This window comes from Furipterus horrens, unplaced genomic scaffold, assembly GCF_987537825.1.
Source record: "Furipterus horrens unplaced genomic scaffold, mFurHor1.1.pri manual_scaffold_6, whole genome shotgun sequence".
NCBI classification, from domain to species: domain Eukaryota; kingdom Metazoa; phylum Chordata; class Mammalia; order Chiroptera; family Furipteridae; genus Furipterus; species Furipterus horrens.
In genome coordinates, this window is record NW_028327176.1 from 185,596,627 (window position 1) to 185,740,805 (window position 144,179).

The 144,179-nt window shown below is 40.5% G+C and overlaps 1 protein-coding gene across 1 annotated transcript; it reads right to left on the bottom strand.

Moving 5' to 3' along the window:
* Positions 1-659: 659 nt before the first annotated feature.
* Positions 660-60,296, bottom strand: NOX3 (NADPH oxidase 3). The gene is made up of 13 exons (XM_090280702.1): positions 60,213-60,296; positions 59,484-59,579; positions 59,261-59,371; positions 58,236-58,320; positions 46,692-46,837; positions 43,989-44,170; positions 40,582-40,711; positions 35,024-35,116; positions 32,747-33,000; positions 24,054-24,216; positions 14,657-14,803; positions 10,338-10,462; positions 660-786 (listed from the first exon to the last, which is right to left on the bottom strand). Exons 1-13 carry the CDS (start codon positions 60,258-60,260, stop codon positions 660-662), a joined length of 1,707 nt encoding a protein of 568 aa, XP_090136828.1. The 5' UTR covers positions 60,261-60,296.
* Between the last annotated feature and the right edge of the window lie 83,883 nt (positions 60,297-144,179).

Below are 144,179 nucleotides of genomic sequence, written 5' to 3' on the forward strand. Positions count from 1 at the left end.
TGTTTGGACTTGGAAAGGGATAGGGATGGGATGATTTTATTGTCATCTTCAAGTACATAAAGGATTTTTATGAAAGATAACTCCAGTTGGTGATTTCTCAGGTCTAGAGAGGATGAAGAAAGCACAAAGGAGCTTAGGTTTAAGCAGAAAGGGTCTGGGCTGGACGCAAGGCTGGTGTCTCTGCCATCAAGGATGGTGGGAATGTGAAATGATTCTATGATCCAAGCTGTCATGCTAGTGTCCATGTTGAATGTATTGTCAAGCATGAAAACAAATTTGGGAAAGATTCTCTGTATCAGCGGTCAGCAAACTACCCACTGGCCCACTAACTGCTTTAGGATAGCCCACAGCTAAGAATGTCTTTTACATTTTTGATTCATTGAAAAGAAGAGTATCTTATGATACAAGAAAATCATATAAAATTTGATTTCGGTGTCCATAAATGAAGTGTTATTGGCACACATGACACTCATTCAATAGTATATTGTTTGTTTGTGGCTACTTGGGTACATTACAATGGCAGAGTTGACTAGTTGTGCTTGGACCATGACCGACAGTCTAAAATCACTACTATTCGGTCCTTAACAGGAAACGTCTCCCAACCCATGGCCTATATAATTGTAGCCACTTACATAATACATGCATTTTGTGTCCAAAGTCTAGAAGCTTTCTCTGTGGTAATAAAAGTGGACGCCCCTGGGGTCAGCAGATGAATATAAGTGGCACATCCTTTGAAGTGTCTTTGAGAGAGCTCTGGGCCCACAGAAGAACACGCCGATGCTGCTGCTGCAGGAGAGGCAAGGGAGGAAAGAGAGTGTTAAGCAGGACAAGGCTAGCCAGAAACCAAGACGGAACTGTAAAATCCGCAGCGTGACTGTGGTTGTGACTTGACTTATTGATACTTCTCCATGCACTTCCTTTCTTCTCAGTTTCTCTTTTCCTGTTTTTAGCACCATGGTCTCCCAAAGGTTCCAGGGTCTGGTTATACTCAAAATCACACAGGCAGGAGGGGCCAAGAAGATTGAGGCTGGTAGGGTCATAATGACTGGGGAGAGAGCTTCAATATAGAGGTGACATGGCCTGGATTTTCGGTTTGGTGACTTTGATTAACGTCGTCTTGGACGGGAGGAGAAGCGCAGTCTGTTTTACTCATCTTTTACTATAATCCCGCCCCCGGAATAGTGCCTGGCATACAGGAGACGATCAGTAAGTGCTTATTGAATGAAATGAATAAATGCTTTTGCAGGTTATTAACTGTGTGGTCTCAGGCAAGACATTGGGCCTCAATCTCTACATGCGCAAAACCAATATAATAATAGTGACCGCATTGTATGCTTTATTGAAAGTAAAATGCAAGAGTGCATTCAACAAACACTTAAAAAGTATTAGTTATTCCTAATATTCTGTTCCACCCTGCATTTTTAGCGATAATACAATTTATACTAAAGTCATAACAACCTAGTTTATTTCTCCTGTTGGAATGACTTTAGTGTTCAAAGAAAGCCAAAAAGAAGAGTTGGAAAGGAAAAAGACACTGCTGAAAATGTAGTCACTCGAAAGTTGTTATCAGTCATCATGGCGTTTCAGAAAACTGTTGAGTTATTTTTGCATAGAGTGATGGTCCCTGTATGCTCAGACCCCCTGTGACTGCTACTGCCAACTCTGCTGCTACATCAGCAATACCATCAGTGAAAGGATTCGGGTTCTCTTGGAAAGGTGGGTGGGGCTAGTCTCTATATGGACTTATAGAGACTATGTTTTCCCTCATCTTGCACTGTGCTATTCCTTATACCATTTTTTTTTTTCTGGCATAGTATAATTAGTTACTCTAGTCTAGATAAAAAGTTCTACTTTGCTGTGCATAAAATTATCTAGGCAGATTGTTAAAACTTAGGGTCTTAGGCTTGAGTCCAAGCGATGAATTTTTAGCAAGGCCCCCAGATGATACTGAGGGCATGTGCTATAGGAGCCACACTTTGAGAAACATTGTCCTAGAGGAATTTTTCAGATGGCAGGGCCCGCCCACCACACCACCTCCAGCTCTTCATACCTAGTGTTTGTTGGCAAGTGCCTCTTTCTGCTTAGTTTATACATTAACATGCTTCTCTGCTATGGACCACATCCATATTAAATTGTGTCTTCCAGGACCATAATATCCATGGTAGAAGTTGATGGTTCAGTTACATTTCAAACTCTAGCTTCAGAGAAACATATCAAGTGGATTTCTTTGTAAATGACAATACGTTAAAAATATACGAGTCCTAATTTTAAAGATATCATTCCCATGGCTAAATTCGAGAAAGTACTTTCGTCAGAAAACATTTCTTACGGAAAAATATGTGCTTATGACTTAATAAAGCAAGTGTAACGTGTTTATGGAACTACAAGGCGGCAGTTAAGAGTGCTGTTGGCCCCCCCACTTTAGTGCGGTCAAATTTGGGTGCATTACCTACTTCCTCAGAGCCCTCATTTTCTAATCCCCTGTGAGGATTAGCCACATTGCCGTGACACGAGCTTTCTGCCACATGCTTGGTACATAGTGAGCTCTCAGAACAGGTAGCTTCTGTCATGACCCCCATGATGTCTGCCTGCTCTACGAAGCTGAACAGAAGATACGAGGTCGGCTGTTAACCCAGAGATGATTACAGACTTCCCAGATCAACACTCTGTCGGTAGGCTTTTTGAGTTCTGGATTGAAAACATCCTGAATGACAGCTGGGCCAGGCGAAACCTTTCCCCAGTGAGGGGTCACAGCTTGGCTCTGTGTCTGATGCCCAGAGCTACCCTTGAACCTAGGTTCAAAGATGATCTTCTGGGTGGTGATATTTTTCCATTAGCGTGGGTGTCACCAAAGAGATTGCCACTGGCCCACTCCCAACAGGCTAAGACTGTTCTTCGTTTGCAGCCTCAGTCTCTGCTTGTAGAAGCTGAGGCGGCCCTTTGATGCCCTGTCTCTTAAACTCCATTTCAAAGGGTTCTGAGTGCTGGCTGCCAGGTGGACCCCTGGTGTCCTCAGCAGTTCACAGCCACCCGGCCTCTTTTGAAGCTGTGGCAATTCCACCGCACAGCCAAGTCTCACAAAGGCCGTTCATTGTCTACCTTCCACTGAGGCAGAAAGGCCAGTCCCTCGCTAGCTCTCTGTCCCTGTCCTTACACATTGTTTTTGCTTGCCTTGTTGATCCTCCTCGGCATTTGTGACTTCAGATATGAAGATTTCTTGTCACAAATGCAAACTGTGACTCAAAGAGCCTGAGAATCTGCACAAAGTGGTTAAAACAGACGTGGCTGTATATTTTTTCCCCTTCACGAGGCAGCGGACGAGTGCAGCAAGAACCCTAATGGGACTGGCAAAGAAAAAAATTCTTCTATAAAGTTTAACTACCCACGATTGCTGAGAATTAAAAACAAGACAGAGTCTCTGTAGAAGAAGTATAAAAACACAAGGCATTGTTCTTCAGTGTACAGCCTGCTGAGCTTGCACACGTAGGAGGAGCTGGATCGGCGGTGTTAGCGGCATTGATCAGTCTGAGCTGCTGACTTTGATGAGGAAAGGACAATTTTTACACAAGCAGAGGACAGTTAACAGTACAGCATTATATTTACCTCTGATAAACAATAAAGAAAATCCTTTTTCTCCTCTCCTATTTGCTAAATAACTATCATCTTTTCTCTGTGGGGTTGATGCATTTTTTTCAAAATAGTTCAGCAATGCCATGCGTTAAAAGCATTTAAAATGTCACCCACCAGGAGATTTCCATCCAGCAGATATACGGGAGAGAGTGGGTGCGCCCGGGGAATCATTCCACCATCTTGCTGGATTCTCAGCTGCTGCTGCCCTGAGTGCTTCTCTCCTTAAATTGTGTGTTTGTTTTTATGTGTGGGCTTTTATGCTCGGTAAGTTATAACCCTGTAGGGGCAGACCCTAAACCCCATTTAAAAAAAATCAAATTACTTTATACCCTAAGTGCTTTCTGCAAATAAAATCAATAAACAGAAGCTTCTCATGGATTTATGAAGGCTTAGAAGTAAGACAATGAGAGCGACAAACTCGGTATCAGACAGTGGCCACAACTCTGGGCAATCTTTCCTCGAGGACATTTTTCATTACAAATGCCTCCAAATGATTTGCCACATGATTATATTTTTTACAACCCCTTCTTTTCCAGAACCACAGATGATCATTGTGTATGTGGCCAGTTTCTTTTTTTAACCCATCTCTGAGCGGCTCGGTAGCAGCCTGCCCTGTTACTCTTCCCTGCGTCCTAATTACTCAGCCGTTCGTTAGGACCGACAGGGGACTCCGACCACTTGCTCTTCTGCCTGCTTCCTGCCAACTCCATCTTCTCTGGCAAGAGTGAGGACTCCTGTCCCAGCTTCCTCATCCCTCTTACTGCGCCTTCACTCTCTGAGGCTGGCCCCTTGCTCTGCTCTGAGGAGCATAGATAAAGTTGCTGTCCTTGAGGGTGTCATGGTCAAACAGGCAAGAGAAATGAAAGTAGTTGACTTGTAGCATTGGATCCCTGGAAATGGGAGACCCATTTTTCTGCCAACCCTGTCCCCTCCCCTCTTTGATAAAACACTAAAATATGTACAAGTTCATACAGAAATATCCTAATATTTTGCCATAGCTAATGATCTGATAGAAACTTTGCAGAGCAATGGTCAATCTTCCTGGTGTGCTTCTACCTTCCTAATCCCGCATAACACAAATGGAGCAATGCCAGTAATTTTCATTGACTCTTCACTTGATTATAAATGAAGAGCTGGTATCCTCTGGTGAAAAGATACTATTTAAAAAGGCTAACAATATCCCAGTCATTAATTTATGATGGCATTAGTTTTCTCATGAAACTATAATTTGTCATATGTGGGATTTCCTGTTAAGTCTATTTCTTTGAGTAGTCTGAACATTTTAGCCCTATAATAAACGTTTAGTGTTCCTGCTAGACAGAGGGCCTTGTGTACTATAATCAGAATGCAAATTTCTTAAAAATATCATTTAAAAACATTTTGCACATATGCATGTACGAACGAGAAATGGAGGGTTGCGCAAAGCCAATGTGGTTCCAGATGGACACATTTACTTAATTTAGTATAAAGGTATTTTTACATTTCTGGGAACAATGGGTGGTCTAAAATACATTCGTGTGATATGGATTAGCAGCTCCCAGTCACCTTTCTTCCTCACTGGGTTGGGTTGAACTGTTCTAACAAGTGGATGAATTCTTTTATTCTTTATTTTTTAGTTCTAGGTGAAAGAAACACTTCTATTGAACTTATGAAAAAATGGCCAACTTTTCAAAGTTTTTATGATAATTAATTACATAAAGCTTCACATTTATTTTCATTCTCTCTATCTTCTTGGAAATGATCGCCTGGTCTTCAGAATATATGTCTAAAGCTTGGGAACATATTGAAAATGCCTATAAAAATGAAATGCAACTTCTATATTTGTATGAGGTACACATTTTTATAGATTAGTAAGATATGGACATCAATGCATTAACCTACCATATTTTAACTGGGAGCATAATTTTCAATGTTATCAGGTTTGGCGTCCTCTTCTGTGCTTGTCTAACAAGCAGTAGAAGACAGTTCTCACATGCGTGTGATTTGGGGTATGTCAATCAAAGCCTCAGCTCTTATATATCCACTTACTATTGGTTGACCTCCTTTTAAAACTACATTTGTGTTTTTGTAATACAGCTGACATAATTATAAAGATTACTTACCAATAAAAATAAATAGAATATATTTTCCCATTTTCAACTTTCAGACTTTGATCTCCTTTTAACTTTTTTCTTCTCCTTTCCTTATTTGTATTCATATTGATGCCCATCAATTTGTTTCTCTATTACTGTTATTTTTGCAATTTTCTGGTTCCTTTATAGCTTGCGCTATTCTCTTTGATCTGCTTCCCTTCAAGCTTTATTTTTGGTGCTGTTTTTCATGTTCTATAAAAAATAATTTTGCCCCTCTTCCCTTTATTCTTTTGACTTAACTCCTTCTTTTTAGAACAAGAACAAACTCCAGCTTTGAGCAAACAGGTAAATGTTTTTAAAAGAGCAAGCCCAAAGAATCCTCGGCTTAGTGCTGATGAATAGAAATGGTTGAGAGCCCACTTCAAAGGCCCTCAAGAACAAAGAACCTTTTTCGAGGCCACTAACAAACCTACCAATTCTTTCTGACCCATCTTTTCCAAAAGATATGAGCTAATGACAGGACAGACCTGTCTTGTAAGACTAGCCAAGTAGTCTTGGGAACAAACGTGTCCTTGACATAATCAGGGGAAGACATGCTGTTTATCTATTTAATAACCATCCTGAGGAAAATTAATGTTACTTTGTCCTTTGTGTAGAACTGTAATTGGATTGTGTATTTCATTTATATCTGGACAAAGGCCAGAATATTGAAATAATTCTCCATATTAAATTTTCTTGTTTAAAAATTAGATTTTATTGGCATTCTCTTTCTGAGATTTCTTCATTAAAAGCTTCATTAAACATAAATCTTCTTTCTCACAGCAGAAAACAAAATTATTTTAAGGAGGTCATTTTGAAAGTCTTTTGGAAGGGTGGTGCTAAGCTCTTAACTGGTGACTCGTCTTCCCAGGGAGCTGGCATTCCAGAGATAAAATGATAATTATTCTTTGCCTAGTGTGTGTCTAATATTAATGGCATTGATAGTTGAAGCTATATAACAAGTTGTGGTAATCTAGAGATTAAGGCTATTACAAATATGCTCTGTTTAAAATTTGGGCTAGCAAGTCAGCTACAGAGGACTGACCCAGTGACATCCAAAGGTTGGGGCATCTCTTCTGCTCTGGAGGAGATGAAGTCACCTGTCAGAAAGGGCGTTTACATTGCTCCTGGGCTGAAAAATTCAACTGGGCTTTACATACATTTATGTACCACAGTTTGATTATGGCTTCTGGGAAGGAATGAATACACTCTCCACAAGCACAACAAGAAATGTGACAGCTGCCTTGTTTTCTACCTTCAAATTGTTCTCGATTCCTCACTCTGTGCGAAGTCAGGCATACTCCCTTCTCAGCACTGTGCAGTGTAATTTTGGGGGCAGAGGTTGTGCAAACTCAGTTTCACGCTCACTCTTCTGATGCTGTTGTTTCTGGCGCACACCTTTCCGTGGGAAGGGAGAAAACTAAATAGTTTGGCTTGAAAGGTCTTCCCCCCGGGCTGCAAACTTCGTGTATAACAAAAATAAACAAATACACTGTGAGACATCAGTAAGGGGCCATCATAATAAAGAGGGGTCCTATCTATAAAAACTTAAAACCAAGATGTGTCTGCGTCAAAAGCTTGCAAAGCGGGGACATTTATTTCATGATAACTGAAAGCAGAATATAAAAGTTATTAGATGAACAGATATTGTTTTTTTCCAAAAGGAGAAAAAAGCAACAAAAAATACCTGGTGGTGGCTGTAACATATGCACTTGTGACATTTCATTAGTTTTCCAGTATAATTTTTTTTTTCCCTTTTCTACCTATATAGTCTTTTTAAGGGAACAGCAGATGAAATGACCCAGGGCATCTAAGGCAGGACCGGGTGTTGAGCAGGGAGCACAGATGAACCAGATTAGCAGGCTCCAGAAGCCGGAGTGGGTTCGAAGCACCACGTTTGGAGAGAAGATAGGGCCCCAGAAATGGATTCTAGGGCAAGGGTCAGCAAGCGTGAAGTCAAGAGGAAATGGAGCAAGTGGGTTTCAGGAGGGGTGACTGGGGAGTGTCAGAACCACTTGCTGTGAGCCTTGGCCGTTTCTTAAAGGTCATCTGAGGCTGACCTTGAGGGAGATGAAGCGATTATATAGGTCATCCACTCTCCCTCGCTTAACCCTGAAAACAAAGGTTAAGCTTTTCTTGGCCTTTGTTGTTGGGGATCTTTTACTCTCAGGACTAGTCAAGGTCAGGAGCAAGTCCCCAGAAGCACTGCTTCCAACTCTCTCTTGCCTGGGCTGATGCAGAGCCCCTGAAGTGGACACTGTAGGTTTGCGTCCGGGGTTTCCTGGGCAGGCTGCCTGGGCACAGGGCATAGAAAGGGTTGCCGGGGTGGCAGAGCGCATGGGGCCGTTCAAGTTGAAGTGAATTCACAACAAGGAGGCCACTGGAGTTGCACGGGTTCTGAACTTCAGACAGTTACCTAGTCACTTCTTCCCCACCTCCCTCCTCACCAAACCTCCTTCCAAGAGCTGCCCCAGGGAAGCCTAACGAATTCAGAGACAATATACGAGAAAATGGACTAGTTCTGACATAATGAAAATATAAGAAAAAAATTCAAGAAAGAGCAGCCAAACTGACCAAAAGATGAATAATATTCACCAGAAAAGTATGCCCTAGAGAAAAAAGCGCTAGGGGATTACAAAGGATTTCATGAAGCAGTGACCTCTGCGAAGGAAGACCACAAAGCAGTAATGCCAGAACTGAGGGGAGCAATGGCAAGACAAGAGGGTAATCACAGGAAATGGGGAACTAGCCAGAAATGCCCTAGTAGGTCTTAATTTACTCTTCATAGTTCAATACTGATCGCGTGGACAGAACAAAAGTCAGGGTATAGAATACCTAAATGACATGATTAGTAACATAGCTGTGAGTTAGACTATATCACCCTATCCTCCAAATATTGAGCTGCTTGGAACTCTTGTCAATCTATCATTACTTCTTTGGTGATGTCACCCAGTTATATGGCTCCACACACATTTCATAAGTTGATGTCTCCCAAGTGTGTATCTTCAGCCTGAACGTCTCCCCTAAACTCCATCTGCCTACTCGACATCTTCACTGGGATGCATGATGGACATCTTCTGCTACACACATCAGAAAACTGAACCTCTGATACAGCGCGCCTGCCAACCTTCTCCTCTTCCAGTCCTCCATGTGCCCGTCAGTGACATGTCCATTCTAGCCTGGCCATGCCCACCTCCCGTCCAATCCATCGGCAAGTCAAGCCAGCTCTGCCCTCAAAAAATATGCAGAACTCAGCTGCTTCTCAGCACCTCCACTACTCCTAATCCAAGCCCCCTCCACGGGCCTCTCCACTTCTGCTGCAGGCCCCTTACAGCCTGTCCTCTCACAGCAGCCAGAAGGGATCCCATTAAACATAAGATCAATCATGCGACTCTTCTGCTGAAACTCGAAGTGACCTCCCCTCACAGAATAAAATCTAAAGTCTTATAATGACCTGTAAGTGTCCCCTGGTTACCTTTCCCTCTCACTCACTCTGTTCCAGCCTCACTGGCCAGGAGCTGTGACTCCTGTCTCAGGCCCTTTGCATGTGCTGCATTCCCTCGCTTCCATCACGTTTTCCCTCAAATATGGAAGGGATTCTTTAAACAAAGACAATATTAAGACATACCAACTTTCAAGAGCTGTAGATGATGATGGGGGTTCAAAAGAAATACTGGTTTAGGGGACACATGACAACCATTGTTTGTATTAGTGCTCTGCACTCTACCAAGCTCTTCAATACACAATTTTTAAAATTATACACACAACCATGTGACTGCATGGTGTCATCCACATTTTACATGGAGTCTAAAAGCTTGAACAAGCTAAGGTCACATAGTTACTTCTAGGATCAGAAAGTGCAGCCTTCAACCCTGTCTTGTGGTCCCAGAGCAAATGCTCTTCTGCTTCTACACAGAAGTTTATTATATATGATAATAATTATAGTAATAATTGAGATAATAATAATGAGAGCAGCTAGCGATTACTGAATTCAAAGTCCAGGTAGGCACTTTATACATATTAATCCATTTCCTTCTCACAGGAGCCTAGGAGGTAAGCTCTATTATAAACTGTAGTCTACAGTGAAGGAGACCAAGTCAGTGGCAGAATAAAAACGTGCTGAAGTAAAATGCTGGCAGTGGCAGAGCCAGGATTTATACCCAGGCACTGGGGCTCCATAGCCTAAGTCTAACCGCTACACGAAATCCCTGCTTGGTTTCATAACATTTTTTTTCTGCGTTTGCTAGACATGCTAGATACAGTTTACAGTTAGACATAAGTGGGATGGGTAATTAGAGATCAACCAGGCACACCGAAGATTTCTTGAAGACGTAAGTAGTTTAAGAAATACCATCTTTGAGTTTAAGTGTGAAAGGGTTCTAGGCAACCACTAACTGTCAGGTGTTGTAAGCCAGTGAAGCAGATGCCGTGGGTCCAGAAATATCCCATGGGCACCTTTCCCAGGGAGGATGTTTTATCGCTAAACAGGACGCTCGCCACTGCAGACGAACCAGCATGCCCAAGGGCCGTCCATTTCAGCAGTAACTCGGATCTCTCCAGGGAGGCTCCCAGCAGGCGGACGGGAGAGCGCCTTACCTGGGGTGGTTGTAGGCTAGCTGCCTGAACTCGTTGTTCCAGTTCGGCCTTCCATAGGAGGTTTTCTGCTTTAATCCCGTAATCACGTCAGTATTTTCATTCCAGTGCAAAGCTATGTGAATGGCCTGAAATAAAAATTGTACCAGATGACATTTAGAAAAAAAACAGGAATCTGCTACTGAATAAAAGATAAAGTAATTATGCTCATCTGTAGATTTAATACTCAAAAAATTCTTTATGGCTTTGGAAATACTTATCATTCTGATAAAACAGCAACAATTTTGCATTTTAGGACAGGCATGATACGTCATTTATCTTTGTATTCCAGCGTGGTCGCAACTCATACAAAGCACCTTCCCCATAGTAGATGTGCAGTAGTAACCTGAGCCTGGAAAGAAAATTTTTTCTTTAAAAAATGAAAGTCATATAGTAAATTTGGTTAAGGGAAAGCAAATATTAAGCTACTTCCTTTTTTCTTCCAAACTTTTCAAAAATTATTCAGTACCTCCGTCCCCATTCACTGATACTAAACCTCGGGGATCTGAGAAGGGCGTTGACAGATGAAAGTGACAGGGAATATCCAGGAAGCAGATCTTACAGTCAGATCTGCCTACTGGGTTGAAAGAGTTTGAAGTGCACTGTCTGGGTTCAAGTGCAGAGAGGATGCTGAATCTGGCAACCAGGACATGGTGGCCAAACATAGCAAAGGGCCTGATTGGAGGTCTGTACCCACCATTTGCCTTCAAATGACGTGAATGTCCCCAGGCGTCAGGTAACCAGGGGTCGGTGAATAAGAGCCCGGGCACAGCAATGCCTCATGGTAGCTTTGTGTTATTGCTGTTGAATTCTGGTAGCTACCTTGCTTTTCACCTTCTGGGATTTGTGCCCCCTGTCCTCTTCCCTTAGACCCCTCCACAGCTCTTGAACTCACATGTTTTACCCTTTGGGGCTCTAATTGCTCATATCTTAACTTTTGCTGCTCTTGAACGGTTTGGCTAACAACCCTGCTGGGCCCGAGTCTGACCCCGGGTTCCTGCCGCGCACCTGACTTCCCCGCCTGGGCCTCTTATCGATCTAGAAAGCAGCCGTGTGGGGAGGCGGAGCAGAAAATACCGGGAGTGCCTTAACAGGCCCAGTCAGTGATGCCAGACCCCAGAAATCCAGGCTGCCGGAAGCTGCCATCAGGCCAGTCCTGCCCCAGGAAGCTACTGGAGTTGAGTTTGGGAACAGGACATCAGGGGGGAGAAAAATGGTGAGAAGACAGGTGTATCCAGACAGAGAGTGGAGCACGAAGTTTAAGACAAGAGTCCAGGAGTGAGAGGTGGTGGGTGAGGACTCAGCTTTGGAAACGGGCAGGAGCCCTGTTATCAGAACTGGGGTCCAAGTCAGAGTCGCGTTAGTCTCCAGGTTAGAGTGGCAGTTTTGCATCCCCACCACCCTCTTGCTTAACAGCAGCATTGATTGGTGCCATTTCATAAGCTGGTTTCTGCTGTGGGCAAAGAAGACAGTGTCACTTTGTTTTTGACTAAGTGCCAGATCTAATGACCAACTCAGGCTTTATTCTCTTTGGCTTCTTCCCCCTGTGGCTGAACACTGCTTCTTCTTGATTCTATTTGCCTTATAATATCCTATTTCTTCTACTTCTTTCTGGCTTTTTTTTTTTTTTTTTTTTTTTTTGACTCAAAGGATAAACACTAGGCTTTGTTTTCCTATTACATTGTCCTGTCTCAAAATGTAGCTGCCTCTAGCCTCAGCCCTCTGCACCTCTCTTGGAGCGTTATATCCCAAAGAGTTCCCATTTTCATACCACTGCCTAGCCTGGCCTACTAAGATGAATCCAGACTGTCTTCCCTTATTTTCCTGCCTGGATAGAACCCTGCATCTCAAACTCCCAAAGATGTTTTTATGAAGAATTCTTTCTTTTCCTTTAAATTGATCATTCTAGCTAAAAATGAATTGTCCCCAAGAACTTGTGACTTCAGTTGTTGCATAGTTCCTATGAACATGCTGAGTGAGAGGCATGAAGAAGAAAGAGGGAAGGTCGCCACTTTGTGAGGAACTAGTCATCGACGGGGGAGGGCAGCCCACGTGCTTAACTGGGAGTCAGACCATGATCCTCTGTGCCGGACGCAGAACCAAGAGCTCTGCAGGAGCAAACAAATCACTGTGGTGAAGCTCTGAGTAGTTCTGACTGAGAGAATTGGGGAACTCTTTACAGGGGACTGGGCTTTGAAGAACGTTTCATGCAGTACGTAGAGGGGAGGGACATGTCAAGGACAGGGGACAATGTAAGGGAAGACATGAAATTGCCCGACAAGATAGAACACGCATTGTTTAGTGGCTCCAGTGCCAGGGGACAATGATGAGAGTAGACTAGGACAAGAGGGTTGTCATCAGGTCAGAAAAGGACTTAAAGTGCTTACTACTGCTAAAAGTCTGGGCATTACTTAATAGGAGAAAAAGGACTTTCTTACTTCTAGTAGTGGTACCACTGAGCTGCCAGTCACCGATGTTCGGGCTTTTGGAACTATATTTATTCCATATTTCTCAGCCTAAGGCTCAATTAATCTCCACACCCTGTCGATGTGCCCTTTGCAATACCTTTTCCATCTGTGCCTTCTGTGCTTGTCATTCTGCCACTTTGAGGTTGTTGAATTCAGTTTAATAATTGGCTATTTCTCAAACATCCTCTTGATTTCTTACCAACAGATCGCATCAATTATTTTATTCCTGGAATTTGAGCATCTAAAGTATTTCCAACATGCCATGGCGAACATTTAAGAACATTAATTTAATATACTTCTATTCAGAAAAAAATAAGTATATGCTATAGCACACTTTTGGAAGGGACAGAGAGAGAAACTCACTAGCTGACAGGAAGGTATTCACTTGTGAATTTACTGATTAATGCAAATCTGCTTGGTTCACACACACTTTACTTAAGGTAAATATCAACAGGAGTCACTAAAGAAGTGCCAATTCGAACATACACTTCATAAACTAGTAATTATGTCAGTGTTAGCTTTCACGTTTGAGGAATTAAAAATGGCTTAAAATTTAACCATTATCATTCAATATTCTCAGCACTGAAATACTACCGTAGTGCAATATTTTGATATACATTATTTTCGCTAGCCCCTGGCTGGTTTGGCTCAGTGGATTGAGCGTCGGCCTGCGAGCTAAGTGTCGCTGGTTCGATCTTCCAGTCAGGGCACATCAGAGAAGGAAAACTCTGACTCCAAAAAACCTCCGCTGCCTTGCGGCATACCTCTTCAGGGGAAAGGCTAAGGGAGTAAACCCCGACAGAAAATCCGGAGCCGGAGTCCCTAAGGCGGTTTGACGTTGTAGTCAACACCGGCAACTCCTGCGGCGCACCTGAAGCCAAGCTGTATTGACTCCGTCTTTCCCTTGGATCCTTCAGCTGCGAAGAGAGGGGGGGGGGTCTGCTGCATGGGCAACAGCAGACCCTCCATATCACCCTGCCCAGGCTCTGTAGCTTCAGCTCCACTGGAGAGGACACTCCAGCGTCATCGTAAGATGTCGATTCGACACGGGGGGAGACAGATACCGTGTCACTCCCGAGTCGGACTGCACAGCCATTCTCGGCGGTGCAGATGGACTCTTAAGAAGCTACACCATCGTCTCTCGAGACGGACGGCTGCCGACGATTTTCGCTAAATTCAACTTTAATATTTCTAATACAATATGATGCAGAACACCTGCCACAAGAGAAGAGTCTCTTGATCTTTGATGAATAAACACACATGCAGACAATTTTTAAGAATGCCTTAAGAAAATAAAACATCTCCAGATAAATCATGTATTCATAATGATGACTTTCTATAGAAGCTCGCATACTTTGAAATATGAAATGTTGAATATTAACACCAGGAAATTTTTCTGTTTAACTCTGAACAGCTCAAAGGATAGAATTAGAACCAATTAAAAGCTCAACATAACAAGAGAGCCAATCAATAATGTTCTCTTGAAGTCATTAAAATGACAAATGCCACTTATAGTGACATAATTTTTTATACTTTTTTTTGGCTTTCCAAACTTAAGATTGTCTTCCACTGACCACCCTTTTTTCCCAATCTTTTTTTCTATTCCACAGCATGTTAACTCTAGGTTCTTTCATTGCTACGATTTGAATCCTTTTAAATCTGGTTTTATTTTATTCTTTCCTTTTTAAGAACATAAAAATAACTCTTTCATGCTATCAGAAAACTATATAGCTCATTATTGAAATTGCTTCTCTTCCTTTTACTCTATTATTAGATGACTTAGATAATATTGCTCACTCTCAGTCTTATCAATACCTGGTTTTCATCCCAGCCAGTAAGAAAGATATGATAACTGAGAAGGTGAGTTTTCCCTCGCTCACTCATGTGTGTTTCCAGCGAGAGTAAGAGATCAGCAAACCACTCAAAAGCTCTGGAATCCCGGCAGATCCAATAGAAATACACCTGTCGAGAGAAGAGGAGAGAACGGATTTGTCCCGCTTTTAACAATGTGCTGCTAACCGCAGACTACTTTATCTCCATTAAATTATTTGAGCCCAAATGGGCACTTCTATAAAATAACATGCTTTCTTCTGCCAGTGAACAGTCATACTGTGATTTCTTTTGAAAAAAATTCACATTGCATTTGAAAAATCCCAGAGCGAATTCAGAGTCAGAAGCCTGTTGGCTTTGCCAGTTTCTCTGGATGAGGCTCAATTCCCCCCATTCCTGGCAGTGCTCCTTCTGAACGAGGTTAATAATCATCACCAGCCGTGCCTTTCACGGCTCCCAGAGGGCAACAAACTGTTGAACAGCCCCTTCATCTTTACTTATGACCTAAGCTGGGGATTGGAACTCTCTTCTCCAGAGACCCCAGAGGCTGTGCGCTAATCCACTTCACCAGCTCCGCCCTCCCTCAGAGGGTGGAGATTATGGAAATCACAGCATCAAGCCATGGGGGCCGGAAGTTCCTCCCTAGTCAGGCATGTCATTATCCAAGAAAGCTGGTGGGTGGTGGCTATGGTTGTGTGTCAACTGCTGTCATGAAATTATATCTAGGAACACTTGAAAAAAAACACCTCTCTGTGTTTAGCGAATGGCATGTGACAAGAAGTAGTTTGGGTCTGCTAAAAATAAAGGCTTAGTTTTTGTGCTTTGAGCTTTAGGTAATTGTCTCTCAAAGAAACCACAGGAGATAGATCTATTAATTCTCCTCGTTTTTCTCACACTCCTACCTCCTGCTTCTCACTACTGATTCCTGCAACCCCTCCCCAAAAAGACACCTCTCTGCTGTGGAGCAACATCTACCTGGGGGTTGGTCTTTATTTCCACCAAGAAATATCTTGTCCAATAATTGGTGTTCTCCCGTCCCCCTCCACCAGCCGGCCTGCAAGCTCACCGGCATATAATTAAAGTTATAGACGAGCATTAATTAACAGATAAAATTCACGAGGAAAAAAAAAATCACAGAATGTATTTCAAGACTAAGCATCTTGCTTTTTCTTCTCCAGGTTTGGACAGGAATTTAAAATATTAACCATCAGTAAGAGCAGAAGCTAGCGATGATAAAAACCTTTTCTCTTAAGAATTAGAGCGTACGTATATTATTGGACGACTGCTACGTGGAAGGTATTTTGAATATTAATTATAGGGAAAAGAATAATCTCTAAGTGTGTTAACCACCCCCTCACCGCCCCCACCAAAGGAGTGCCTCTTTCTTCTCCGCTGTGAAACGGAGCCAATGGTTCATTTAGGCGAATGCCCCATGAACCCCCACAAGAAAGGACAGTGATTGCATTCATCCGTTCACTTGTTAGCCTGGCAAACATGTACTAAATGCTTACTCTCCGGCAATACTGTCTTGGCTCTGGAACTATAAGAGCAAACAGGAGAGACAGACATTCGCCGCCCTCACGGAGTTTGTCTTTCAGAGTGGGGAGAAGAAGATAAATTAAGACACAACATATAGAACATGTCAGCCAACGAGCAGTGCTTTGGAGAAATGTGAGGCAGGCCGGGAAGGGTTGTAGCAGTAAGTCAAATGGCCAAGCAAAGGGGACATTTAAGCAAAGACGTGGAGGAGGCAAGGCAATAGTTCGCAGAGAAACTCTAGAGATGGAGGGAGGGCCCAAGGAGGGAAGGAACCCTGAGTGGGTGGGACCTCTCCGGGAAGAGCCAAGAGGCTGGATGGCTGGAGTGGGACAGAAGACCTCTACAGGGTGCCAGTGCCCAGCGTGGCAGTGACGTGGTCTGAGGAGGGGCCCTGAGGAAGGGATCACTCCTTTTCTGTAGCCCGCAGACTGGGCCGTGGGTGTCGGGCGGCGTGGGGGCAAGGATGAGAGGATGGGGGCCCGGAGGCTGACTTCATACTCCGTGTGGGTGATGAGTACTAGTGTCTTCTGTTGGTTCCCTTTGTGCAGTGGCTAGTCTAAATGATCCTCTGTAGACTGTAGCCCTCCCTTTGCCTTGTCTCGCTCCCTGGGAAAGTAGAACAATGCAATGCCGTTGTCACCTGTGCATCTGCCCCTCTTCCTGCTCCCACAGGTTGTTTTATCTAAGAACATTAATGATGACAGTCACTATAGAACGAATGTAACCAACTTATATTCTACTATTTCCGCTCTTTAAGGAACATGCTTAAAATATATCTATATAGAAATAACAAACCAAAACATTTATTTTTTTAAGAAACCTCTCCATTTTGAATCTGGTCTCAGTCATTCTCACTTGAAAAATGCCCCCATCTTAGCTTCCCTTTTAGGCTGAAATCATCCCTGTCCGTACTTTCTTGCGGCTTAGCCATGGGTCAGCGTTTTTAGCGTTTTCTAAACCTTTTATACCCTTTGCTTCCTGGTGATGGTTACATGTGTTCTTCCCTCTGTAACTGACTTACAGGTGACGCCGGGCACCTTTGGTGCATGCCGCCACGTAGCAAAGCGAATAGGCTCAGAGAAGTTCTCTGGGCAGGGAAAGAAGAAAAGAGGCTTTGAAGAGATGAAAAGGCTATTTCCTTTGACTCTCTTTCATCTTTCTAACGGTGATGGACACTTGCTGTGAAGGGGCAGAAGAGTTCCCCTCCTGCATTTCGGCCAAGAGGAAGGACCCGGTACAATGGTGCAACAAACATCCCAAACAATAGGCTACACCTTCATTACCTGTGCCTCCCAACACTCGCCCCTCCTCAGTCTCCAAAAATAAAATGACCCTAAAAGACATAATCCTGAAAGAAGAATGCAACCCAGGATCCATGTGTGCGGAATCCACAGGGAGGAGTTTAATAAGATTCCAAGGTTGACCTTGACCTTGGTTAGCGCCTCTACCAACAATGGAGTTGCAATGTGACCTTGCCTCCTCCTGGGCTGCACACTGACCTTGCCTCCTCCTGGGCTGCACACTTTGCTCCGCATCATTATGGACCGAATGTTTTTGTCCTTCTCAAATTCATATACTGAAATGCAATGTGATAACATCTGGAAGTGAGCCTTTGAGAACCAGTTCAATTTAGATGAGGTCGTAAGAGCGGAGCCTCCAGTAACAGAACTAGTGTCCTTCTAAGGAGAGGAACATATCAGAGCGCTTTCTCTGCCATGTGAGGGCACACAGGAAGGCGCCACCTGCAAGCAAAGAAGAGCTTCCTCTCTAGAACCCAGCCAGGCTGCTACCCTGATCTTGGGCTTTTAACCTCCAACACTGTGAGAAATAAATGTTTGTTGTTTTAACCAGTCTGTGGCATTTTAAGTCAGCCGGTCTATGTTATTTTTGGTATAGCAGCCGGAATTAACTAAAACAATCACACTGCATGCAATAACGGAACTGACTGAAGCATCTAACTAACAGGGCAATGGAGACTTTTTATTGAGGGAATCATGAGCATTTTCCAAAAAGAAAACTCTTCTCTGAAAAGATAAAGAATGTGACTGGCATTAGAAAACATAATAGCTCCGTAACAAGTGGTAACTGTGATTATCCTGGTTTTTATTTTGTTGTTGTGGTTGCCAAGGTCATCCCAGATGAACACAACAACACATTTTGAAGTAACTATTTCTTCTTATTGAGAAACTTCCTTAATGTGGCTTCTACATCTAGTTTTAAAGAAACATAATTATAAAATTGTATTTCTGGTGAACCATTATAAGACTGACACCAGACTTTGTCAATCATTTTTAGGCCTTAAGACCTTTTCTTAAAACCATAATCCTTAATGTTAACTATTTTATGGCTGTCCTCCTGGTTTGACTTGTGACCAAGCACTGACCCTATTTGTGCCTTGGTTTATTCTAATTATGGTTAATAATAATTGTTGAACAACCAAAGTGCCATTAATAATGTAATCGTCACATAGATTGTGAGACACTCATATGACAGAATACTCTGAAGGCATAAAATAAAGTTAATCAGTAGGTATTGACACAAGGTGCTCTAAGCCATGTTAGAACAAAAACCAAAACAAAGGCCACATCTCTCTCTCTCTCTCTCTCTCTCTCTCTCTCTCTCTCACACACACACACACACTCCCCGCTCTATCATTATTTATGAAAAATAAAATAACGCCCTGCATACATGCATAGGTGAATATGTTCATGCAAATAAATAGAAAAGAAATGGAGTAAGATGCACTCAACTGTTTCATGGTGAGCCTCTGGAGAGTAAAGTGGTGGTTGGGGGGGGTTACTTTGGGGAGAAAGAGTAACGAAGGGAGATTCTGGACTGAGTATTTGATTTGATTTGTTTGCCTTGCCTGGTGTGTGTGTTAAAAAACCAATATACTAAAAATACTAACACTGGTCACCTCCGCACAAGGCAGTGGGAAGGCCTGATGCAGGATGAAGTCTTTGGAGATGATCTGGTGAAAGATGAGAAGAATGTGTGTCTCTAGAGGCAGAGGTGGCCCCCTGCTCCCCGTTCAGTTATTATAACACCCCAAGTGGTTAGGAGACGTGATCAATTCCAGGAGCAGCCACAGGGCCAGTGTGAGGGAAAGTGAAAGTGAACAATTTCTCAAACTAAACAGATTCAATTAAATGTATTTTTCATTCATTAGAAAAGAGGGCAGGCCTTCCTTTGTTTCATTAGTATATTTAAGTGGAGTATGGATTTTTGCCTTCCTTGGCCTCTTTGTCTTGTTCCCACTGGCCCAGACTGTCTTTTTATTTGAATTACCTGTTTATTATATTGGGTTAAGAACCCCAAGGCCATTTTGCATGGGACAGACTATAAATACCCATTAGCACAGTTGTATATTCTCGAGCTGATGAAGGAAGACAATTTATGAAGAAATTAGATTACCTTGGTTTTTCTCTAATATATCTTACAATAGTCTCAAGATTGCGTATGCAGTTAAGAAAATGAACCCACTCTTCTGGTTGGCAGTTCCTCTCAGTTCTGTCTACACGGCTGTGACATCAGGGCAAACTGCAATATGGAAGCCAATGTAGTCATGTCAACAATCTTCCCATGCCCTCCTCGCACGTACACACCTATTTAATTCATCGTTTTGGCAGTTTGCACAAGTGTCCTTATTTTTTTTTCAAGCTCTTTTCACAAATTGAGTGTGATATATAATTAATCACACCCATTAGGCAGGAGTTGGAGGGTGTCCATCATGACAGAGTACTCAGTTTCCTCCACTTTGAATCACTGAGACTCTCAACCAAGCGCACCCCCTTCCCTCAGCCCACAGGAGCCTGTGTTCTAATCTGCCTTCTGCTAAGTGAAGTCTGGCTCTTACTCCTACGTTCAAAATATCCCTTCCATATATTACAACTTCCCTGCATCTTCTTAACAGCAAGCCATCATTATTACACTTACTGTTCTTTTGCCTTTTTTGGGAAGTCTCCTCCTAACCACTTCTCTCCCTTCCTCTCCACCTCCTCCTGACTATCTTTAAAAATAAAAGATTGTTAGCATGACATTTTTAAACACCAGCTTCAAATAGCAAGTGCAATGCATGATCCCAGAGAAGTGGCAGGTGTCCTGATTGCTGGTCGGCATTTTACTTAGAAGTGTCTTAGAACAATGTGGCAGGGAAAAAAGAGTAAAAGAAAAAAAAAAGGTTGTGAAAATAACAGACAAAACTTTGGTGCAATTATTTTTTTAATTGTAGACTTGCAACATGAGGCTTTTTATGGAAAAAAAAAAAAGTATGCCTTTGTGCCAGCTGGTGTTTTACTCAGGAGGAGAAAATCCTCTGTGGTTCACCATTTAAGCTTAAAATCCAGCTCTGCATCCCTATGCTGATTTTTGCCCTCTTTCCTGTTACAGAAGAAAACAGTGTGAAACCTAGTCCCGTCCTATACTTATGAAGAAGCTGTTAGATAAATATACATTGCCCTGCTCTGCTGTACTTTTATATAGATGCTGACAGTCTAATGGAAGAAGTCATATTTATATCTCAAAAGCATGTGGGTGGCCCTGGCAAATATTAGTTACATAAGCCTAGTGATAGCTGTACTCAAGCAAACACAAAGTTGCTTTAAAACAGAGAAACTTCTTAAACTTTTTCCCATGCAAGCAGACTCTAAGGAAGTGGAACTTTAGTGTAATTTTCAGCCTATAGTTTTAATAGCATGAAATCTCACTTTCATAAAAGAGCTTTGATGCGGGACCAGAAACACACGGTCCCACCCTGACTCAGTGGCTGGCCCGCGGGGTGACTTGGGACAGACCGCTTCCCACTCCAAGTACAGAGGCTGACTTCTGTGGCCACGCGCAAAGGCAGGAGGTTAAGGCCCTCAGTTGTGTTGTGATTCTGTGCTTTTAGCTGCCACATGCCAGTGTTCCTACCTTTAATTTCAGCTGGATGTTGACCCAATATTACCTCAACTTTTTATGTTATAAAAACAATGTATTTTTATTTTCAATTTCTGTGTAAGGAATAAAGATCAACGTGCCTGTTTTATAGCCGTGTGGTGATTGCCTCACCGTCCCATTGCGACAGCCTGGACAAACTCTAACAGCACCGAGGAACAGCAATGGGACTGGGAGAGAGGGGGGAACATTAAGATTTAGGGGGTTCTTATATAGACTGCAAGATTTTGTGGTGTTTTATAGAAATTTTTCTTCTCGTTTTTTAGTCAAGTACTTGGATACGTTATTTTAATTATAAAATTGCCAAACAAACAATATTTCTGTTTAAGTTAAAAAGTGAATTAACCTTAGTAACCTAGACTCTTACAGATAATTGCATAGAATCCATTTTTTGGGGGGGGAGGGGGACATATAGACATTCATTTACTTATTGATTTATTCAAAATTTGTTTTTTAAATATATATATATATATATATATATATATATATATATGAGACAGAGACAGAGAGAGACAGAGAGGCAGAGACAGAGGCAGAGACAGAGATAGAGAGATGTAAAGAAGAGAGATCTAAAGATCTAAGGAAGCCAGGCTCCAAGGAGCTTGGAGTCTGTTGGGAAAAACAAGATATTATCTGAACACGCATGAGGGAAGGGAGAAGGAGGTGGATGTTGAGAGAAGCGTGAGGTATTGTGAGTCTGGTGTGAGAAGAGTGATGGGCTTTTCCCATCAGTACGAGAGGGCCTGGCACATTGTAGGTGCTGAGAAAATATTGAGTGAATAAGTGAATAGAAACGAGATGCACAAGCCACCACCATCAGGTCACATAAAATGTGAGGTTTTGTGCATGATGAAAACCATGAAGCAAGGAGACACGTCCCTAAGTGGGTTTCACCTGGTAGATGGAAAGAGGAAAGAAAGTTTAGGAGGACTGGGAATCACCACCAGCCATAACGAAGGATTGCCATGGGGCCCCAAACAGAAAACAGGATCGGTTTTGCTTGCTTTGTACCATAGACTGAATAAAAGTTTTCTCTTCATAATTCATATGTTGGAACCAATCCCCAATGTGACGGCGTTTGGGGGGGGGGGTGTTGTCTTTGTGAGATGACTAATTAGGTCATACAGGTGGCGCCCTCGTGAATGGGATTAGTGCCCTCATTAAAAAATCCTTCTAGACCTCTATTTCTATATTTTCTCTCATTAAGTTGCAAACAGCAAACCCATAAACTTGACCCTGCTGACTGAAAGAAAAGACTCCAGATAGCTACCTTGTCCCCTTCTGCCATGGATGATGGCAAGTCTAGCTAGAAGACGGTGGTCTGCAGACTAGGAAGCAAGCTCTTGTCAGATAGCGGATGAGCCAGCCCATTGACGCTGGACTTTCCAGCATCCAGAACTGGAGAAATCAGTGCCTGCTGTTTATAAGTCACCCGGAGAGGCTATTTTGTGATAGCAATGAAGCAGATGAAGACACTTTATTAAATTTATTGTGATACAGAGAAAAAAGAAGGTGGTCTTTTGTACAAGAAGTATGTGGATTCAAAACCACCTTCTAATATTTACTAGCTCTCTGCGCTTCAGGTTTTCCTTGGGTAAGGACTCTTTGTTTCTCCATTATGTGGATCAGGAAATCCAGCCGAATGGTATGAACTGACTCACTCATGGTGATGCTTCTAGTGGGAGTAGAATCAAGCTGAGCTAGTCTCTGACCAGGACTCCCACAGCCTTCCCTCAGTACCATGGTGGGAGTCACGTCTATCATGTGTTAGTATATCATGGAAAGAGCCAGATGGACCTGAGTTTGAATCCTGAGTCTGCCTTTTATTATCCATGTATTTTCAGGAAAGTCACTCTTGTCTTGCTAAGCTTCAGGTTCCTTATCTGAAAACAGGTGTTTTATTATCTACTCTGTAAGATTGTTGAGAAGATTATAATGATCAAATAAGAAAATCTATGTCAAGAGCCTGTCCCTTGGAAGCTCATGAAATGAGAGCTAATTTTCCTCTTACTTCTTAATTGGAAAGCCCCAACTTTAAAGATCTTCTGGTCTGGCATGCCCCCAGTGCCTTATTAATTAATACTATTCCTCAGTAAATGTTAGATGAAGAAAGCTTCCATGGCTAGATAAGCTTGGGGAGGGTGGGGGGGCCAGAGAACCAAATGAGGTTCTTTTCTACAGAACTTATTTAGTAGACTACTGGATGATGTGAATCTTCTAGAGTGGGATTTGTATTAGCATTTCCTAAGCTCGTTTGACTACAGGATTCTCTGTGGTGTACCACATCATACAGCTGATGTTCCACAGAACGCAGACTGAGGCATGCTGATCTAACCAAGCAACTCATTCTGGTAGATGGGGGAACTGTCTCAGCCAGGCTCTCTTTCCTCTCTGCTCGAGGGTCTGCTGCTGGTCCTCAGAGGGCTAAAGCAGGGGACAGAGTGTCTGGATAGTGCCAGGAAAGGGTGGCAACCATGGAGGGGCTAGTCAGAAAACACACATTTAGACCCCAAATTCACGAGAGGCAGATACTGAATTGTACACTTGCAACCCAAGTATCAAGCTGAAGAGATACAGGAAAGGCAGCCTGTTAATATTACCAACTGCAGCCCAGTCACATATCCGTTTGCAGCCTGTCCATATTTTACTGACATGAGCAATTACATGTCCTGTAATGGCAATGAAGCAATAAAATTTATGTCTTGTCATCTTTAACAAGATTAGACATAACCCTTCTCATAAATGTAATACTGAATGGAGATTTTTAAGAACATAAGTATAGTTAAGGATCCTTGCGTTTATCCCTCCTAGTTAATTAAAATCCTCCCCAAGAATTGGCAGATGATAGATATCAGGACGCTGAGCCTTTTAATCCATGGAAGGGCGCACTGATGATTTTTCCCCATACCTTGCTCAGCTTCAGCTGGGGCTGCGACTCGCAACATCTGTACCGGAGCGATTTCAGAAGCGCAGCGAAGGGAGTGACGCCGATGCCCGCCGCGATGCACACGCTCACCGGGTAGTGAAACACGTCGGTCAGCGCGGCTCCGAAAGGCCCGTCCACGGCCAGCCTGCAATCACAAAGTCCGCCTCGTGGGCATTCAGGGCGCTCTGCTCCCGACACCCACGCCATCCGAAACCGGTGCTCTTTCTGGGGTGTGTGTGCAGCTGTGCGCAGGGAGGTTGGCTCTGCGCTGGAGGATGCCCTGTTTGGAGAGCTGAGACTCAGCGTGAAGAGGTGGCACCAGGTGGCGGGGCCCAGGTGTCCTTCGTGTTCATGGAAGGACACTGCCTGACCTCTCCAGCTCGAGCTCAGGCCTCTCCCATGTGGCACGCTCCTCTTACAGGTCTTAGGAGCGCTTGTTTTAGCTCCAAGCATCATGAAGCCTGATGAAAGAAGCCTTTGCTTTCTTTTTATTTTCCTAGCTGCCACCAGAGAAACAAAGCAGAAGCATTAGGGGGTTTAGCAGGTTTACCCGTCCTTTTGTTGGTAAATTTCTCCCCTATTTTTACTTATTCAGTCTCACACCTTAGTACCATATATTTATATCATTTTAGCCTAATGGAAGCCATTTGTTTGAAATAAACAAAAATTTTTGAGATAATTTGTCAGTTATGTGCAATTTCTGAAGTTTATTCTTTTAGATTATGCAAACTCAAAATCTGTAATAATTAGGCCAGCGTGGCACTGATGTATCTTGGTTTAACAAATTTTTCCTTTTAAGGAAAAAGCATATGCATTCAATAAATATGACTGCCTTTAACATGGTCCTAAATGTACTGGCCTCTGGATTCTACTCCAATTCTTGCCATCAGTTCCCCACACTGGCTTTTCTTTCAGTTCCTTAAATATATAGTACCCCATTCTGCCACAGGGCCTTTGCACATCATAATCCAAGTAATTGCTTGGAACACTTGGCCCCAGTTTCTCCCCTTGCTTGGTTAATAGTTGCTCTTTCATTAGGTCATATCCCACTACCCTGGGGAAGGTTCACGGATCCCTTAGACTAGTTAAATTTTCTTGTATAATTTATAGCACCATGTACCCCTCCTCTGTAGTTCTTATCATAGTTGCAATCTCACACTTGTTTTGGGGTGTGTGTGCAAGTGTTTCGTGTCTGTCTTTGCCCACTGCTGCATCCCAGCACCTTGCACTCTCCAGCACATAGTTGTTCAATAGCTGTTTGTTGAATACGTTGTAGAGGGAATGTTTAAAAGATTCCAGTCAGCAGAATGTATTAAAAAATGCCAACTATTCCAAAAGCACACATTTACATATGAACAAAGATATGCAAATTAAAAGGGTTCTAAGTTATTCATAACCATTCCCTAAGGGGTGTCTGTTGAAGGCACCCCAGGTTGGCCCATTTGGGCTTACGATGTGCTGTGAAAGTTCAATTGGGTTTATTTAAAAATATTCCATATGCCAGGCCTCTAATAATTCAAATGAACTCTCCTCAAGTTAATTTTAATTAATAAGGCTTTATTACATATTGATATATGGAAATGGAAGAATAAAAATAAAAGGTCATTAACCAGAAAGGGTTAGTATCTCAGCCTACTGTAGATTATTTCATAAATAATTACAGAAGGGGAATTGAGAGAGAAAAGGTGAAACTCTATGGATTAACATGTCTTATTGGAAATTGATTTTATAATGAGTCATATTTGGAATTCATTTGACATTGATTGAAAAGATAACAATTAAACCCAAAGAAGAATTGTGTTATATAATCCACAGAAATACATAATACACACATTTCTACATAATTAGAATTGAGAACCTAAGCCAGAAGAGGCAGGAGAAGATATTCAGTCCAACATCCCTACTAATATAGTAATCCTCCCTTCCACATCCCTGATAGCTGACATTTTCTGGTTTTATATTGCAAGGCACCTGTTCCATTTAGGGCAGCTCTAAGAATTAGAGTTTTTTCTTCTCATGTCTCACTGAAATCTGTCTTCTGACAGCTCACCCCTTCTGTCTTCCTGAGAAACGCATATCAGATCTTTTCTCTTCCCTGCTTTTCAGGCCTTTAAATAATTGATTGTAGCTATCATGGTGCCCTAATTACTCTTTCTGGGCCAAAATGTCTTCATTTCTCAAGACCTCTCACAATCTTGAACTGGCTTTCTTTGCCTGAATTCTATTTTTGTCCCATGATGGTGCTAATCACTTGGTAATGAATTTATTTTTTGTTGAATTTATTGCAGTGACATTGGTTAATAAAATTATATAGGTGTCAGGTATACTGTACAATTCTACAGTGCACATTTGTAGAGTTCACTCAGCTACTTCCTCTTTGATTTGGACACAGAGCATTTCTAACGGTGCGGCAGAAGCTATTTGCCTTCCCAACATCTGCATCACGCTGTTCCCAGTGACTTACGGTTAACAGCGGCCCCCGCCCACCTCGTCAACCTCTACTGTTGCCTCTTTGAACCCATGAGTTTCATACATCTCTGTGGTTTTCCTCATCTAATCATCACTTTCACTATCATCTCTGGTAAGTGACCTTTCGTATTTTGCTAATAATAAGAGCTAACTTTTTAAAATGAGGCCTCATGCTAAGGGCTTTATATGGACTGTCACATTTAACCCTAAACAAAGCCTTAGGTACTATTATTATCATCTTCACCTTACAGGTGGGAAAACTGAGGTACGATGGGACATTCTCCAGGATCACACACACAGTTGGGCCTTGAACCCACGCTATGTGACGTTGGAGCCTCTGGTTCTGGGCAGCAGGTTTAATTGCTGAAAACCCCAGAGTCAGCCCTGAGAAGTTCTTCCATTTGACTACAGAAGGTCAAGTTTCCTAAAAGAACGCCTGCTCCCTTCCTTTCTCGTAGGCTCAGAGCAAGGCTCTTTGTCCTGCTCTTTGCCTAAGTTTGCTTCTTGTCTGGGCTCCTTAGTCACTGATTCCTGGGCCAGGATTAAATCCTTTCCAGTGAAAACTTACGGTGCTCTCTCCAAAGTGTTGATTTAATTCAAAAGTAAAACACCTTTGAGAGATCAAGTCATGCAAGGCAGTCCATTAAAATTCTGGTTCTTCCCGGGTAAGAGATATGAACACATTCTAGGGTTTTTGTTTCACTGCAAGTACACATGCTGACCCACCCATATTCGTTCCAATGCAATGGACAAATGAAGGGAAGCTGCACTGTTTACAACAACTCATTTGTATTCTTTCCATACATATTCATTGGTGCCAATTAAGAGTTAGGGCCTGTTCTCGCTACGGAGGACGCATAGGTGAGCCAAAGCGATAACATCCCTTTTCCCATGGCACTTCCATGCTAGTGTGGAGACAGACATGGTAAACAGATAAGCAGATATTTGGTGTGTCAGGTGGTATAAGTACCGTGGAGAAGAACAGAGCAGGACACTGTCAGTGGGGCTGAGGAAGGAAGGAAAGAGTTCACTAGGAAACATTTGAGCAGAGACTTGGGGGAAGAGGGGAGCAAAGATCTGAGGAAACGTGTCCCAGGTAGAAGGAATGGCAGTGGCCAAAGGCACTAAAGAGAGTGTGCTTGGTGTGTGAGAAAAACAAGAATGGCCAGATACCCGTGGAGAAGGAGGTGGAGTCCAGGAGCCTCAGGAGGCCTGGGTGTGTGTGGGGAGACCATGTCAGGCTCTGAGCTGGTGACACATTCTGTAGATAGCAAGCACATCGACCTCTGAGAAACACACTCCAAGGTCTTGCTGGGGGGTTGGCTGAAATGCTAGCTGGTCTATGGGGGGAAAGGTTGCTTAATAGACCAGATAACTTGTGTAAGAGACCAGGCTAGCAAATAAGATGAAGGTATTGATCTTGGCAGAGGGACCAGTGGAGTGTGTGTGTGTGTGTGTGTGTGCGCGCGCGCTTACTTTTATCCCTGATTTTAAGCATTTATACTGCATTCTGAATCTTAGCATTTTGTTACATTGCTTCTTTTTCATCATTAAAAAAAGATCTTAATGGAATAGTCAGGTGTTGTCAACTGACTCGGGGTGCTAGTTTGGTTTGATAACATACCACTCTTTAGTACTAATGTTTGGAATGCAAGCATGTGGCTCTTCCTACCCATGAAACACAACCAAATCCAGTGCTACATAGTTACAGGTCAGTGTCCCACTAAAAGGAAGGGAAAGGGGATAATGTGCTGGTTAGATTCTGTGCCTCTAATTTATTCCAGTGCTTAGTTTGCCACCTGTAAATACTTCTTAAGTGAGCTAAAGCATCAACATTGGGTCCAGGTGTTCATTTATTCTTTTGTCAGATATTTACTCTGTGCTCACTCTGTGTCAGATACTGTTCTAGGTACTGACCTACAAAAGAGAACAGATACTTCCAGCCAGGATGGAGGCTTGGATAGATACACTGCGTCTCCCTCCACAGCTAAGAAGGAACACAACTACCTCAAAACTAGAGACAACCAGAAGTTCCAGAAAACTGAACTGCATGGAAGTCCAACAAACAAAGATCTAAAGAAGAAATACTCATCCACACAGGTAGGAGGGGTGGATCCGGGGTGGAGAGGATGTGGTGTGGTGGGGGCAGCAGCAGCAGTGACAGGCAAGATGGTGGAAAGTGTAGTCGCACGTTTTAAAAAGTAGGGAAGGACACCTGGGGAGTGTTCCCAGCCTCAGACCATACCATGCAGCTCATGGTCCCAGCGCTGGGGAAAATAAAGCCTCATTGCTTCTGACTGTGCAGGCCAGTGCGGGGTGGGGAGAAGGAAGAGACTGCCGGTCTCTCAGCAGAGTCCACTTGTGTGTGGGGCCCCCGCAGTCCTAGAGCACTCACAGACCCACCCATTCTGGGGCGACGGCCAGGGCAACAGCTAGAGAGGTGCCAGTCCCATACAAAAGTCAGAGGATTGCCTAGAAGAGGGGTGAGTGCTGAGCAGGAGGCATTGTTCCCTCTCAAACCCCTCCCCCAAATACAGCACCACAACGTGGTGAAACAGGTCACCCTATACTGATGAATACCTAAGGCTCCGCCCCGACAATGTAACAGGATGCGACAGCTCTACCTAAGACACAGAAGCAAACAAACACAGAAGCCTGTCAAGGTGAGGAGACAGAGAAGTGTGGCCCAAAAGGGGGAATGGATCAAGGTTCCAGTGGGAGAACTAAGTGACGAGGGGATAGCCAACCTAACAGATATAGAGTTCAAAACACTGGTGATAAAGATGCTCACAGGCTTGACAGATATGCTTCAGTATGGCAGATGCATAATGGAAGAAGTGAAGGCTAAGCTAAATGAAACAAAGGAAAATCCACACAGAACCAATGGTGAAGGGAAGGAAACCAGAATTCAAATCAATGACTTGGAACATAAGGAAGAAAAAAACAGTCAACCAGTACAGAATGAGGAAACAAGAATTGAAAAAAAATGAGAGGCTTAGGGACCTCTGAGACAACTTTAAACATACCAACATCTGAATCATAGGGGTGCCAGAAGGAGAAGAGGAAGAGCAAGAAATTGAAAGCTTAATTGAAAAAATAATGAAGAAAAACTTCTCAAATTTGGCAAAGAAAATAGACATACAAGTCCAGGAAGCACAGAGAGTTTCAAACAAGCTAGACCCAAGGAGGATCACACCCAGACACATCATAATTAAAATGCCAAAGGTTCAAGATAAAGGGAGAATATTAAAAGCAGCAAGAGAAAAAACAGAGAGCTGCCTACAAAGGGGTACATGAAAAAGTATCAGTTGATTTCTCAAAAGAAACTCTGCAGGCAAGAGGGGACTGGCAAGAAGTATTCAATGTGATGAAAAGCAAGGACCTACAACCAAGATTACTCTATCCAGCAAAGCTATCCTTTGGAATGGAAGGGCAGATGAAGTACTTCCCAGACAAGGTAAAGCTAGAGGAGTTCATCATTACCAAGCCATTATTATATGAAATGTCAAAGGGACTTACTTAAGAAAAAAAAGATCAAAAGTATGAACACTAAAATGACAATGAACTCACAACTATCAACAACTGAATCTAAAAAATAAAAACAAAATCCAACAAAGCAAACCAGAATAGGAACAGAATCATAGGTATGGGGATCATTTGGAGGGTTATCAGATGGTGGGGGGAAGACATGGGGAAATGGTGCAGGGACTAAGAAGCATAATCGGTTTGTACAAAACAGACAGGGGGATGTTAAGGATAATATAGGAAAAGGTGAAGCCGAATAACTTCTATGCATGACCCATGGACATGAACTAAGCGGGGTGGGATTGCTAGAGAGAAGGGGGGTACAGGGCAGAGGGGAACAAAGGGAAAAAATTGGGACTACTATAACAACATAATCAATAAAATATACTTAAAGAGAGAGAGAGAGAGAGAGAGAGAGAGAGAGAGAAACAGATAGCATCCTGCCCCCAGGAAGTTCCATGCTTGGTGTGTCTCTACCATGTCCCCCACCCACTTCATTATGGCCGTGGCCACTGTGTGGTTGTTCCTATACACTCTAAGGATGGCAGAAGAGAGATCCTCTTCATGCTTCTTTTGAAATATCAGTTCTTTCAAAAATGTTTTTCTTAACATTGTGTGTGTGTGTGTGTGTGCATGTCCCTGTTTATCTGGGGCCCTAAACACAAGCTTTGTGTGCTTATCAGGTAATCCTGCAGTGAGAGTGGAAATTAACATTAAGCCATTGTTTACTGGAAGCAACCAGGGATTGGTTGTGGGGAACCACTCCTTGTGGTCTCGGGAATTGTAACTCCGGCCGTAGGTCTGACTTGCCCCTCTCCCCCAGCTTGTCTTTAAGTCTCAACAGCACACTGGAAGGCTGCGTGGGAGACATAGCTGAAAACCACTCAGAGAGTTTCCGTGGGAATTGGATTTAAAGAATGCTTATTGTGCTTTGGAGCTTGCTCTGCTGTTCTTACCTCTTAGTTAACTATAAACAATCTCTAGCAAGGAACGTATGAAACCTTGCACCTCATGCCAGTGCAGCGTCAGATGTTTAATAGATCCTGACACAGACTGGCCACCGTGCCCTCTGTACTGGTACTTGTAATTTTTAACTGTCAACTATAATCCAGGCGCCGAAAGGCTATTGATGATTTATGAATTTTGACCTTGCATCTCCCATGCGTGCCCTTTTCAATGAAAAGCATGAGGGATGGAGGTCTTGCGCTTTCTCCACTAGAGGGAACAGCCACCTCCCTACCCCCCAGACAAAATACAGTGTCCTGGATAGATTTGTTCTGCGGTGGTCCTGGAACCTCTGCTGGACAGAGTAGTTTCCAACTGAGCCGGGGCATGGGAGGCAGGTCAGCCTCAATTGGTACCTTACACTCTCACGTGCCCAGGCCTTTTTTGAGTAGGATGCTGTTCTGGATTGAAGCAGGCCCCCCAGGTGATATGTTGAAATCCTCACTGCTTAGCACCTCAGGATATGACCTCACTTGGAAATAGCGTTGTTGTAGATGTAATTAATCAAGTGAAGAGGAGGTCAGACAGTAGGTGGGGCCGTATTCCAATACGACTTCATCAGAAGAGATCACAGAAACACAGAGACGCAGTCACGACAGGAAAGAACACCACGTGACAACAGAGGCGGAGACGGGAGTGCTGCAGCTGGAGGACCAGGAAACAGGGTTTGCTGGTCAAGCCCCCGTGGCCAGGAAGAGGCTGGGAAGGATTCTCCCCTCCAGGTTTCAGAGGCAGCAGGGCCTTGCTGACACCTGGGTTATAGTCTCCAGAACTGTGAGAGAATAAATTTCTATTGTTTTAAGCCTCCTGGTCTGCGGTCCTTCATTCCAATGACCCGAGGAGACTAATCCAGATGGCATTAGTGCTTTTCCGACCTTCTCAGAGCCTACCTTTTGCACATCTTCCTTGTAGCAAAATCAAATCATTTGCTTGCATGAGACCTCGTGATGTTCTAGAGGAGGGGGCAATGTTTTGCCATCTCCATATTTCTGGCACGCAGTGGAGGTTAATCAGTACTTGTTGCACCTACACGTGCAAGGCTGACTGATGACATCACTAACTTTCTTGACTCTCAGATCATTTTGCCATTTTCTGAGCTTCCATCTGCAATTGTTAGGTCTTCCTTCAGTGTAAGGAGCCTGCCAGATTAATGCTGATCATGAAATACGCATCTTATGAAGACCAAACTTTACAAATATAATTTAAGGACCTCAGACTTTACAAATATAATTTAAAGACCTCAGCCTAACAACAAAAAGTTCACAGGGCTGCCTCAGTCATTACAGGCAGTCTATAATCAACCAAGTGATGTTTGGAGCTGGGAAAGCAAGAGTCTCCTTTTCTCTGCATCATCACCTGCCTCTGCTGAACACTTATTTATTAACTTATTTGAAGAAATGTACTTGCTTCTATTGGAAACTTTTAAAATTTCAGTTGACCTTTGACCAACATGGTGCTATAGGCACTGGCCCCATACAGTTGAAAATCCACACTTTGGACTCCCCCAGAACTTAACAACTGTATTTTTTATATAGATTCTCAAATTTAAAAAAAATGGACTCAATCTTACCATCTAGAATAAAGATAGTGCTAAATTTGGTAGCATGTTGATGTACTAAAATACCTTACTTTTAAAAATATTTCAAGTTCTCTATAAGAAAGGAATGGGATCCAACCTTGGCAGGCTACGAGGCTCCTTAAGGGCCTGTCTGTCACCTTGAAAGGCCTGACACAGAGCTCTGGTCCAGTCTCCTGCTGCCCGGATGTGCACACTGAAGAAGTCCTCCTGGGGTGCGGATGTGAGGGTGAACGGGTGCCACTCCAGCCGGGATATGGATGGGCACTGGAGCAAGATGTATTGCCCCGGAGCCATTTGAAAGTGACGCTTTTTCATGTGAATTTCTAGCACCTCCGATGGATGGCTTACCACCTGCATTAGAACAAATGGAGTTGTTGGTCTTTAGACTCAGGTGAACTAATAAGAAAATAGCCTTTACTACATTGAAGGTTTTTAAATTCTTCAATCAGCTCTTTTGAGGTATAATTTGCATGTACGATCCGTTACGAGCCTCCAAAGAGCTTTGCCATCGCTTTCCCATCTGGGTTGAGAAAACCAGCAAGAATGAAGTTTCTTTCCTTCACAGTGAGGTCCGAAATTCAGGTAGCTACATTGGACACGTAATTTTACGTCTCGAATGGCCAAGCTTTCCTTAGCACAGGTAACTAGACTCGAGAAAATAGAAGCTAGGAGTCCTGGCTGCTGTGGCTCAGTGGATTGAGCGTCGGCCGGTGAGCCAAGTGCTGCTGGTTCGATTCCCAGTCAGAGCACATGACTAGGTTGCATGTCAGGTCCCCAGTTGGGGGTGCAAGTGAGAGGCAACCACACAGTGATGTTTCTCTCCCTTTCTTCCTTCTTTCCCCTCTCTCTAAAAATAAATAAGTAAATAAACAAATAAATTATTTAAAAAAAAAAGAAAATTGAAGCTAGGCTAACTATCACGCATTACACTTAACTGCGCTCAAGTTATTAAAATAATCATAGGGTTTTCTCTGTGTTTTACAAATATAGGTTCCGCTTAAACATAGTGAATTCTCAATCTTTCGTGAATTAGCTCTGATATTTCTTCCTTTTAAGTGGAAAACAATCTTCAAACTCACTCTGAAATGTTTGGCTTCAGTCAAGTCTTGTGCAGGCTCCTACCTACGCTCTGTGTTTTAGACGTAGAAGGCATCATGCAAAACTCTTACCCCTTTTAAAAGAACTTTATAACTTGCTGCTTATCAGAGGGGAGAAATTAATTTCCCCCTTTTTATAGATGCTCATCTTGTTTTTGGAAACATTGCTCTACGTCCCCAGCTCTTTTATTGTGGCAGGAGGTATAAGGGAACAAAATCTCATGTCTAGATTCTGTGACAGTATTTTTCCCACACAGAAGAGAATCTCACCACATTTTAATCATTACATCTGTTTCTCTTCTCCCTACTGATATTCGTTCTGACTCTGCTGTTAAGCTGTCTCCCTAGTAACAGCTTTAGTAGACTTCTAGAAGTTTTACTGTCTAGCTTTTGATACAGCCTCATCGCCTTTGGTGCTTAACTTGAAAACAGCAACACAGAAACAGCTTAAAACAGAAATATGAAGCAATTTCTAGGCCTCTGCTCTTATGAAGACTGTTAAAGAGATATAGTATTCCAGTAATGTTGGACTAGCAAGGCGGTCTAGATTTGGTTAGCAGAGAATTTCTTCTTTGACGTTTAAAAAACTGGGGGCAGAGTATTTGGTCCTTTTTCAGTCTCCTAGACTCTGTATTCTTGGTCTACCTGCTCATATCTTCCCCCAGCACAAGGTAAATATTGGTGCACTGTGAATAGGCTTGTCAAGACTGGAAAAGGCTACCCCTGAGCAAATGCTACTCCTTCCCCAGGATAGAACTCCTCCTATGTCCTTCCCTTCTAGTTTGAACCCCTCAGCAACCCCCTCTCTCTGAACCTGAGGGTGGCTGTTCCCCCCATCTTCTGTTCAATAATTCCAGGTATGAGCGTATGGGCGTGAAACTGCATGCATTTCATTTGTGTGTGTGCAGAACCTGTGTCTTTCTGTGGCGAAGGAAGTGATTATACTTCAAGCTGCTATGACCAGTGTAAAGCATACTCAGTCCCCTGCCTGTGTCTCCCCTGGAGAGAAACTGAAATAAAGAAAAGAACAGCTGATTTGTGTGCTGTCCCATAGGCTTTATCAGAATTCTGCGGGCCAGGCTGGAGCCTCAGTCCCTGCCTTCAGGATAATTAGTCACACGAAAAGACACGCAGGATGCAAGCCATTATTAGAACAGAAGATGAGCCTCTAAATTACAGACGGTTCTGCAATAAAGATGGCAAATTAAAAACTTGGGCTAATAAAAAATTTCCATCTGCATTCAGGCTTTTATTCCAACATAAAGCTACGTGCGTACCTTCGTAATGACAACTTCCTGTTGAAACCGCCAGAACCGAATTATTCTCTCACATGCATACAAGACCATGGGGCCCAAGACCCATTTCCAAGCCTGCAGAGAGAGAGAGAGAGAGAGAGAGAGAGAGAGAGAGAGAGAGAGAGAGAGAGAGAGGAAATGAAGATAGAATCCAAAAGTTTTCCATTTGAACCCAATCAATATATAACATGATGGGGTTTAGACATCGTCCTTTAACTGTGGGCCAGCTGTCAACAACAAAGATGTCTCCTTGTATTAAATATTAGAACATTCAATTATTCCTTGACATCTACAAGCTTATTTAAGAGATTAAACTTTCTGTATTGGCTTTTATGCTTACTTGATCAATGATGCCTTTATGTAATTAGAAATAATTGAATTTGCAGAGAAATAAGGGAGCAGATTGATGCTTATGTTACATATGATAGGGTCATAAATGCTCCCAAACTCAGCCAAAGTCAAAGGCTTAGGATGATACATCACCGAGCCAACATAGGACATGGGATGTTAAATAAAAACATTTTGAAGGGTAATTTTGGGGGCCAACAATGCATCACAACTTGGGGGTCTGCCTGAAGAAACATCTCTCCCCCCACCACATGAATGTACACTCCCACATGCCTGCACAGCCAGTGTTATCTGGAATGAAACATAAAGTTAATTTCTCAGCATTTTCAATCCATGTTTACAGAATCAGAACAAAAGCCTCAACGATTGTCTGGAGAACTGTTGACAGGGAACATTTCCATTTTTACTAAAGCCCATCCTATGTTAACCTCTCCTATGTTTAAACGGCACGGTCATGTGACCAGCAGACCATTCCTGCACCAGGTGTTGGTTACAACATACGGTGTCTTCTTTCCCTAAACAGAAAGAAATGAAACTTAAAAAATGTTTAAAGGCTTCTCCTAGGCCTGATACTAATCAAGCCCACAGGGCATATCGTCGGCAGCCGTCCGTCTCGAGAGACGATGGTGTAGCTTCCCAAGAGTCCATCTGCACCGCCGAGAATGGCTGTGCAGTCCGACTCGGGAGTGACATCGTATCTGTCTCCTCCCGTGTTGAATCGACATCTTGCGATGACGCTGAAGCTACAGAGCCTGGGCAGGGTGATATGGAGGGTCTGCTGTTGCCCATGCAGCAGACCCCCCCCTCTCTTCGCAGCTGAAGGGTCCAAGGGAAAGACGGAGTCGATACAGCTTGGCTTCAGGTGCGCCGCAGGAGTTGCCGGTGTTGACTACAACGTCAAACCGCCTTAGGGACTCCGGCTCCGGATTTTCTGTCGGGGTTTACTCCCTTAGCCTTTCCCCTGAAGAGGTATGCCGCAAGGCAGCGGAGGTTTTTTGGAGTCAGAGTTTTCCTTCTCTGATGTGCCCTGACTGGAAGATCGAACCAGCGACACTTAGCTCGCAGGCCGACGCTCAATCCACTGAGCTAAACCAGCCAGGGCTTACAGGGCATATAGTACTGTCTTTATTTTACGAAAGAGGAAACTAAGGCTGGGTAAAACCAGATTGTCTGGGGCCACAAGGGCCCTGAGATACATTGTAAAGATGTGAACCTTAATGCATCTGACTACCAGACTGTGCTCCTCCCAAGGCTCCGGTGCCTCCCTCGAGCATTTACCATGTAATCACGCTCTTCCTGTCCCATGTTGACATTGGTACTGACACTTGTTTTACAAAACATTAGAGACAGTAATTCATTAAATTTCAGGATATTAAGGGTTCTTGGAAATGTAGTCTAATTTTGCATTTATAGAATTAAAAACCAGACGTTCTGGGAATGGATATGAGTTGCCTAGGGAGGCAGATCCAGATTGCAGTGAGCCAGGACTATAACTCAACCCACTTCACAATTTCCCTAAATTCCCTCCCTGGTGTTCTAAATCCAGCACAACCTTATCCTGGTATACTTACTATATAAGGAGCAGGAAGGATGTTCACAAGACCATCACTGATTGACTCGGTATTTCATTACTTCTTAGTCCCTTACCTGCTATCTTGGTCCCTCTTTTCTGTTGACAGATCACAAGTCCTTCAGCCTTACCTCTTACTTCTGTTATCCTTCTTGTTGTTTTTGTTCATTTTGTTTATTCCTGGGTGTGTTCCTATGGCACCTCGTCTCACCTACATCAGCCTTCTCTGCTTTTCCCCTGAGAGTCTCTCGTTTGCCTGAACAAGGCTTGATTTAGGTAGGCAACACCAAGCGATTTGACCCGCTTATTCTTTCCCGCCTCAGTGGGGTTCAGTGACATGTTTGGAAGAGCAGAGAGAACAAAACCTTTGTCCACCATGCAGCCATGATGATGAGCAGAGGAAGGGCCGAGACAGGAAGGGGCAGGTGTGAAGGACGGAGTTGCACCAAGGGAATGACTCTGCTGTAGGTCACGTATGCTCAAATGAACTAAAAATGCTATTGAGAATCGAATATTTACAGAAATTATAGCAAGAATGTAATTCTTTCTGTACAAATTCAGAGAGCTATTTGCAAAAACACATAGTCTTTATGTATTTTTTACAAGTAATCTTCCCACACACATTTTAGAAAGTCTTAGACAGCACAGACTGGATTTGGGGAGTGTCAAGTCAGCCATGGTCTCTGATTTTTCCATGTTGATAAAATGGAATGGATTCGTTTCCTTTGTACAGCTCGTCAGGAAGGAGAATGTAAGCTATTAATCCTCGGTTCAGTCTCTACTCTAGTGTATAAATTGCTTCAGGAGGAGAAGCCCAATTTAGTTCCACTGTGATAACCCCGGAGCCCCTGGAAGTTAGGGAGTGAGGGAGGAGTATGGCCAGAGGTGAGTCTCAGAAGATCATCTTAGCAGCGATGGCCAACACAGACAGACAGAGGGAAGACAAGGAGGCCGTGGATCAAAGTAAGAAGGGCAGGTATGAGGTAGAGTCTGAACTGGGTCTCAGGAGACCTGCTTTTGGTCTTGGGGTTATCATCTATAACCCTGTGCCGTCAGGCAAATCTTACGCCTTCTATGTTCAAAGTTTCTGTTCTGTAAAATGTGTTGGAAGAAATAATTTTGGGGGGTTCTCTCCAAGCTCTTAAATGTTTTAGCTTTATTCACAGAGATAAATATAATGTCAGGGATGTGTACTCACAAAAGTAAGGGGTAGAAGAGGGCCAGAGATTCAAAATGAATGCTGGAGTAGAGAGATGAAAGTTTATGCCCACAGAGTTAGAAGCTCTGGCTTCGTGATGTGGCTTCGTTCACAATGGCCTCTGTGACCATAGGTAAGAAATTAAAACCTTTGGGGCATCCATTTCTCCATCTATTAAATAAAAGGAGCTGACTATTTAACATCCAAGTTTCTTTAATGCTAAAATACTGTGTGGATTTTCTTTTATTTTCCAAAAATACTCAGAAAATCACTGTATAGAGAGTATTTTATGATAGAAATAAAATCATGTTGATTTAAAAGCTGCAGTAATGAAACTTGTTTCCTCCACTTTCACTCCTGGTTTTTCATTCTTACCAGAAAATAAGAACATGCTGGCTTTGGTTTTATTTTATGTGTGTGCTTATGAATGGCCTCTTTTTCTAGACAATAAGATTTCCAGGAACAATGTTTCTGAATCCTGTAGCTAGTGCAAATTTAAACATATAATAGCCACTTGGAGAAAGTTTGCTGAGTTGACTCTACCTCAGTTTAAGCTTTCCCTGTATGATTGATGTCATTCCCTAATAATTTAAAAAGCATCAGCCTCAGCCTCATCATTGTCATTACACACTATTACATTTTGATGCCATAGGTCAGTGCGGTAAGGTGCTTCTTTGCCTAAGGAAGACCAGGCATCTTTTGAGAATGGACTGCGTGAACAATTCTAGATTCTGGAGTCTTGTATGTGTCTGTGAATTTCATGATGAAAGGGCAGTGAGACAAATGGGGGAGAGGGGGCTGCAATGTATAATTGGTTCCTTTGATCAGTTCAGTTTCTAAGAGATGAAGTACAAAGCATGCTCTGTCCTAACATGGGGCGCAGGGCCACACTGATGGGGAACTGAAATAGTCCATTCACAGAGGCGCCATGAAAATGCACTGCGTTAAGGGAGGCAAAGTGGAAGGGAGGAAGTCCCGCAAAGACTGGGGACATGTGGTGCAGTGAAGCACGGGAGCCCTTTCCTGTCCTTGGGATGCCTTCTGGATTCAGTGCCTATAAGACATCAGAGAGAATATTGTACGTCCAGCCAAGCGGTAATTGCACGGCCCACACACACTTTGAATTAGGATCCATTAAAAATAATGGGAAAGAGTGACAACATGGGTTTGGGTGTGCAAGGAGGTGTAGCAGCGGAGCGTTAGAGGGATGGGTAAGTTCTCCCTTTTAATGATAATTAATGTCTGCATCTGCGGCTGCTGGGAGCAGGCTCCGGTCTGTATTCATGAGGTGTAGGAGGGTATTGATTTTTTTATGGAGACGCTGTAGCTGAAAATTTTAGAGAGGCATTCATGGTCCCCATTAATATGCAGGCTGGGTAGTGGTTACTGATAGTTGAGTTTAAGACAGAGACGATCTATACTGGCCATTAAAGGAACCTCAGGCTTATGGGCACATCTATTCAGTTTGCTCTGTTTTAAACATTCTTCCCGCAGTTTTCACCTTCAGATCCAATGTTTAATTTAAAATTTTTGAGGATTTTAGAAAGAGGCAATTATTTTATTCTGCAAATGTTGATGGCTTAACTTCCTAAATCCCACGATTTATATTCTGTTATATACTATGAACCCATTTTCTATGACTTTTTTTTTTTCTTTTTGGCACTTGTTTTCTCTTCTAGTTTTAATCTCTTGGTTTTTTTATTTTTTTCCACACCATCCAGCTCTCCCAACTTTTGTATTCTTCTAAGATACCCAAGAAAACAAAAAAATGATTATTTCTATTGATTTCAATTTACCTATGCCATCAGGGGACATGATTAGAGCACACCCAGGAAATCTTACTTTTGAGGTTTTGTGGGCACTATCCTCTAATTAAGTCTCTTTTTGGCTTCCATTGTCATTATTTCAGTTCTGGGAGCTTAATTAGAACAGGAAGTAAATGCATTTAACACCCCAGTTTTTTTTTCCTGTCCCAAAAGCTATAGAAAGAAGAGAGGCAGGCTTAGAAAGAGGGCATGTTCTCATTTGGTTGTTGCTTAATGTTTGCTTGAGAAGCGACGCTATTAATTCTCGGAATGGAGAAGGCGGACAGGGAGCTGAGTTTCCTGAGAACAGAGGGTGGAGAGCCACACGGCTTTCTAATTCCTCCAGGGCCATTATTGTGCGTGCCGTGCCATGAATTCCCACAATATCAGACATCCACATTTAGCTGTACGCAGAACACATTTCAAAACAGACAGAGTGCTTTTGGCAGTAAACCTCTTTAGAAATTATCCATAACTCGATTTCTCCATTAGCACACGTAATAAAGACTTGGCTTTGTCTAGCGGTGACATGGGCTATTCTTTTCTTAAGCATATACAACTCCAGTTATTTTAACGATTGTGACAGCTATTTTTAAAAAGTTCCTGGGTTCATTCTTACCGAAGGCTCCTTGCCAGAAAACTGAGGCACAGGGCACTGGGCAGCTACCTGCCATTCAGCGTAGTGGTCTCTACAGAAGGTGATGTTGTGCAGCAACAGGCTCTCAGGAGTCTGGCCTCGAACGATCCGACTTGCCATTAAAAACAAAACAAAACCCCCAAATTTAAAATCGGTTTTGGGCAGTCTCATGACACTACAGACATCTGTTCTACAATGGGCTCTAGAATAGCACTTCCGCTGTCTTGCAATGGGCCATCATTCATTCATCTCCCTTAGCATCTTTAAAAAGGGAAGTTCCGTGTAACTTTGAAGATCCCAGAAAAGAAGTGCCTCTCTGTGGTATCCTGTGTTAAATTGAAAGTGTTTGCATTAGAGAATTTATAATGAAGGGAAATTGTTTGAACACATCCTTTTGTAGACTGTTGAATTTAATTAGGTCACGTCTTGTCCTGATTGCTGCTTCGGGCTAATTGGCTAACTTTGTACTATTTGGGTCTTTTGCAGATTTATTTAACTTCTACTCTTCTTGGTGTATTTCTGAGCACCTAGAAGTTTTCAAGTGAAGAAGTCAAAAGAAATGCCTTGAATAAGGATAGTTTTTCCCCCAGTGACCACTGGAAGGCTTAGTGCTTGACAGGGTCAAAAGAGGTCAGTGTAAAGTGTCTCTTCAGGACTTCACTGATGAATGTGAGCATGAGAAAGGAAACTGGCCCTTGTGAATGGAGCACTGGATCAAGAGTCCTATGATCCTTCTGTATTACCTTTGCCATCAATTCAGTAGTGTCTGACCTTTGATCCATAGCTTTGGTACAAGTTCCTCAGTTTACCCACTGGGGCCCCAGCTGCAAAGCCTAACACAGTGAGGTCATGGAATATGGGAATTGCTCAGCTCCTAAGTGTTTATGAATAAAATAACTTGATTCATCTGTGGGAAATACGGTGCTCACAGGCTGAGAAACTTAAGCATCACACAGGCTCCTGTCCTGGGTAGCCTGTGGGGTACCACGTGCCCCTCTGCATCATAGGACATGGTGGGAGGGAGCATCCGTGCCCTTGGAAAAAGCCCAGAGAACTGCCGTTTTGGCCTTTGTCCCAGTCTATTTATGGAAGCCATCCAAACCTGATAACATCCGTTTGAGCTAGATGAGAAAACCTATCTCTGAATCTCCTCGGAGCAAGTGATGCCCAGATACAGGAAGGGCGATTAATAAATGGGAGCTGGAGGAGAAGAACCTGTACATTTTAACATCTTCATGCTTAGGCTCTAGGCAATATTCTCTATATTATCTAAAGAAATCCCAGGACAGTCCGCAAATGCAGTATCTTTTTAAACATTAAAAATTTCCAATGTCTTCATCTATGCCCCCCCCCCCCCAAATAGGAAGATTAGTGGGCCTGAACACATTCCAATAATCCTACTTTACTTGAAATTTGAAAATTACTTTTTGTGGTAAACAGTAGCTGTAAAATACTTCAAGCTGAGAGGATTAAATGAGGCCCTTATCCCAAAATAAGCCTTTCCACTACGTAAAAGTGACTAAAAATTTCATCTTACGAAATTTGGTATTTGGATACTAAAAAAACACCTCCAAGGAAGCACTGCCCATGGAAACCCTTTTGTTCTCAGACAACGTGATGGGGTGTGAATGCAGGGGCAGTGAGGTGAGGGGGGCAGTACACGCATAAGTCTCGTGAAGAGACTTCTAGACTCACGTGGATTATGAAGAGCCGCTTAGAGGTGCTACAGGGGTTAACCCCTAGCATCAGGAGCAGCATCCAAGGAGAAAGGGGGGACTGCTAATTTCTGGGGTGAAGCCCTCTGGGACCACCTCCCCTTCAAGATATGAATGGTCAGGGTAAGGGATTAATCCCACCTTCAGAGGAGCTAACTGCAAATATTTTAAAGCTAAAAGAGACTCGAAAGCCTTAGCCAGGCAGCAGCAGCAATGCGAACATCGACTGGATTCCTAAGGCCCAGCAGAGGGCCGGGCAGTTGGTTAGGGTACAATATGCCCCCAGGGGCAAGTCATCCTTCCGAAAGGTCTGTGTCAGACAAGCTGTGGATAGTGGGGGAGGTCTTCCTCAGAGGAGCAACAACAGCAGAAGGAGGACCCCCTCCTAGAAGTGGGGACTGAGATGGAAGGGACATCTAGTGTGAAGTGAGTGGCAGAAGGCAGTGACTTGCTGAAGGGCAGACCCAGAGGAGCTGGCAGGAGGCCCCACACGGGGCCCACGGTCACCATGCCGTGCCGCCCCTGTGGCTGCGTGCTTGTCTTTCCAGATCGGGGCAGAACAGAGGCCCCCTGGGCACCAGGCCCCTCAGCACACAGCCGCCGCAATGATGGGAGAGCAAGGTGCAGGGGAGGTTTGTGCTGGCGTGGGACGCGGGACTCTTTCAAACCGTGCCTGGTGTTTGCAGGGTCCCAGCCCCATTCCGGCAGGTGCGGAGGAGGAGTGTTCCATTCTCGAAAATGAAGACCCATCCTTCAGGGCTTGTTACCAGTAAAGGTTTAGTTGTCTGAAGACCGGCATCCTAGGTCTGACTCTGCCATTTATTTGTCCTGGGCCCTGAAGCAAATCAATGAACCCACTGAACCTCTGTTTCCTCCTGAGGAAAGGAGGAAAAGGGCAAGCACCGTCTCTGCTGGGCAGGATTGTTGTCGGGGTCAAACCGATCATGCCTATGAATGTGCTGTGCAAACTGTGCAATGGGAGAAAGGCACCAATGTAGGAAATAATTAATATGGGACAAATTACGTTGTAGACATCAATTCGTTAATTGGTCCAAAACTATTTTGTTAATATTTAAAAAATTGAAAATAGTATATTGGGAAGGGTTATACTTCAGTTACTAGTCTAGCTTCTTGATGAAGAGGGTTAACAGCATACGGGAGGCATTGAATGCCAGAACAGCATTTATGGGATGTTTGAGCAACAAGGATATTTGTGGTCAGAGGGGTAACTGAGGTCCAGATGAGACAGCTCGCATACTACGCTCTCCCCCACAGTGGGTTTCCTGATGGGTGGTTTTGGTCGAGCAGGTTGTCAAAAATATATATCCCAACTAATGCCACATAAATTAGATTGTGGAAATAGATTCTGCATGAAACACACATATATTGTCATCAACCTTCCTTATAATTTCTGCATTTAATAGATACTTCAAAACTTCCCAACAAAGTTAGCTAGGAAAAATAAATATAATACTTCAACAGCCATGTCTTTTACTTTCCATGTTACTAAAAAAGGTACATTCTGCGACTCGCCACACTGAATGTGCCTTTTCATGTGGTCTGTGTGTCCTTTGGTTCCCTGCTTGTCATGTTCCTGCATCCAAAGGACTTTCTAAGATTATTTTGAGGTTCACAGAGATAAAATCTTCCACACTGAGCACAGTGTGGACTTACCCTGCCCCGTGGACAGCCAGGCTGATGAAGAAGATGATGAAAACGTGGTGCGTGTACCAGAACAACTCGTAGGAGATCTGTCTGATGAACTCAGTGGAAGAGGTCAGGATCAAGATGAAAGCCAGAGAGATCATCAGGCCAGTAATGCCCGCGGTTGTCGTTAGCAGCTCAGTGGCTGTGTTCTGAAAGAAATGAGTGCCAGGACATTACTGTCGTAGCTCTAATTTTCCATTTGAGGACCAATACTTGAGAATCGCAATTCAAAATGTTCTAATCAGACACATAAACAGAGTGTGGCAAAAGTAGGTTTACAGTTGTTCATATGGGAAAGAATGAACCGTTTTATGCTCTCACACTGTAAACCTATTTTTTCTCCACCTCGTATTAGTTTCAGAATGGTCCCCATGCAACTCAAGAAGATAGCATATTTGCTTGTTCCTCTCTCCCATCGGATAGCAGACATTCGCGTTGTGAAAATTTCATCAAATGCATTTCATTAATTTCATTTTTTCATTTCTATAAATCCATTTCTATGACAAAGTTACTATGTTAACTGAAATTAGGACAATATGTAAAAATCTATTTTAAGATAAAATACTGTAAAATAAATCTGAGTTTCAAGTTTTTAATTTTTAAAATAAAAATGGGGATCACTTTGCTTAATTGTATTTTAACATTAAGAAGCCCTTCCTTTGCGAGGTCCCTTCGAAGGATCCCGAATAAAGCTGCTTGCAGGCTCCCCTCTGGTAGTCAGTTACTCCTTGCTTTTCCTTTTTAATTGGAAGGACCATGACTTGCATTTCTTTCATGCCGCCTCAGGAGGCTTGGCATAAGACTTTGTAAATCCTAGGTGATCAATAAAGCTACAGCTATTCTTATCTGGTATACAATGCCAAAGGCCAGAATTCTGACCTGCAAGTTTGGGGGATGGCTAAATAGCCTTTTAGAATATAAATCACAAAGCATTTTGTTTTTGTTGTGAGTTTCCCATATTCTTGCCCAGTCATTAGTATTCACACGTTGTGTTCCTAACGTTGAGAAGACCATGAGCTTAATAAACTCACGCCGTATCTTTTGTCAGTAAAACCTCATTGATTTGCGTTGCTTGGAGATCTCGAGGTGGGTTGGACAGGGACTTCTCTGATGTTTATTTTCTCTTCCTAGAACCAACAGTGGAAGTGAAATGGAAAGACTATGTCTAAAACATTTGAAAGGTTTTTTTCAAGTGTACTCACGCAGTTTAGAAATCCATCTACATCATATAAGGCACTAATTTTAAACCATTCCTCTTTGCTTATTAATGCAAATCCCTGCTTCCCCTTTCCTGCACCAGACTTACAGACCGGTTTGAGTTGCAATATATCCTCTAAAATAACCCCACTGCACCCATTTAGAAATACTCTATAAAGTACACTTTGTGTTACTCATACTAATCATTCTCCAAAAATCCCAAATTAGAGGGTTCCCTGGACTTAATTAATGCTTACATAGGTGATTACTTCTAAAATTTTAAAATAACTATATTGGAAGTAATTTAATCACGATGTTGAATTGCTTTAAAAGTATTTATAATAAATGTTATTTACTATATAGTCTGTTGATGTGCAGCAATGAACTTTCCAGAGCCTTAGCGGGGAAAACAGTTAACCCCAGTAGGTGCCCAGATAAATGCTGGGGCTCAAATGAGGACACCAAGGCCTTCCCACAGGCTTAGGGCATCTGTAGTTTTGATTTATAACTTTGAAACTTGTGCTTTTAACGGCTGACAGCTATGAAAATATGACTCTATTTGATCAATGGCCTGATATTGGAAATCATCTTAGGATAATGAAGGGACATGACACGGAAGAATTTCCCCCCAAAGAGACTTTGAAGTTTGCTTCTTCAAATAAAGCTGCAGGGGTAAAATGGTCCAGGTGGCAATGGAGAGATTTCCACTTTTGGAGTGTATTGTCTTAGGGCTTTTCTTGGGCAATAGAGATTCTTTGAACAACCTGATTGATGTTCTGGGTGCCTAATATGGCAGTACATGGCCGAAGGTTTAGATCACAAAGGAAGAGAGGTAGGGGGTAGATTAAGCTGGAGAAATGTCTTAATCTGGACAGACAGACGGATTTCTGTAGCTCCATGTTTAGTTTTCTTTGTTTCCCACATGTGCTGCCACACTCTGTGCGCACAGATAATTAGCATTCATGGTGTCACTAGCCATACAGGTCTCACTATGAAATGAGCTACTTTGCCCAGCGTCTGATTTGGAGAACCAGCTAGTCACACGTGTGCCAGAAAGGGACACAGGAGAATAGATTCAGAAAACAATTAGCAAATTGAAAATGAAGACACCTGATTTATAATCCCTGGATTTAGACAGCACTTGGCATTTTTTATGATTCCAACATCAGCAAATATTTATATATATAGGCTGCTTTTAAAATTTAGAATATTAGAAATTTAACAGGGTTAGGCATATTTATTTTTTGCTATAAACAAATTAAGTGGCATCAGTTTTTCTCTTTGCTCAAAATGTTGCTAGCAACATTTGTGGCAGAAAAAAATAACTTTTATTTCCAAAAAGTGAAGTGAACGTTAACATTTGACAGAAACATCTTCTCTGGAGCTCTTTCTAGTAACAGCTTTGTAGGTGTTCCTGCTTGTAAAAGGGGTCGGAGAAGGAAGGATTTTTCAGGCGCAAAAGGAAGAACTCACTGTGTGCAAGGCCCGGATGGGGTTGAGGTAGCTCTCGTTGGCGGTGTCGCCGAGGTTGGAAAGGGCAGCCACAAGCCCGTCCGCGTCCGCTGCGTGGCCCCGGTGGTAGCGCTCCAGGTTGTACAAATGCGCCACAGTGTGGATGGCTATGGGCGAGCAGACAGCACACGGGTCATGCACCATGAGGATTTCCTCCGCTGGTAGTTCCTCAGGATCACAGTGACTACACGGTCACGTTTTTCTGTTATGGTCTTATAATCTCCGAGGCAGAGTATACATACACACTAAAGTGCCCCTAATACATGCATAGGTACCCCTAAAAATACACAGACACACAGATAATTACACGCCACTATTTACGCAACTAACCATCTCTGTGCGTTCTTTTTGTTTCTTGTTTGTGGTTTGACCTTGGACTTTTAGACTCCAAAATTTATTGCGAGACACAAATTTCTATTGTTTAAGCCACTCCGTTTGTGGTTTTGTTAGGGAGGCCCAGGAAGTTAATATACACATAGCTACCTCCCCAAACTAGACAAAACAAAAAAACAAACAAACAAAAAAAACCACCACCACTATAATTTGGAAAAGTGGTCAGAAACAAGTAGATTCATTCCCAGAGCATGTTAACATTATGTAGGTAACACAGGTGGAACAAAAAGATATGCTGTAGAAGATATTGACAAAAAGGCTGAAGCTGATGCAAAGGGAAAAAAATACATATTTTTAAAAATTGATGTCATAATTGTATTATAAAACCACTTTAAATGACCTATGTTTGCTATGTTTCTTTAAAGGAAGAGAGTTTTTAATACATGGTAGTTATTGCCATTTTATTATTTATATATTTTATTTATTGTTTCTTCTTCTTGAAGAAGACACTTTCACGTTTCTTGTAATACTGGATTGGTGGTGATAAACTCCTTTAGCTTCTTGTTTGGGTAGGTCTTTATCTGCCCTTTATCTGCTGGGTAAAGTAATCTTGGTTGTACGTCTTTGCTTTTCATCACTTTGAATATTTCGTGCCAATCCTTTCTGGCCTGCAAAGTTTCTGTGACAAAATCATCTGACAGTCTATGGGAGCTCCCCAGTAGGTAACTAACTGCATGTCTTGTGTGGCTTTTAAGATTCTTTCTTTATCTTTAATCTTTAATCTTTGGCATTTTAATTATGATGTGCCTTGGCCTGGGCCTCTTTGGGTTCATCTTGTTGGGGACTCTCTGTGCTTCCTGGACTTGCGTGTCTATTTTCTTCACCAGGTTAGAGAAGTTTTCCATCATTATTTTCCAAATAGGTTTGCAGTTTCTTGCTCTTTCTCTTCTCCTTGGGCACCCCATGATGTGGATGTTTGTACACTTGAAGTTGTCCCAGAGGCTCCTTACACTATCCTCAAATTTTGGGATTCTTTTTTCTTTTTGCTGTTCCAATTGGGTGTTTTCAGTTTCCTTATCTTCCATATTGCTCATTGTATCCACTGCATCATCTGCTCTACTCTTCATTCCCTGATATAGTCTTCATTTCAGTTAGTGTATTCACCATTGCTGACTATGTTTTTTATTTTTCTTTTGTGGTTTCCATGCCCATTTTTTATGCTATTTAAGTTCTAAGTCCCTTGAGAATCTTGAACTCTGTGTCTGGTACATTACTTGCCTCCATTTCATTTAGCTCTTTATCTGGAGTTTTTTCTTGCTCTTTCCTTTAGGACCTATTTCTTTGTGTCCTAATTTTGGCTGCTTACCTGTGTTTGTTTCTATGTATCAGTTGGAGCTGCTACATCTCTAAGTCTTGGCAGAGCGGCCTTATGTAGTGGGGGTCCTGTAGGGCCCAGTGGCACAGCCTACCCAGTCAACCGAGCTGGTGCTCCAGGTGTGCCCCATGTGGGGGCTGTGTACACCCTCCCTTTGTAGGTGAGCCTTGGTTGCCATTGGCACATCACTGGGAGGGATTGACCCCCAAGCTGATCAGGCTGGGGAGACCAGCTACAACTACAGCAGAAGAGCTGCTGTGCAGGGGCTGACCTCATGGAGCAGGACTCACTTAATTGGGGCTTTGGCATTCGCCCCTTGAGTGTGTTGCTAATAGAGGTGGCTGGGTTGTAATATAGCATGGTCTGAAGCTGTTCACCTGGTGCACTGGCTCTATTGCCTCCCAAGAAGTGCAGGTCAAAGTGAATCACTACCTGTACCCTGCCTGGGGCCACCTGGCATGAGCTACAGAGTGATCTGAAGATGGCTGCTACTTGTGCTGGGCCTGGAGATGCCTAAGAGAGGCCAAGCTTCAAACCAAGGCTGGCTGCCACTAGTGCCAGGCCTGGGGCCACTTAGCAAGAGGTATGGGGCATACTGAGGCCAGCTGCTACTTGTTTGAGAGATTTTAAGGAAGTCCTAAGCATGAACCAAGACAGGCTGTTAGTATGGAAAAGCCTCTTGAAATGAATTGGGTGGCCCCTGGAGTTGGGTGGGCTAGGGTATCAGGAATCACCAGGGCGGAGCTAAACAGTGTTAGCCAGGTTAATGGTATCCATCTGCCCACTCTGGGGGGGAGGGCACAGAAAAGAGACAACGGCTTCTGCCAGCACTTCTGTCTCGGAGAAAGCTGCCCCTCCAACCCTTTGCCTCCAAACCAGACAATTCAGTGTCTCCCCATATGTCCCTACTGCCTTTTTGAGTTTCTGCCCCAGTGTTGGAGCTGAGAGTTAGCGAGTCTGCCCAAGTGAGTCCATGCACAGGTCCTTTAAGAGGAATGCCTGAAACTCAAGCAGTCTTTACCTTCCTCAGCCAAAATCTTTGCTGTGGGGAGGAGTTGGGGGACGGGATGAAAAAGGGGAAGGGATTGAGAAGTACAAATGTGTAGTTACAGAATAGTCATGGGGATGTAAAGCACAGCACAGGGAATGTAGTCAATAATATTGGAATAATTACTTATGGTGCCAGGTGGGTACTAGAAATACTGTGGGGTGGGGGGGGGGGGCACTTAGTAAGCATATGATTCTCTAACCACTATGCTGTACACCTGAAACCAATACAAAATAATATGGAAAGTAAACTGTAATGAAAAATAAAATTAAAAAGTAATAGCAGTTGACTTCCTGCCAAGATGGAGGTGGAGACACATGCAGTGTCTCCCTCCACAACTAAGAAGGAATACAACTCCATCAAAACTAGAAACAACCAGAAGTTCCAGAAAATCAGACTGCATGGAGGTCCAGCAAACAAAGGTATAAAGAAGAAATACTCCTCCAGACAGGTAGGAGGGGCGGAGCTGGGACAGAAAGGACGCAGTGTGGTGGCGGCAGCAGTGGTGGCAGTGGCAGGTTGGCAGAAAGCACAGTCACATTTTTAAGAAGTCAGGAGGGGCACCTGGGGAGCATTCCCAGCTCCTCAACAGACCTCACAGCTCACAGTCCCAGCGCCGGGGAAAATCAAGCCTCATTGCTTCTGACTGTGCAGACCAGTGGGGCTGGGGTGGAGGCAGAAACTGCTCGTCTCTCAGCAGAGTCCTCTTGTTTAAAGGGCCCCCATGGTCCTAGAGTGTCCGCAGACCCACCCACTCTGGGAACAATGGCCAGGGCAGCAGCTAGAGGGGTGCCAGTCCAGTGCAAAAGTGGGAGAGGTGCCTGGAAAAGGGGCAAGTGCTGGGCAGGTGGCATTGTTCCCTCTGGACCCCTCCCCCACATACAGCGCCACAACATGGTGAAACGGGTCTCCCTGTAATGACGAATCCATAGGCTCTGCCCCTTACAACGTAACAGGAGTGACAGTTCTACCAGAGACACAGAGGCAAACAAACACAGGAGCCTGTCAGAATGAAGAGACAGAGAAGTATGGCCCAAAAGGGGGAACAGATCAAGGTTCCAGTTCGAGAACTAAGCTATGAAGAGATAGCCAACCTAACGGATGAGGAGATAGACAACCTAACAGATGAAGAATTCAAAACACTGGTGATAAAGATGCTCACAGGCTTGACAGATATGCTAGATTATGGCAAACACATAAGAGAAGAAGTGAAGGTGATGCTAAATGAAATGAAGGAAAAGCCACACAAAACTAATGGTGAAGGGAAGGAAATTGGGGTTCAAATCAATGATTTGGAACATAAGGAAGAAAAAAACAGTCAACCAGTGCAGAATGAGGAAGCAAGAATTGAAAAAAATGAGAAAAACTTCCCAAATTTTGTGAAGGAGATGGACATACAGGTCCAGGAAGCACAGAGGGTCCCAGGTGAGCTGGACCCAGAGGGGACCACAACAGGACACATCATGACTGATATGCCAAAGGTGAAAGATAAAGAGAAAGTCCTGAGGGCAGCAAGAGAGGAGTGGGGTGTGGCCTACAGGGGGGTGTCTATAGGACTATCAGCTGATTTCTCAGAGGACACTTTGCAGGCAGGAAGGGACTGGCAAGCAGTATTCAATGTGATGAAAGGCAACCCACAACCAGGACTACTCTATCCAGCAAGGATATCATTTAGAATGGAAGGGCAGATGAAGTGCTTCCCAGACAAGGTGAAGCTAAAGGAGTTCATCATCACCAAGCCATTATTATATGAAATGTCAAAGGGACTTACTTAAGAAAAAGAAGATCAAAACTATGAACACTAAAATGACAACAAACTCACAACTATCAACAACTAAATCTAAAAAATAAAAGCAAAATGCAACTAAGCAAACCAGAATAAAAACAGAATCATAGGTATGGGGATCATTTGGAGGGTTATCAGCTGGGAGGCGGGAGGGGGAGAAATGGGGAAATGGTGCAGGGACTAAGAAGCATAATCGGTTGGTACGAAATAGACAGGGGGAAGTTAAGAATAATATAGGAAAGGGTGAAGCCAAAGAACTTACATGCACGACCCATGGACATGAACTAAGGGGGGTGGGATTGCTAGAGGGGAGGGGGGTACTGAGAAGAAGGGAGCAAAGGGGAAAAATTGGAACTACTGTAACAACATAATCAATAAAATATACTCTTAAAAAAAATAAAAATAAATAGCAGTTAACCCCTAAAAAGAAAAGACTTGTTCATCTTGAAACCTCCACACCTGGCACATTGCTTAGCAACAGTATGTACTGAATGACAGGCAATGAGATTACAGAGAGAAAGAAAGGGTTGGGAATTTGACCTGTAGATTCAACATTGGTGGAATTGTGTTTTCAATATCGATGTATTTTTTAAAATGTTTTTGCAGCTTTTATGTAGAAATCGAGTCTAATATTTTGGTTGAGGCCCACCGATGAAGGCAAAGTGCATGATAACATTTCATTTCTGAGTCTATGATATTGACTGTCTCCGTGTGGGTTCCGTGAGGTTAGCAGCCAAGAGAGTGTCTTTTCACGTATATTTCATTTGTCAGCATATACAGTCATGCCTGTGAAGGAGCTGCCTTGTTTAGGCTCAGCATCCATAGAGCTAGAATAACTTATTAACGAACAGTCTTTTCCTATAAGCTATCTATCAAATAGGAACTATTTGCTAAATTAAACACAGATATTTTCAGTATTCCTAATTGCTGTTTTCTGATAATTACTTTAATTTTTTTAAAAAACAAGTAATGTGTCTCAGAGCTAACCTATACCGAAGGCTTCTTATACTCTGAACACTGTTATAAATGCTTTAAACATATTATCTCGCTTAATTCTCAGGTATTAACCTCATTCCCATTTTACAGACCAGTATTCAAAACATTAAGGAAGTGGTAATTCATTAATGGCAAAGGTGGGTTTAAGCCCTGTTTTCCTGACTACAGGGCTCTATTATTTGATCTTTAAGTTATATTGATTCTTTTTATGAATCAATAGTTGTTATACTTTATTTTTTTAAGGAAAGCAGATATCTCCCATGGACTTAGCTAAAACTCTTCTACTGTTTACTTGGTATCCTTAATCTAGAGTCAAATAGCCCCTCAGACTAGTTGGAGCCATTATTGTGGTTGAGCGTCACACTGTTTTCACACTCTCCTTTTGCCCTTACATCTGTTCTCAGCTTTCTTTTAGTCTCCCTCCCTGGACTAAATAAAACACACCAGAGAGTGGAGCTGTTCCCACTTTACAGAAATACATACTGATCTTCAAATTAGTGATGTGTTTTCCATTACATGATCCACATGTGACTGTCAGAAGGGAACGCAGAATAAATTCCGTCTCACATTCTACATTCTGTAACACTCTTCTGTGTAATGAGTTGTTGATCACAATCTGTTTTCTATTAAATTGATTTCCACATGAGAATTTGATACTGTTAAACAAAATTTAAGTGTATTTATTGAATGAACAAAAATATTGAACTATTTATTTATTGTTATCGCCAGGTCTTCCATGACAGAGTTGAAGAAACCAATGAGGTAATGGAAGAAAACCCAACACGCTTTTCAAGAGGCAGCTCCTTACGAGATCTGTTGAAACTATTCTTTCCAGTTTTTTTCACGTACTTTAAAATTCATGTCTTAAATGCCCCGTTGCTCTAGCTGCCTCCCTTTTGGCATTTCTTCTTTTTTTCACAGGTAGAAGATAAAAAGTGGAATATCTTATTTTATTCATTTCAGGAATTCACAAAGAGAAAACTGTTTGTGTCTACTTTGTGTGTCGAAACATTTTCCTTGTAAATCTGATCCTAATTTTATTGCGATCTTGGCTTGGAATTAAAGGTATCCCAGCTACCAAAGCCAGGGCTATTGAGGCTTGATGGATCCCAATGGAGATATTGATTTTGGTTGTTTTCAGACATTATATTTTTGAGTCTTCCCTCTATACATTTAAGTTATTTTAACATGAAGAGTCATTACCTATGTTTATAGTGACAGTCATTTCAAGGATGAGGTCAAGTCATGATGTGGCTTTGCTTTTCTCTCTCTTAAGTCATCAGAATCATAGCATGGCATTGATTTGATATTATGTTGGAAAAAGCATAGCGAAGAGGATACCTCTCAGTTACTTGACATTTTTGAGCCTCTGCTGAATGGGTGAATTGAAGTACATGATGTCTAAGCTCCCTTCCAGTTGTCTGTCTCCTGTGTCTTGATCTGAAGTTAACCAGGAATATTTATTATCAAAAGGGATCTATAGTCCAATATGAAAGAAATGCAAATGTGAAACTCATGCTGTAATATGTGTTCAAAATCAACACTGACTTAAAGGGGCGTTTTAAGTCTGTGTCAAATCCAGTGTGATGATTACTGCGCAGGTGCACTGGTCCTGGTGCCTCTGAAGACTCCCTGCTGAGCCCTTGGAGGAGCCCAAGGTAAACATTTCCAGAACTCACCCAAATGCTTGGGCTAAAAGATGCTATAATTGGGTCTTTCCACAATTTTCTTTTCTCACCAAAGTACTTACACAGTTAAAAGAGAGCAGCCATCTTGGACATCCTACGAATACACATTTAATTGGTCTGTGAACTTCTGAGTTCAAATAAGGAGCTTTTATTGGAGAGTGAACAACAAAAATCATAAAGGCTACAATTAGAGCCAGTTGTCTGGAGAAAGTTCCTTTTCCTTCTTTCTTTCCTTCTTTTTATTTTTCAGGAGATCAAAGGAAACATAATTGAGGGAGACTCTTGGAAGGGTGGTGAGTTGCTGTTATTTTTTTGTCCCTGCCTGTCAGTGATAACAGTCATTTTGGAGTTAGTCACCTCCTAATTAAGCCGCCGTTAGAAAGAACGACTCAGGAACAAAGCCTGGCTGCACTCCGACAGCCAGAATCTGCCCCTCAAGTTTCAAACTTGTGGTCTGACTTCTGCAGGAACGTGTACCGACTACAGCACCCAGTGCATGCCACTCATCTGTAAATCCCATTTAAATGATGGTTGGCAGGTCTGGGGAGAGTCTCCTTGGAGCTCCCAGTGCCTGAAGCAGAACTGAAGGTTAGGAGCAGTTCTTTAGGAATCCAATCCTGGGTGTTTGGGCCTCTGGGCTGTTCTCTGCCTACCTTGAGGCCTCCCAATCTTTTTTTTTTTTTTTCCTCAGCCCCCTCATTCTGAGCTCACTCCTCTTAACCTGTCTTTGATATGTTTATTGTGGCTTGTAAGCTAATTTTAGCAACTCATCAGGAGCTGCACATGGGTAATTGTACACTCCTGTTAGCTAGCAGGTGTGAGCTGCGGCATTTGCTTGGAGAGAGCTGCCTGGGTCACTGTTCGCAGCCGCCTTTGAAGGAAGTCCAGGCTCCGAGCACTGCTATTCAATCGGAAGGATCTCCAAGGTCTACCGTGGACCAGAGAGTGCGGAAAGATCTGCATTAATCAGAAGGAAGAGGCTGTGAAACTACGGTTTTCATACCAGGGGGGTTATAGGTCCCTGGAAATGATTTATTGGTGGCTGAAGAATGCTCGGCCGCTCTTATCAGAGGCAGGCAAGCAGGAAGGCAGGAAGCCAAAAGGAGAAGAGTTCCTGTCGCTGCGTTTTCGATGATGCCCTTGATTAGAGATACCATTGTTTGCCTCTCCCCGCTCCTCCCAGCCCGCTTCCACCAGGCTCTAATTACATCCTTTAATGATTTGGCCAATTAAAGCCTGCAGTTCAACTCGGAGAGGAGCGAACGATGAGAAATTAGAGGCTGGCACGCGAACTTCGGTGTGGATGCATCTGTCCCAAGGTTACACACCTCTGTTAAGCCCGTTGGCTCTTTAAAAAGCAGTGTAACGGGCGAGGCTAATAAAATAAGCCCGGGGATGTTTTCCGGGGCTCTCAGGCGAATGCAGCAGAAGGACAAAATGTGAAAAGCTAAGGTACATGTATGAACACAGGGCTTGCTTCTCCCCACCCCCAAAAGTGCAGTTGCCAGCCCATTTTTGAGTTAATGTGAAATGTAATAATTGCTTTGTCAGGGTTGGGGAGAAGCAGAGCGATTTCTCCCCATCCTCCTTCCTGCCTTTGCCAGGGACGGAAACCCCTGCAGCCTGCTGGTTGCCATGGCGGTGGGAGAAGAGGAGCCGCAGAGCAGAGCAGTGGGGGTTCAAGTGGAGGGGGGACTCTCGAGGGGTTCGCGAGGGAAAGAGGGAGAAATAGCACCCTGCTTTCTCCTGCTGCACCAGAACGAGAATTTATCATCTTGGACAACGGGCGTTGTTTTGAATCTCTTCCCTGCCCACACCCTGCTTTCTGCAGCTTAAACTGCTCCGGGTTCCCCGAAGGGTTCCTGAGTCACGGTGTGCCTTTCCCAGGAAGTCCTTCAGCGGCCTTCGCCTGCCGATCTGTGCCTTCTCATTGGCAGCTTTGATCACATTTGCGGAAGATTATTATGCCCCAAGGCACAAAGGCACAGTCTCAGCCTTTGGGGTCATCAGACTCTGAGGCATTTCTCTCTGTGGTAGGAGGTATGACTGTGGTCCCCAGGAGCGGGACACGGATAGCCCCGGCCTGGTCGGGTCAGGGGGAGACAGACCAGGCAAGGAGTCCTGGATGAGGTGACATCTGACCCAGTGAAGAAGGAGAGGAAGAGCATGTCAGACACAGAGCAGCAAGAGCAAAGGCGCGGGGACTGCCGGTAGCTGGGTCCAGCGGGGGGAAAAAGTGAAAGCATGTGGGCAGAGGAGACCTGAGCAGAGGGCAGGGCTTGATGAGTGGAGCTCTCCGGCCACGCTAAACTTGGATTTGATTCTCCTCGCAACAAGCAGTAAGCGAGTGACCTGGTAGTTTGTAGGTTTCCAAGGGGTCCGCTCCTGACAACTAGCCTGCACATCTCACAGAGATGGCTAGATTGCGTCAGTGTTCTTTTAATTCCCCGGAGGGAAGGGCCTGAGGAACTTCTCTGAGATCACACAAGCAGTCTCATCCCGGGGGATACAATAGCCTGACCTTAGTCAACGGCTGCCCCTCCTAAATTAGACTCCATTCTCAAAACAGGACGGACTACCCAAGTTTGGGAAGATTATGGGCCCTACCAGAATATCTTGTACTTGGAAGTCACTTGATACACATCACTTATGCATTTATACGATTGATCCATCATTACAGATAGAGAAATTTACATGCCCAGAGGTTTAAGGAGAAAACTGTTTCATAACTCGTTTTCCCTTGTTCTTTGCTTTCTTTTCTGATGTGTTTTGATGCTGTGGGGTTTTGTTGTTGCTCTTGTTGTTTGTTCTGCTTATAGTATCTTTGTAACTTCTTCTCAGAGTCCAATTCTGTCTTTAAGAGACTGCATGGTGATTTTATCCTTCCTGCCACTTTCCTGTGTTCTATCTCCTCTTTTAATACAGGAATTAAAGACTCTTACGCTTTTTAAGGGAGCCTAGAGATCTCTTGAATTCTTTCTCTGAAGAGCCTTCTAAGGAGCCATCTTGACTCCACTTGGACACCACTCAGGACGGGGAACTCAGTACTCTCAGGGGACCCTCGTTCTAATTTTAAATAATGTTCAAGGTCTGGAAAAGACTTCTGTTTCTGAGCTGAAAGCTTCACTGAGTCTTTTCTTTCCCACATTTGCTCATTCACTCTTTCATCAAAGGCTATTGGCTCCTATGTACATCACTTAGCCTTGGAACCCAAAAATGAATTAGCCTTGTCCTTTGCCCTCCACCCCTTAGCTGGTTTTCTCTGGAATGTGAAGCCTTTTTACCCTGTTTCTTAACAAACTACAAAGGCCTTTTGCAAACGTTTCCTGGGTTGGTTTACTCTGCTGTTAAAGACAGTCAATGGGGAAATCTGCCTGCATCTCACCCCACAGCCCACGCACGTTGTGTTAATTGGCACTCGGACACCGTCTGTCCTGTCTTGTTGCTTAATTAAATCCACATTTGTTTGGAGTGTTCTTTTTTTACTCTATTTTTTTTTATGCGTGAGAAGATAAAAACAAATTAGGAAAACATTTTATAGTTAAATTAGTTCGAGGGGAACAGTCCTGAATCATAAGTCTTTATCATTCCCAATAGCCTTTTAATGTATTTTTTTTTTTTTTTTTTGTTCAACAAAACCACAAACTTGTTGGTTATTGCCCCTCTACTTGTCTTTCTCACTAGAGTTTAACCTTGGCCTTGGATGTTAATTTCTAGTGCCTTTCTCTTGAATTCCCTTGTTTTCTAATTCAAGAAATAACAATAACATTTTATATACCCATAAAGCTTCATGTCTTTTCAAGATCTTTTTATATGTACTAGCTCAGCACTATTCAGAGCCTGTTCACATGAGCTTGCTGTTCTGTTTTTCTTTTTACTGCCCATGATACCATTTGATAGTCACTTTCTTATGGCTGTGAGTAAAATAGTGATCTAGGTCAACTTTATTTCTGATGTGAATTACATTGAATAACAAAGTGTTCAGTGTTCAAGTAGGCATTTAGCACTGTATTATCAACAAGCTCAATTAGTGACATATGAAAATGAAGTTTCATAAGCTTTTTCTTGAGATACAAAAGGCTTGGTAGGGAAAACTGCATGAGTATGAATTAGAAACTTAAAAATCCATTTGTATAAGATTTAGGTGGTCAAATGGAAGGAAAAGATTTTTCTTTGGTTTTAACCTAAGGGCGAGCCTTTGGTGAGAGGAAGTACACAGTTATAAAGTTAAGCATGGGGCATGGTAAAATCCATTAGTCAATTAATAATAAACACTTACTTGTGTTAACGGCTATTCCATAGGCAACCAGTTTGTGGAATTTGAGGTTTTTGTCTAATTGTCTTCTCCATGGTCCTCTGCAGCACTAGAGTGACAAAAATAAAAGTCTTGCTTTGGGAAACATCAGAGTGACGACAGTGTCATCAGAGCAGGGCAACATGACCCACAATTAGTGGCCATTAATTAATCAAACAGGCAAAACCAAATGCTTATTTATTGGCTTTCCTAAAATTTCAACTCAGTTAAAATGACCGAATTAGTAATACCCTGGCTATAAATCAAAACTCCAGAATAAACCTGCTAACATTCGCGCTCAGCTTATTTGGGGGATAACCATCACTGTCATCGATGTGGCTTAGTAGCCTATGAATTATTCCTTATTACAGAAAGAAAGGCACTATGGTCATCTACATCTAAATACTCATACAATTATGATGATGAGTAGACAATAAATTATTTTGTCTACGAAAGGTTATTAAAATTCTCATTTTCTGTGCAGTGTGTGACTGTTTCACATGAGTCACAGTTAAGTACCCAACACTTGAAATCAACATAATTAGGAAAGGTCCCCTTATGTGTGGTAGGGCCCTGTTAATGGATTCACAGTAAAATCTGTATACTGCGGTTGTGCTCTCTGGTGTTGAGAACTCACACATTTCCATTATGGTCTCTGGCTCAACGGCGTATTTGTCTCCTTTCAATCAGAAATGGTAAGAGTTCAAGCTGTTATAATAATTCCATGTTTGTGAGTGAGGTCAATTTTATTAGCCCTGCTTTACAGAGGGAGCGAATACATCAGGGAAAGGCTGAAGGATAGTCCAATGTCATGGAGGGAGTCAGTGGCAAAAAGAAGTCAAGTCAGATGTACCGGTTCTGATTTTCAGTTTTAGCCATTGTGCTCTCTTACAAAGAAACACAATCTAAACAAGATTATTGGGAATTTTATAGTAAAGCACATCTCTGTTTTCAGTGACACTTATATTAGTCATAACAACTAAAATGATTTCAAATAATTTAGTACTTACAACGCTTGCTCCTCTTATGAATGAAATAAAGTTTCGGCTGATTGGTAGTAGAATTAACATGCAGTTAAAATTCAGGCAGACTGCCGATGCTCTTGCCCAAGCCAGTGTCGACTGTTCATGTATAAAGATATGGGAAGGAGACATAGTGGGAACAAGGAAGCCAGGAAAACAGAATGCATTGGGTTTTCTGAAATGATAATATGTAGCCATCGATTTTACTTACACCCAGAATAACTCGTGTGTAAAAGAAAGACTCTTCCTCTTCATACCAACAGTATGTGTCAATAAACAGATATAAATTAACTCCCAACCATGAGAGCTAGAGTAGAATAAGAAGAGAACCGATCAATACTATCTCAACCTTTTTTTCTTTTCAAAATCACTTGAGGATCTTTTTGGGGTTCAGTTCAAGTAAAATGAGCTTCTCAATATTAATCAGAATTTATCCCTATGATAATTTTATAGATTAATTTTTCATAGTAATTATATTGGTAAGAAATTGTTACCTTTATAAAAAAGATTTTAAATGCATATGGATATTCTTTAAGGAATTTAATGAAAAGCACAAAACCTTCCTAATCAACAATACTAAACTGTTTTAAGCCAACAATGTCAAGAAGAAGGAGGAACTCTTTAAAAACAACTCAGAAAGTACTCTAGGAAAACTTCAATTTCATCGTCTGATTCAAAGACTTCATTTGATTCATACATTATGCAAAAACAAACTACTTGACTTTAAAAATAATTAAAAATAAACTCAATCGGAAAACAACTTTACATAATTATGCAAGGGTAAATTAAATGTATATCTACTGAATGTATTCCAACAAGTTTTAGTCTTTTACCAGCATAATACTTGAAGCTAGTTATCATCCCTATACAAGTTATCCCCAAAATCAAAGAATTTTCAATGTATATATACTTAAAGTCGAATAACAGAAATAAAACTTACTACTAATATGACAGAGAGACTCTCATTCAGAATCCAGCATCCCATCATGACAGCTTTGCTCTTTTGCTGTTGGCAAATTATTTCTTTCAATCACCTGAGTTATGGTCTTAGTAAGGGCTCTTCTGCTAAATTATTTTGTCTTTTTGTCTTAGGAAGCACCTACTGGGAGCAGCTCTTGAGGGATTTCTAATTAAGGACTTCTTGCCAAATGCACATCACTGAGCTGACATGCCTCATGACCTGGCAGAATACAAGGCAAGTCTCTGTCTAATGATTCCTTTCTTCAAAGATCTCATAAGAGAAGAAAGCTCATTTTATTAAATTATCCTCACATACTTCATACCCCATTCATTTTCTACATGATTGCAGTCAAGATGATAGTAAGTCTTCATGTAAATTTGAGAAATAACCTAACTGCTGAAGGTTAGATACAGCAAAACACTTCACAAGGCCTTTCTCTACTTTGTTTATTTTCTCTTCTTTGCTTCCTTCCCTCTTAAAAATGAAAAAGCTCTGTGAAAAGATATAGACTGGGGTAAATAAATGTGAATAGGACAATCTTTCAGAAGATGAAAAAGGACAAGGAAAAAGATCTTTTAAACAACCACAGGAGAACTCTCATAAATTTAAAAGTATGACTATAAAGAATGAAGTAGATTATATTTGTGGGTTTAATGAAAGAAGTCCAATTTTCCCTAAAATCCCACTTGGTGCACCCATGAGGTAAATGAGAATATCCTTTTATGCTCAGTGATCCCAGGAGGGGCGTGCATGGGCCTGGCCATTCTCTGATTTTATCTGTCACAGCTGGGAAATGCAATAACTATCACAACCTGGCGGGCAGAGTCGCCCCAGTTGAAGCAATTTTTCTGGCTAGTCTTAGCCCCAAGTATTTTATTAAAAAATTTCAGACAGTTAAGATGAAAACAGGAGGAGATATGAATCATTTGTATGATTACTTAAGCTTTCTTTGTCTTCGTATGGTAAATCTATTTAGTTGTCCTAAAAGAATTAAAAAATATTAAAACCCTGGTAAAAATGATCATTATTTATTGACCCAAATAATAATAAGAACAATAATTCTGAACCTTAAATAAATAATCCAGGTACAAGGTTTAGAACTTTGGAGTATTGTCCAATTAAATCATACATTAACTCTATGAGGCAGGTATCATATGTTCCATTACATACATGTGGAAACAGGCACAATGAAGTAACTTGTAGTAGAAGCAGCTGGGATTTGAATTCAGCTCTCTCTGACCTGTGCATCTTTATTTATTTATTTTTAATGTGTTTTATTGATTATAATATTACATTTGTGCCTATTTCCCTTCCCTCTACTCCCCTCCACCCGGTGGCCCCCCTCCCTCCAGTTGTCCCCCCCTTTTAGATTATGTCCATTAGTTGTGCATACAGTTCTTTTCAACCTCTCTCTGTCTATTCCATTCCCTCCTACCATGATCCTTAATTCCTATATCATCTCCCTCCCTCTCCCCATTCCCCCTCCCTGTTGACCTCCCCCCAATATGTTCCCCGTACCTATAGTTCTTTTTCCACTCTCGTTGCCTGTTTAGTTTGCCTTTGTTTCAATTCCCTAGCTTCTGTTGTTTCTTGTGATGCAGTTTTCATTTTAGATTTCATTGTCTTGATCCTCCTTTTTCTAAACCAGTCCCTTTAACATCTCATATAACAGTGGTTTGGATCTAATGAACTCTTTCAGTTTTATTTTGTCCTGGAAACACTTTCTCTGTCCTTCTATTCTGAATGACAATTTCGCTGGATAGAGTATTCGTGGTTGTAGGTTTTGGATTTTCATTACTTTGAATATTTCTTGCCAGTCCCTTCTTGCCTGCAGGGTCTCCCTTGAGAAGTCAGCTGATAGTCTAATTAGGACCCCTTTGTACATAATTCTTTTCTTCTCTCTTGCTGCTTTTAAGATTCTCTCTTTATCTTTAATTTTTGACATTTTGATTATAATGTGTCTTGGAGTGGTTCTCCCTGGGTCCAGTTTTTTTGGAACTCTCTGTGCTTCCTGGACCTGTAAGTCTATTTCCTTCCCCAAGTCTGGGAAGTTCTCCTTTATTATATTTTCACTCAATTTTTCAAGTTCTAGTTCATCTTCCTCGCTCTCTGGCAAACCAATGATTCTTATGTTGGGCCTTTTATAGCTGTCCCAGAGGTTTCTGATCCTCTCATCGTTGCTTCCCATTTCCTCTCTCTGCATTGGTTGACTGCTTGTTCCTTCTCCATATTCCGGTTTGTTGAAATGAACTCTGGATTTTATTTCCTCACCATCTGTCTCGTATGTGGTTTTGTTCCTTTCGTTATGAGTGTTTTTCGCTTCTTTCTCACCTTTTTCCAGATCTTTTGTGAATTCTGTAAGCCACCTGATAACAATGGCCCAGAACTGAGCATCTGACAGGTTTCTTATCTGTTCATCTGTCAGGTTCTCCACCTGTTGCCTGGTGAGCTGTGCCGCCGGGATTTCTATAGTTGTCTGCCTCATTTTGACAGATGCGTTTTGTTTTCTTGGGCCGGCTGTAGGGGGCAGTGCCTGTGTACTCGTAATGACCCAGCGACCGGCGCCCTTTGGCAGTCTTTTTTGCTGTGTCGTGGTGCTTTGTCGTCACAAGCCAGCGACCGGTGCCTGTCCGCGACCTATTTCGTAGCCCTGTGGCGCTTTCTTTGGGGGCGGGGGTCCAAGATGGATTCACACAGTTATTCCGCTAGGAGACCGGGATCCGTCCTCCCGCCCCCCTGGGCCTCACTGTTCAAGGCGATGTGGTGGCTGCTTTCCCCAGCGTTGGGGTCGCGAGCTGCCGGGGGTTCGACTGCAGCTGGGATTGTTCTCCCCGCCGCTGTCCCAGGTGCGACTGCAAACAGCGCCGCCCCCCTTCGCTCTTACCTGCCCAAAGGGCGCCGCTGGTTTATAACTTCATATGTTGGGCTTCCGTGTAGTTTTATTTTCTGGAATTTCTAGTTATCCTTTGTTTTGAAGTAGTTGTATTCCTCTCTAGTTGTAGAGGGAGACCTAGCGCGTCCGTCTAAGCCTCCATCTTGGCTGGAAGTCTGCATCTTTATTTTTAAACACTACCGTATACTGCATATTTTATGAAATATTAACATATGGATTTGTGCATCAAAAATACTTAATATACATATATTAATTTCATTCTTATAAATTGGACATATTTAAACCATAGACATTCATTTAGTTTAATTTCAAATAAATAGGTTGTTATATGTGATTAAATATGCTATTAATTTCTACAAAATGCCATTATACAAAAATAAATCGTTATTCTATTATATAAATCATGCCTTTTATTTCTTATATAAAAAATGTCTTTCATACCTTGGGGGCCTTGCTGACACACGGTAGGGACTGCCCCTCTGAGGGCGAGCTCATTCCTAGTAATAGCTAACGACCTGCATGAGAACACAGCCAATCCAGGGCTCACAGCCTCCGTCACTTCCTTTCCCAAGTTCTCATCAACTCAGCATTCTCTCTGCCCGACCTCACGCACCCCAGCGCCAGGTCCTGGACAACGAGGGACCACGCTCCATTTTGGAGTCTATTGAAATTCTTCAAACTACTCAATCCTAAGGTTGATCAGCTTGCCCACCCTGTCTTGCTCCTTCTTTTCTGCAAAAAACACATAAAGGCTCTGACCCACGCCCTACCCTTGACCCCTCGGCCTCCAGACTGACCCTGCTGCTTCCCCACATGGCCCTGCGTGGTGGGGTGTACCCCCTGCCCTTGGGGACTGTAGGTAACACACTTCCCATTCAAAGCAGATGTCTCCATGTTTGCCATCTTACCATACTCAATTGGAACGAAGTCCATTTTAACACACCTGTATTTCTAACCATCCTGAACTTTGGCATCACAGGTCAGACATTTTGATGAATACGTAAGCTTTCTACTTGTCGTCCAGCCCTGACTGTTACCTCTTTTGAGCCTTAGTTTTTACATTTGTTTAGTGGGGTTAATTATATCTACCGCATGAAGCCAATCCTGTTTCTCCTTCATTAGTTCCCCTAACACACGCACATACATGCAGACACTCATAAACACGCTCATATGCACTCACACGCGAGGTGGTGCCCTTTTAGGTGAAATCTTAGATTTTTCAATAACAACTTAGCCAATTTTCTTCTCTTTAGGAAAATAAATCTTTTAAAAGAAACTTCCCCCTCAGAAGTATATAAAAGTAGAGGTATTTTGGCAGCATTAACCTGAGGTTAGAGTATGGTTAGTGAAATATCTTCAGTTGCTTCTTTAACAGTGAGTAACCGAAAGATGGAAAGCCTCCATAGTCATTTCTTTAAGCCAATAATCTTCTGAAATGATTTGTTATATCTGAAGTGTTTAGGATTTACATATCTTAGAGGCCTTATGCAGCTGGGGTATAAAAATTAATTCAGAGAGAATACACCTAGAATTCTTTACTATCTTATCTATTTTAGATTCAATGAGTGTGAGGAAGAGTTGGAATTTCCTAGCCTTCTGTACTTTTCACACAGTGTTACAAATGAGATGCATATATTGCTGAATAATTATGTGTGGTCCCATTTTTTTTTTTTTTTTTGTTAATTGCTGAGAATATTTCTGGTGGTAAAAGTAAAGTTTAAAGGGGTAGGTTTAAAAACATCTTGGCTTCATTCATTCTTATTTCTAAAATGTGTTTATTCTCCTTTTGAATATGTAAAGGTACATTGTGTTAAACTATAGCTATTATTAATTTATGATGTATAATAACGGTTCATTGTTGTATTGTGAAAATGTGGGTCATGACGTAACTTCAGCATTTTTCTTCAGAGGTTTTATTTTTGTATAAGTTGCCATGTTATTTAGTTCACTCATATAAAAAATATGAACTTCAAATTATATTTAAATTCATTCAGAGCTCAACACTTTTGTGCAATTGATGGCCATAATTTCTCTTCTCAACTTTTCAGTTTTCACATTTAGGAATAATTCAATACCGCTGGTTAGTATACAGTGTTGGAATCAGACTTCCTAAGACTCAAGAAATTGTATCATATCACACACCCACATCCAATTCATTTCAACCTCTGAGCTGCTTCCCCAAAGCTCTCAGTTTTGATACCTAAGACATTGCTGATTACTCTCGTTATTTTTAGTTTACCAGGTGAAAGCTTGGGAAAGCCTATCATGCCCCAGATGTCTGCCTCAGTTTTTACTTCAGTGGAGGAATCTGTATAGATTATAGTTTTAAATCCAGACTATTTGAACTGGGCCAAACTGATGGGCTTGTACCTAAAGAGAGGGAATGGTAAAAGAGCGACTAAAGCGACAGAAACGCTGAGAATTTGATCTAGTGTCACCTGATTGTTTTCACTGCTAATAAGTAGAGCCCACTTTATTTCTCCAAACAAATGAAGTGAAATTTGCATTGCTTGTTTCCCAGGTGGGTAGTCTTTCTAATTAAGTGAACATATACATTGGCTTTTCCAGCAAACATACAAAAGACATATGGGCTTTTTCCCTTGTAAAGAGCACCAATAACCAACTTTCTACAGTGAAGAAGAGGGAGGGAAACAGAACAAAGATGTTTATGAAGACAGACTGGTTGCTCATAGATGTGAACACAAACTCTGCATTGCCCACACGGTAGTCCTGGGCTGGATTTGCTCTATAATATTTTTAGTTCTTTTTAGTTTCTTAGTTGAACAGTTGACCCAACAAAGAAACAGTATGATTCTCAAGGGCAAGATTGATCATCTAGCACAGTTGGCCACTGCATACTAAAATCTAAGTTCCCTGTGGATATATAGCAGAATTCCTAGAGTGTAAAAAGAACATTGCCAAGTTTAATTCTTCTAAGAATTAAACACTGGCTTTTCCTTTTCCTAAAAGCATTTATATATATCTAATTATTGAACTGAAAAGAGATGAATAAAATAAAGAAAAAAATATAAGCACGTAGAATCTCAAACTCTTACCTGGTTATTTTGAGAAACATTTGTTGTAATGATTGTGTCTTTATATTAGGTCAATCATATGTTGGATACATTTAATTTTTAAAAAGAAAATCAGAATAAAAGACAAAAAGTAAGAAAGGTCATATATTAAAATATATTTGAGTTTTAAATAAAATTTAATTAAGCAAGCCACCAATATGCTCCCTTTTGCTGAATCAACTATTTTTATTTCAGGAAACATTGTGCTCTCTTAGTACCATTTTTAAATGGCTTGTACTATTAGCCTAGTTTACATTATCCAGGCCATGCTTTTTCCCCACCTGTGACATTATTCTTTTATTTATCCCATTTTTGGTGCTAGGCACCATGAGTGTTAGAGGTCTGCATTCCATCATTCAGATGCTTACTGTGTAGTACGGAGGTGACAGGTGTCAGTGCAACAAGGGATGAATCTTTGAAAGGTGAGTGCATCCTGGAGTGGTAGAGGCTGTACCCCTGGGGTGCCAGCAGCACAATGGCATATGGGTGAGGGATTGATTCTAGGGAGAATTCTCTCCAGAAGTGGATCAAGCTTGGTCAAGAATTATATAGCATGGAGAAGAGAAGGAGGAAAGTAAGTTTGAGTGTCTGTGTCTCTCAAATGGTCACTTGGATAAGCTCCCAAAACATCAAAAAGCACACAAAAATACTCCTGCTTCCATCCCTCCTCCTGAGGTCTCTTCTGGTCTGGTCTGCTCAGCCCAGAGGGCTTTGGGGCTTTGCTCTGTCCCCATTCTCCCACCTTCATCTTCCTCATGCTCACGTATGTTTGCAACACATTATGTTTCGCAAGTCACCTGAAGCTCTTCCCCCAGTCACCTGGAGAGCTGCTTCTGCAGGGCACCGACACTGTCACCTGGCAATCGTAGTCCGCAAAGGACAGAGGGACCAACTCACCATTTTCCCCCCAAACTAAGTGGCACAGCTTAAGTCTCCTTTTCAGCCAGTTTGAACTTTTTTGTCTAGGAATCCAGGGGAAGCTGGAATTATCATGCCTTTTAGGTTCCATACTGTGTCCGGTGTGCGTTGGAAGGAAGTCCGTGTCCAATAACCAGCGCAGGACCACACTGATCTCTCTGCTTCTTTAGAACATTAGGACTATTCTGTACACATCTCTACACAGACACAGCTGTGGGATTTTCAAGCAGTCCATATGCGTTTTTTTCTTAAAGTTGAAAAATGAAGGGAAGTTTTACTATCTAAGCAGTGAATCGTTTAACTTCTCAACTGAGGAGAATTTGAAGTTGAAGAAGGCTAGTCTAGAAATCCCTTCTTTGCATACCCAAGCTGTTCATATCTCAGAAGTCAAAGTGGATGCCAGAATTCCATAGATCTCATTTTTCAGGATGAACACTTATATTTGAACATATTTCAAGCCAGATGGTTTACAGTTCATGTATTTGTTGCTGTTTTCCTGCCACAACAACTAAATATTGAAGACACATATTTGTGATGAGGCGAGCACTTCCAAACCATCATTTCCCGCTGTTCTTTCCCACTGCATGCTCACTAATCCCTTGGGTGCTGCAGGGGAAGTTTCTGGAACCAAACAATGAATTACATCCATCTGATTTAATAGATAGAGGAGGGGTGAAATAATATAAATCAAGCTTCCTATAAATATTTCTTGGAACAGGCATGGATTTTCTGGTAACGAGTCAGAAAGTAAATGAGCATGTATTGAAATATTCAGTTGTCACGATCCATTTAGACAAGCTGGAAGGTTCACTTTTAAGCCCGCTAGTAACTTACAAGATAGTTTGCCAAACTGTGGGATAACTTGGTCAGAGTTCAGAAGAACAGGAAGATCAAACAAAGGTTTATTATTCTGTTTCTGCAGTGAAACCCCCAGATGTGAAAAGGCGAGCTGAAGAAAGCCTTGCACCTTTGTACTGACTGGTGCCAGTATCACTCAGCAGGTTGAACAGTATCTCTCTTCTAGGGTGAAATGATGTGCTCTTTACTTGTCTTCTCATGTGCAGTTTGTGATTAGTCAACTCTACTATCAGTATCCGCATTATTACAACTTTGAAGATTTATTTTGTTGACAAAGGGTCCTTAGGAAGCTGAACCAAAACAATACAAAGTTAAAAAGAAATGGAACAAAGAATTATCAGCACAAAATAAAGGTGTGCTTGCTTGGTACCATGACTAGATGTCTATAACTACTCAATAAACAATAAAGAAGAAAGTGGCCGAATGGGACAACCCTGTCCACCGTCATCATCATCACCATCATCATCCAACAGCACAGGATATGCCCACACAAAAGACTCAGTAATATTTTTTTTAGAGATGGTTAGCAGAACCTCATACTTTGAATCAAAATTGCCTAGAATCATAATACACAAGAATTGAAGGAAATCTTAGGTATGATGTAGAGAAATGTTCTCATTTTAAGGACCAGTCCAAAGTCATATTGCTGGCTAGTGGGGAAACAGGACTCGACCCCAGGTGTTCAAGTCCACGGTCTATCCCATTACATTGTTCACTATACCTCTGTTTCCATATTTTTGCCCTGTGGTGGAGAGAGGTAAAAGAATTAGCAAAAAGCATCTCCCAAGAGCCTACTCCAGGAGGCCAGGCGCTAGATGATGTGCTAACAGGGGAGGGGTCATCACTCTCTAGAAGTCTGGAGGATGTGTGTTTCCTCCCAAATGCCAGGCATTTCGTACAGTATGATACTTAATCCTGCAGACCTATGAGGAAGGTATGAGACCTATTTTATAGGTGAAGGAGGGTGTGGAGATGCAAAGAGGCTCAGTAACTCTCCTAAGAGCCCCTAGTTAGTAAATGTCATGGCTGAGCTGCAAGCCCATGGTGCCTGACCCCCCAGTCCCGTGGTCTGCCTGTCTGAGCATGTTACTTTTAAGATAGATGCAAAAATGCATTGCCCAAACTGTGGATGACAGCTTCCCTGTGTGCACGGATGCTTCTGTTTTGATTGGCGTCCAGAGCTAAATGCATTTTATGATGGCCTAGCTAATTAACTTGAACCAATAAAGAAAAAATATGATTCCGAATGACTGGAGCGCTTAGGCTGTATTTCTGTCACATGCAAAGATGGGATCAGAGCATCAGTCAGATGCTCTCTGTCCTACCTCACTGACAATGGAGCTCTGGAGAGAATGTGGATTTTATGTCAAAGTTTAAAAGTTTATACTTAAAGCATAAATTTTCCCAATGGAAGAATACAATTTAATAGGATATTTGTCCCAAAGAGATGCCTTGTTACTGGTACATAATTTAAAACTAAAATTTATTTTTTCCATTGATGTATTTTTAGCCTTTTTTCTTTTTCTTATTTTCTTTTTTTTTTTTTGGCCCAGAGGAAAAAACAAAATAATTGCTCTGAATTCGTGTTGGAGTACTTTCTAGAAGAAGAATCTTCAGCAAGAGCGATGAACACCTAGAACCATGTTGAAGATGAATGTATTGGTCTGTTGTTGCTTTTGAGGCCCGGTTTAGTTGCTACATCCCTCTCCGTGTGACTCAACATTTTCAGCCAATCTAAGCGTCCACTGAATCTGTAGTGCTCCCCTAATTAGAGTCCCCAGCTGTCACTGCCCCATTTTTCAGTCCAACATCTCTTCCACCTCTGCAACCAGAGTAGTTACCTTTCTGAAGCACAGAACGAGTCATGCGCTCACTCTGCATATATGTCTGAAATGGCCCTCGTGAGAGGCTGGCCCTGAGCTCCCACTCAAGTTTTGCCTCTCCCCGGGTTTCAGCACACCCCCTGAGCCAAGCACACCTGTCTGCATTTTGTTCCTGCTTTCTGGAACGTTCTTCCTTCTCTTTCCTGCCTTGTCTTAGTTGGGGTTCTCCCAAGAAATAGAACCCATAGGACACTCTCACATAATCACGCACAGATTGATTGATTGACTTTAAAGAACTGTGTCATGGGACTTTGGTAGCTGGCAAGCTTGTGATTTGTCAGGTAGGCCTGCAGCCTGGGAACTCAGGCAGGGTTTCCTTGTGGAACGCAGGGCCTCCCAACCAGGCGGTGCTTAAGTGTCCGTGATATTCTGAAAACACTATCCGGAGGACCGGCAGGGGTGCGCCTGCCATTTAGTGCTCATGTCACAGCGACGTGCACCCGCCGTGGCGGTTCAGTGTGAGAGAGACCGCACCTCCCCCAGTCTGAGGCTCGTGATAAGGGGTCCCCGACAAAGCAGGCGCGTATCCTATGCGTGACTCTAAACCGCGTTACCCCAGTTGTGCACGTGCAGAAAGAAAAGGTCAAGATTTAGTCACAGGACAAGAAGCCACACCCAAAAGGAGATAAGGAGGGAGTTAACATCCATTCCCGAAACAACGCACATTCCTTCTGGCCAGGACCCCCCTGGCCAGACTTCGTCCCAGGTTGGGGGGAAAGGCAAGTATTGACCCCACACCTTGGTTCAGTCTTGAGAATTCTTTCTACTTTGGGAAATCTCAGTCTGTGCTCTTAATGCTTTCAACAGATTGAAGGCGGCCCACCCACATTACAGATTTTTACTCAGTCCAGTGATTCAAATGTTATTCACAATTCTCTCACAGCAACCTCTGGACTGGTGTGTGACCCAGCTGCTGGGCATCATAGCTTAGTCCAGCTGACATATTACATTAACCGCTACCTGTCTTATAAACTTAATGCCCTGCAAGGATTAGTTCAAATATGACCGCCTTTAGAAGGTTTCCTGCCCTGAAATAATTTCTGCCCGATATGGTATTACTTAAAAGAGGTGTTGTCGTTGAAGATACAGTGTGCCACTGGGGGGCAGCAGTCTGCTCAGTTTGGGAGATGAGGGATTTTTTCCAAGCAGTTTGCCCTGTGATCTGAGTCTTGAACGGTGAATTGCTATTCAATCAAGAAGACAGGCGTGTAAGAGTTTTCCAGGCAGGGGGTGCAGCAGGTGTTAACACAGAGTCACAAAACCTCACGGATGTGGGGGAGCTGAAGCATATACATAGAGGTGACAAGTGAAGGAAGGACAGACAGGAGAGGGGAGTGGACGGTAGGTGGGGGCCAGATCACTGGAGGTCTTTGTTAGTGTCCTAGGGCTGCGCTAAAAACCTACCACAAAATTGGCAGTTTAAGACAACAGAAATGCACTGTCATGCTGTTCTAGAGTGAGCGGTCCAAAGTCAAAATATCTGCCGTGTTGACTCATTCTGGAAACTCTGGGGGAGAGTCCCCTCCACACCGCTCTTGTCCCCCTTGCTGGCTGCCACCCCTTGGCAGGCCTTGGCTCGGGGCTGCATACTTCCCATCCCTGCCTCTGTCCTCACATGGCTTTCTTCTCTCTGTCTCTATGTCTTCTCCTTTTCTGTCTCTTATGAGACACCCTCATCATATTTAAGGCCCATTCTAATCTGGGATGATCCTATCTCAAGGTATTTACCTTTATTATATCTACCAAGACCCGTATGCCAAATAAAGTTACATTCTGATGTTCTGGCTGGACAGCTCTGAAGGGGGTCACAATTCAACATACTACAGCCTTGTGAGAAACGTAATAGATTGGATGCATTCAGGGACAGACTGAGATTTTAGGTGGTGTCTGCTGGGACTGACCTCATCTGAAGGGGGCAGCCTCTGCTCGCCTCTAGAAGGAATGTTGGCTAACATTATTGGTTTTTAAATTTTTGAAGAGAAGTCAGATTATAAGCATTTTATATGAAATTTCCTTATTTTAAAATTTTGAGTCATATTTAAATTAAAATAAAAACGAGACTGACATCACAATATGAATCCAAGCAAACACATCTGTTGGCTGGAAATGGCCCATGGACCCTCCCAGACCTCCCCAGAACTGCCAGATCTGGGAAGATAAGCCCCTAAAAGCAGGAAACACAGGCCCCAGATTGTTGCGTCAGAAGATGACCTTGGTGTCAAGGTGGATGATGGCCTGGAGGGAGGGAGCCTGGAAGCCAGAAGGCCAAGTTGGGGGAGTGGGGCATTCCAAGTGGGAGAGTGGGCATTGCAGTGGCCAGGAGAGAACACATGGAAGTTGCCTCAAGGTATGGCAGCCCCTAACACATCACTGAGCCCCAGAGAACACATACTGAATGAACACAGGAATTAATGAGCATTTAAAAATTCTAGGACACATGAAATAATAAAACCTGAAGAGGCAAAATTTTTTTCTATGGAATTAAAATATCAAAGAATCCTTTTTTCTTGTTTTTAGGATGTAGATCTATCAACCACCATTCTGCTTTCATTTTCAAATAAAAACTATACACAACTAATTAAATTAATATCGCTTATTATGACAAAAATAATTTCTTTTAACTTTGTGGACAGCGCCACATTCTGTGTTAAGCTGCTAATACTCATAATCATATGATTTTGAAATCAACTAAGCCTGAAAAATTATTGTCTCTGACATTCCCCATGATCAAAGCAACCCCAATTATAATACTCTATTAAGCAAATTAAAAAATAGTATTATAATTTCTAACCTTTCTTAACTGTAATTAGTCATCTAACTGTGTATCCAAATTTATTTGATATATTTGCATAGTTAATTAATTATGATTTATTTAAAAGTGTTCTATTTGTAAAAGTTTGTTCTCCTTTGCCTACAAATCAGATTGCCAAGGGATAAATTTAATTTTTAAATATCTTAAAAAAAAATCACATTTAGATATGTTTAAGACATAAAAGAAGAAAAGTGCTGAAAATATACAATTAATTCTCTTTAAAAAAATTAAACTTTTAAATGAGATAGGTGCTCAGTTTGAGGAACCTAATAATTAAATGCAAATGAGGACTTCCGGCCAAGATGGAGGCTTAGACGGACATGCTCGGTCTCCCTCTACAACTAAAGAGGATTACAACTACTTCAAAACAAAAGATAACTAGAAATTCCAGAAAATAAAGCTACACGGAAGCCCAACGTATGAAGTTATAAACCAGCAGCGCCCTTTGGGCAGGTAGGATGAGCGAAAGGGGGCGGTGCTGTTTGCGGTCGCACCTGGGACAGCGGCGGGGAGAACAATCCCTGCGGCAGGGAGAGCAATCTCAGCGGCAGGGAGAACAATCCCGGCTGCAGTCGAACCCCCGGCAGCTCGCGACCCCAACGCTGGGGAAAGCAGCCACCACATTGCCTTGAACAGTGAGGCCCAGGGGGGTGGGAGGACGGATCCCGGTCTCCTAGCGGAATAACTGTGTGAATCCATCTTGGACCCCCGGCCCCAAAGAAAGCGCCACAGGGCTGCGAAATAGGTTGTGGACAGGCGCCTGTCGCTAGGTTGTGACGATAAAGCACCACGGCGCAGCGAGAAAGGTTGCGGATCGCCGCCGGTCGCTGGGTTGTGACGAGTACACAGGCACTGCCCCCTACAGCCGGCCCAAGAAAACAAAACGCATCTGTCAAAATGAGGCAGACAACTATAGAAATCCCTGTGGCGCAACTCACCAGGCAACAGATGAGGAATCTGACAGATGAACAAATAAGAAACCTGTCAGAGGCTCAGTTCAGGGCCATTGTTATCAGGTGGCTTACAGAATTAACAAAAGATCTGGAAAAAGATGAGAAAGAAGCGAAAAACACTCATAACGAAAGGAACAAAACCACATACGAGACAGATTGTGAGGGAAAAAAATCCAGAGTTCAAATCAACAAACCAGAACATAGAGAAGGAACGGGAAGCAACGATGAGAGGATCAGAAACCTCTGGGACAGCTATAAAAGGCCCAACATAAGAATCATTGGCTTGCCAGAGAACAAAGAAGACGAACTAGAACTTGAAAAATTGAGTGAAAATATAATAAAGGAGAACTTCCCAGACTTGGGGAAGGAAATAGACTTGCAGGTCCAGGAAGCAAGGAGAGTTCCCAAGAGACTGGACCCAGGGAGAACTACTCCAAGACACATTATAATCAAAATGTCAAAAATTAAAGATAAAGAGAGAATCTTAAAAAGCAGCAAGAGAGAAGAAAAGAATCATGTACAAAGGGGTCCCAATTAGACTATTAGCTGACTTCTCAAGGGAGACCCTGCAGGCAAGAAGGGACTGGCAAGAAATATTCAAAGTAATGAAAATCCAAAACCTACAACCACGAATACTCTATCCAGCGAAATTGTCATTCAGAATAGAAGGACAGAGAAAGTGTTTCCAGGACAAAATAAAACTGAAAGAGTTCATTAGATCCAAACCACTGTTATATGAGATGTTAAAGGGACTGGTTTAGAAAAAGGAGGATCAAAACTATGAAATCTAAAATGAAAACTGCATCACAAGAAACAACAGAAGCTAGGGAATTGAAACAAAGGCAAACTAAACAGGCAACGAGAGTGGAAAAAGAACTATAGGTATGGGGAACATATTGGGGGGAGGTCAACAGGGAGGGGGAACGGGGAGAGGGAGGGAGATGATATAGGAATTAAGGATCATGGTAGGAGGGAATGGAATAGACAGAGAGAGGTTGAGAAGAACTATATGCACAACTAATGGACATGGTCTAAAAGGGGGGGACAACTGGAGGGAGGGGCACCACAAGGTGGAGGGGAGCAGAGGGAAGGGAAATTGGCACAAATGTAATATTATAATCAATAAAACACATTAACAAAAAAAATATATAAATGCAAATGAGGCCCTCGAGGAGCCCTGGAGTCTCCCTCAACAACAATTGACTGGATCATGAACTAGGAAAGACAGCGCCCCTCTACAGCGCTTGATGCTCACCCTGAGAAAGAACGTTCAAACCTATAGGATCTACTAGGCTCACTGCATTCATATATCCATTAAAGTCATGTGATCCAGGATGCAGTAAAACGTGTCTGTTGAGTCACTGAGAGCCTATGTATCGTGCTCAAGGTCAAAATACTACAAGACATAAGATTAAGTGTTTAAAAAATTTCGAAATGAGTACCAGAAATTAAATTGGATGTATATCTATGTAAACTCAACTGTCCAGGTGAAAGCTTCAGTCAATCATCCTGACGTTTACAAATACTATCCCGTTTCTCCTGGATTTTCTGGACTGTGTGGACATATCTGTACAAGTTTAATTTCCTGAGACCTTTGGTCAAGGCTGTGGACTTAGATGCAGGGAACTCCACTACTACTTAAGATGCATATACATGTTAGCCTAACTACTTTTAAATATAAGAAATATATAACCAGGGTTATAATAAAAACAAAACTATAGTTAGCCAAATGAAGAGAGCATGCAAAGCCATAGCGGTGAGAGGGGGGTTCCAAGGTAGAAACTCACCTTAGGATCTACAGGTTAGAGAAGATGCTCCAGGTACACCCAAGAGATGGTAGCAGGCTGCCTGCCCAGTGGAAGAAGCTGTGAAATCATTGCTGATATCAATCAGCAGGAACGTCTTTGCTTATAAGCCTGAAAGACAAGGGTTCATACTGCAGGAGGAAAGAATTGACTTGAGACTTGAAACCTTGAATTTGTACTGAAAGACAATGAAACACAGAACCATAAATTACTGTAAAATCATTGTCTTGGTAGAAGTACTGGAAAATGCCCCATGGGTGGTAAGACTCCTCAGCTACTGGGTTTCCCTTAAAATTGAGAGATGCCTTTACATATTTAAAAATTATTATTATTATTATTATTATTATTATTATTGTATTTTTCCCATTGCCATTTATCCCCCTTATATCCTCTTCCACTTCCAATACATACAAGCTTCAGTACAAAGCAGACAGTCCATAGACAATAAATTAGATCATTACCATCTAAATGATCAGGACTAAAAAAAAATAATATGTACACAGAGAAAAATTATTCCAAGTTATTTCTAAAATATAATATGACTACATTTTAAATTATGTACTATAAGAGCAAAAAGAACTCCAATATCCTTTAAGTTGATACTTTTATTCTAAGACTGTTGTGTGTGTCGAAGGATAAAGAGAACGAATATTCCCACTGGTGTCATTGAGAACCCAGGTTTTCAATGTGAGGAAAAAGGATGAAGATGCCGGAGCAGTGAGGCTAAGTAGAAATTCTATAGCTACAGAGCTGAATTAGAAGCATCCGTGTAAAGCCATGATATATATTTATCTAAAAGTTTATTTTCCACCCATGTTCAGTTAAAAGGCCTGCCTGCGAGGCGGGACAAAGGCATGATCAAATGACAATGGGCAACGAGCAGAATTCTCTTGGCTCGGCATGTGGTTTCTCAATACCATTTACCATTCAACAAATCCCACGGGCGGTGGCTGGGTCCAGCCAGGTCTGGAGCAGGCAACTTATGACAGCCTGGAATATTCTGTGAGACAGGAAACAAGGAATCTATCAAAGACTCTTAGTAACATGTCAAGAAGACTTAGGAGCCAAATTGAGAAAGTTCCCAATGGCCAAAGATGGGAAAAATTGAGAACCAATCATGGTGTTGTATCAAATATGTTTAAATGCATGCGTTCATAAAGATACTTAAAAAGAAGCACTTCATTTGATATCTTTGGAAGCTCATTATCTGACAACAGATAAAGGGAAAGGATAAAATATTTTTATATTTTTATCCTATCTGTACCTAGGATAACCAGATAATTAAATTATGAAATTCTCTTTTTATGAGGGCTGTTTTCAAGCCAGGGACTGCAAAAGGAATGATAAAGTTTTCAAGTTACCATCTTGTACCCCCTAGCCCTAAGTCTAACACTAACTCCCCTTCCCTTTATTTCTGGCTGCTAACATAGAAAAAAAAATTCAATCAGACCTCACGAATCTCTTTATGATACATAACATTATGCAATATTTTTGCCAAATACATATTAAAAATATTTAATTAGGCCTCTAGATCTAACCACCAATTTAAAAAAATACTGGGTATAGAAGAAAATTTAAAATAATACCTGGATACATTTAGCTAATTCCAGACTAAGGAGATATTCTGTAAGACAACCTGGTCAGTTTCTTCAAATAACAATAACACAAAAGTTGGCAGAACTTTGTTGGAAAATGCTAAAGTAGGTTTAAGGTAAGAAAAACATATATGGGGGAAAAGGGGACAACTGTAATTGAAAAACCAAAATAAAAAAAAAAATAAAATAAAATAAAATATATACAAGGAGGGACCCTCAAAAAAAAAAAAAAAAAAAAAAAGAAAAACATATACTATTTTCATAGATGCAAAGACTCACTGTGATGAAGAGGCCTTTTTTTTCCCCCTCCCTGGAAATCAATCTTTAAATTCAATGCAATTGCTATCAAAATCCCACTACTAAGTTTTTGGAATTTGAGAAAAAGCTTAAAAAATTATATCAAAAAATAAAAGTCTAAAAATATCTGAGACAAATCTAAATATTAAACAAAAGAAATATCAAGAAAGGATAATGACCCTATCAGATGCTAGGGCTTAATATGAAATTTAATTAAAAACTATATAAAACATGAAGTAGAAAACAATGTAAGATGTGGTTTTGGAATGAGAACAAATTGCTGAATGATCCGAATATGATGTCTGCAAGCATATTTGTCTTATGTGAGAACTTATATAAGAGGTGCCATTGCAACTCTGGGGAGAAGATGGACTATTTAGCATATGATAAGGAGGTACATGGCGTTTGATATGGCAAAAATATAATTCAATACTGTTTTTTCACATCACCTACAAGTCAGTTCTGTGTAGATTAAATGCCTAAAGGTGAAAAAAAGGTGAAATTATTAGAAGAAAATCCATGAGATAGATTTATCATCTGTAAATAGGAAAGGATCCCTTAAGCAGGGTGCAAAAAAGCACAACTCTAAAAGAGAATATTTATAAATTTGACACATCGAAATTAAAGTGCTAACTTATGCAAAAACAAACACAATATGTAGTTAAAGTAATGTGAAAACTGAGAAAAAATGTTAACATATATAACTTATTGATATCTTTAATATAAGAAACATATAAGAATATTTTAGAAATCATAAAAAAAAGAACTAGAAAACTAGACAAACGAAGCTGGACAACTCTCAGAAGAGGAAAGAAAATCAGTTAACACACATATAAAAGGAAATTTAAATTTATTAACAACCAGAGAAGTACCAACCGAAGAAACAAAGTATTCCTTCTTACTCATTTGACTGGCAAAAATTAAAATGACAGATTCTATTGAGCTGGCAAGAAGAGGGAAATGGAACTCTTCCAGCTTGTGGGTGGGAGTGTTAATTGTTGTAACAACTTTGGAAAGCTGTTAATAATGTAGCTGTCTTGAATACTGTACACCCTACCACCTAACAATTCTTCTAGATACCTGCCTTAAAGAGACTCTCACTCATGTATCCAAGCTAATAGGCACAAAAGTTTATTGCAGCTTAAAAAGAAAGTAATGCTTTAACCACCTCACGTCCATGAATAGGGACTGTATAAAAAGCACTTGATTTTGAGCTTTGTTTGCTGTTATAAGTCTGAGTATTACCTTTTCAATTCCTAATCAAATTCATCTTTGGACCTGTGTTTTCTATTCATTTGCTGCACAGAATTTTGTGTCCTTCTTCCTTGGTGAGTTTCTCAAACTCTATTTCTATGTGTTCTTATGGATTCTGAAATAGGAAAAAAAAATGGCCACAAATGAATTCTGGAGGGTACCCTTAAGGAGTAACCCAAAGCTCAAGAGAAGCTGAAACTTATGAGGTGGCTGGAGGAGGCTGTGGGTGAGGAAGCGTTTGGGAAGAAGAGTGTTGGGGAGATAAGCATGTCTGGGAGAGGTAGAGGGGGTGTGACCTGTGTAGAAACCAGAGGCAGTAGTACCCTTTCAATATTAAATTCTGGGTCAAAGATTTTTTTTTTCCTGTTTGAAATAAAAGAGTGATTGAGCAAATACTTTATAAAAATTATGTTATCTCCATTAAAATATTTTTAAAAGCACATATAACCTTTCAAATCGATTCCTGTTGCTGACATTTGGGCACAAAGACTATGAGACTATTTTCTTCTTTTTTGATTACATGTTAATTAAATATTCTGATTACATTACAGAGTGATTACATATTCCCTGGCTTCAGTCTTTCCAAAGGCAGTGTTTCAGACGATCTTGAAGTAGTCTTTCATAAATTATCACTTAATAAGAGAAAAGAAGCGTAGCCAATTATAATTAAATGTTCAAGAGCTAACTTTTTTTTTTTTTTGTCTTTTTAAAAATAAGTTCTGGGAAATGTGTGCAGCCTTGTATTTTGAGGGACCAAAAAAAAAAAAAAAAAAAGAAAAGAAAAAATCCATAGCAACCGAAAAACGACATTGTTAAGTAAATGAGGTGCAAAATTTGATTTACCTTAATATTGTTACAGTCTGGTGGGAAAATCCACAATATTCTTCATTCTGTCACTTGCAAATTAAAAAAATGTCCATTGTTTACTTGGCCCCTGTGATGCTGTGTCTGTCAGAGCAGCGGCAGATGCCGTGGCGGGTCTAAGCTTGAACATGTGAAGGAACATGTGGATCCTGCACTCATGTGTGCCCATGAGAACATACTTATGTCCACTCCTTGAGGACAAGCGTGATGTGTGTGTGCGTTGTGTGCGTGTGTGTGTGGGCAAGGAAATGCATTTCCGTTACTGTGAGTTACAGTTTGGGCAGCTGGTGATACTCTTCTGCTTACCCATTTTGAATAATTTACAAACTTTCACTTATGTGAAAATTTAGGGCTTTCTATCATTTAGGAAAAAAATTTTAAACTTTTGGTAATGGCTCTACTAAATCATTATTTAGGATTATGTCATTGTATGCATTCAGTTTTGGGTCACTTAGGAAGGTAGAATAGAAATGCCATTCAGGTTCAGGGTAAGTTTAAGCAAAATTGATTATCTGTCTCGTGGTTTATCTGGATCTGCTAATTAAATTTCTGCAGTAGGTAGTTAGCTGAGTAAATGATGTAGAGATAACTCTGGAAATTGACAACATGGTACTCCCATACACTACAGGTTCCACTATATATAATATAGTACATTTTTCATTGTTAGTCTTACATTTTCACACCTGTTTCTTCTCTTTGTTTGTTTAGCCACAGGAATTAATAATTTGTTTATTCTGTAACATCAGCCATCGAGCTTTTGAGGTGGGATTGATGATTTAAATGTGGGAGGCAGCAGAATTAGGCACACAGTCGAGATCCTATGAATCCTGCCTCTGCTCTTAACAAGCTAGCTAAACTTGGCTAAAGTACTAACTAACGCTCCTGACGCTCAGTTTCCACAGCCATGTAATGGGGATGATTATAAAACTTATAGCATGATTGTAAGGATACATTAAGATGGTATAAATCAATTTCCAAACACAGTGCAGCTTAAATGCACAAACCATATTAGATATTATTCCTAAAAGTCCCCATCAAGTAACAGAAGTCTGCGCATTTCTTCTCTGTGACCTGGAGGCCTGGGCTTGGCTTCTTCCCTGTCACCTGTGATAATGGTCTTCAAACCTGGCTGCAATTTCGAAGCACTTATGAAGCTTTAAAACAATATCTATGTCAGATCTATTTCAAAATCAATTGGATATGAATGTTGGCAGTAGGCCTGGTTGTCATTATTTCTTGAAGTATCTTGAAGTGATTCTAATAAGCAGCCAGGATTGAAAACTACTGGCAAATGAAGTCTTTCCTTTAAAGGAGGTTTAGCGCTTGGCTGTGTGGAGATTCAGGGGTGGGAGTGGAGGGATCTCTCTCTTTCACTTCACCAAGAAGCACCTCAAGACCCAGCTTATAATCCTGTTTCCATGTTTGCTCCTGCCATTCTCCATTCAAGCTATTGCAGTTAGCTCTCCTCCTCGCCAGGGCGCGCCTTACCTTGTCTTTCTCAGGCAGCATCTGCTTTCCTATGTGGTTGGCCACTCCCTTCTTCTCTGCTTCCTTCTCCTTTGACTTTAATGGCAGCCACACCTTGTTCCCATTCTGTTTCTCTCAATGGTTCCTTCTCTGGCTCCTTCATGCTTTCTTCCTTTGTCTAGCCCTTAAAGGTTGGTGGTCTCCAAGGTTTTATTCTTGACATTTTTTTTTTCCTTCTTACACCTCACGTTCTGCAGGGGGTATCTCAGCCATGCGTATGGTTCCACCCTAATAATGACAAACCCAGATCTGTCTTTCTAGACCACAGCTTCCTCTTGGACTCTAGACTTTGAATTGTCACGTTTGTTGCTTTTGTTGTGCATCTGGATTCATTCCTGGTACCTAAAAGAGACTCACTTGTTTTTAAAATTAAAGTAATCCACCAATGACTGAATGGCCTATGAGGCCAAGACCAGCTTAAGCAGTTGGAATGTCATCCTGGAGCAATGAGAAATCCTTGGAAAAATTTAAAGCATCAGACTAAAATTATTCGATGTGCATTTTTGGAAATATTATCCCTAGCCATAGGTTAGGAGATAGATAATAGGGAAGACTTTATAAGAAGATGAAATGAGAACATGGCAAAGCTACTATTTATGGAGTTCATACTATTTGCCAGGAAAAAGTACTAAGCTATGTACTTTACACGTATTGTCTTCTTTAATAATGCATACCCTAGCCTGTGAAACAGGTTTATTATCCTGTCCGCTTCTCTGATTAAGGAAAAAACAACAACTGAGGAACAGAGAGAGATTTAATATTTGCACGAGGATACAAAGCAAGTAAGAGGGGAAGCGCTAATCCCAGGAAGAAATTGTGAGGCTCCCAACTAAGATTTTTCTGGTGGAGGTGGAAAGGAGAAAGCCGATTCAAAGCTTAAGGGAACAGAGCTTGGTATCATTAAACGGCGATGTGGCAGGGGAGGGTGGAGGTTCACAAGGTCTAGGTTACTGTCCTGGGCATATCCAGTGGTCTCGACAGACGTATGGGTCCAAAGCGTCCATTCCATGATCTGCTCCTCGACAGATCTCATCATTTGGCATAAAATTGCATTGATGTTTTTGAATTTCCTATTCCTGTCTTCATCTTGATAGTATCAGTTTTTGCTTCTATTTATTCAAGTAATATAAATCATGTCACCACTTCGAGAGCTGTATCTCAAGTTTTCTCTCTTTTATGAAACTTAAAAAAATAATTTTAGGCAGAACAGAATTTATTTTCCATAGGATGTATATCTACATCCAAATATTTAGGCAAGTGATCAGAGGTTGTAGAACGTAATGTTAAAGTTCATGGATTTTGGAGCTGGAAAGGCCATTGTTCAGGCCATTAGCTGAGGACTTCAGCAAATTATTTAACTGCTTTGAGCTGAGCTTTCTCAGCTATAAAATGGGGATTTCAACGACAATGAATATGAAGTACACTGAATATTAAATAATGTAATGCACATATAATGCTTAGCACCTTGATTGACACATAGTAGCACTTACTAAATGTTGGCTCATCCCACCTTTATTATTAAATGCTTATATTTATCGCAGGGTTCTCATAATGTTCTATTTTACACTGGTTTGCTTCAGCTTCCCAGGAACAATGAGATGATCTCAAGGGCAGGGAAAGTGTTCAGCCCATCTGGCAATTTACAAAATAATAAATGCTGAGTGAATGGTTGATCATACAACTTCTTTTGCTTTTATTTCAGCAACTAGCAATACGTTGGACCTGCACTAGACACTTAATAAACACTATTCAAGTGTTTTAAAATTATTATTAAAAAACAGTGATCAGTATGATCTCATGCTTGATTAACCTAATTGAAAGGAACTCAAATACATTGTAACCAGAGGTGTTTTCTCTGCATTTCATAGCCGCAGAATATTGTGCTGATGCATTTTCTTGGCATCATCATTGCATGACTATCTTTATATAGAAAAGTCCTATGCTCTTCATATGCATGCCATTGCTAGGACTACAAGCGGGAGTCTCCTAGTTTATGAGGAGGATGAAACAGGATTGCTTCCTGTCTTCTTCCTTTCTCTCTCCTTCCATTTCCCTTCCTTCCTCTTCCCCTTCCCATCTCTTTCTTTCTCTCCTTTCTTCTTACCCTACCTCCTCCTCTTCTTCCTTTCTCCACTCCTGAAATGAATACCATGAACCTGTCAGGTAAAGGCACTGCTCTAGTGTTGAGGATCCAGAGAGACACAGGAAGATTCGAGGAAGAAGACACAATCATCATCTCAAGGAGCTTGTAATTTAGGGCAGGGGATAGACGAGTTAATAGACAATTACAAAGCAATAAGATAGAAGAAAACACATGGTGTTATGGGGCACACCTGAAGATCATTAGGAGGTATGGTGCCATTTCCTGTCATGCAGGAGGCATCCAAGACGGAAGTCTTTGCGTGTACTAAGTTAATGTGAAAACACGTCATTGTGAGTTTCAATCTGGAAGATGTAGGATAAAATTTGACCAGAACATCTTTTTCTCTTCTTACATTATACATCTGATTTCACTGCTATATTACATACAATTATGTGAACAAGTGCCTATAAAGGCCATAAAATGGAGTGACTTTTCAAGATATAACAAAGGTAAAAGGTTATTGTCATCAATCTCTATGAATCACCCCCATTATCAATATTTTGGACTTTGAAACAAGATAATGAAAAGCTTCCTTAAAGCAATGCCATCAAAAATTAAGCGATTCTTTTGTATTTATTACCAACACTTCAGAAATAAGATTCCAAAGTATTTCCAGATATGCTTATGTATGCTGATTGATTTTAGGTCCATCATTCTTCCCTTTATAACTACATGGTACAAGTCTCCTCACATGAGGTGGGATTGTGGTGACATTTGTCACACTGACATTAACTAGAAACATGGCACAGACAGATATATATATATATATATATATATATATATATATATATATATATATGTACCAAGGCAAAGAGTCCAAAATGTTTAAGAACATTTTGTTTCACTGCCTATTGTGTTTCATTGTCTACCATATTTACTTCTTATCTTATGTTTTAATTTGTGCCATTAAGTAAATGTCCCTACACATTCATAAATATATCCCATAATGTTATTGCTAGAGAATACCCACCAATGTATCTGAATTATTAAAAATGAAGAGCTATATATGTACTTGTGCTGTCACCGATGTGACAAACTACAAACTTGGTGTCACTACAGAAGCTACTTATGGGAAATAGAATAATTATGCCACTGCTGTAAATTATAAGATTTCTCATTGGAACGATAGACTGTTAATCAAGGTTGCGCCATTACAGATTTATCAGGTTTGCATTTCTTCTGTGACTTTGCATTTACATATCTGTAAATTCATTTGCATGAGAAATGGAAAGCCATTGATTGAGGTTATCGGAAAAAGAGCTTTCAAATCTCATGAAGGTGTTATTCACATAGTTGAAGAGGGAATGGTCTTAAATCTACTCCAAGTGAAGCTTTCAATGCGTGTCCCTTGGACCCCTTCAGTGAAACCATTTTTTTGTCTGATTATGCTATTTTCTGAGTCAGATTTGCTAAGGCTACTATTTTGATGAAGTTTGGATTGTCAATTATGGACTGCAAGATCTAGGAGAGACAATGTGCCACAGTAGTTAGAACACAGTGGCAAATAAATAGCTCAGGCTCTGGAATCAGACTACAAGAATCAGAACTTAGATCTATCTTTGGCTAGCAATATGATCTTGACCAAGTTTTCTTTGAACTTGTTTTTCTTTAACTGCATTCTGGAGCAATAATACCATCTACTTTGTAGTTCTATGTTTAGAAGTAAGTGGAAAAAAAATAAGGCATCTGGCAAGGACTTGCCACATAATAAGTGCTCAATAAATTTTAGCTATTGCAAGATATATACATATGATTTTTTGAGATATAATTGACAGACATTATATTAGTTTTTGGTATACAACTTAATGATTTGATATTGTGAAATGATCCCCACCAAAACTTTAGTTGACATCTATCACCAAACATACTTAAATTTTTTTTTTTTTATAATAAGAACTTTAAAAATCTACTTTCTTAGCAACTGTCGAAGGTACAATACAGTACTGTTAACTATAGTTTCTGTGCAGTCTGGTACATCCCCAGGACTTATTTATCTTATAACTGAAAGTTTGTACCTTTTGACCATTTGTGCCCATTTCACCTACTCAAACCTCCTGCCTCTGGCAACCACCAATCTGTTCTGTGTATGTATGAGAATTTCTTTTTTAAGTTTCACATATCTAAATCACACAGTATTTGTCTTTCTTTCTTGACTTATTTCACTTAGTACAATGCCCTCAAGATCCAGTAACTGAATCACAAATGGCAAATTTTTCTTTTTATATCTGAATAACATTTCATTGTATATAGACCATATTTTTCTTTATCCATTTACAAGTAGTCACTCTCTATGTCGTGGTTCACTTATCACGGCCTCACTGTATCGTGGGATTTTTAAAAATATTATATTAATTATTTAGCGTGGATTTTTCACTATATCGCGGGATTTTGCGGTACTGTGTATGTATGTTGTTAAAGTTACATAGGTTTAAGAGTGTAGAATAAAGGTAAGGTTCCTACTTCACTGCAGTGTCTGGAACGTAATACCCGTGATAAGTGAGGGAATACTGTAATCCTAAGTGATGGATACTTAGGTTTTTTTCCATGTCTTTGCTATTGTAAATAATGCTGTAGTCCACGTGGCAGTGCAGATATCTTTGTGAGATGGTGATTTAACCTCTATACTGTTTTCCATAGTGGCTGAGCCAGTGGGCATTCCCAACAGGGCGACATTTTAATTTTTAATATTGATGTATGCGTGTTAATTAGATTTGTCCAGATTCTTATTCGGGTTCTCTTAGTCACATTGTTGAGCTTACTGTGAAAATGTGTGCATCCAATGGAGTAGACGATGGTAGAGATGTGATTGCTCTTCATAGCTTTACCAACGTGATGGAGATCGTCCTTCTCAAATTTTAGCCAAGTCTTCACAAATCCTGCACCGTAAGTGAAAACACCGACGATCAGAAAAGAATACTTTCTTAAAGACAGCCTCAAGATTAGAGAAACAGTAAAAGTAAGGTCCATGAACCATCAATAATATGAAATAGCAGAAACAGGGAAAAAGAAAGATTAGTGTTCTGTTACACACAAAAAGAATTTGGCTCTTACTTAGTTTCACTTGTAAAAATATTAACATGAGAATCCCTTCTTGTGATAATGGAGTCCTTCCAGTTGTTATCCAAGAATGACACATAATTTCAAGTACACACCACCACTCTGCTTTTTTATGGTCATATCGACATGGTATAGTCTGAGGAAAAGCACACTCAGTAGGAGATCGGGCTGCATTTTAACAGAACCTCTTCCTCTGAACAGCTGCGTGATAATCCACTTACCCACTCAGACTTGTCCAGTGTACGAGGAGGGTGGCAGACTGCATTGTCTTTTAAGGTCCTTTTTATCTCTAATGTTCTGTAAACTAGGACATTTATTGGAATGTCCGTGCAGATTTGCAGATGCAGAAGACCAGGATCTGCTTCAGCCTTCCTTCCTGGGTGTAATGGTGTGTTTACAGCGGCTGGTGGAGGCTCCACATTTGCAGCACTGCTTATTGCACAAGGGTTGAGAAAATCGGTCGTCCTGGAAATGTTCAACATCACAGTCTATTTAAAACAATTAAATCATAGTCTGTGTTTTGCCATTTTGTTTGCATTTAGGATAAAACAGCTATTTAATCTGTATAGCCATTTGAAACTAATGATGGTTAAATCACCTAATACTCCTTGATATCGATGTAAATTAATCTGAAATTTAACTCCATTTGTTGGAGCCTTAGAGTCTCCGGGTGCTTGTTTTAGATCTCCTCTAGGAAATGATTTAAAAACATTCTGACATCAAATTCTTCTTGACTTTGGGGACTGCATTTTAAAGTACAAGAATTTTGCGTATTGGATCATAAATCTGTTCCATAGGAATTTGGTCTCCTTAGATTCCAGCTTTTGGTTTATGCTTCCAAAAACAATTATACCAATCAAAATGTCTAAGCAGGGGATAAACAGAAGTAGCAAGTACATGAGAAGCCAAAACAAGATTTTTTTTTTTTTTAACAGACAGGGAGAGACACCTCTTTGGCATTCACCATTGTAAAACACAAGATTAATTCAGTTCTCCAAAAGAAGGCTAAGTGCATAAAGTAAAGAACACAACCATTATCCATCTCAATGGATCTGCCTTTAACTTACAAATCCCAACAAAGCATAAAAAATACATGATGTTATTAGCTGGTGGAAGCTGGCAATATATTGTCCATAACTTATTTATATAAGGCCATTCTGCGAAGCAATGTTTAAGTCTGCTGACTAGGCAAATAGGAGCTGGGACCTGAGCTGTGCTTTACAGAGCGTCAGAGGGTAACTGACGCACACTCTTTGAAAACAGATGAAACGTGGGATATCTTAACACTTCTGTCAGTATCCTGTGGACCCGTCCTCATTTTTCCTCTATGTTTCTGCCGATCTCACCAATCAAGGGGCATCTCGTTGTTTTGTCTCAACGATGTGCTCAGTTATTTACATCCCTGGTTGGATGTAGTAACCTAATAAATGCCATGAAGATTAGGAACTGGTGGTTGCGGTTAATCACAGAGTTATCTGAAAGGGCTACTTCTGTCTTTAGAGCCGGAGTCTGGGCTGGGGCTTCTGTGGGACTAGGGCTGCCTGGGATGTCAAGGATCTGTAGAGAGGGCAGTCCTCAGCCATAGGTTGTATGTCATTCAGGGAGTTCCATGGGTATCAATAAGAGATACAATGGAAATAGGGTTCAGCTTCAGGAAAAGAATTCTTGAATCTGGATGTTCAGGGATCCTATGCCTAGCTGGGGCCATCACGGGAGATGCATCAATTGGCTAGTTATGAGAATTCATGGTGATAGCTACTAATTTCTGTATCTACATTCTGAAAATTTTGTTTCCATGACTACTTCTCAACTTTGTCTCTATACAAACAACTTTTACCTTTTTTCTAAAAAAAAAAACCTTTTCACTTCTTTTAAAATAAAGGTTTTAATCAAAAAGTGACCTTAATTTTTCTTTACTCAGTCAAAACAATGAGTGGGGAAGGCCAATATTTTGTAAAAACCACTAAAAGTGTCTGTACAGTACCAAATTCAGAGCTGGCACGTGGGGTTGATCCCGCCACTCCGTTTTGTGAAGACTAAAAGTTTTGCATCAGGACAGAGCAGACTGCCATCAAATTTCACTGCTGAAAGTGCTCTCCCAATATACTTGGTAAGGGCAGCACATGCCTTTTAAGGTCATCAGTTGATAGGGAAGTTGGATCGTCTATTTTTCCTGGGATTCTACACAATTGATTTCTCAAAGGTCACCAATGAACTCCTTTGAGTGAATTGAATTTAAAATTTAGTTTAGCCTTAAAGGGCATTGCAGTTCAATGGTCTAAGTCAGAGATTAACAATTAAAATTCCGAGCCCTGTTTTCCTGGCATATGGGTGACAGGACGATTTTGCGGGTGCTCAGTATTAGCAAAGACAGCTCTTCCTCCTCCTTCTGTTAATTTTTCTAACACATGATGTGGGATATATTTGTTCTTTTATAAAATATAAATATAATTTAAGAATTTTAAGGTTATTGTATTTCATAACTTAAGTTATTATAATTGGTTCATTAGAACACTGTTCCTTTTCAGGGGAGGCTCATATGAACCATCTATTTATGAATCCATAGTATAGACCCCCTCCAGAGGTATTTTGTGTGTGTATATATAATGGTCTGTCCAGAAAGTACCCAGCCATATAGTATGAAAAATAGAGACATTTATTGAAGAAGACATAAGATACAAGAAACATTGTACACAGGACAATGACACCTCGGTCCCCTTCCAAGTAGGCGCCTTGGGACCTCAACCAATTCTCCCAGTCGCCATCAGCTGCCCTGTTATATTTTCCTGAATCTCATTGATGGTCTGAAATCTCTTCCCTTTCAAAAGTGATTTTAGTTTTGGGAAAAGCGAGAAGTTGCAAGGCACCAAATCTGGGCTGTAGGGGGGCTGTGTCACCTGGGTGATTTGGTGTTTTGCTAAAAAGCTCTGCATGAGACGTGACACATGAGTGGGCACATTGTCCTGAAGAAGCTGCCAATCATTGGTTGCCCATAGCTGTGACCTTCTGAACTATCTGAATAGTTTCCACGGAGGAATGTTCAAGCTTAATGCAAAATTTGATACAGATTCATTGCTCTACTCCCTCAGTCTGTTTGAATGTGTTGACCACACAGTACTCAGGCTCACTCAGTGGTGTCTACCACCCCCACTGACTGGTACAGTGAAGTCGTCATTGTTCACACATGCGCATTCCAGTCCCCTCTCCTTGGCTGCCAGGTTACGTCAATATTGCGCAAACCATTCTCATTATATTAACAATGGCTGGACTTTTTCCGGACAGATTATATATATGTATATATACACACAAACATAAATGCGTATATTTCACTTAACAACATACTATTTTGACAATACACATAGCATCAATACACATTGTAAGCTCATTCTTTTTCGTGCTTCACTGACTCATTAACTTGATGAACATTTTTATTTAAAAGCAAGTTTCTTTATTTTTCAATGCCTCAATTTTTTCATTTGTGAAGTGGGGATATTAACAGTATCTGACTCGTATATACTTGGAGTGCTGTTGTGTGGATTGAAGGTATTAATATTGATAAAGGGCTTAGAAATATGTCTGGCATGTTTCTAAATGGAAGGTGCAGAAACAAATTCTATGTTCACTTAGTGTGTACAAAATGAACATCATTTGAAAAGTCTTGCCCCTTTTACGGAGAGCATTTAAATACAATAGTACAGCAGTTAGGACCTAGTGGACTATTAATTAGAGTGATCCTTCTCACAGTGATTAATGAGAATGAATTTTTATAGAGCACCAAGATTGGATGCAGTTACATTATGCCTTGGTAACATTGACATTTGTTATGTGATTGGAGAAGAGCCCAGAAAAGTTGGAAGGTGAATGGATTTGTATAGTCTTACTTTCTCTGATGACTTGAAGTCACAAATTTGAGAGGTTCTGAGGCATGGCTGGATCCTGTGCTTGGAGGTTCCAAAGAAATAGAATTAATTTTTTATGCTGAGTATGGATTTTTTAAATGCCAAGTTTCATTTAATTAAACGGTGAAACCAGACCATACTCCTTAATCAGGATTATTCTGGGCAAAAAAGTTTGGACAGCCAATGAGTTATAACAAATAATAGTGAGTTTTTAATACAAAACTCACTGAAAGATGCAACAGGTCAACCAATTTATGAACCTCTGGAGGGTAACAAGACAGTGAACTTGACATTGCACAGTATTTGACATACTGTGGTATTTGACATACAGTGAATCATTATTTACATTTTATCCAAAAACATTTACCTGAGAAAAGGTCATGACGTTAAATTTGGAGACATTTACAGCAATTGCCAAATGTTTACTATCTACATGAATGTCATGCTTCTCAGTCAAAAGCAGGCTGGTGCGCTAAATGTCAATTATTTCAACTTATCTGATGGTGGCACAGATTGCCAAGCAACATAAAAAGAGGTTTAATAAATATTATATCCACTGTGAAGCATTCATCTTGCCTAGCTGAGGCTCAAGTTCTACCTGGAGAGGATTTATGATATGCGGCAGCTCAGGACACTGGCCCTCAGTGATCTCAGTCCTGGGTGGCAGCACAATCGTTAGCTTCTGGAAGCTGCGCCCTCTGTCCTCTGCTTCTGCTGGCATTTCTGAGAAGGCGTCAGGGAGACTGAAATGGTTTCAGGAAATAGCACTTTGATGCTTTCTTTGTGTTTTCCGATGCTTTACAGAATTAGTAGCGGAAGAGGGTTACCCAGAGTTCTGTTGGTAGGAAATGGAATTGTTCCACTGTCCTCAATGATTACAAGGCACGACGATATTTTGCAACAACTCCAAAGGCTGTGGGAGGACAGCACAGAGATGTTCAAAGGGACGCAAGAGCCCCGATGAAATCAAAAGTTATGAGGGAGCCGGCAGCAAATGAAACGCAAAGGAGTTTCCAGGACGGTTTATCAGCACTGACAGTTGATGAAAGCAGGCTATGAAAAGCAAGGGCTTTTTCATTTTCTTCTACTAGCAAAATATGCTGCTCACAAAGAGCTCAGTGATACAACCACAAAAATGCCTTGGATCAAGTGCCCAAGGTCGGCATTCTAAAAAGCTGGCCCTGGGCCTAATGTGAACGTGTGCCTATGCCATTTCTATATCTTTTCTTTCTTGATTTTCTTTTCCTTGGAATTTGAGTTTATAAATAAAATCAGGGTGCTGGCTCAGGTTTCCCATCATTTGATAAGCGCTTACGGAGCGCCGTGGATGGGAAGCACCGCCCCAGGCCCTGGTGCCATTAACTATTGCAGTCAGGCAGAAGGGCGATAAAATAGGGCAAGTTAGGTTGTTCAGGTGCCACCAGAAAGGGGCGGGACCAGCTTCCTGAGGGCCTAGCAGGGGAAATGAGGAGAGGGGTCCAAGAGCCCTCCAGGGAGGCTGTAGTGACAGAAGGGCAGCTAGACGCACTCACTTGGACACAAGCAATGAAGGGCATTCCAGGCAGGAGGGACATGAAGGGCAGGCATGGCAGTGTCTCCGTTCATGGAGTCGGATCCACGGTTGGCTTTGTCTCGGTCAGAGGCCTCACTCAGGAAGGGACTGCGGGAAGTCAGCCGCGAGAGGTGGGAGTGCGCTGCCTCATGAAGACTCTAGCTTGCCAGGGTAGGGTCTGGCTTTCATCCTGGAAGCAAATGGAATTTCCGGGGCTCTCTGAGCCACTCAGAGGAAAGATTAACCTCAGGGCCAGGAGAGTGAAAATGCTGTTTATGGGAAGAAGAGAAAATGGCAGGGAGACTCAGACGTTTTGGGATCAGGGTGGGAAGGGCAGGGTGACACACAGTTGTATTTAAATGCCACTTTGGAAGAAGTAACCCGAGGATACAGTGACATTTTCCTCCCTGAGAGACCTCTGTCTCCCATCAGTCAGGGGAGGTTCAGGAGTTCTCCCTTGGTAGACAGCTGAGATAAAGGGTTTTTCCATCCGCAGAATGAAGAGACTTCTAGAAATGAGGGTAAAGAATTAGTCAAGAGCTTTCCCCCTTGAATATATGAGTAATCACAGGAGAATACTGCGGTGAGCGTCTTACTTCCCGGATGCAAATGCACTCAGCTGAGCTGATTTGCAGCTTCTGCCAGAAGTGTTTGGTCATCTCCCAAAACAAATAACACAAGCAATTATGTCAGCGCTGAAATGTAGTTCATTCTAGAATCCGAGACTTATTACTGTTGTTCTCCAGCACTGGGCCCGAGGCTAGACAAGTAAAGTTTACTTTTAAAAGGGTCAAAAGCACTTTTCAGATTAGGGCCTCACTCCTTTCAAAGGTCTAGGTCATCTGATGTTTGCAACATCATGTAATTATTCATGTTAAATGATGATGGTCTCTGAAAAATAAGAGGATGTTATCAGGAAAGGGTAAGTCATTCTGTCATATTTACCTTTTAGTCCAAATTCATGCTGGGTTATTACCAATCGCCTAGTAGAGACTTAAGGGAAACATTGTAGGTAAATGAGGGGGGAAATGTCAAACAAGGGCTCTCCTGGCAGAACAAGCTGGACAGTGACCGAAAGAAGGCATGAGGAGAATGGAAACTCAGGGAATTTTGATGCTTTCCTTGTGCTTTCTGGTCAAGGCCATGAGCAGATAGGCAAACAAATTGCTTACTTCATTGTTGAACTTAATGTTTGACCGTACATTAAGTTTAACGTATGATCTGGGATTTCAATGAGCTCAAAAGTTTTGTTTTTTTTTTTAATATTTGATTGGCCACATGTGTGAAAGGTTGATTTCTGCTCGGCTTTGAAAGCATGGAACAATAATTGGAAGCCACATATTTCCTGAACCCCCTAAACCACAACAAGACACACACACACACACACACACACACACACACACACATCTCCATTGTCCAAATTAAGGGTTGATTCATGAGATACTGAATTGCCTGAGGACCGAGTAGCCATTTGGGGTTCTGATTATTGATCTGCTTGGTGAGTGGGATTTTAGATATTAATTAGGTGGCTAGACAAAGGTGATCTTTAAAATTCCTTCCAACTTTGGGATCCATTGCCAGAAGAGTACCGGAGATGATAAAGAGATCATATTAAGGACTTAAGCCTAAAAAAGGTGGCTAAAATAACTCAATATGCTTTATATGTCTTAGCTAAGTGATGAATTGAAGGGATGCAGTAACTCTTGACTTCTATCTGAAAGGTAAGAAGAAGGGTAGGATTATATACAATGCCAAGAAGAAGTACAATAAGAAATAATAGCATGAAATTTACTAAAGGAAATGGTAGGATCTGAATTAGAAACATTTTTTCAAATTAGAGTTCAAAATCTAATGTTTTTTGGCACTGTCTCTCAAGGGCAGCCACAAAGCCCCTTTTGAAAAGCTCTGCACGGCCTTGTTTGGAGCAATTTAAGCATCATGCCCTGTAAAAAAATAAGAAAGCCTTTTTTGGAGAACAGGGAAGGAAGGAGTGAGCAATTTCTTTTCAACACAAAGCATTCTAAAGTGAGGATTTCTCCCTAGGTTTATTTCCCAAAGACCATTTCTTCGGTACAAAGAACTCAGGCCCAGGCTTCCCTGTGCCTGACATACACATTGGTTGCATAGTAAGAAACATGAGCAGGGAACATTTGAAAGAGCTACCCAAGCCTGTTCTTCTGGGGTCATGGGAGCAGCTACCTCTTGGGACAGCATTCTGGCATCTTTTCTCTTGGAGAAGCTTTTGGGAAAGCCAGGCAGCTCTGCACATCTTCCCCCTCAACTTTCCCCCTCAGCTAGTACTTCAGACTTCGGTGACCATCAGCCTAGCAGAGGTGGGGGCGGGAGGGGAAGTAGCCTTCCTCTGCTTCCCTTACCTCCTCCAACTTCTTCTGGGACTGAATCTGCTCATCACTCCCCTGGCAAGCACACCCTCCACCTTACCTCCTTTTTCTCCATCAGAAATGCCACATTTTCACTTTCATTTAAAATAAGGAGGCAGCAGCTTTGAATATGTGAGCGATATCAGGAATCAATAATTCGAAGTCTCAGTCAGAGCCTCCTGGATCTTTCTGGTTGTGTAACCTAATTGTATCACCTAAGGCAAATCCCTAGAACTCGCTGAAGCTCAGATTCTTCATTTATCAATGGAGACATCCTATTTTCTTCACAGGCTACCATGGTACTGAAGAGCATCACCAGAGGTATAGAGGTTTTTTGTTTTTTGGGTGATAAAGTTCTATGTCAATGTTGAGTTACTATTACTAACAATAAAATATATGAATCATCTTTGGTCCATGTTAAACACAATGACTTCTCCCAGTGTGATAATGTCTCTCTAACAAGATCTAAGTTCTGAAGGAAGGAGGGGGCATTTATTACACACTACTTGAAACCTACAGAAATCTGCTATGAGCGTGCTTTATGGGGAAGAGAAGCCAGGCAGCCGCTGGGAACTTAGACATGTTTGGGTAGACTAGGTGGGAAAAAGTTCAGACTCTACATGGCATGGAAGGGAAGTGGGCAGTGTTGGTCCAGGGGAGGTGAAACAAAAGGAAAAAAGAAATTTACAGGCTGATTTTAGGCTAAAGTGTTTCTGGGTTTTCTCCGAGAGAAGGTATTATGGGCTGAATTACGTCCTCTCCTAATTCATACGTTGCAGTCCTGACCCCTAGGACCTCCTCAGAATGTGACTGTATTTGGAATCTTTAGAAAAGGTGATTAAATTAAAATGAGGTCATTAGGCTATGCTCTAATTTAATATAACTGCTGTTCTTGCAAGAAGAAGAAATTTGGACTGAGACACAGAGGAAAATCATGTGTTGACATGGGGAGAAAATGACCATTTACAAGCCAAGGAGAGAGGTCTCCGAAGAAACCTACCCTGCTAATACCTTGATCTTGGACCTTTAGCCTCCAGAATTGTGAAAAAGTAAATTTGAGTCGCTTAAGCCCTGAGTCTGTGGCACTTTGATGGGACAGTTCCAGCAGACTAATCCAGGAGGCTGGGCTATTGCAGCTCCTTATCCCCTGGCTGCTTGGACCACCCCCTCCCGCCTCCATCCTCAGGAGTCAGTCATCACCAGAGGTATAGAGTTCGCAGAGTCTGTCTTTCTTTTGGTCAGCTGAATGCCTGGTGGAGATGTGCTTCTGATAATCTTGGTTGTAGTAAGGAATACAATTTCTTTCTGAAACATCGATGCCCCGCCCATGGGATTTAGTTCTATAGGTCTGTAAGGACAGAATTGTGTTCTAGGTACATCATGACAGACCAGGAGTTGGCTAACTAGAGCGTGGTGCCCAAATCTGGTCAGCTGACTGTCTTTATGAGCAACGTTTTACTTGAACACAGGCATAGTCTTTTGTTGATGTATTGTCTCTGACTATTTCTGTGCTACAATGGCATAACTCGGTAGTTGTAACTAGGAACATATAGCCCACAAAATCTAAAATATTTGCTACCTGATTCTTTCCAGAAAAAATACTGACTTCTCTTTTTTAAAAATAATTTATTTGTTTGTTTATTTTATTTTTTAGAGAGAGGGGAAAGGGAAAGAGAGGGAGAGAAACATCACTGTGTGGTTGCCTCTCACTTGCGCCCCCAACTGGGGACTTGACGTGCAACCTGGTAATGTGCCCTGACTGGGAAACGAACCAGCGACACTTGGCTCACAGGCCGACGCTCAATCCACTGAGCCACAGCAGCCAGGGCTAATACTGAATTTTTTTGACTTAAGTGTGTTCTTGTGCCTCAGCCCCTGAGCCTTATGGATATATAGGTTTCTCGAAGGGAAAAGACATTTATAAACAGCAGAATTTGCTATACAGCCAAAGGTCATTTGTAAGTCAGAGACTGCATGTTTTAAGTCTTCAGCAATGACTCCTGGAGTGACTTTCCCCAATATCTCTTGACATATTGTCTTGATTTTTGTGTTCATGATCACTTCATTCCCATAATCTACAATAAACTAACCTTCATCAAAACAATTCATTCAACACTTACTAACTAACTTCCTATGGAGTATCTTATACTTTAACTGGGTACTGTGGGAGATTCAGTCAACAGAAAATAGAATTTATTGTGCCTGGTCAGTAAACACAACAGCAGTCAATTCATGGGACTGATAGTTTAAAACAGTGGTTCCCAACCTTCCTAATGCCGCGACCCTTTAATACAGTTCCTTATGTTGTGGGGACCCCCGACCATAAAATTATTTTTGTTGCTACTTCATAACTGTAATTTTGCTACTGTTATGAATCGTAATGTAAATATCTGATATGCAGGATGTATTTTCATGGTTACGAATTGAACATAATTAAAGCATGGTGATTAATCACAAAAACAATATGTAATTATATATGTGTTTTCCAATGGTCTTAGGCGACCCCTGGGAAAGGGTCGTTCAACCCCCAAAGGGGTCGTGACCCACAGGTTGAGAGCCGCTGGTTTAAAAGGTTATTACATGAAATAATAAATATATTTAAAATGATTAGAGAAGTTAAATTTTAAAAAACTAAGAAAAGATGTACAAAATTTGCGCACTGAAAAGCCACAAAACATTGTTGAAGGAAACAATAGAAGACCTAAATGAATGAAAGAAGACATTCCATGTTCATGGATCAGAAGACTTAATATAGGTAAAATGCCAATTCTCTCCAAATAGATCTACTGACTCAACGCAATCTCTATAAAAATCCTAGCTTTTTTTTTTTTTTCAGAAAATTTCAAAATGATCTCAAATCCATATGGAATTTCAATGGACTCAGAACAGCAAAAACTATCTTGAAAACAAAAACAAAAATGTTGAAGGACTCACACTTTCCAATTTTGAAACTTACTACAAAACTACAACAATGATAACAGTGTAGTTTAGCAGTAAATAAGTAAGTAAATAAATAAATAAAGTAGAATTAAGAGTTAGAAATAAACCCATACATTTATGGTGAATTGACTTTTGACAAGGATGTTAAGACAATTCAATAGAGAAAAAGGTTTTTTTCCAATAATCTCATCATGAAATTGAAAAGATAACTCATAAAACAGGGGAAAACAATTTCAAATTATGTATCTGATAAGATATTTGTATCCAAAATTATTGTTACAACTCAATAATTGAAAAGACAAATAGGCCAATTAATAAATGGACAAAGTATTTGAACAGACACTTCTCCAAATGTACGAAATGGCTAATGAGCACATGAAGATATGACCAACATGATCAGCAACTGCCAAAAGGTGAATTAAAATCACAATGAGCTACCATTTCATATTGACCAGGACGGCTGTGATAAAAAGACAGATAATAGCAAAAGTGATGAGACTTGCGAGATGTTGCCAGTTGGGAATGTGACATTGTACAGCCACTTTGGAAAACAGTTTAGCCATCCCTTAAAATGGTCCTCAAAATCATACCAAATGATCTATCATTCCACTCCTAGTAAAAATCTAACATAGATGAAAACATGTACCCATTCAAAAACTTGTACACTGATGATCATTAGCAATATTATTTGTAATGAACAAAAATGAAAATAACTCAAGTGTCCATCAATTTACACATAGATAAATCAACTGTGGTATATTCACCCATAAAAAAGAATGAAGTATTGATACATATCACAACATCGACTAATCTTGAAGCATTCTACTAAGTGAAAAAAAGTCATAGAAAACCATATCTTGGATGATGCCACCTGTTTATCAAATATCCCAAATAAGCAAATCTATAGCTACAGAAAGCAGATTAATCATTGTCGGGGGAGGAAGTTGGAGTGACTGTTAACAGATTTCTTTTAGAGGTGATGAAAATGTTTTAAACAGACTGTGTATGGTCATTGCACAACTCTGAATACACTAACACCACTTAAGAACACTTTAAATGGGTGAATTTTAAAATATGTATTATAGCTCAAAAAGTTATTAAGAGAGAAAAAATGAGACTATGGTAAGTATTTAATAAATATTAACTAAATAATTTTTCAAAAAAAAGCTGATTTCCAGAGATGAATTATACATGAAAATAAATATTCTGAAAATGCTATATTGCCATAGGACACTGTGAAATTTCCCCTACTGGAGCACTTTTCAAATAAGAAATGTTTCTATCCCCTTGAGATGTTTTTGGGGTTGGCCTTTGAGTTCTCCCTTTACTATGCCCAGGTGCAATTTTAAAAATAAATGTTAACTCAATAACATTTTTCCCCCTGACTTTCTCTGCTATTCCTTTATTGGAGTTTATATGTAGTAAGTGAGGTGAGTGAGAGAGATGCTGTTATTATCAGAGTGGGAGTTCTCCCTGCAGGGACGCATGCTCTGTATCAAGTTCTCCCATGGCAGTGCGTTTTCTAGGGAGGTACCTGCACATTTTCCTATTCTAGTTTTGTTGTTGTTGATGTCAAAAGCCTGCAAATAGGCAAAATCTTCTGCTTTTGAAATATTTACATTTGTAAGGAGGTAACTAGTAATTTGTTGTCATTAGTCACCGTACCTTAAAATTAAATGAAAGTGAAGGAAGAAGCCATGGGAAGAGTGAAGAACTGGTTACTGATCCTGAAATGCATTTCTTCCTCTGGAGTATTGACTCAAAGTTACCAAATATGTAAACATGGTCTTCTCACATCACCCCCTGCACTCTGGAGAGACCTCTCCTCTCTTTGCAGCCCTTTAGCTCTGTTCTTGTGGTTTGTTAATAAAGATAATCTTGCTGTGAGTTAACTAATGATCAGTGATGTTAATATCTCCCTAAAGCACAGAGTACAATGCTTCAGATTCATTGTTTAGATTGTCAAAGAATTTTATTCTTAAAGAAGTTAGCTTCCTTTGTTCAAAGTAACAGGAAAGATTCTCTTAGAAGGATGAGGTCATTTGCTGGGCAAGATGCATATACTAACCTATGTGCTTTGCTAACCTGCAATAACCTCGTGTTCAATGCCTAATTCAGAGAAAGTTTCCAATCTTCACAGTCAGTGTGGGAGCCTTGACATCGTGGTCACAGTGTAAGAGTTAACTAAATTCAGGAGAGAAATATTTATTTAAACTCTCTGGCAGTGATACTGTTATTCTCTTTTGTTATTGAATAATTGAAAAGGTATCAAACAGCAAAGTTTCAATTATTCATCAAGTAATTTCATTTACTAGACAAATGTCTGTAGGCAAATAAATGACATTTGAATTAAAAACTGGCAACACCTCTGTAGGTTTGCTTATCTGGTTATTACTGCCTTGAATCCTCAGATATGAGAGCTTCATAAAAATTGTCCATCAGCATTTAGAGAGGGGGTTAGTATTTGCATTGGCTTTTATTTTTGCCGTAGCAAATTACCACATATTTAGCACTTAAAAAAGAACCCTCATTTTTTATCTCATAGTTCCATAGGTCAGACAGAGGGCCAGGTGCATCTCAGCTTAGCTGGGTCCTCTGCTTGGAGTGGCATAAGCCAGGAATCAATATGTCAGGGTCACACTCCTTTTTGAAGGCTCTGGGGATGAGTCCATTCCTAAGCTCATTTATGCTGTTGGTTGAATTAAATTTCATGTGCCTGTAGGGCTGAGAGCTCCAGTTCCTGGCTGTCAGCAAGGTTTTCTTCTCCTGGAGCCCGTCCACATCGCTTCTTCTCATGCTTTCCCTGTGGTGGTCTTTCAGCAACGAGCTGAGTCCCTTTTACGCTTCAAATCTTCCTGACTTCCTTTCTACTGCCTTTTCCAGCCTCCAGCTGGAAAACAAAAGTTCTGGAGATTGAGACATGGATATTTCATGGGGCCATAATGCTGCCTACCACAGTACAGTCTTCAAAAAGTATAATGAACGAAATGATGTAGAAATATCCTATCAGGTGGTAAACATGAGTGTAGACAGTACAGTCTCATTTCTCTGATTTTAGAGCATTTATTTTTTCTGGAGTGTTGGGCTTTGAAATTGTTCCTCCAAGTTACCTTTCTCAGTTCTCCTTCTATTCTAGAATTGCAACTATGCAATGTATATTCTGATTATGCCAGGGCAATCAAAATAAAGGTGTATTATATTTTATACGAAGGACTATTGTAGCTTTCCAAATATGTATATATATATATATATATATATATATATATATATATATATATATATATAATAGACTCATAGGATGTATTAATTCTGATTCTGGCTTCCTGCCACCCTCTTCTGTTTGTACATCTGGACCCTGGAAACAATACCACTGTGTTTCAAAATTCTGCCTCTGCCATATTCTGTCATTGTGTCTTACACTGGCAGTCCCTGGCAACCAATTTAGTTCTTTCAGCAAGACTAACCCTCCTGACTCCTTCCCTATCTGGTGTCATTTAATCCTCTAGTGACATCTTCTTCAAACCTTTCCTGCTATTACATGGGAAGATATTCATCTGGAAGTGTCACCTCAATGCAAATGTTACCGCTACCAGCAACTATAAAAAGCCCAAGATTTTATTCCATTCGCAAGCTAATAAGTAGCTTGCCACAATCTCACAGATGCTTGTAGAAGATATGAGACTCCTGGGTCAGACACAAAGGACGCGATGGCTCATGGCACAGCAGGAAGCATGAACTTCATGTTCTTAATATTTCCCTTGTACCCCAAGACCCATGTGTGAAATGTAGAGCAGCCCAACTGGACACTCTCCGTGCAGTGGGTTTGCCTCATGGCTGAGAAGCCCTGAACTTTTAAAGGTGGCTCAGGAAGCAGCCTTTTAAAAGAACCACTCTTCAGAAGTTGTTTCAAACAAACCTGCCTATTGTTTATCTGGGACCCTGTCCCCACAGGGAGACTATGTCCCAAGGCTGTTTGCTATCTAAATGTCCTTCACACAGCAGTGGCGAAACAGCTGCCAACGCCTCTGGTCCTAAGTTGTGCAGAAATGCAAGGAACCCATGGAAATTGTTTTCTAAGAACCGTTTCTTGTTCAAAAAGTGTTTTTTTGCAGATACACGGGTATATGAATCTGATAGAAACCAGACTAGCTTTGACAAGGTTGAGAGAATAAATTAGAACTGTTCATAATTAGTTAAATTATGTATATGCATATACACTTCAGAATTAGTTACTTATTGAAAACAAATTGCATAGATATATATATGAATACAAACAACACTTTCCAAGATATATTAAAAATCAAGCAACAGAATTATGATATTACTTATTTCGGACATTTAGGAAGCAGAACAAATGAAACAACATACCTATTAAAGATTACGGGAGATGTGGTTTAGAGAACTGTGCTCACAGTTGCTTTGGGAAAATAAACACCGCTTTAAGAGAACTTTCCCAAAGTTTGTTTTTCAAATATTAGTTCCAGTAGCTGATCCTTGAATGCATGGTCAAGTAACTGGGGGGACATATATCTTTCCCAATAAGAATTACAATGCAGATTGTCATATTGAAAGTTCCAAGCAGTCCTTACATAAGGAAATTGGTTTTATTTTGTTCAACCCAGCATTATTCTAAGTGACTTGTTAATGAACTCCCAGTGTGTGTGTGTGTGTGTGTGTGTGTGTATGTGTCCAACACTTAGACCTTCTGCAGAGCATGCTCAGTGTTGCCAGTTTAAGGTGATGATGATTTACCAGGTTATTCTGGTCTTATTCAGCAAGGCTATTGAAAGACTTGAAATTTATCTTTGAATTTGATTTATTCTGCACACTGCACAAATACTACATTTATATTAGGCTTGATTATCTGGAAATGTTATTAACTTATTCTCAGTGTCCTTCTGCTTTCTCTGATCTATTTATAAGGTCAGTTAATTTTCACATTGATGAGGAAATGTGCTTAATGTTACAGAATTGATTACAATGAATTTGAAAGCCAAGTAGGGAAAATCTATTCCCATCAATGAATTAGTTTTCCAAATTTTGACAACATCGTCTAGAAGTGAAACTGCAAAAGGGTAAACATGACATTATCCCAATGCTGTTTTTATTAGAATTGTATATAAGAAGGAGCAACTTGCTGATTATAAAGATTAGATGCTCTAAATGAAACTATAATTCAAATGGAGTACTGAAAGTGGTAAATATTGACATTTGTGTAGATACATCAAATGGCTTAATAAATCACAATGAGTACTCCCGCGTGTCCTCTTTGCATTTCTAAAATATATCTTGAAACTACCAGTTACTACAAAATACTCTCATTTAATATTAATTTATTTATACCATTTGAAGGTTTTTCTACATAGTTAACTTCCGTTTTAAATAGCTTGATTTCTCCCCTGCACGGTAAAAGGTAAAACACACATGACACACAATAATAGGAAAAACGAGCATGGCTTTTTTAATAAATAATGATTTTAAAATAAGTGATGATGGTTTCTTTGGATTATATTTTCTCCCAATCTTTTTTTTAAAACTAAGCTTTATTGTTGCCTGACTATACAATAAAATTAATCATTTTTAATGTATACCTTTGACAAATGTATACAGGTAAGTATCACCACAGTCAACATAGAAAGCATTGATGTCAGCCCTAAATATTCCCCTTGATCCTTGGCCTTCAGTCGTTCTTCTGCCCTGGTCTCTTAGCAACAGCTGATCTGTCCCTCGCTGTAGCTTTGCCTTGGTCACATGGCGTGTAGTTCTCTGTGTCTGGTTTCTTTGACTTGTGTGATTCATTTGGGAGTCATCCACGCTTTGAGTCTGTGAGTGGTGCGTTTCTTTTGATGACAGAGTGGTATTTCTTTGTTGGGCTGTGCCGTTTGCTTAGTCTTTCACCACTTGAGGCACATTTGGTTTGTTTTCAGTTTGGGGCTATTTTGAGTCAAACTGCTACAAATCTTTCAGCTATGTCTTTCCATACCATATATTTCCACTTTTCTAGTAGGGTCAGTAGACTGTTAGCATTGTAAGAAACTGCCGAACTGTTTTGCAAAGTGGCCATAGCAGTTTTAATTTGATTTCTGCATTGAAGCAATGTGTCAAAGTTTAGTTAATACACGGTCTCACCAACACTTGGTAGAGTGTGTCTTTTTAACTTTCGCCAAGTTAGTGGGCATGGAGCAGTATTTGTATTTCCTTAATGACTAATGATATCAAGCACTTATCTGGGTGCTTATGTGCCATCTGTATATCTTCTTTTAAGAAGCATCCTCTTGATTTGATTAGTCTTTATTGGGTTGTTCGACTTCCTACTATCAAATTATGAGCTCTTTGCATATTTTAGGTACAAGCTCTTTATCAGATATGTATTTTGAAAATATTTCCTCCAAGTCTATGGCTTACCTTTTTACTTTCTTAACAGTGTCTTTTGAAGAGCAATGCTTGGTCAGGATACATTGTCTTTTTGTTTATGGCTGGATTTGATTTGCTCATATTTTTAAAGGATTTTTGCCTCTATAAAAAAATCTTCAACTACAGTTTCTTGTATATTTTTTACCTTGTTTTGGAATCAGGATAAAGCTGACCTTAGAGAAATAGTCCTTTCTCTTCTGTTTTCTGGAAACCCTGTCTGGTGTTAATATTGCCATTTCAGCTTTCTTCTGATTATTTCTTACGATATAGCTTTTCCCATTTCTTTTACGTTGAGTTTATCTGGGCATTTATATTTAAAATTGGTTTTCTGGAGACAGCATAGAGCTGGGGTTTGCTTCTTTATTATTTCCGATTTTAGTAAGACATCAGACAGTTTATATAAATGTAACTATTAATAATTTTAGGTTAATTCCCTTCATTCCACCATCTTGCTGGTTGTCATCTGTTTGTCATGTCTGCTTATTTTTCTCCTGCTTCTTCTGCCTTCTCTTAGTTTTTCATCCTACAGTTTTCTGATTCTTTCCCCAGCATTCCGGAACTCTACCACGTGCATGTGCAGACCAGTATTTAGGCAATGACTTTACTGGACACGTCTGCAGATCGCTGGGTCTCTCTGTGTAGCTCCCACTTGTCCATCATTCTGTCCTAAAAATTTTGGACATTCTGGCTTCTCCAAACTCCAAATTGATCTCGTATACTTCATGAGAACTTCAGCCTCTCTGTTTTCTGCCTCATTGCGTTTGGTCCTAGCCGCTGCCTCCAGGCAGTAATCCAGGGTACTTATAAGAATTTCCTCACTTTTCCCCCATTTCCCAGGAAGCACTGACCTACATCACCTGTTGTCCACAGTCTGAAAACATTTGTTTCATCTATTTTGTCTGGTTTCCTAGTTGTACGTAGCAGGTGGCAATTCCCACAGCAGTTAATCCTTTGTAGATGGAATCTTTGAAGATGATTTCTTTATGCTGCAGGCATAGAGTTGTCCACATAAGTTTTCAGGACCATTCTGTATCTAAGTGAATGATGTTCACCTTAGAAATTAATCCCCACTGAGGAAGAATGGCCTCCCTCATCCTTTCCTCAGCTTCATCCTCCAAACCTCAATCATTTCTCATGAAAGAATTTTCAGACTATAGAGTTGAATTCCTATTTTCCTTAGCTGGAGGTATTTAAGGAAATAAAAGAAGTTTTCTAAAATTGTATTAATTTATTCATCATTAGGTTGATTTTAGCATCTAAAGAGATTTTAATTTTATGTTCCTGTCTATTTTAGAGAAGACTTTAAAACCATTTTTTCCATTTACAAAACATGTTTTATAAAGTCTTTAGTTCTTTATTGGGGCTGGAAAACATGTAAAATAGAATGGAAGTGTGAAATGGAAGAAATTGTCTTATTATCAAAATCACCCTTAGATATATACAGCTTACTCTCCCCTTGGCCTTGAAAATGAAATTTTGACATGTTTTGAGAAGAAAGGGAAGGGGCAATTCATACAGGAACAGACACAGGAAAATCACCGGTAGAGAAATCTAGAACAGACAGAGAGGGCCTGTCGTCCTCTGTGCGCGAGGACAGAAACCACAGAGGAAACAACCCCGCGCCACAGGAGTCCAAGTCAACACCACCATGACCTTCCGGAGGGGCAGAGAGTCTCCCAGTCTTCTCTTGCCTGCGCGGCTCAACCGACGGCGGCACACCAGCTTTGTGCCGTCTTCCCGCTACTTCCTCTCTGGGGTGAGCAGAAGGAAGGCTCGGGAGAACCGAGTTCTCTTTTCTTTTCACTGAGTGGGGAGCGCCTTGCTGATGGAAGAAAACTGGCTTCCTATGTGACTATGCAAGCCCAACGTGTCGGAGAAGCATTTTTTCCTGCAAAAGTAACCAGCTGGTAGTATCACATTCTGCCTTGAGTAGCATAAATAACCTTTTCAATGGTAATTCCACAGCTACCTGCGCTTTATAAATCAAAATTTGCAGTTCTGCTGGAGCAAACAAGTGGCTTAAACAGGTTCATTTTAGAAAACCTTTTCTGAGGCTGTGTCTTTTCACTCAATCATTTCAAGTATGAAACCTGGTGATTTTGGCATCAAGGGTATTTATTCAATTTCTCTTTATACTGTACTATAAGAAATGAGAGTAATTGCACTCATTTTCTGTTTATTCTGGGTGATAAGCTGTTCCAATTTCAACATCTCACAGAGATGCACTAAGGTTGCGTGTAGGCGTGGCTGCCTCGAGCTATCCTAGCTTCACTGCGAAACCCTTCTGAGTGGCTTCTCTTCTGTCGATGGAGAACCAAAATGTCTTGTGAACTGCTGCTGAGGGGTTGGTTCTGCCCCCTAGGCCCTCAGAGGAGAAAAAAATGTGGCAGAATATTGGTCATTTGAAACAGAAAGCCAACATAGTCAAATGTCTGGTCACTCTTCATTTTAACACGTGTTGGGTGATCTTCTGTGTGACATGGGCTCATTTGAGGTTGAGGACACAAAGATGAATAGTAGAAAGCTCCTACTCTGGCAGAATTTATTGTCGAGACATGTGATGTACAGACACTATCAACACAGTGGATTATTGCCAGGATAGAGGCAGAGAGAACTGTAGGAGCCCCGAGGAGAGGCATCATGTCCCCTGGTAAGGTGCTCCCGATAGCTACAGAATATCCACAAAATAATTGTCACGTTCCTGATATCACTGCAACAGTGCAAAAGCGGTCAGCTTGAGGTGGAGAATGCATCACCTGTTTCTGTGGTCCTCCTGCAGAAATCGTGGTGGCTAGTCCCCAGCGATGGACTGGCGGTCACCCTGGGGCTGCAGAGGAGAGGCAGCTCAACAGCATTCCCCAGAGAGTCTCTGGAGGATATTGGACCACCTCTTGGTAGACCAAGTTTTTAAAAAGAATTATAATCTTATTTTTCTTTTAAAGTTATCTAACGACTGTTATTCATTTGATGGTGATGCAAATATATCTCAACACTTTTTTCTTGATTGCTATATCCAATATAACCAACAGTTCTACTTGTGAATTACATTATAACTGATTTTACCAACATATTCATGAGAACAGACAACTTTCTTGTGATAAAAATGCCTGTAAGGTTTTTCACAGTAATAGAACAAATCTGAGCAGTCACATTTACAGGAGACACTTCCTAAGGCCTGCAATTTGTCATTTCTTAAAAAACAGCCATTGGAGCCCTGTGCACCAAGAGACCACTCTGCAGGGCAGGCAACCTAGCCAGGGGGCGAGTCTACCTGCTGACAACCTAGATCTGAATATTGCTTTGCTTTCCTCTCCTGGTTATAATATTCAGAATAACTCTCTTTGAAGTGTTTGAAGAAGTCATTTGAGTTTATTTTTCTGATATAGCTCACTTGATGTCGTAGAAGAATTTATAAGCTAGAGTACTGGGTATTAATCTCTAGATACACAAAACTCATGGGGTTTAGCTCTCCGTGAATCTCAGGATTTTCTATATTACTTAGGACAATTTGGTTTCTCAGCACCAAGTCGCTGATTGTTTGAATTTTTAATAGCCTCTTCTTCAAGTATGTTTCCCCCACATTTTAAGTTCCCCAAGGAGTCTCTGCATCGACCCTGTCCAAGTGGGAAATGCTTGTAGTGTGAAGAAAGAACTAAATTTGCAAGCACCATGGTTACGGAGAATTTCAAATGTTCGTGACTGGAGCACCAGCAGGGAGTTAATCAGGCAAGGCTTCGAAATTAATTAGTGACTCCTAGAGCAATGTCACCCGAACAACTTGGGTAATCTGGATAATCTCGTGAAATAGTCTAGAAATCCATGAGGTTGGTAAACATTTTCCTAAGTTTTTCTCAGACCTGGCATGTTATTAAAATGCTGGTGATCGTGCAACAAGCATGTAAGCATGGTTCTCTACTAGGGCACTTCTATGGCTAACGCACTTATTTTGAACTCCGAATTTTTTTTATGTTCTTGTAGTCTCAGTAGGGCATCTAGTGGGTCTCAGCCGATGGGTCAGGGCTTCTTTGTACTATTCCTCTTTGTGGAATAATAACTACAGCAACAACAAGAGTTGATGATAGGGAAGGAGAGGTTGTTTTTATGCGTGCATAACGATGTCTAAATCTCCAAAATGGAGCCTTAATTTAGAATTTAGTCCCTTGATGTAAGGTGTTTCTCCTCTTTAAAATGTCGACAAGGTTGATGGATAGCAACATGCTCCTACACATGAATTTTGACATTCTCACAGACGCTCAGCGACCCTGTAGTGTGGCATTATGGAAATCTAATGTGCCACACAGCAGGCACTTGCATCTCCCCAAAAGTTAATGCCTTTAGTAAGAGCTGCTTTGCTATTAGAGATGGCTTAAGTTATGGGGCCAGACTCCACACACCAGTGCCTAATCTGTCTTGCAGCTGAGCACATAGCGACAAGATGGTACTGCCTAGCTGTATATGCTAAATTCCTTGCATAGGTGGTATTACAGTTCTATTCTAAATAAAGCAATCAATCAATATTTCTTCTCTGCTTACACTCCAATCTTCAGAACCGCTTGTTACGCTAGCTAGATGGATTTACTTAGAGCAGTGAAAGACACTCAGCAAGTCCATCCAATTTCTTGATTTATTTGCTATTGATGCATAAAATAAGCTTGTCTGTGAAATAGCCAGGTTGAAATTGCTGTTCTCATGCATTTTCATTGTTGTTATTTGGCTAGACTGACTCTTGAGGGTCAAATTAAAACTCATTCATCCAGAGCTACATGAGCGACAATAGATAACTTCTTCAGTGAAAATCAGTACGAGTACTATATTTGAATAAAACTGCTGAAGAATCATAGATCATATTTGGGTTTACCACTATTCTAAAAACTAAGGAGAAAGCACATTCATATCAACTGTTTAACTTAGAAACCTCCTTAGAATTAAACATTTAGATTTTACTATCACTACAAGTGAAAAAGAATAAGCCATAAAACCAAGAACTTGATGACACAATGTGTGGAATTTTCTAGCACTAACAATAATAACGGTGTTGTTTGTATTTTGCATTGCCTTACAGTTGACAAAACTTTTTTACAAGCATTAAGTCTTATGATACCACTTCTCAAGGTATTTTAAAAATAAGCTCTTATCAGCTTGTTTGAGACTTAGATAATTTTTGACAGTCCTGAGAGATAGTCATTATTCAGAAACACCTGAAGCCCTGCCTGCTTTTTCAACCTTTAATAATGCAAAATCCTTTTTAAATCATAAATGTGTAATTTTTCTATAAGAATTATTTTTGCAAAATACCAAGTGTAAAAAATAGTTTCAATGGAAATGATATTTAGTCAAGGTCTTCTTCCAAAAGACACATTTAAAATTTTTGACTCCTACACTTAAAATATGTTTCCTATTGCATAGTGATTAGAAATAATTCTAGTCTAAGACCTTCAGGTGTAGATGAGGAAATGAAGACATCTGAAGTTGAATGTGTTGCCCAAGGTCACCCATACAGTGTCCAGGGACACTAGAAACTACATTTTCTTACCCTTGGCCCACTGTTCGTTTTCGTAACACTAAGCTTCCTTCATAGAGTGTCTTAGTTCCTAGACAGGATTATATAGTGCAGAGCCAGTCTTATAAGATAAAGTATTCCCATGCTAAAGAATCCACGGACATCACCGCCTCCTTTCTCTGATAGTGACTCTTCTTTCCTTCTCTTCCTCTGTCCTTCTCTTTGCGATCTTTTCCATCACTGAGCATTTTGCTATGCTGGTTACATTATTCAGTTGCAAATTCGTTGAAGACAGACATAATATTTAAAGGATCTAGCTGAATTAGGCTTTATATATGTAAAAAAGTCTTTAGACTTTCCCAATAACTCTATAAACTGTAGAATTACGGGTGTCTTTATTATAAGCTAGTCTCCTGACATCTTTCAGACTTAAGTTCCCTAGCTTTGCCTACGTCCCGCATGTATGTCACCAAGTCCTACTTTAGGGGAAGAAAAAAAGAAAGAATAATACATTGATTTCAAATAACAGAAATTTGGATCTTCAGAATACTTTTTATATATGTTTAGCGTATTTTGTTATTTTTGATTTAAACAATATGATCCACAGGAGTTGAAATATTACCGACTGCCTCCTGGGTAGAAAGAGGGCTGATGCTTAAAATAAATTGCAGCATTAGGCTATGAGTTTTGACTTCTCTGGTTGGGAGGCAAAGGGAAGGTTGTGTTCTTGGCTCCAAGAAAACTGGTAGGTCCTATGGCTCCTGGAGAATGGCAGTGTAGGGTCTGGTTTGCTCTTTCTTACGGTTAGACATCTACAGGCGATAAGGCCTCTGTCCAGGATGAGATAATGATCTGGCAATTAAGTAGGTCATCTGATTCTGTAGAAAACCCCTTTTCATCTCAATGTATTGACTCATGCACCTTATTTGTTTACAGGAATCAAATGGATTTTGCTTATTAGTGAGGTGAACAGAATTCTAATATGGCAGCTGTTACAGTAATCTCTTCACTATTATGCCACTTTTAAGGCCACTAGATGGAAGAGACCAAGTGACAAGGCTAGCCAATGGGGTTCATAAGGCTGACTCCTCACTTGGGGTTTTTCTTGTCATTCCTTTCATTTAATCTATTCTTCCTGTGTCTCCAAGTGGAACTGCTTCCTGGTCTGGATCACTCTTAAACGTGTATTTCCTTGTACTGCCATATTTTTCTCCAGTGAAAAAAAAAATCCTGTATTTTATTTAAGAATTTTGGACATATTATTTTTATTTAGAAAATTCTCTTTTTATTTAAGAGTCTTGATCAGGAACTTGAAACATTCCACATTATTTGTTTCCTTCAGCAATAACATTAAGTCTGGAGTGAAAGAATCGAGTAACCTACGGCATATCCATTTGTCAATGTAACATCCTGAGTAACACACTTTAAACTTTTAAGCATATACATTTTTAAAAGATTTCCCTATAAATAGCTAATGGGGGAAATCTTAATGTATGAAAGCTCCAAGTCATCTGTCTCACCCATCGCTGCTGTCATGAGGGAGGGAACAGAATTTGTCACTGAGGGTTCGGCTTATGAGGCATTCCCTTTCTGAATTTGAAAATGTCTCTAGACATGTTGCAAACATGGTATACATGCTTTAGGTAACTTGTGTCTAAGGAATGTGGTTCTTTTATTATAATTAGAAGTAATACTTAAATAATTAAAATAATAAATCTCGTCAGTGGGCATTGTCATTGAAAATGTGTAATTTTTGGTAAAATGATTTAACTTTGTCTTTCTACACGTGGACACAAGGGGTATAGACCAAGACAAGGTCATACTGCTGTCACCTAGGGGTTAGCTAAGGAATTCCATTTTTGGAGATGCAAAGGAATGAGCTTGAAGGAGCATGCTGGGCTGTGTAAAAATGCAATGCCTTCATCAAGATTTCTGTGACTCTCTGGTGAGTGGAGGTGGGAGGGGAAGGGGGACCATGAAATTTTCATGGTCAGCTTTGGCTCTCTTTTTTCCTCTGCTGAACAATTTTTTTGCATTCTTTGTCTCATGGCTATTCATACATCTCAGGCCTGGTGTTGATACCAAGGGGGAACATGGATCCTTTTCCTTGAATCTACTTTCACTTGGAGCAACATTAATGCAGACTGATTGCACACAGTGGGCCCTTTACTAACGTCCTGTGGTCTGCCTCGGTGAGAGGGCCCACCATTGTACTACTACAGTAAATAACGTGAGATCATATATTAGATAGTACTGGCCTTTTATTAACCAACATTTTTTTCTTTAGTTTATTTTTATATAAACTTAAAAAGCGTAATCAGTGCATGGTTAAAATTTTAAAATACAATAGAAAGGTATACAGAAAAATAGTCTCATACCAAATCCCCAATTACCCTCATCACAAGTAACTACTATTAACATTTTCCTCTAATTGTCTGTAACAGTTCTATACAAACTCAAGCTTATGTATGTATCTCAATCCCTTTTCTAAACGTATTTTATAATTTTCCTTTCCACCTACCTATGCCATTGAATTTGAAGTAAATTTATTGTAAACAGTATGTAGTTAAGTCATTTTTATAAAAACCCAGTCCACCAATTTCTCTTTTTTTGTAGACATATTTAAACACTCACCCTTAAGGTAATTATTGGTATGTTAGAGCGTAAGGCTGACAATTTTCACTATTTATTTTTTGTTTATTTTGTCTGCTTCTCTTTCTTGTTTTTCTTTTTTAACCTTCTTGTAGGTTATTTGAACATTTTCTGAGGGTCCTACCTTGGTGCATTTATGATATTTTTGAATGTATCACTCTGTATAGTTCTCTCTGGCTATGATAATATGCATACATGCATTATCATAGACACAGTTTTACACTTCAAGTTACATGGGGAAACCTTACTTCCAGTCCCACTTCCACTTTGCTTCCCCCACTTTTACATATCATGGTCTTAAGTATTAGATGGTGTTAGAATTTTAATTTTAATCCTAGCACATATTTTAGGAAACTCATGAGGAGGAGAGTATATCATCTTTCCTTCCTCACTTTTCCTTCCTTCTTCATGGTATGAATATGCTCTCTTCCACTGTCCTTAGGACCACCTGGGCCACCTGCTGTCGGTAGTTTTGGAGGTGGGGAATGCCAGGGCTGGCTTGCCTTCTTCGGTTGGGCAGGAGGTTGTAAGATGTCCTGACATTATGTGTTTTTTCCGTCCTGGCTCCCTTATCAGTGTGCCTTCCTCTTACCACATTTTTGGAGTTCCTGTTTGATCTCCTACATTATTCCCAGAGTGTATCACTATAGGGATAAGCAGGGAAAGAGGAGTTATAACAGCTGTGTTGCGTGGACAGAGTCTCTCTCGTTAGATTTTTAAATAAATGGTTAGATTCTTAGATATCCTTTAGCCAGCACAGAACAAGGGGCTTCTCGCTAGCTGTGTGATGCCTGGACTCCTGTCTTCCATATTCCATCTCTAGTCCACCCTCATTCTTACCTTGAGTTTTCTAGAGAATAGCAAATTCTCACTTAAATATGCAGAGAACTCTGCTCTTTCCAGCTCCTACCCTATCACTCTTATTTCTGAGCCCCTTTGTCTATCTCAAACTCATCAATGGGCTTCATAGAACAAAAGAGTCTTCTGCTCCCTTGGCCAGCTCGAAAGATAGGCAGAGACACAGGGCAAGAGATCTTTCCTTCCCCAGAAGCCTTTGAAGACATTCACTGTTTCAACAGCATCGTCTATCACCTCTATGTGTTAACACTTATGTAGATGGAGCATTTCTGCTCCAACTTTTGCCCAAAGCCTATCATCTCCTTAGAGGCTGGGATTACATTCCCAGCACCAAGCAGAGTGCCAAGCACAGAAACGGTCTGTAATAAATGTGTGTTAAGTATAGGAATAAAAGGCAGGCTGTTAGAGTCATTCTTCCGCTGTGTGAATAGGTTCAGCATGACAATAATAGGTCTGGAGGGATTCTGAAAGGTCAATTAGTTCATCGTCCTGCTTTTGTCCAAGAACACCTACCAGATAACTAGGTAGCTAGTCTGAACTTAAGGACTTTAACAGAAAAGAAAATTACAGTTTCTTTTAGTAGCCATTCCAGTGTTTAACAACTCCCATTGTCAGCAAGACTTTCTTTATATGCAGCCTAAATCCCCAACATTGCATTCTTAAACCTTAGCAGGTAGAAATGTGCAGCCAGGATTTGAAGGGTCTTTATTTCCTTAATTACTTCTGAGCAAGTAGTTATAAGCTAAATATTTTCTTTCCGTGTTATGCACTTCATTGTCCTTGTTACTTAGCCCCTAACTACCCATGCTTTAATATTGGCTCCTTACTGTGGTATCTTGATTGCATTAATCGTTCCAATCTGTAACATCTGCTTTGGCTGTGCCCTACCACACTGGCTCTGGACTTACCACATGACTTGCGTTGACCAATGGGATGACAGCAAAGTAGATATGAGCAAAGGCTTGACAAAGTACCTGTATGGCCTCCTTTCTTGTTCCTCATCATGAGAACTTGCCTAGGCTGACCTGGGGCAGAGATAAGAGAGCCACCTGGAGACGAGCTGAGTTTTTCAAGGTCAGGCCATTCAAAATGAGTCAGCCTCCAGCCAGGACCCCCCACCCCCACCCCACCCAATGAACCCAGACATGTGAAGGAGCTCAGCCAAGACTGAGGGAGCCTGGGCCAGATGATCAGAAGCAAATGCTCAATGGACCCATATACTTATAATACATAATGACTGGCTATTGTTTTAAAACATTAATTTCTAAGGTTGTTTGTTTCATACTCTCCTTAGGAGTAACTTCCTGGCTGTAGTGACACTTGACCTTCAATGGGTGCCCCTTGCTCTTTGTGAAGCGTGGAAACTTCTCTAACTCTTATTGTCTTACCCTCTTGCCTATGAACTTTTCTTATTGCTTTTCCCACGTAACCACCAACACAAATGACCTTGAATTACTGGCTTCTGACCCTCCTATCTTTGTTGACCAGGATTCTGATTGTTGGCCTCTGTACATGTTTGTTATATACCAGTGTGGCCCCATGTTTTGTTATCTCTGATCATTTCCTTGCTTTATCTTTGAAATCTTGCTAGAGCATTGCCCAATTCAACAACACTGACATATTATCATGAGGTTGCATTCTGATTTATAACTAACAATATTTCAGGGTAATAATGCCCCCTGGGAGTTAACTAAGACATTTTGAACATAATGCTAATGAGTCTAAATTTACACACCTAGTCCCCATGTAGGCCACTAGCTTTACACAAAAGATATAATAAGTGTTTCATTTACATTATACTCTGAAACAGGTCACAAATGACATAAATGCACACTCCATCACAAAGGATTCTAGGCAAAAGAGTGTGGATAGCCCAAGGCCAATGATAGCCAATGTGGACACTCACATATAAACACACATTTTGGTGACTACAGGGCAGAGACAAATCTTTATATGAAGATAATATAAGCATATGAAAATTACATGTGAAGAAAAAATGAAAATTGGTCTGTGTAGAATTGGTAACCAGGGAGAGTCCATTTGGCCATAATTATGTCTCATAAAATAATCAACAGAATAATTTTTTGAGTTATTATGTATAGCACTATTTTAGAATAAACCGAACATTTTAAGAACAATAACACCTTTCCTCACTGAATTTTCCTAGAGTTTACTATTAAGTGGACTGATTACCAAATAGATCAAATGTTGAATGAATTTGAGTCTGTTAAGAATTCTAGCTAAGTATGGAGATATGCTTGAAGTAGAGGCAGATGTTGGGGTCTTACAACAGGAGATTTGCACATTTTTATCTCTCTCCTGTTGGTTATGCAATGCCAAGAAGATTAAAGGATATTTATGTGTTTTTCTTCCTCTGGAGAATGAAGAGTAGAGAAGCTCATGGGTAACAACTATGGTTGATAATGACAGCATTGTGTGTTCAGTGGGGCCAGGGCGGGGTTCCTTGGCTGGAGAAGAACGTATATCCAAGGCCTCTTCCCTGTCATGTTCTTTTCCATGTTTACCATTCAGACTCTGGCTGAGCAGAGACATGCACAGAAAAATAAAGATGATAAATGTGTTTAGAAAGATTTTGTTATAAAATTACTTTCCGAAGATATACTCCAAGAGATAAAATAAATAACTTTAAGGAATCAAATAGCAGTTTTTTAAATAAAGATGAGTTTTAATACTTTAAATTAAATCACACGGACTTTAAAGGCACCTCTGTTTCTTCTCCGCAGTCTTCATATGCCTCTCCTGTTAATTTCCCAATTGCTCAGAAGAACCCCGCACTCCTACAGCTTCAGTCCCACTTATTCCTCTCATAAGTGTTATTGCTGACTAGTAGATACTATTAGTACCTACTACTACTACTAGTAGTGATACTACTCTGACTAGTAGACTGAAGCCACCTGCCATGGATCCTCCTTGATTTTGTTATTCTTTCCTAAGCTTCTTTCATACAAAGTTAAACTTCTCCATTTTCCTGCCAATGCTTCGTTCTTTAAGCTTAACCCTTTCTAATTTCATTTCTATGGACTCTAATTAAGCTACACAGCCAAGGTAAAACAGGGACCGGCTACTGGTGAAACCCAATGACCCTCTGTCCATGCCCATCCTTCTTAAGCTTTCTTGACTATTTGGTGCCATTGAATACCTCTCCCCCTTTCTTCAGCCACTGTCTTATCTTGGCTTCTCTGTCAATATCATGGACTCTGATTTCTGCTTCCACGGATCTTTCATGGCTCTTCTCTATCCACTGATCCCTCAGGGTGAAATTTCCCTAAACTTAAGTCCTCAGCTCTCTGTCTTTCTTCAGACACTCTTCCCTCACTGTATCCCTTAGCCCCTCCATCTCTCCCACCCAATTCATGTCAATACATACAGGGCTCCACCCATTACAATGTCCTGCCCTGCCCAGAGAACATATGCTTTAATGTTCAGGCAAGTCATACTGACCTTGACAGCTACTGAATCAAGAACAAGTCATTTTTTCTCCTTCGTATTCAACTTGATACATCATAGCCAAAGTCATCTTGTCCAGAACTGTGGTATTATGAGGCCCATAAATTATGTTTTGTTATTTAAACAAGGAAGTCAAACCTTGAAACTGCCAAATTCAAAAGTTGATGAGTTTCTTTTTTTTTTTTTTCTTTCTGTAGCTGGATGAATCTTGCTCCTTCTGAGTATATTCACATTGACTCCAACTTAATTTCTGTCCAGTTAGGAAAATGATTCCCTGACTTTTCTGTGTTTCTTGATGCAGCGCAATAGGGCATGCCAGAGAACTCTGTGGGGAAAGCTCTAAAGTAAATGAATTTTATTCAAGTACTGAATTTTCAGCAAGTTGGACAACTTTTGAGTGGTCGTGTTTGTTATTTTCACCTGGCTCTTTCACATAATGCCTCTTTTCTTCTGCCCTGTGTCGTTACATGCACAGCCTCTGAGGCTGAATGTGCCCGGGAGGCTTGGATGCTCACAGGGGCCCAGTGGGGTTCTTGGCACTGGTGCTTGGAGGAGGCAGGGGGACCACAGAGTGGAGGGGCCAAGGCAACAGCAAGCTGCAGGCCTCCTAGTGGTGCAGAGCGGGTCCGCGCCTTTCTCCTGTCTCATCACACTTGGGGAATTTTCCTCAAGTTCATAGCTGAGTAGATAAATCCTGTTCACTGACAAACCTAGAACAGAGCTTTTCGTCTTCCAGGGAATCTCAGCTTTGTGCCAATTTGTGTCATTCTGACCACTGAGTTTTATACCATGCTGCTGCATATGATACTGCTTCCTTCTCCTGTAAACGGGGAAAGGGCTTAAGATAAGACTCACACCATAGCACTTGAATTCAAGCAGTAAAGACTCATGGCAAAAACCCCTAAGTATCAGTGCTTCATACATACGATATGAAGGGAGCTTTAAATAATAGCATACTAATAAAATCATTATTCCTTCCCTTAATGCATTCATAGTCCCATCAATGAACTCACAATGATTTAAGGGCTTCTAAAATCCCTTTCGGCATTTACCAACACTGTGCGGATGGCTTCTTTCTCAATTGGAGGGACTCAGCCTTCATCAGCATGCCCTAAAACATTGTTACACAAAGTGTGGTCTGTGGACCAGCAATATCACCATCACATGGTACTTGAAATGAAGATTCTTGGTTCTAATACGGGCCCATTGAATGAAAGCTTGCATTTATAACAAGATCCTTAAGCAATGTGTGTGCACATCCATTTCTAAAAGCAACATTCTAAGGTGTGAAGTCCATATTCTAAATTTTACTCATTAATATGTCAATCTAGTCAGCTTCCCCCTCTCTTTATGTTTTTTTCCCTTTCTGAGTCTTTTAGAGAATAAATTTTAAAAATACTATATCACCTAACTACATACATTCAGTAGAGTTTAAGACTTCTCGGCCATAATGATTAGAGTTAATGTCAGTCAGACCATATTTAAATTATCTGAATGCAAACCTTTATTAAAGTTAAAGACAAGAAAACCTTTTCCAGAAAGCATTACTTAAGTCTTATTTGAATAATAGACTCTTCATCATGTAGGGTAGCTTCAGGTTGAATGTCTGGTGTAGACTTCTATAAAAAAAATCTTTCTAAAAATTACAATAGCTGCCAAATGTCTTCTAAAACTTTCTATCAGACTTTTATTAAAAATTCAGATTTTTATCTCTCAATATATCAACTTGCATGAGAAACAGATTTGGGAATTAAAGAAAAAGAAGTTAAAACTTGATGATAGCATATTATGTGCCAGACAGTTTATGTACATTTTTTCACTTAATCTTTAGGACAATAATGTGCAGTGCAATTGATAATCATTATTTTTTACTCACAAGTGTGAAATACGAGTTAAGAGAAGTATTTTCCAATGTTACACAACCTTATATTGGCAAAAACAGGATTGGGCAACCCAAGCTGCCTTCTACCGACAGCTTTATGCTACCTCAGTGATGACTGCCACTCCGAAGAGACTACTGTGGGCACTGCTTTATGACTACTCACCCTTATTACACCACTTCAAATTAATTAAGTGTGTAAATTTCAGACCGTCGCAACCCTTATGATTCTGTAAATCAGGCCATCTGAACAACTGCCATCTTGAATTGCTTGCTGTCCAGTATTCCTGTAAGTCTGGCTGGCATGGTTGACACTTGATAGAGCAATGTAGAAGTAATCATTGCCCACTAGAATGGCTACTATCAAAAGAAAATGCCGAGTGTCGATGAGGATGTAGAGAAATTAAAACCCTTGTATGGCATTGGTGGGACTGTAAAATAGTACAGCCATTATACAAAAAATAGTATGGAGGTTCCTCAGAAAATTAAAAGTAAAGCTACCATATAATCCAGCAATCCAATTTCTGTGTATATATTCAAATGGATTCAAAGCAGATTTTAAGGAGATATTTGCATATTCATGTTGAATGCAGTATTATTCATAATAGCTGAGAGGTAGAACCAAGTCAAATGTTCATTGACAGATAAATGGATAAATAAAATATGGTACATACGTGCAATGGAATATCATTGAGTCTTAAAATAGAAGGAAACGCTGTCACATGCTACAACATGGAACTTGTGGCCACTCTGCTAATTGAAATAAGCCAGTCACAAAAGGACAGATACTGTATGATTTCACTCATATTAAGTATCTAAAGCAGTCAAAATCATAGAAACTAAGAGTAAAGAATGTGGCTGCCAAGGACTAAGAAGGGGGAGTAGAGGGAATTAGTGTTTAATGGCTATGGTTTTGGTTTTACAAGAGAAAGTTCTAGAGATCTGTCGTACAATACGAATGTACTGAACACTACTGAAGTGTATACTTAACATGGTTAAGATGGTAAATTAATGTTACATTTTTTAACCACAATAAAAAAGCCAAAGAAAAAAGTTATCTATTAATCAGTATCTAATTACTGTCACCATTGGAAAATCTAGGGAAAGAATGAACCATATATTCTCAGTCTCAGTTCACAATAGGTTCTTGGATAACTGATATTTGTCGGTTGCTTCTTTTGAGGGATACAAAACATCTCTGTAAATGTTTCCCTTGTATGGTCTCTGTTTCGCACGACTGACATTTAAAGGCACATTCAAACTTGCTCCTTTTAGTATTATATGCCTCTGTTATGGAATTGTTGATATTTTTATGTGCAAAATTAAAAATAAAGCACTAACCATTAATATAAAGAAGGGATCATTGAAGTCATTCCTTTCTCCATATTCTCTAAGATCTATCCATGTATCAAGTTAAGTCTCTTAAATGTTACATATCTGGCCCATATATTAATATTTAACTTTCTGTAGAAGCGATTTCACAAATTTACAGTACAGCAACACGTTTTTACCGTTACTCAGGAGGGACCTAAGAAATTACTGTATTAGTAGTACTTCTCCATCATTTGCAAAATTGATATTAAACACAATGTTTATCATCTAATCTTAGTGTTCCTTATAAAAACACTCCTGCATTCTATCCCTCTGATTTTTCTGAATTTGAATGTTTGTCTATTTTCCTTGTAGTGTTCTTCTTCGTTTACGATAGGAGGACAATGATGCCACTCATGCTATTGACTTTTTACTTAGCCTCCAGGAAGCTCAGAGTATATGTTTTCATAAAATTTAGGAATTGCTTAGCCTGGATTTCTGTTATAATTACCACAATCTTTACTATTAAGAATTACTTTTAAAATTTATATTTTGCTGTGGATTTGACAAAATGAAATATCTGGACTTATTGACATTCTCAAACCATGGCTGGGCCTCCAAACTTGTCTCTGGAAGACTTTCACACATGTGAAGTTGCCTATTGAAGCATTTCTCAAATGTCTAAAAACTGTCTTAAAGGCAGAAAGAATAAATTAAAACTCTTGAAAGGATTTGGGAGTATATCTCAAATAACCCGCTACCGTCATAATATTCTTTGTAGCATCGTGTTTCATCTTCCTGATAAAACATCTGCGTTTTTAAAGATAAAAAGATAATTTTAAACTTACTCACCAACGTTCTTAGCTTTTCTTCCTCAAATTTTAAATAAAATTAATACTCATTGTAGATGTCTTGTCTTTTATGCTGTGACTTTGAAATCCCTTTAATTTCTAACACTAAATGTAATACGAGAGAGAAGTTTAGAACTGAAAGTAAATTCACACATAATCTTTGTTATTTCCTTCCTTTTCTCTGTAATAAAAGCTAGGTACAGAAAAGTTCAGCAGAGATAACCCAGTAAAGAATTGGTTTCCGGTCTCCTGCACTAAGGGGATGTCTCCTCCATGACTTATTCCAGGGTCCTTTCTCCTAAAGAATCACACGAGGAGACTGGATCCAATGAACTCCAGGTTTCTTTCCAGCTCCACTATTTTGTATTTGTGCATCTGAACGCGAAAACCACGCTGAGCTTCAGTCATATAAGGAGAGTTAAAAAAAAAAAAAGAATGCCTATAGCTGCTCTGAAGATGTTCAAACTTAGGAACTCTAAACACAATGCCCACATGTGCATATTTTAAAGGAGGCAGCAATGTTCCCAGACCACGCTGTACACAAAGGTGTGCAGAGGGCTGTGTTTTAATTTCACCTATTTACTTCTATCTTTATTTTAGAGTGCGTCACAGGGAAAGACAGAGACGGTGGCATCTCAGTTCTGTATAACAGCTCCTGCTGGAAATTCTCTCGGGACTTTGAGCCGTTCCCCCTCGGGCCCTGCTGCGCAGTAGAACTTTCTGTGGTGGGGGGAATGCTCTGCTTCTTCTATTTGTAATATGGCTGCCACCAGCCTCATGTGGCTACTGAGCGCATGAAAGTGCCTAGAGCAATTGAAATATTGCATTTTACATTTTATTTAACTTTAATTAATTTAAATTTAAATTGCACACGTGGCTGCTGGTGACTGAACTGGACTGCATAGTGTCAGAATCTATAGACGTCTGAAGAATGAGATGATCAATTTTCAAGACTGATACAAAGAATAAAATATTTTAGAAAAAGACAAATGACAGTCATAAAATGAACTTCCTTAAACAGAAAAAAGTGAACACTGGTGCCACCTTGTGGATTCCGGGTGCTGGGACAAGCACTTATTCAGAATGCGTGACGCTGAGGCTCTGTTCACAACAGCCTTTTCATCGTGTCTTTTGAATCTGCGGTCCAGAGTTACAGTCACAGGGCCTTAAAGAAAACCCACATGACAAAAATCAGTTTTAGAAAAAAACACATCATCTTTTAGCCTTGAATGACTGATATAGGTTGGGCAGGTATCTGAATTCAGTGGCAATGAGCTTTTGAACAAAATCATAGTTGGCTCCAGTTTTGCTTCATTTCCACAATAAACCATTTAACAAATTGACTCCCAAAATGTCCTCCTTTACACTTTTTGAGTATCATGAAAAGGAAAAAAATGATACAAAAAAAGTATTAAAAAAAAAGTATTTAGAAGTCTTCAGGATTATTGAATCAAAATACAAATATCTTTTTATGTATATTTTTATTTTAAATTCCAAAAAGTGTTTCTGATTGTCACTCATGGCTGTATTTGCTTAAATGCACGCACACGTGTGAACACACACACACACACACACACACACCTGCAGTAATTTATTTTCCTGCTACACTAAGAATATGAAAATAGCTTTTATTATAGACAATGCTTATATGCTAAAATAAAATGGTAATAAAATCATTTTGCACATATAATGAAAATGAGGAAGAATAATCCTGAATATATAATTATGATAGAGAATGGAGAAGAAGATGATCATATATGTTTTATTCCTTCCCATTTGGCTCTGGGATGAAACTGTTGATTAGTATTGGAGGCATCTTTTTATATATAGTAATTATAACTAGCTTCTTAAAAAATTTTATTTGGCCATATCAATTCAACTATTATGTTAGGGTATTCTGTAAGTCTGAATTGGAGGGAAAGGGGGAAAGAAAAGAAGGAAGAAATTGTCATTGATGGAAAACCTTGAATTCAGAATTTCAGAAATTTAATCTCAGAATTAATATTGATGTATCTTGGAACACAGACAAGGCAGGGTGTGAAGAGAGAGGAGTAGGGAGAGAAGGGACATTAAGAACTCCAGCATCACAAGACTCTTTGTCTCTGAAGAAAGAACTTATTGCCACCATAAACTGGAATAAGGAGACACACATACTGTTCTGTAGAAAGAAATAGCAGGATCTTGAACATGCTATAATGAACAAAAAAGGCAATGTGTGCTGAAAAGATAAATATTGAGTCTGAAGCAGCAAGCCCAGCAGAAATGGATCAGGAAGAGTAGCTAAAGCTGTAATAAGAGACCTAGTCATTTAGGTACATGAGTGGAATGAGGAGAGGGAAAGAGCTTCCCGGATCATTGACTTCATAAGAGACTAGAAGGATTAACTGTCAATGGGACAAGTAAAAATAGAGCGTATAGTTACAGGAGAAACTGGGAAATTAGAGACAAATCAGGTATAAGTCCTAAGAAATAGAAAAGACAATAATATCAAAGATATTAAAGCGGACTAATAAAAAATTAATATATGAAAACCAGGAGCATTTCAAATGAAAGAAGATAGTGCTTCCTTTGCTTAATTTCCCTTTTTCAAGAATAAATTTATCGGCCAAATGTAGGTCAATGCAATAACAGTAGCAGATTTTGAAGATTTATACACCGGGAACTTCAGAGGAATATGTTATCCTGGGAGATGTTCATGAAAGAAGATTAAAATGTTAGTGTGCATAAATTCAGTTTTTCTTCTGCTGGAACTTAACTAAAGATACTGAAAGGCAACGAGGAAAATTTATATCACATAAGCTTAAAAGAGAAAAACAAAATTAGTATTTGTATTCCTATTAACATGACAGACTAGATGATGTGAAAACTCACCTTCAGCTAACATCTAGAAATGCAGGAGGAAATATAATAAAAAAAACTGAAACATAAAGCTGAACTACAAAGGGAGCATGATATAAGTGAAAATTACTGTTGTTAAGTGTATGAGCTGAAACTACAACCCTGAAGTCTTTGTCACAGAAACACTCATAGAGAAATGAGATAAATTGAGGCTTAGCAAGAAAGAGAGGTGGAACTGATATAGCTTCTACTGCAAAAAGCCAAGACTCTCAGAGGACTATGTACTCAGAGAAAGGAAATCTTAGAAAATTCTGCATACCAGCTGGGAAAGATGGCAAAAATAATTGTGTGTTTCAGCCTGGGTTCTGGAACTGATAAGCACAGCTATAGCCTCCCCTAAATCTGGGGGGTGAACTTATGTTGTCTGAATTTTCTGAAAACCCTTAAGCTGAGAGAGTAACATAAAATGGCTTAAGCTAGTGATAGATCTGGGGCTCCTAGCAGAGGTAAAATCACTAGGAATAGTTTTATAGCCCAAATCACAGAAGGTTTCATTGAAAAAGACCCTCATCTGCCAAGTAATGGAATCACAATACAATATTTTAAAACTCAAGTTCAAACAGTTCATCACAGGCAAACTTTAGAATATAAAAGAAACAAAAATAATGAGCTTAAAAAATCTGAGGTAAGATTGCATTCTAAAATAGTATAAAATAAATGCTTTGTGTGTATAAAGAATGGTCCTGTTAGAAAAGAAAAGTGGTAGACTTTTATAAAATTAAATATATAGTCTTTGAAATGAAAAAGAAAATCTAGTAGACAGATAAGGCACATGAGCATAAAATGAATGAACTACAAAATATATTTGAAAGAATTATGCAATGTGCAGCACAAAAAGATGATGAGATGGAAAATATCAAAGAAAAGATAAGGGACGTGGAGAACAGAGGGATAAATTTCAGAACAGAAGGATAAACTAGTGAGAATGGGAAAGGTGATACTCAAAGGCAACAGGCTAAGGAGTTTCCAGAGTTGATGAAAATAATGAATTTTCAGAGTCAAGAAAAACAATAAATTTATAGCAGGATAAAGAAATTTCAGATTGAGAAATAGTAACTAACAAAAGCATAACACCAAAAAAATATTACCGACAAATGATTAACAATTAGGTTATCTTCATATTTCCTAGCTTCAACACATGCAAGCAGAAAATAACAACAACAACAAAAGATTTCAAAGAGCTTTGAGAAATAATCTTCAGCTGGATTTCTATACCCAGCTCAACTATAATTTAAGCATGGAGATTAAAGATATTTTCAGACGAAAAACATTGGGAGAATTTACCACTCAGAATAACACTAAAATAACTATTAAAGAATGAAATGAAGGAAAAAGTTGTGAACTCACATCTGTATGGAATACAAGAAGCAGTGATGCACCAATAAAGTGGAAGTAAGTGTGAAATCTAACTATGATGATGATGATGATGATGATGACAATAACATGATGATGACAACTGCTTTAGTGGGTATTAACACAAAGCTTATCTAAAATGCAGAGTAACAAAAACATGTAAGGTCAAAGGAGTATGTTAAATGTTAAAGCTTTCCTTAGGGCCTTGCCTTGTTTGTAAAAAGTGTAAGAGAAACTGATTAACTTTAGACTTTATTATGTTTATTTATTTAACACATTTTATTGTGTATATTTTTATTTTCCAGTTGCACCTGACATACAATATTATATTGGTTTCAGATGTACAACATAGTGATGAGACAGTGTATTTAAAACTTGAACAGCTAAAAATAAAAGAAGTAGAACATGTGTGTTTGCTTAATAACAACGTGCCCCTTAAGAATTGAGAGCTACTCCTCTAACAGGACAAACTGATAGCACAGAAAAATAAAGTCATGATGGATGTACTGAATTTTGCTTACACAATCATTCTTTTATTCTTTTATTGGTCTACTTTAGACTGCTTCTTTTAAAAAAAATGAGAATATTTCCCTTGTCAGCCTGTGGTCGTTGGCACCAATTCAACGCCAACAGGAATCTTCGATTTGGGGTGCAGTAAAGAAGGAGAGGTTACTTAGCGCAAGCATCTCCGCGGTAACACAGCATGGCTGCAGTAACGGGCTATATGAACTGCACCGCTGTGGGGCAGTTCCGTGGTGCTACAGCATGGAACTGCCCCTGGGCCCGGGGACCCTCCCTGAGGCCAGGCCGCTCTTCAGCTGGGCAGCCCCGCTCAGCACTGTCCTGCCCCCGTGAGACTTCTTACATGTTTCAGGTCCAGCCAGAAAAGTCCATTTTCAGTGGAACGTGTGCTCTCCTTCACAAGAAGGAAACTGGCTTATATAGACAGGAGTCTCCCCCATGGTCCCTCGTTGGTCAGAATAGAGCCACTCCCGTTGGCCGGAGCTGCACATCTCTGTCTGGATGGGGAAAGCCTCAGTACTGTTGGTTGAAATAGGACTCCAGCAACTCCTGGGGCAAGGCTGGCTCAGATGGCAGGACCACAGAGCAGACAGGCAGGCAGCTCCCTGTGGAGGCTTCTCCGCCAGGGGCCGTGTGCATGAGGGTCACTGTGCGGAATGGCCGCTAGGCTCTGCTGGTTTTTATTACTTGTCTGTTTATTTTCCTGGTTAGCCACCAGGAATCCTTCTTAGTCCTTGGGGTTCATACCCTACATATCCAAAATAACATTATCACATATAATATTAATTCCTTAGTCTCACTCGATACTCATTTTGCTTACTTGTTACAAAAATCCTTTTGAGATTTTTTTTTGCCCCTAAGTAGAATCCAGTGGTGTTTTTCCTTGGGGCTGTGGAGTGCTTGTTGCTTGGTATTGGAAAGATAGCGCCCAGCAATTATTTAGTTAATATTAGCAACAATTGATCATCTTTTCCTAAACCAAATTAAGCTTGTGAAATGATGATTTTCAAATTCCATCATTTGTTCCAAATATATTATCTGGCGTTCTTCTATAAAGTAGTGCCTTTGTTTCATCGGCTGAAACTATTTCGTTTTCGTATAATGAAGTTCTTTCTTGAAAGGCAGGGTAAATGCTTGTTTTCCTCCCTTTATTTAACATTTCTCATAGTAAGGATTTGCTTTAAGAGTAGCCTCAATTGATAAAAAGTGATTTTTTGCCTTTATCTTTTTTTAGTGTTATTATAGACGTGGCTTTTCACAGATGCCAAGTGGTCCAATCAATTACAACCATTATTATTTGTTTGATGTTCCAACTGACATAATTCTGGCCATCCACAAGTCCCTTTAAGTCGGCTTCTCTGTCCTTTTGATAATCTCCATTAATATTGAAAATGTTCTTGCTCTTTGGCAGAACAAGGTATTCCAAGGTACCGTACCTCCTTTACTCATACCTGCATGCAGCCATTTCCTCAAGGACCCTTGTTTCTTTTAGTCATGAATTATATTAAAGATGGGAATCTGAGCAATAAGGAAATTCATTACTGTGGCAGCTGCCACACTTTTAAACCATTGGAACGGACAATATGAGGCAGCCAACAAACGTATTCTACCTTTTAAGCGTATTTTCCCCCTTTCTCCTATTTTTCTCCTTTACTGTGCAATTTCTACACTGATATACAAAATTTATGTTCTTAGCCACTCATATCCCTTACTGCATTAGTAAATAATCAGTGATTGTAAGTAGACAAAGATCTCCAGTTAGAACACAGAGATTCTCTCAAAAAGTCACAGTGAGGCTGTTTACAAGTAGTGCATTTAAAACATCATTACAAGGAATGAGAGCAAAGGTGGTCAGGACATACGCACTGGCCCTTGGACACGGACAACTGGTTGGGGATTGACTGTGGAAGAGGGGGAGGTAGGCGGGGCAGGGGAGAACAATGGGGGAATAATGGGACAACTGTAACAGAACACAAAAAAAAAAAAGAAAAAAAAAGAATATATGTACTGGGAAAACACTAACCAGAGAAAGTAAAGTACCTACGTTTATATCAGAACACAATAGACTTTAAGGCAAAAGCTTGAATAGAAATAATGACTCTTACATATGGCAAGAGAATTAATTCTTGTGCAAAAATATCACAATTCTGAAATTGCACACAGTTAGCTACATAGCCACAGATTTTATGATGTGAAATTGTCAGAGTTTCCAGGGGAAATTTACAAATCTATAATCATCCTGGAATACATGCATTTGGGATGTTTTAACAAGTTAAGGTACAAAATCAATAAAGCTATAGAAATGGAAACAAAAACTATAAGCAATCTTCACCGAATGGACACATGTAGAACCTTGAACTTTCAGACATACAAGGAGCAAACGTGAAGACATCACTGACTGGGCCACAAAACAGTATCACCAAATACCAAAGCATCAGTATCAGGATCACATTCTCTGACCAATAAACTCGGAAATCAAAATCAAATGACAAGATCGTACAACATGCCCTTCTAAGTAACTCAAAAAACAAAAAATAACTAAAATGTTACATATCAAAACTTGTAAAATGCAATTTAATCAGCTGTCTATTAGAAAGCTTGAGAATTAAAAAAGCAAAGCAGGCAACTCAAGAAGTTAGAAAAACAGCAGGGTGCATGCCAATAAAACAGAAGGAAAAAATAACGAAGTCACACAATTAATAAAATCGAAAGAAAAGCTAAATGGATAGCAGTGATGGAGGTAAAAGAGTTCCTGTGAAAAGACTAATAACACAGTGAAAACCCCTGGCAAGTGTCATCAAGAGAAAGATAAAGGAAAGTCAAAAAACAAAACACTAGGAATGACAAAGGACCTGTAACTGTAGCTTCAGTAGAAAGTAGACACTGTGTATCTTGCTCAGGGATGTGTTTTCCGTGAGCAGCCAAGTCCCTGGCAAAGTGGGCACTGTAATAATATTTGTTGAAAAACTTTATGGAGCAGGCAACATCTTTGATAGTTGTGACATATTAATCATGAACATATGGAACAAATTCATGTATTCGATTATTTTTTTTCATGAGGAGATAGCTGAGAGAGAGAGGGATTTTCTGAGGAATGAGGTGGTGGTTTTGGTGAGTCTTGGTGAAGGAGTAAGGGGTAATGATGTGAAAAATATAGTCTAATTTAACTTCTGGATGTGTTATGCATGAGAATTCACATATTTGGGGCATAACCCACCCCCCAAATGAGATGCTAAAGAGCTTTCTATAGATTTAATTGTGATCCCAGACACGCAAGTAATTCCAGCAAGCAGAATGATAAAAACAATTGGGGGGCTGCAGCACTCTCTGGCAGTCAGCAGAGAGCATGAGACCCCACCGTTCTTTTATTAGGATTTCAAAAGTTACAAAAAATAGAACAGGGGGGGTAAATCTAAAGTCAACAGTGAAAGAATTTTTACAATGTATCATTAGCATGTGAAATACAGCTAGGGTAACTTAAGACTTAGATAGCACCTATCAAGGATACAAAGCAGACCCACTAATCCTCAAGGCCAGCTCCAATTAAGACTTTATTTACAAGGAGGCAGATGGAGTACGTACTTAACAGACCTCTTTGTTCTCAGGATTCTATGACTCAGTGGCCTGAACAGCCTAAAGCCGCAGGCGGAGACAAGGCCAGCTTATCTCCTGAGCCACAGGACACCTGGACGGAGGAGCATGTAAACATGCCCCTACCCAGAGATCTGAGTTCCTGCAACAGCTTTCAGGGGCTTAATGAGGCTTTTAAGGTATAGTAGGTCCACAGTTTTCTTTTATAAAACGTGCTGAATTGAGAACACACAGAGATGTCCTAAATGATGTGTCTGTCCATGACCATGGAGACCCAGTCCTTTGCGGGAGCAGGGGCTCTGAGCACTACATCCTACAAAGGGTTTAGGAAGAGAAAATTGTGTCACAGAATTGCATGTACCTTCAAATATGATTGATACAGGGTGGAGCAATAGTAGAATTACAGTTGTGAGGATGTGAAACACAGAGTGTATTCTTATAATATTATTTTTTAATTATTGTATTATTTTCCATACGAACAACTGTAAATCTACTTTTGCCCTACCCTTCTTTCTCTGTCTGAACGTTGCCAAGTTCTGGCAAAAAGAACATGAAAGGGAAACACTGAATAACATGCACAGTATACATATTTATAACATGTCCATATATATAGTCATTTTGGACTCAATGCCTCCTTTTAATGTTTAATGCTATGAACAAATGTGATACTGAATGAGTATCGATTTGGATATGATCATACTGTCTGTGGTGAATTTTATATTAGAAAATCAAACCATCATTGATTGTTCTCTGATGAGGTTGATCTCTACCTGAGTTTGATTAAGACAAACCTGGTCTCATGGCTGTTGCCAATGGTCCTTCAGGTAAACATTAATATGAAATTGACTCTGGTTTATTTCTTAGGCTCTAAGTGATAGTATAGAATAGAAAAAGTATGCACATCACACACTACTAAAAAAGAGACTTCAGACATTAAAAACATTTATTCTCCTGATGTCCTGGTAGTTGTCAAGTGATTAACTCCTGGTGTTATAGGCCTAAGGATGGAGGAAAACAAATTGAAAGCTATTGTTGCACGAAGCTCTCCCACAAGATGGACTTGGAGATGGAATTCTGTGGCGGGAGAAGCATAGCGAAGACCAACAATTAGGATCTTACACACTGGTTTTCAGTTAAATAAAATTTGCATCTTGCACATATTAATTGGAATTTTATAACAGATGGAGCCAGATCTCGGGTCAGCAAAAAAAAGTTTTCAGTTGATTGATGAGACTCGATGAAAATTTCCTGCCTCCTTTATGTAATAAAAGAATTTCACAGAAGTAATTCAGGGACGCCGGTGGAGCTTGGCCTTAACGACAGACGCTGTCAGGCATCAAGGCAAAACCCAGCGGGGCCAGGCGGTGCATTTTCTGAATCAGCACATCTGACTCTTCTCTCCAGGAAGGTGTTTCTTTTTGTCTCTCGGTTGTGTTGGCTAAGGGACAACGCAGTGGGGGTGGATTTCTCTCAAGGCCTCGCTATGCAGTGTGCCCTTCAGCTTTGTGAACCAAGGAGCTCAGGGTGGCATCTGTGAATAGGCTTTCTTGTTCTGTATTAAAAAAGAAAATTATACCCAACCAACCACCACATTAGGTAGGACAAAAACCTGGGCTTTGTTATCTGAATAAGTTAAATTTCTGAAAAGTTTTGCTAGAAATGTCTTAAGCAATCAAGATATTTTAAAAAGAAAGGATACAGGTTTTATTTAGAAGGCTTGAAAACAGCAACCTTACATGCTTCTAAAAGATTGAAAAGACTGAAGGTAGAGGCAATTGCAGACACCTATGGAGATATTTTTCTGAACATTTCTCTGACATACCTACTCAGTTTGTTGTCCTTTGGGGACCTGCGTTGTAGGCTGCTGTTCACAGCAGAGGCTGAATATACATTTGTCATTGAAAGGACTAAAAATCCCCCAAGTGTTACTGGCCTGGGTGTAATAAAACAGACAGCTGAACTCGAACTGATTGAAATGCAGTCTAGCCTACAGCTACAGGCAAAGTTAAAGATGCAGACCTGGCAACGCTTATAAATTGACTTAGCTTTTACCACTGGCTCCATGCTGAGTCCACCATCCTTGGATGGATGTGGCTTGCTGAACTCCAGGTTATACTGTGAACGATCTTCACCAGAAAGAGTTTAACAACCAAAAAGATCACCAACAAAAACTGTTCCTTTATGTACCTTCTGCATATGTGTTTATACATGTGTGTACACATGTGTATACACACAAAGACATGATGGCTATGGAAAAAGGATGTCCAAAGGCAAAAAAGTGAGCAACAATAATATGCAGTCATTTTTATTAACTCCTCTGACACAGAATTTTTACCGAGTTCCAGTGTGTGTGTGTGTGTGTGTGTGTGTGTGTGTGTGTGTGTGAGGCATATACTATGTAGGATAAAGGTTAAATTTCTATATTTGGATCTGAGACTGGGAATTAGGCTTTGCCAAGAACACGTGGGACACCTTCAGTGTCTCATCTTGAAAATGCATCAGGAACATAACATTCACTCCCACGCCATCTTTATTGACTCCCTTTGGCAGGGCATCACCCTAAGAAGCAAGCAAGGGGATTGGCTGTTATTGTAAGAGACCACCAAGGCTTCATCACAGTGCACGGGACTTGCTTCCCAGCGTCATTTATAGATGTGGCCCTGAAGTAATGTGATTAGATGCCGTCTGATTTCAGAAAGGATCTTCTCATCATAGATCTGCCTCCAACACCATGTGGGGAACCTTCCATCATTGCAAGTCCCTTGCATTTATATTCATGTGAAAGATGCACTAACAATTACATAAGGAATGCGTATGGGTGTGCAGGCCTAGACTGGGTACCGCTCCTACCTGCCCTGGGTTGAAAAGGGGGAGGGGTCCATTGAAAGAAATTAGAACAGGAAAGATAAATTTAACAAATAACTGACTGGAGTGCTCAGCTGGTGAATCTAAGACACTTTTCATGTACCTTATTAGCTAGCCGGCAAGTTGTCCTTGTTCAAGAAAATCACATAAGGACTGAGACTGTGATTCATGTTGCAGAAGAGGCATGACCAACAGAGAAAGGGAAGATCTCAGAGTGATGTTTCAAGTTTAAAATAACATTTCCAGTATATTTCACAAACCTTAATGGTAATTGATGCAGAGAATGAGGAACCAGAAAGAAGTCATACATCATTCTATGTTGAAATACGGTTTCTGAGGATGTTTTCAAATAAAAACACATTTTTTTTCTGTGTGCCACTGGCTCTTTTCTCCTAATCTCTTCCTTAGATCAGAAGAAGGGTGAGGGTGGGGATTTTTTACAACATTAAACATTGTTTACTCTATGGTTACCTTTCTAATTAGACATTAACACAGTTTACATGCAAATAAAGCAACTATACAGGTTTATTTGTGAATCTGCTCGTAGTTCTTTCTGTAAGTGACTACAGCTAATCTTGGTAAACAATTTATATTGCACTTGGAGGCATAGAATGAGAAAAAAATTAATGAGAAAAAGTTAAAATAATTGTTTCACACTCTCTGACATTTCCTCACATTTTGAATCTGAAGGTTTTCATCTCCTTCATTGGCCTTAATTATTCTTGTGTTGTAGTAATTCTTTTAGAAGTGATTATCAGAAAGTCATCTTGACTTTTTTCCTCAGATTGATGACATCAGAAGTATTTTTTGCTAATATGCTTTTATAAACTACATTATAAAAGTTGCTTTTGAAGGGATGCCATTATTACACCTACAACTTGGTAATTGAATTTAACGTTAGCAAGTATAATTTAGCCATTTGTTTTGGTTTTGAGCACAGAAGTCACCAAATTATAGGTCTTCTCAATTACCTCATGTGAAATGTAATTCCTTTAGTATTTGTAGGTTATTTCCTGGGATTCTTAACATAGAGATCCAAAAACAATCTTTACTTATCATAACTAATTGATTAATTAATGATCCAACAATTATTTAGAGAGTGCCTATTACATACTGAGCGTAAGCAAGTTCTTGGAGATACACATATGTGTAAGAGCCCTATTTACAAGGATTTCAAAATCTACAGGGAAAATAAAAAATGTAAACTAATACTTAACATATGAGGTCTGTCCAGAAAAAATCCAACAATTGTTAATGTAACCTGGCAGTCAAACAGAGTCGAATGGAATGCACATGCGTGAACACTGACTGCTTCACTGTACTAGTCAGTGGGGTGGTAGATGCTGTTGAGTGAGCTTGTGTGCTGTGTGGCTGCTGCATTCAAAATGGCTGAGCGAGTAGAGCAATAGATCTGCATCAAATTTTGTGTTAAGCTTGAACATTCCTCTGTGGAAACTACTCAGATGACTCAGAAGGCCGCCACTATGGGCAACTGGTGACTGGCAGCTTCATCATGACAATGTGCCCACTCATGCATCGAGTCTCATGCAGAGGTTTTTGGCAAAACATCAAATCGCCAAGGTGACTCAGCCCCTCTAAAGCTCAGATGTGGTGCCCTGAAGTTTCTGGATTTTCTCCAAATTAGAATCACCTTTGAGAGGGAAGAGATTTCAGACTGCCATGAGATTCAGGAAAATATGATGGGGCAGCTGATGGCGACCGGGAGAATTGTGTGAGGCCCCAAGGTGCCTGCTTTGAAGGGGACTGAGGCGTCATTGTCCTATGTACAATGTACTTTGTATCTTCTTCAATAAATGTCCCTATTTTTCATAGTACTTGGCTGGATACCTTCTGGACAGACCTCATATAATTAGATACCCACTGTAATAGAAATAATCATGAGAAACATGGGTAATATAGTGGAAAAGTAACTAAACATATAGCTGAGCAGGCAGGCTGAGAACAAGGACCCTGGAGCCAGTGTGCTGGGCTTTGACCTTAGCTCTACCATTTGAAAGCTACATGACAGGTCTCCTATCTCTAATAACACATGGATAATCACACACAATTTGTAGAGTGTTCTTGTGAGAAAAAGTGAAACAATATTTGAAAAACACTTAGATGACATATCACAAAACTCTGGTAATAGCATGTGCTTTTGAAACACCAGTTTAATTCTGTCAGAGAGTTAGGGGTTAGACAGGGGTGTATTAATTGAATGTTGAAGGATGGGTGGGGATTTGTCATTGTAGATGAAGGGGTTGATCAGATGGGCAGCTTTCGAGGGTGCCATTCTATACAGGGTGCTAAAACATCATTTGACAATTAAAAGTCGGTGAAGTTGTATTTATTGGAACCCCTCCCAGGGAGAACATGGGTTGTAGTTGTTAGGAAAGCTATGAAAAGCTAATTGGAGGAGAGGAGAGGGGCTCCCAAGGGCTATGCTCCTGTGACAACAGATGGTCCCTAAGTGGCTTCCTAGGAGATGGGTCTGCTTAACTGCTCCATGGTTATTTGGATGAGCTCTTACCCCACACAGCTTTCAGCTTTTTCTATAGATTCATATTAAGTAGACACAGTGACAGTTGCTCGCTTGCCTTGAAACAGAATTACATGGTTATCCCAGACAGGGAAGAGCATGCGCGGGCAAGGGTGCACACGCAGGGGTGGTGGGACAATTCAGCGTGGGCATAGAAAGCTCCTGAAAGAGCAGCAGGAGGGAAGGATGAAAGGTAGGCAGGCTCACAGGCCGAAGGGCCTCAGTCACACGTTAGAGTGTGAGCTTGATCCTCTAGGTAGTGGATACTCATTGATAGAATATCAAGTGGGGATGATGTAAATCGATTTAAATTTTAGGAAAATGGCTCTGGCTATGAGGGGGTGCTGAAGGCAATGCAATACAGTAGGAGGCCCTTGAAACAGCCCAGGAGCTGGAGGATGAGAACCTGCAGTAGGTCAGTGGTTATGGATGAAGAGGGATGGGACCCAAGGATGGAGGAGACAGGGCAGCTGCTATAGAACTTGGTGACTAAACAGATGCAGGAGGTAGCAATTTTATTATTGACATTACTATTTCTTTATTGCAAAATAGTAAAACTCGTAAGAATGCTACAAAACCCTGCTAAATCAAATCTGAATAGGAAAACTGGAACCAGGAGGAGCTTTAGCCATGTCAGAGCAGTCTTGGCCTTTGGGGGTTCTGAAGAATGCAAACTATTGTCATTCCAAAGTGTAATTATTTATAACTTAAACCCAAACAATGATTAAACTTTGATATCTGTGTGTGTTTTTAAGATGAAATACCCATAGCAACTTCCTTTAGCACAAAAGATAAGTCAACATTCAAACACACAAATACTATACACTATCCTATTACTCTCTTTTGTTTCAGTTATGTGCTTTTCCGTCACAATTTCACTTACATCTGTCACTCTCTAGGATCGCCATTAAGTTCTCCTGTTGTCTCTTCTGAAAGGAATTTGACAGACATCTGCGTATCCTTTGAACTTTGAAATCCTTGGCTTTCTAGTCACTTAATTAAGGATTCTGTAGCTTAGCCTGGTTATATGTATATCTTTGTTCCACCCTAATTGGGCTCAGAGCCAGGTCTCTGAGCATTTCTTGACTAACTTTTCTTACATATTTTTTTTCATTTCCACTTCATTGTGGGAAAGACCGGGACTTCTTTCTTACTTAAATAAGTTACATAATCCCCCATGCAATGGAAATTGTACTAAACTCAACACAATTAAAGAAAACATGTATAATGCTGTAATTAGAGCATTGAAATAATGTCAGCCCTAAAACCCTGTGCAAGAAGAGGGACCTTCCTGATACCTGCTTCCTAGATGCTCAGAGAACCAGCCTGGGCAGCGTCAGCAAAAAGCTTAACTCTTACCTGGCTACTTCTCAAGAGTGAAATCACTGGGCAACCTTGCAAAGGAGGAAACACAGGCTCCAGCAGCCTCTGCGTTTCAGTAGATTGCAGGTGATGAAGTATCAATTTATTGAAAGCAATAAATTTCATTAAAAAAACCTAAACCGGGAAAGGCAAATAATGCTTATTGAGCAGCACTCGCTGTGTGTGATGTATTTCACATACATGGTAATATGTAATTCCCACCTGCAAACCCATGTTGCAGGTGAGCAAACTGAGGTTCCCAGGGGTTAACGCACTCACGATCACCAGCTGGTAAGCAGCGAAATCAGGGTTGAACACTTCTGCAGTGAGGCTAAAACCCAGTTCCTTCCACTGGCCCCTATTGTCTTGTCAATTTTCTTTTGCTTTGGTTTTAAAGAATTTAATAGGTAAGTTAAATTTCAAAATGCGGTCATGCTAACGGGCAACACCCATATTTTAAGGTCTTCCTCCCGCTCTAAAAGTTTACTTAAAAGTTGACTGTATGCAACTTGCAGCAGGTTTTGACAAATAAGTTTGACATCAAAATGGGGTTAGATTCCAAGGCAAACCCTCTTTAAATCTCTAGCTTTAGGTCATAAGATCAAGGGGCCTCTTGGGAGAGGGGCAACGAAGATGGGGAGAAGGAAGGGCATTGAGTTCCCTTTTATTTGCTAGGGTTCGGCTTAGCTCTGGTCAAACGGCTTTGACTGGTGGAGTAGTTTTTTGTCGATGTTTCTTCATTTTCTTCTTTTACCTTCAGCCATTCTCCTGGTGTCTCGTCTCAAAAACCCTTTGCGTCAAGTCTGGGTCAAGTCAGGAGACAGAAACCACACAGTTATTGAAGACAGGAAATTTATTATTAAGTATTATTAAGCTATGAGAGGAGATAATTATAAAGGTATAAAGAGACCTCTAAAATGTACCTAGGGCTTGAGAAGGGTACCTAACGAAGGACAAACTTGGAAGGGGTGTCGCCTGCCCCTCACCCTGCCCTGGGTGGTGTTTAATCCTCGTTGGAAAAGGTATGACTGCAGTCACTGTATAGTGGACAAGTTCGCTGGATTGCCCAGGTCGAGGATGGTACGGTCACTGGGAAACGAGAAAGCAACCCCTGGCGGTACTGTAGGGAAGTCAAGGGCTCTGTGGCCCTCTGGGGTGTAGGTGAGCCAGGGCAGGCGGGTGGGTACGTGGAGGGATTTAGGGTGATGTCGGGGAAATGGGGCCAGGACTATGTGACACTTGCACTGGGAGGACTGCAGGAAGGGGGCCACGGGGAGCAGGCCAGAGCTGTGAGCTCAGCAAGGGCCGCAGGCTCTAGGGCAGAGCAGCACTGGGTGTCTCACGCACACGCACGAAACTGTAGGCGCGTCCCCACCACCACCACCACCACCACCAAACGTGGCGCACAGGCCAAGGGATCCCTTCGGAGCGTCCTGCTGACTAAGCTCAACGTCATGCTCACTGTAAAGGAGAGATGCTTGGAGTTCAGGCCATTATCACAGCACAGGGTGGATGAAGGTGAATTTGGAGCTAAGAGGCAATGACCTGATAACTAGCCCAGTACTAAGCAGGGTAGAACAGTCACGTTCCCAAAACACCAATCTTCCACCTTACTTCACAGGCAATAGCGTTATTCCTCCAGGAAAAATAATTTCACGTGGATGCCGATGAAGGAAAAGCAAATCAATTTAAGTAATTTTTACTAATTATGAACCATTATCCCCAAGTGTTTCTGTTTGTTTTGCTTCTGCTGCTCCATTGCCAGTTATCAGCACAGTGCCTGCCTGGCATGTAGTACGTTTTGATCAATGTTCATTGGATACATGAGTCCCAGGAATATTTACATTTATAAAAAGGAGGTATTAACTAGTACTGACAATCTGAAAGTGGTAAAATTATAAATACTGAAAATAAATGAAATGAGAAAGGACATATAGCAAGACAAGAAGCGTCATTTTGGATGAGTAAAGTTTGTTTCATTGATGAGTAGAGGTTGGGTGCTGATATTTGGGTCAATTCCCTGTATTGCCTCTGCCTTCCTAGTTTCTTCTCTTCTGTTCTTTTGAAATTACAGATTCACTGGACCCTCCAAATAATTTCACTAAGTGTTTCTGAGTAGAGAGAGAAGATGGATGGATCCCCTGGGCTTGGAGTTACAAGCAGAAACAGTGGGGACTATTTTCTTGATTAAAATTAATTTTAATTGGGGAATTGTCTTCATTAGCAGAAATGAATAAGTGTCTTATTGAAAATGTGTTAAAATCTGTTCCATATCTGTATTTTTGCTTTCTTTCTTTGTCACCTAAATATGATTTAAATTTTGTAATTGCCAGGGGAATCAGGAAACCTCAAATTTGGAATCTGTTTATGTGTCTTGACTATTTCTTAATTTATTTATGATACTCCATGATTTTCAAGAAGTGAGTTAAAGCAAACACAATTAAACCACATCAGAGATTGATAAAAAGGCCAGGAAGAAGAATTAGAAACACATAAAAGAATGGGGGCAAATCTACACCTGAAATTAGAATAATACAGTTATTGTAGAGAATAAAATTGTTGGGTGCCATGTGTTGAACACATAAAATATTTGTTAAAAAAATGATTTGAGATCTAAATATCTAGAATCCAGCTCCCACTCTGTCACATGCTAGCCGAATGGCCGTAGCAATCACTGTCCTAGATCCAATGTTCTTATCTATAAAATAGTGGTAGCATTAACATGTTACATGGACAGGTTAACATGTTTTGTATGTGTATCTGTTTTGTAAAGACACTATGTGAACCTGGGATATTACTATGAGGGAAACAATATCCATATGCGTATCATATTAAATATGTTCGTAATAAGTTGGCATTTAATTATGAAGAAGTTAACTTATATTTTCCCTCAACTATAGTGATAATCCAATTGCTCCCAAGGTACACTGTAGGGTGCCTGCACTTAGGGTTCAGATAGTCTCAAAAAGAAATTTCTGGTGAAATAGTTGGCTAAGAACTCACAGCTCAGCACCACAGGCTATGAAAGAGCCAAAGTGGCTTAGGTGTTTTAGAAGAGAATATTGCTAATCAGTTCCCTCAGCCACAAAGAATCACCCACAGAATGGTTAATTTTAAATAATACTGCCTCCTGATAAATTAGCTGCAAAATATACCTAGAAGTACAACTTTATGCCTGCAATGGAGGCGCCTTGTTACTCAGAATGGCCTTGAAGAATATCAGTCCCAGTGAGAACTCTGGATTTTGGCTGTGAGATTAATGAACAGCTTCATAAACCAGATCTTGAGGAAAGCAGTGTGGGGGTTCGTCTTCAGTTTGGGGGTTTTGAGCATGTTCCCTGGGCTCCTGTATGGTGTCTGGAACAAAAGTAGGTGTTGAATGAACGCGTTATCTAATTCAGGCTTCAAACACTAGGAACCCCAGGAAAGCCATCCGAGGAAGCCAACGACCCTGCTCTGAAATACCCATTATCTTCCCTGTTGCTTCACTTGCCCAGAACAGAGATGACATATTTAAACACTAGTCCCTCGGGAGTCTGCCTGGGTTCTCTTCTCCTCTTGCTCATGATGCGTGTGATTGCATCCCCTCCTTTGGCATTGGTCTTAGACTCTATGCTCAAGACCCTGGACGTCTGCCTGGAATTTTCACCACTCAGCGAATTGCCTACGGCAGGGCCCACTAAGACAGTTCCCCTCGCATGAGGCACAGACATGGCAAATTCACATGAGAAACTCATTACTCTATCGCCAATCTTTCTCTACAGCAAAACTGACCTCAGCAGTTAAATCCAGAAACCTGAGGCTTATTCTTAATAGTTCCCCTTTTTTCACTATTTCCCCATTTTCAGCCAACCATCAAGTTCTATTAAATTTAATCTCTGCCCTGACCATCTCTCAGTTCCATCTCTTCTCCCCATTCTCTCTGCTGTTATCGTAGTTCAAGTGGCCATCACTCTTTTCCTTGATTTTACTAAATAAGCTGTCTAACTGCCAATCCAGTCGTCCTCATTCCTGGCCACTCTTCAGCCTGGAGGATTGTTCTAAAACCCAGATCTGATTACATCATTTCTCTAAGAGGCAGTAACTCTATCCATTCTTTGGTATCTATGTAGCAGTCACTTACATCGAGACTTCCCTGATTCCCTGCAAATCAGGTATGAAAAGTGTGAATGATACATGGGAAGTAGATTTTTAAATGTGAAGATGTGGACTGTACATAGGAACAACACCGTGCTAAAGCCCTTTTTACGTTAGACCCATTGCAGGAACAAATGGAACTCATCTTGGAGTTAGGAAGAGTTATTGAGCATCTGACAAAGTAAACATGCCTGAAACCGCAGGGTAATCATGATGTTTTCCCAGCAGTGCATTCTGATTCCATCTCTACCTTTCTAAGCCCATCTGCTTTCACCATTTCCACGTAGAGCCATCTGATCATTTGCTGCCAGCACCACAGCAGAATCCCTTGACCGCTGGCAAATTGTCACTAGATTATCCCATCTTCTTCCTTGCTTGCTTTCCGCATCCCGTCTTCTGAAGTTAGTTTGCCCGGCGTGATTCATCTCTATGTCAAGCCTGCTGCCTTGATTGTATCTCTCTGTTTTTCCCAGCTCTGTCGGAGATTCCCACTGTCTGCTGAATCAAATTCAATCTTCTAATAATAGCCTTGAAAGTTTTCCATCACACAACCTCCTCCTCCAGCCAGCCTCGTGGAGTCGTAAACCAGCTGCGGCTGTCCCCCTCTCCGTGGTTCCCCTCTTCTCCATAAGCCTTCGGCATTCGAGAAACAGCTGGATTCATCTGACTCAGAATCACTGCTGGACTTAGCTCCCCAAAGAAAATTCTTCCTAGGAAATGCTTTTCCTTAGCTGCCTACAGTAACATTTCCCAGCACCTTTCTGGACTCATTTTAAAGTCAGGATATGTATTTGAACATGGTATTCGTGTTAATCATATATTTTCCTGCCTTCTAAGTTTTTTTTTTTTTTTTTTAATGGCAGAAACAATTTCTCTATTTCTATACATTTTGTAATCGAAAATGTTTAGAAATGGTACTGTTTGCTCCATGGGTGGTCAATGAATAGTTGCTGATTGGTGATTAATATGTGTGTTTATAATTGTATTGAAGATTCCATGTGAGAAAAATGAGTCTACATTCTTCCTTGCTTGCTAATTGTTGTTTAGAACTGGGTTGCAAATGTAATTGAATTTGTGTTACAAATCCTTGGAAACTATCTTACAAAACCTAATGGAAAGGGAATTTGGAGATAAGTAACATCTAAGAAGTAGGTTGTAATTACGACTAAATATGTTCATTTGAAATCTTTAAGGAGTCTCTTATATATAGATATATAAAGAAATATTTGGAAATTTTTCATCACTGGTCACCCCAAGTTTTGATACAGTTATAGGTTTTAAATAACCATAATTGTCTCATAATGGCTTTTGAAAATTGTGAACAGTTTTGGGTCAATTCTGATTATGATTTATTAAACCCAAATCCTGAGTGACTCATTTGTGACGCTTTGTAGAAATTTAATGGCTTTTAGCACTCCAATTTTGAAAGTTCTGATCATTATTTATAGACATGTGGTACTGGGTACAATTCTGACAATGCCCCACCCCCACCCCCAATTCCCATTCCCTGTTATTCAGTCAAATGCTAAGTAGGTGCTATTTCAAAGGCACTCCGCAGATGGAATTGAGGTTACTAATTAGCTGACCTTAAAATAGGAGGATCCTGGATTCTCCAGATGGGCCCAATATAGTCACATGACCCTTTGAAAGTAGAAGAGGAAGGCAGACCAGAGAGTGAGCCAAAGGGATTCCAACCAAGCCTGAGAAGGATTTTACATACGGTTTCTGCTTCTGAGACGTAGCGGGTTATGTGCCAGAGAGGGAGGCCTCTGGGACCTAAGAATGACTCCCAAGCTGACAGCCAGCAAGGAAGGAGGAACTTCAGTCCTACCGCCTGAGTTAGCCTCGAAGCAGATTCTCCTAGAGCATCCCAATAAGAGCCTAGTCAATCAACACCTTGGTTTTGTCCGTGTGACACCCGGAGTGAAGGAACCAGCCACGCCAATCTGTGCTCCTGATTACAGAACCTTGAGGTAATAAATGGCTATAATTTGAAGCTACTAAATGTATGGTACTTTGTTACAATGGCAATAGAATTCTAATACACGTATCAAAGGCAAACAAGAGCTGTTTACTCTTTTCTTTCTGTAGGAGGAAGATTAACTCATTTCATGTCAGGCCCTTCCAGGCACCATCCTGAAATTCATGGATGATCTGTGTCAGTCTCGGATTTTTTAAATATAGTCTCTCAAATAGGTGGCTTTCCAGGATATTTGTCCTAAACACCTTACAAAATGTTTTCTTGGGTGTACTTTTTTATTTTCCTAAAATTGGTGTCCCCTGTATTGGAGCTGGTTTTTATAAATTGTTTGATTCTTGCTACTTGATCATTTTTTTATTTGGAGATTCCCTGTCCACCCTTGTTTATCTGTTTCACACACGGCCCGGTAAACAGAGCAGGCTATTTCAGGCTTGCTGAAACATCTTCAGAAACAGGGAGAAACAGATGCCTCGCTGGCTGTCTCGATGGCTAGTCTCCTGGTCCCTGTTTCTTACAGGTGTCACCACCACTGAGGACACTGATGGTCTATCCAACATTAGCTCCTGGGTCAGAGACAAAGGACTTTATTATTCACAGCACAGGATGCAGCACGAGCTTCCTGTTTACCTCACTCCACCTTTCCCTCCAAGTCCCATGGGGGTTACCTGGAGTGACACAGTTAGATGCTGCGCACATAGTGGGTTTGCATCTCAGAGGAGCAACCCTGAGTTTAGGGAACCCACACTTTTATAATGAGCAGCAAGCAAACCTGTTTGACCTTTGCTCTGGAGAGAGATGTTATTTTTATTTTATTGGATGGTAAGCAAACCTGCTCTGTTCCACAGATACCATCTCTGTCTTCTAAGGGTGTTGACTATACACTCATCTCTGAAAAGATAGTCTGGAACAAACGCTGTAGGTGCCTCCATTTGTAAGCCATGCAGAAACATGAGACCCATGAAGTCCCGCCTCCTAATGCCACCTTATTAACCATATTGTTAGTATTAATGAACTTCGAGGTTTTTAGATTTCCTAGATATATAGTTTTAGCTGCAAATCATGATGCTTTCTCTCCTGTAGCTTTCATATGTTTATGGAACTTCTGTCTTCTTTTTATTGAATTAGCCAGCACCCCTACAACGATGTTAAATAATGATGTTGGTTAATGGGTAGCCCTGTTCTGATTTCTAATTTCACCATTGTACGTACTTCTTTTAGTATATTTGCTATTAGTTACTGAAAAACATTCTTTATTCCTTGACTTTTATTTTTAGAAAGTGTTCTTTGACTTTTATTTTTCTTTTATTAAGAATTAAGAATGGGCTGCTGAATTTTATTGAATACATTTTATGTGGTTATAATCACATTGGTTTAAAGTTTTAAATGAAATAAACAAGAGCAAATGGTGGTGTTGAATCACCATGGAATAAATCTTTCTTAGTTATAGTACATTCTAGCTGTATAATTCTGGATTAAATTTGCTAATATTTTATTTCAAATTTTTATCTATATTCATAATTAAAATTTTCTATAATTTTCTTTTGGAGGTTTTGATGTCAGGAAAAATTTAAAAGCTTACTGTATTTTTTAAATTGTAATTGAAATAGTTCAAATAACGTGGCTGAAGTAATAGTGGAAATAGTTCAAATAATAAAAGAAAGATTTGTTCAAGTAACTTATACATGACTCACCCGTAAAACCATCTCGTAAAACTGTCTTTACAGCTTTCAAAACATTGGTTTAACCTTTTTATTTTTATATTTATTTTCTAATAACTATTACATTAATATTTTATGAGTGAAACAGTACTGAAAGGCCAATAACAAAAACAGCAATTCTTTTTCATTATATTTTAAGCATGTTTCCCAAGGCAACTACTTCCAATTTTTCTCTGTATCTTAATATTTCAAAATAGTCTACTTAAATTGCCCCTTTTACTCATTAATTTTAATTATTACCTATTGATTTTCCATAATTAATAGGTAGGTCAGGAGTTAACTCTTGCATTTCCTTTTATTTTCTCATTGCTTACTTTACCAATGTAGTGATTTTTTTTCATTTAAGTCAATGTTCAGTGTTTAAATTATGACTATTTAAATATTTCTCACTCCCAATCCAGGTTGTACAGTATGTGTTTTCTTTCCAAATTCTTTCTTTTGAGGAGGGAAAGCAAACATGATGATTGCCTCGTTAAAACAATGTTTTGCTTAGTCTTCTGTTTACCTATTGACAGTTATCTTCCAGTGCTCCATGGTCAACACATCAGAAAAAATATCTCTTCAATTTCCTTTCTCTGGTTGCTTCTCCCACCCTCCTATTCTAATAAGGTCCACAGTACAGTCTACGCCTGTTCTGTAGCTATCATTTTGACACTGAACTTTTCTCTCCTTTTGGGAAATTCCTTAACTTCCTTCTAAGCTGATCCCATTTTTGGATATTGAACCTTTCTCTTTTTCGCTTCATTACTTACTTTTTGTGAGGCACATCCTTCTTATTTTTTTAAGTGATTGTACATGAAAAGTAACATTGCCCTGGCCAGGTGGCTCAGTTGATTGGAGTGTCATTCTGTACCCAGAAAGGTTATGGGTTCGATTCCCAGTCAGGGCACATACCTAGGTTGTGGGTTTAATCTCAGGGTGGAGAGAATCGAGAAGACAACCAGTTGATGTTTCTCTCTCTCTTTTTTCTTTCTTTCTATAAAATCAATAAACATATCCCTGGGTGAGCAATAAAAATATAAAAGTGATATTTGAGGCTTTTCATATATTCTGTAAATTGGTAGTTTTGATGGGTATAGGATTCTAAGTTGGAAATTGCTTTCCTCCGGGATTTTGAAGACATTAGTTAATCTTCTTGTTTTCGGTGAAGCTGTTTAGACATGTAACGCCATTCTTGTTTTTTGTTCATTTTTAAAAACAAAGTTTGTTGAGGTATATCCTACACGAAGTACACTAATCTTAAATGTAGAAATTGTAGGATTTTTCCATATGGAAAAGGGCCACCTACTTTGATCAAGGTAACACTGAGCATTTTCCAGTGCTCCAGGAAGCTCCCTGTGTC

What these genes read in the sequence shown, in the direction of transcription:
- NOX3 (XM_090280702.1), bottom strand. Translation starts at nt 60,260, where the DNA reads ATGATGGGATGCTGGATTCTGAATGAGAGTCTCTCTGTCATATTAGTA. An exon ending in TGGAATAGCCGTTAACACAA is followed by an intron (nt 46,838 to 58,235) that starts GTAAGTGTTTAT and finishes GCTCGCCCATAG; the next exon opens with CCATCCACACTGTGGCGCAT. An exon ending in GAGCCTCGTAGCCTGCCAAG is followed by an intron (nt 24,217 to 32,746) that starts GTTGGATCCCAT and finishes TTGTGATTGCAG; the next exon opens with GCTGGCCGTGGACGGGCCTT.